Below are 144179 nucleotides of genomic sequence, written 5' to 3' on the forward strand. Positions count from 1 at the left end.
AACTACTACTTTCGATGAACTAACGATCCACGCGTCCTGGTCGCACTTCCTGTCCTTCACGTACGATACACTACCCTCCCTTAAGTGAACAACCACACATGCACCAAATTATCGTAAACGTGTGAGAGTGTGTACAAATAAAGAATTTTAATTTCAATTATCGGAAAGGTTTGAGAGTACGTACAGTTTTCCCTCTCTCAATAATTATGGTTTGTTGTGTTCGGCCTAAACTTGGTCAAACTTCACAAAGTTTGACTTTAGTCAAATTTGATATGCAGAGTAAATAAAAATGGAGGGCTACTACGTCCATCCGGGTTTTTAGTCCACAACATTTTTTAAATCAAAGTTAATAGCTGGACAAATATAGTTACAGGGGAGCTGAAGACAAAGTTGTGAGAAGGCTTAGAAATCAATACAAAACTTATGCTCGTAGTACCAACGTCGATCCTTCTTCGAGGAAACATTTCGTACATAGCCAATTGTGTGATAAAATTGCACCAACGTGAACTAATGAAGGATATCATCTTTGTGGGTAACAAGCAAAGAGCACTGATGGAAGATAGCTTGTTTTTCATGGAAAATCGATCAGCTTCACCAGCCGACGCAACCATAAGGCGTAACCATGAGCATCGATAGGTCATCGTGGTGATGCATCATCCATTTGGCATCAAGTTTGGGTGAGGAACGTATGAAGTTTGAAAAATCCTCACTGTGGTCTATTTCTTCTCATTAATCAAGCTAGAGGAAGGAACAAACCACGTGGCAGAGGACAGTGAGGCAGAACAATAATGGCCATCCAATTTTGTGCAGTTCCACTAAAATTGAGGAAGACATGCCCGGGTATGGAGATACGCATCGCTGTTTGCAAAAATATAAAAAAGGGATATAGTGTTCTTACTTTGTTTTGGCAGTGGTACAAGATTAACAACGACATCTCAATTGTCAATAAGAATTAATGAAAAGTACACCAACAAACAGAAGCATCATGATTATCTTGATGGACCAGGATACCTGAGAAAAAAAAGCATTTCTTCATTTAACCAGTGATAGTATTAGATTAGCAGCAGCAATAGGAGCATATGGACAATGACCGCACAACCACCATGTACTTTTTGTTGAAACAACATGTATACCTCCACCGAGGCATAAATCAGGACAACTTTTCGAGTGGCATTTCCTCTATAATAGTAGGTGATGTTGGACCAGCCGAAGAACGCTAGCTACTATACATGGGGAGCTGGGGAGTAGTCGCATAGAACAAAACCCGCATGCAGCGACCTGGGGAGCTGGACCAGTACAAGAAGTTATACCTAAGGTGGGCGAGATGTCGCTTAGGCGGGCGGGCGGGATCTGCCCACACGACGGCAGCGAACAAGGGCGCGGAGGACCTTCGTCCGCGCTGGCTCCGAGAGGACGGTGCGCATCGGCTTCCTCCACCGCCGATGGCGACAACGTCAACGCTGCACCTCCTCACCTCCCACAGCGGACGGGATTCGGCCGGATCTGTGACCACCAGTGAGGAGAGAGATAGAGTGGACACTGTCATCTTGTTTTGATATGGAGAGGGTGAGAGAGCGAGACGCAAGAAACCCTATCAAACAAGAGGCTATATATACAATGGAGTAAAAAAATCTCTGCATAGCAGTGGTTTTAAATAGAATACGCGCGTTCTCGGAAAAAAGAGACGAAAACTAGCGGACAATTTTTTAACGTACCAAGAAAGATAAACTCGATCAAAAACACGCCCCCGCTTCTAGGTCGCGAGAGTTGTCGCGCACACACACATAGACATAGACATGCATTTGAGGATGGCTGGGTAAAATAGAATACGGATGGTTCCTTCTTGCCAGAGAACGGAACTGCTAGTACAGGCATGATACTAAGGGATCATGGGGGAGCTATAATTTTTTCTTCATGTAGAAGCTTATGTTATTGCGCGAACACACTGGAAGCAGAATTGTTGGCCATCAAAGAGGGTTTGTCGCTCGCATTGCAGTGGAGTAATATTTTTTTGACCCACACACCGTATTTCGATGGTAAATTATATTAATAATATAAAGTACATGGGGAGCCTAAGCTCCAAATATCAATATCGAGACCGACTGCCTTGAAGCTACAAATATGGTGAGGATTAGGAATGAAGATCTTGATAGATCTCGGTTTGGTTTTTCGTTCCTTGAGATTAGATCGCTCATGGCACTCCGAAATACTTGTATTGCTCATGTTCGACGAAACAACAACATTCTCAGTCATACTTTAGCTCATTATGGTAGGACTAGTGGCTGTATCGCTGTTTGGCTAGGTTCAGGCCGTGATGGCATTGTCGAACTTTGTAACTCCGAGTGTAGCCTGGCTATGTGAGTAATACAAGTTTGTTCCCGCAAAAAAAAAGACATAGACATGCATATCCGTGTTTACGTAAAATTCCATCTCCATCTCCAATCATATTTGTCCAACTGGCACATTATTTATGTTGTTAATTATATACGCAACAATATTAGCGTACATCATCTCTTGTTTGCGGGCGTCCGGACCGCTGCCACGCCCGCTCCTGACCAACCCGAACCCTCTTCATCACCCGCGCGTGCTTCCCTCCCGAAACGGTCAGTGCCGCATTCATGCCCGGCCAGAGCGGACGTGACCTCTCACTGGCGTCGGCATTGAAGCGGCACGCCGGCCGAGAGAGTGTCGCTCGCGCCGCTTCCCGGTGCACGCGACTGCTCCGCATTCAAAATTCGCAATAGCCGGCCACAACATGCATGTAAAAAGTTCTTGGGAGTCTGTGCTACAGCTAGCTGTCCTCCCCCAACTCGTCAATCTCTTCCAGTAGTGCTAGTACTCCATGGCGCGATCCATTGACAAGCAGGCAGGAAAGTTATCGTATACTCAGTTTGCGGTGAGTGGCATGCCGAGCGACAATGTGGGGTGGAGCCATGGAGGAGGGTGAGACACGAACGCGACAGACGTGATTTAAACGTTGGTTTTGCTCGATGGCACGATCCAATGAAACAAAACTTTGGTTTCTCTCCGTTTCCATTTTTTCTCCGGAAAAAATGGAAACTTTCCACTCCATTTTCATTCCTACTCCAAGGTTGCCCCGTTACAACATTCCATCAAATACAAAGGAAAACTAACACGCATGCTGATGCATCTCAATGATTCACAGATCATAACCAATTTTTACTTCACAACTGAAGACAAAAGTTGTGAGAGCGTGTACAAAAGAAAAACTACTGATGGGGTCACTACGACTTAAACCCTAAACCCTAAATAGGATTTAATTTCCTGGCTCGGTAGAACCTGTCGAAGGAAAGACGGCTGGCACCCTCGGGTCATACGATGTATTTATGCAGTTCCACTAAAATCGAGCTGAGCATCCCTGATGGCAAAGACATTGAAGAAGTGTGATTAGAATAATAGTACTGACACTAGTTCATGAGCCATAAACTCATCACAAATAGAAGCCGGTAGAAGTAGAGAAAGATCGGCATGGAGATGGAGCTATGTGGGGAGCAGCGGCAGTGGAGCAAGCCGGCTCCAAAAGGAAGATGTACTACTACCTGGGACGTCGGGCTGTAGCTAGAAGGGCGGTTGGGACGCACCGACTGTGGGTTTTCTCCCTTGCCGATGTCGACCGCGTCTATGCAGAACATTGTTCCCTTCCCCCAGCGGCGGGATCAGGCCGGATATGTGACCAGCGGTGTGGCCACCGTCGTTCTATGCTTGTGAAGAGAGCAACCCAAGCAAGCAGGCTTGTAGCTTAGGCTCCTGCTAGTGTATTGATAGTGGTTTTCTTTTTCTCTCCATATCAACCATTTTATATTGCATACGTGTCATTGAAGAGTGAAATGATGGTTGCTTCTTCTGACTAACTTACTATGTGATTTGACTGCTCCTTAGTGGCCCCTACACGTACTCCCCCTACGTGTATGACCGTCCTGAGTCTGACTTGTACTTATCTCTATTTTCTTGCATGACACGTGAGTAGACAGGATGCGCATAGAGGAATTTTGTTACTGCACGTTGTTACGTAGTACTGTACTAGTACCTACTCCCTCCTTCCGGTTCACTACTGGTACTCCCTCCGTCCTGGCTTATTGGTCCCCTTTGTACTCAACTCATGGGCTCATTTTCCTCAAGAAATTGTCTTTACCAACGTATTAATATCGGGAATGCGTGCGTGAACAACGAATGATTAAACCTTGCATGCAACGTTTTCACAAAGCATTGACTTATGAACATGTAAGGGACTACAACCTCGTGCATGCATGCAATAGTCACACATACACATGGACGCAAAAACGCGCGCGACGCCCTAATGCATGCATGTCCGAGCACACGACGAAACAGACACAGTCACGCTCAAGTGCTCAACCTACGCGTGCATGCACACAAATACTCAGCCAGTGTGAGCTAGTGACCATATAAACACCGAAAAATGTATATATTGAGCGCAATGAGCGTATTTTGAAGTCCACTGACCGTAATACAAATATACAGTGACAGACAGTGTATTTATCTCGTTTGAAATTAAGCCATATTAACCGGAAAGGAGGCAGTATGGACTAGCATTACTTTGATGTGTCCCATCAACTTGTCGAACGAGGAGAAGCTTGCAGGACGGGAGAAGCTTGCGCGCGGTGGCTCGCATGACATGGAGAAACTTTTGACTAATGCAAGCTCTCCCTCGCTCAGGCGGTGGACGTGCAACAGTTAATTCAGTGTCAGATTGCCAGAAGCATACACTATACTAGTACTAGTATTATTCTTCGACTCCCCGAAGAGGCGAACAGCCAAGCGCAAAGTTTACTAGTACTAGTACTACTACTATAGATGTATGTACTATACTATACTAGGAACCGGATGGAGGAGTGTCTGCACTCTTATTATATTTAAAAAATGTGATAAAGCAATCTTCAACACATTTGGTTCTCTTCGAGGGTTCTCGCATCTGATAATGGGAGTTGATTGCATGGAACAATTGCCACAATTCTCGCTTAATTTTGGCTCAGATCCTTTTACAAATAGGAGCGCTTGGTAATATTTCCTCTTTTTTTGTTATTCAGCATGTAAACAGGTCAGCAAACCTTGCGGCGCATCTTTGTGCGAACCGTGCTTGCTGCACTTTGAATGTGGCCGAGAGGTGGCTTGATGAAACTCCTCGCTTCCTTCTTCTTTTTTTTGCGGGGTACCTCGCTTCCTAGTGACCAGTCTCTTGGCTGATCATCCTAAGAATGCTTATATATGAATAAAGCTCTCTCATTTACCCGCAAAAAATATTAAGCCATATTAACCGGAAAGGAGGGAGTATGGACTAGCACTACTTTTTGGTGTGTCCCGTCAACTCGCAAAACGAGGAGAAGCTTGCAGGACAAGGTGAAGCTCGCTTACGCCTTTAGACTAATGCAACCTACCCTCGCCCAGGTGGTGGACATGCAGCAGTTCATTCGATGTCAGATTGCCACAGGCATACACTGTAGTACCCAACATGCGGAGTACCATCATTGTTCGACTTCACGAAGAGGCGAAGAGCCAAGCGCAAGGTTTATAGTTGTACGAGTAGTACTACTACTAGAACCGCATGGTGGAGCGTCTGTACTCTTATTTTATTTTAATCTCTGATAAAGTTGTCGGATCACGAGTTCCGACAAAACCCTCAAGGTTCGAACACCGGGGTGCGCGCGGAGATTTCCTCCCTACCGATCTACACCCTAGCTCGCTAAGATCTCGCGGACGAACTCGACGAACTCACAATACAAAGAAACAAGATTTATACTGGTTCGGGCCACCATTGCGGTGTAATACCCTACTCCAGTGTGGTGGTGGTGGATTGCCTCTTGGGCTGATGATGAACAGTACAAGGGGAAGAACAGCCTCCTGAGGCTGAGGTGTTCTTGTGCTCTGCGAGCTTGTGGATGTGAGGATGGGAGGTGGAATCGATCCCCCCTACTGTGGTGGCTAGTTCTACTTATATAGGCCATGGTCCTCTCCCCAAATATTGAGCGGGAAGGGAGCCAACAACGGCCAATTTTAAAGGGGACAACTAGTACAGCTTATCCTAAGAAAAGCGGTCTTCGCCTGCAAAAGGCTCTGGTGGTGACGCCGTCTTGGGCTCCATGGTGACCCCCGTCTTGCCGTCCCGCTGGTCTTGGTCTCGTTGCACCGATATGGAAACCTTTGCCTGATGCCTCGGTACTCTGCTCCTGCGCTTGCCTCCTTAGCACCGAAGGGGAAACAAGGACGCTGCGCGCGCTGGCGCCCGCTTGACCTTGATCGTCGGGGCTCACGTCACGAGGACCTCGCGAGGTTTGCCCCGCCTCGATCTCTCTGCCCCTCGTGAGCCTGCCTGGCGAGGCCGCTCCTGAGGAGGTCTTGTGTTGTCCGCCTCGCGAGGCTTGGCCCCTCGCGAGGGTCTTGGATGCCTTGTTGACGAAGATGGGTCGTACAGGCCCGCTAGCTCAGCCACGCCGTGGGCCGCAGGTAGGCAAGTCTGGGGACCCCCGTTCCCAGAACGCCGAGAAAAGTAAACATTTATTCGGGAGAAGGGCAGAAAACGGCAGCCCAATGATAGTGTTAAAAAACATTGAACATGTAATGATGATATCAATCAACCATGCTCGAATATATCTTGGCCTCCGTGCGAGCCCGTCTGTGTGTTCTCGCTCATCGTCTCTCTCAAGGAACGACGGGTTGGCAATTTTGCCATCAATTGAGATCGGTTTGCTCACACTCCGGTCCCACATGTCAGTGATATGCTAAGAGGAAGTGCATTGACCGACTGGCCATACGTGTACTTGGTTTTGCACCTTCAGGCCATGCTTGGATGGTTGTATTCCAATACGGAGGCGTATAACTTACACTTGTAAGTTACTGGCCGCTGTGCAAATTCCAACCGGAACTGAAACGATGGGCGCAGGTGTTTATTTTTTACAAGTGTATTCAATGGAGAAACGGTGATCCAAACAGGGCCTCATACTACTCCTCCCTCTGTCACAGTTTACAGGGCGCGCTTCATTCTGATGCATTTCTCTCCATGCATTTCCACCAGTAGAGAGACTTTAGAGCGTATTGATGGTTGCTTCTTCCGAGCAACTTACAGTGGGAAAGGTGGGGCTTATGATTTGACTGCTCATTACTACTCACTATTAGTGCGGCGCAACAACCGAGCTGAGTCTCCCATGCGGTTGTGCACTACTCCCTCCATTCTTAAATATACTATGGAGTATTTGTCTTTCTTGAGATTTCAACGAGTGACTACATACGAAGCAAACTGAGTGAGTCTACACTCTAAAATATGTCCATTTGAAATTTGTAAAAAGATAAATATTTAGGAACGGAGGAAGTATAATTTTGTGCATGGCACATGGACCCGGATGCTGAAGAGGCTTCTGGCAATGCTATCAAGATTCGAGCATTTGTTTACATAATTGACGTACTATACAAATAATTTTCCAGCGACACGAAATTGTACAATGCTCTGACCTTTCAGCTTTTGTTTCGTGTGTCTTGCCATCGATGCTCTTTCGGAAACAAAAAAAACTAACTTCCTTGCTAATGCATCTCAATGATTAGCAGATCAGAGCTAATATTTACATCACAACTGAAGACAAAGTTGTGAGAAGGTGTTAAATTAAAATTGATCCATGCTTTCATTGGCAGGAACGTCCCCCCAGCTCTGTCTAAGTCAACAAGGCATGTTGGGAAAAAAGTAGCTGTCTGGAGCATGCAACATTCCGATCATTTTGTGCAGTTCCACTAAAATAGAGTTGAGCGCCCCTGTTCCAAAGATATTAAGTGTGATTACGATAATAGAGGACTGCTGATGAAACAATAAACACACAAATAGAAGCCGGTCACCTTTGTAGTCTCTCTTAAGACTAACTAGTTGAAGAAGATTAAGCAAATAGTTCGAGAAGATTAGGCTCGGAGTTGGATGAGGAGGATAGAGCAAAACCAATCTCCCTTTGTGCAGTCGCACTGAAATGTAGATGTTGCCCGTGTGACGTTTTAGTACAACTGCACAAAACACTCTTAAGAAAAAAGTGATTTGTGCAGTTCACCAAAAGGTCGCAATAGCAATGAGGTGAAATGGATAGCCCTATTTGCACAAAAGAGGTAGAAAGGAAACAATTACTGGCCAATAACAGTTGATGACACATGCGACGACAAAAAAGAAGCATATTCCATGTCCTAAGGGAAGATAACAACCTGGTTGTGTTTGTCTAAAACGGTGTGAGGACGAGATTGCAATATGGAAAGTACGCCGGACGAGCTATGTTTTGGGCAAAGAACTATGTTAGATCCACATGCAGTGACGTGGGAAGACGGGCAGTGGAGCAAGGCCGGAGGGGATACCTGGGGGTCGTCGGGATGTAACTAGGTGAGCGGCGGGGGGCGGGATCTGCCCATACCGCGGCAGCGAGCAGGTGGCGTAGGCCCTACCGCGCCGGATCTTGGTCAGAGAGAACGGCAGGATCGGGACGTGCTGCCTCGGCACCGTCGAACGGAGAAACGATGCACATCCTCCCTTTCCGCCGGCGGGCGGGATGCGGCCGAATCAGTGACCAACGGTGAGAGGGAGAGAGGCCACCGCCGCCTTGTGTGACATACTCTGAAGAGAGACAAACCCAGGCAGGCAGGCTCCATTGTATATAGTGGAGCGGACTACCTTTTTCTCCTTAAAAATCGTTTTATATTCTGTGTACGTGCCATTGAGTGATATAACTTTATTTAAAAATAATGCGCCAACGCATCAAATCGAACTTTGTTTCGTGCACGCGTGGTACACGACCTCCGTAGGTAAACAACCGCTACACGCTTTCAAATTAGCACGTGGGCTACCATTTCATACAGAAATGAGCTCCACCGTGTACCCGCGCGGGTGTGGCTAGGCACGAAGCGTGAGTACGGGCACCTATTCTCTTCGTGTACGTACACCACCTACGTGGGGTTTTGTGAGAGAGATACAACCGTAGAGAGAGACATAGTGTGTGGGTTCGTGAGTGTTTTTTGGGGGGGTGTCAATCAAAAAATGTAACATATGCAATGTGTGTGAAAATAGAGACATGGATATATCATATATATAGGGGGGCGATCACGAGAAGAGAGTGGAGGTATCATTGGCTTGAGGTATCCATAGAATCGAAGAGAGGGATGATGTGTGTGTGTGTGCGCGCGTGATCGATAAAGAGTGCCGTTGAATTTGTGTGTGCCCACGTCAAAGATATAGGGTGGCTGGCCTACTGGAACGTGAGAGGGGACAGGTGCAGTTTGTCTCTGTGGCATGGATACCTACCTACAACGCTCGACTATCGTTGTGTGGTGGGGGAGGCCTTATTAACTATGGAGGAACAATGGCTGGTATATGTGTGGAGAAGGATAGAGGCCTACCTTATGTATTAAGGGAGATCAATCGGCATGCATGCATATGTGTGGGAGAGGAATAAGGTCGGGAGAGAGACAGAGCTAGAGTGTTAGAGGGGGTGGTAGTGGAGTTGCTTCTAACAAATGGTGGGAGAGGCTTGCTAGACAAATGGAGGGCACGCCTGCAATATCAATAAGAGAGGGGATGACTGCCTGTCTGTGCACGTGCGTGCGAGAGACGGGTCAGGGGGCATGCACGAATGATGAGGGGGGACAATATGGCTGTGGTAAGCAGACATAACTACATAGGAAGATCAATCGTCCTCTGTCAAAGAAAGTAGAGACATAACTTGTGAGGTACGTCGATCGATGGGTGGGGGTAAAATAGTTAAAGTCGACCTAGGTATATGTAGGGAGATCGATCAGTATACATGCATGTATGTGTTAGAAGAAAATAAGGCGAGGGGAGAAGGATAGAGAGAGAGAGGGATGCATCTAAGAGGTGGTGCGAGAGGCATACTATATCGAGGGGGAAGGAGTATGCGAGTACGAGATCGATGAAAAGAGTGGTGGGAGTGAGGCATGGACGGTGAGAAGAGAGGAGGGGAAGCTTGTGTTTGTGGTAGGCACACCTGGCTAGAGAGGCATATCGATCGATGTGTGCCGTAAAGAAGGTGCTGGGGCCTACACACACCGTGGGTGAACGACCTAAAGTGAAAAGACGAATTTGCACGATGAAGCTAGAGAATGCTGAGGGAGGGTGAGAGGGATGCGGGTGTGTGCATGCACGAAAGAAAGTTAGCGCTAGCTACAAAGATAAGAGGATTGTGTGGGTGTAAAAGACGAATAGAGATCATAATTCATTATAAAAAGCGAATTCGGATATTTGAAGAATTTATCATAGTGTTTTAAACCGACGCATGCGTGAATATATATAACGGTGATACACATGGTGTGGTTATGAACATGTTGTACTACATATAATATATTTTATCTCTACTCTTATAAGAAAGCAGAGTTGTTGATGATGGTGTGCCTTCCATCCTGCAATATAGGCCGTCCGATTTATATCTGACGGATAGGAAGGAAACTATGGCAATTTTGAAAAAATATACCCACACCCCTCTCCATATTTGCAAATAAGGCCTCCCCTTGATCATGTTGATGTTCCATGGAACGCATGGGCATCTTGCTAGTACTACATATAATATATAGAGCATTGATTATAATGTGGGCTAATGTGTGGCTTTTGCAGCTCAGGGCTAAATACTTGTCATAATGTAGGGGGCGGGGCACTATACTTTTCGTGATAAACACGGTGTACGTATGGAACATGGTTTAGATTATGAATATATAGTTAGTACATCAAATTTACTATTATTTGGAATCAACATCAAGTGTATTCAAAAGATTGAATTCGAGTTCATATAGTACACATAGTTCATATCTATCTCTATAGTAATCATGTGGTGTGTTGTTAAGGCAATACACGAATGATGGTTGAAGTTGGCAACAATCATGATTGTAGATTCTTATTGAAATAGAGAAACGAATTCAAATTCAGTTTGAATTGCAGCGGTAGTATAAACATTTGGAATGCACTAAAATGTTGGTATGAGTAGGTTACATGCATTATACAGCTAGCAAAAAAATTTAATTGGAAATAACATGGATTCATACTCTCTCTTTGTGTAGCTTTGAATAGCATTTGTATAGTAAAACGGGACAAGACTCTCTCTTTGTGTGGTGTGAATAGTTTTTTTTTGTTTTTTGTTGAGGGAAGTGCGAATTGATTTGGTACATACAAGTACAATAATACATGTTAGGCTTGTCCCTAAAATTCAACCAGCGCCTTGTTATATCCCGAAAATTTTGACATCATGCTCCCAAAACTAGCGCCTTCGCAACCCGCACTTTGCTATCCCAAAATTACAACGCGCGCGAAAACTCCCTCCAGCTGCCAAATCCCGACACGCGAAATCCCCCTTCTAACCCTGAGCCGAAAGGGCCGCTAGTTCAAATCGGTGGGGGTACTTTTGTAACACACCCTACATTTTGGACAAGCGCGTCCCTAAGTCATGGTTCCCCCCTCCCATCGCCTCCTTTTCGCCATTCGAAATCTGGCCGCCATAACCTCTCCGCTCCTGAGGGAGTCCTGGACTAAGGGGTCCTCGGGCATCCGGCCTATTATCAGTGAGCCGGACTGATGGGTTGTGAAGATATGAAGGCCGAAGACTGTACCCGTGGCCGTGTTGGACTCTACTTGGCGTGGAAGGCAAGCTTGGCGACCAATTATGAAGATTCGTTTCTATGTAACCGACTCCATGTAACCCTAGATCTCTCCGGTGTCTATATAAACCGGAGAGTGTAGTCCAGATAGGCGGATACTCATTACCATAGTCATACAGGCTAGACTTCTAGGGTTTAGCCATTACGATCTCGTGGTAGATCAACTCTTGTAACACTCATATTCATCAAGATCAATCAAGCAGGAAGTACGGTATTACCTCCATAGAGAGGGCCCGAACCTGGGTAAACATCGTGTCCCCCGTCTCCTGTTACCATCGATCCTAGACGCACAGTTCGGGACCCCCTACCCGAGATCCGCCGGTTTTGACACCGACATTGGTGCTTTTATTGAGAATTCCACTGTGTCGTCGACGAAAGGTTCGATGGCTCGCCTCGTCCTTAAAGACGACATCACCTCTGGGGGAGTCCTGGCCCCAGGCCTGATCCTCCGGCTGGGCGGCTTCACCATGATCGCCCGTTCGGCCGTCGAGCCAACGATGACCTCTCGGGCCATCGAAAACCCCCTTCGCATCAACCCTGAACACTCCAAGCAGATGGATACGGCAGAGTTTTCGTCCTTAAACGAGCTCCTGGATCGCATCGCCGCTTCGGGAATCGCCACAGAATATGATCGGATCGGGCCTAAAACCGATCAAGGAGAAATCAAAACTCCACCGGTCACCCATCAGATAGCGGTAGTCGAGGAGCGGGACGGCGAGTCTTGTTCCATGTTGAAGACAGACTATATCCGGATCGCTGATCAGGAGGAACCGGATACCCACCAGCGAAAGGATGCGGCCAACATTCCGAACATAGAATCGGACGGTAGTCCTAAACAATCAGAAGATACTCCAGGGCCCGAACTGTCGAGTCTGGAGGCTCTCCAGACTCCGGATAATCGGTCAGGTCAGGGTTCAGATTTAATTCCACCCACCCACCCGGACATAGACGCTCTCATGAGCATAAAGCAGCAGTCTCACGAAACGGTCCACCACTTCTGGGCCAGATTCCTCCTTGTCAAGGACAAGGTAAAAGATTGTCGTGACGAGGATGCAATATCAGCGTTCTGCAAAAATTCCGCGGATGAAGGAATCCTTAACGCCACCAATCGCCACCGCATACTGAAATTTGCTGACTTAGCAACCATCGTACAAAAGTACTGTGCAATGGAAAGTGCCTGGAAAACTCAGGCAGCTCGTTGGGAACCACCGACAGCTACCCGGCCCCTCGTCCGAACAAAAAGGACGCACCCCCTCGGGACGTCTGACCCAATAGCAAAGAAATCAAAACCCATTATGGAGCACGGAACCGTTCTGGAAGGATGGCTCGATGGGCCATGCAAAATACACACAACACCGGACAACGCTCCAACCCACAGCCTTAGAGCATGTTGGATACTCCGGCAAGTGGCCAAGAGCGGCGAGGATATCCTCACCAAGAATACACCAGAACAACAACCCCGAAGTACTGACGGTCTTCGAGACATTCGCCTCAAACAATAGGCGCAAAAGGGCACTCCGTGAGCTCGTCGAAGTCTGCCAAATCGCAGCAATAAACCCTTGGAACGACACGGCTATAACTTTCAACGTCGGTGACGAAGCAAAATACAGGACAGTCCGAGCACCAGCCGCCTTGGTCCTCAACCTAATCGTGGACGGCTTTCGGCTCACCAAGGTCCTCATGGACGGCGGCAGCGGACTAAACCTCATCTATGAAGATACTCTCCACAAAATGGAAATGGATAGGAGCCGCATCGAGAAAAGCAGTATGACATTCCGAGGAATCATTCCCAGTCGGGAGGCGCAGTGTGCGAGCAAAATCACACTTGACGTAGTATTCGGCACGCCGGAGAATTATCGGTCCGAAGAGATAACCTTCCAAGTGGCCCCTTTCAACAGCGGATATCACGCCCTGTTAGGGCGAGACGCATTTACACGCTTCCAAGCTATACCTCATTACGGGTACATGAAACTCAAGATGCCCGGGCCCAATGGCATAACCACTCTCGCCAGTGATCCGGACGTAGCACTCTATGCCGAAAACAAAACCGCATCCCTAGCCCTCGAGGCATTATCTGAGGCCCTCGTGGCCGAAGAATTAACTGCACGGCACTCCACGGTGGACAGGGACGACGTGATCCTAGACAAACGACCCAAATCCACCTCCTTCAAACCGGCAGATGAAATAGTCAGATTCCAAGTCCACCCAACGGACCCCAAGAAGACAGCATCCATTGGAGCACAACTAGACTCAACGGTCGATGCCGTGCTACGAGAGTTCCTGCGCAAGAACTGGGATATATTCTCCTGGCACCCTTCTGATATGCCAGGAATCCCACGCGAATTGGCGGAAGACAGCCTCAATATATTGAAGGGATATAAACCGGTCAATCAAACACTGCAGCGTTTTTCCGAACCTAAACGTCAAGCTATGGGGGAGGAGCAAGCCAAGCTAATCGAAGCCGGATTCATTAGAGAAATAAAACACCCGGACTGGCTAGCAAACCTGGTGATGGTGCCAAAGAAGGATAAATCCTGGCGCCTGTGCGTCGATTTTAAAGACCTCAACAAGGATTGCCCTAAGGATTCCTTCCCCCTCCCCCACATCAATCAGATCATCGACGCCACCGCGGGACACGATTCACTGTGTTTCCTCGATGCATATTCCAGATACCATCAAATCAAAATGAAGGAGTCTGGTCAAGCTACAACAGCATTTATTACCCCATACGGGCCATTCTGCTTCAACATCATGCCCTTCGGGCTCAAGAACGCCGGCGCCACGTACCAACGCATGATTCAAACATGCCTCGAGAAGCAAATCAGCAGGACAGTTGAAGCTTATGTGGATGACGTTGTCATCAAAACTAAACACGTCGAAACCCTAATAGACGATTTACGTCTCACATTCGACAACCTCCGTGCGTACGACATTAAGCTCAATCCGGAAAAGTGCGTGTTCGGCGTCCCCGCCGGAAAACTGCTGGGCATCATCGTTTCCAATAGAGGAATTGAAGCAAATCCAGCCAAAATCCGAGCTCTGTCGCAATTGGCTACGCCAACCGAACTTAAACAGGTCCAAAAACTCGCCCGTGCGTGGCAGCCTTAAGCCGTTTTATCTCCAGGTTGGGGGAAAAGGCGCTGCCACTTTATCGCCTTTTACGGCGCACCGATAACTTCGAATGGACAGACGCGGTGACGACCGGACTGGAAGAAATCAAAGCCCTTCTGGCAAGCAACCCAATCCTGGCCGCGCCAAACGTCGGCGAACCAATGCTCCTATATATATCGGCAACACACCAGGTGGTGAGCGCCGTACTCGTCGTCGAGCGAGAGCAGGACGGACACAAATTCCCGCTCCAGAAGCCGGTATACTACATATCCACCGTCCTCACACCATGCAAATCCCGGTACCCTCACTATCAAAAGATAGCATATGCAGTCTTCATGGCATCTCGAAAGTTACGACACTACTTTCAGGAGTGTTCAAGCACGGTGGCTTCTGAAGTCCCCCTCAATGATATAATAAACAACCGAGACAGGCCATTGAGCTCCTTCCATTTGACATCACGTACAAACCGCGTCGAGCTATTAAATCCCAAGTACTGGTTGACTTCGTCGCCGAATGGACAGAGGCCGAACTCCCTAAAGAGTACGGTGCATATTCCAACTGGGTTATGCATTTTGATGGCTCCAAAATGTTGGCAGGGCTAGGAGCGGGCGTCGTATTAACGTCCCCCACGGGAGATATCGTCCAAAATGTACTCCAAATATTATACACGGTCTCCAACCACGCAGCCGAATACGAGGCCCTATTGCATGGCCTTCGGATGGCCGTATCAATGGGCATACAACGCATGGAGGTGAGCGGGGACTCAAACCTTGCAATATCACAAATTAATGGAGACTTTGATGCCAAAGATCCAAAGATGGCAGCTTATCGCAACGCCGTCTTAAAGATGTCGGCTCGGTTCGAGGGGCTCAAATTTCGTCACGTCGCCCGCGAAAGTAATCAGGCGGTAGACGTCCTTGCTCGCATCGGCGCTAAGCGCGACCCTGTCCCACCTAACATCTTCCTGGAAAGGCTCTTTAAGCCATCCGTGGTGTGGCAAGGGGGAGACAGAAACGACAGTCCTGCTCCAAACACAAACATAGATGCCGAACACACTGACATCATCGAACGCTCAGCCACCGAAATAACACCATCGGCCCACCTCATCATGGCGGTCATCGCCCCGTGGACCGAACCATTCCTGGCCTACCTTAATAGGAAGGAGCTCCCAGAAGATCAGAATGAGGCTCGCTGCATACGTTCGAAGGCCTATAAAGTTCATGAAGGAGAGCTCTACAAGAAAAGTACCACCGGAGTCCTCCAAAGGTGTATCTCCGAGGAGGAGGGGCGGCAACTTTTGGCAGAAATTCACGCCGGTCTCGGTGGGCACCATGCCGCGGCCCGGGCACTTGTCAGCAAGGCCTTCCGTACAGGATTTTATTGGCCTACGGCCCGAGCAGACGCACAGGACCTCGTCCAGCGTTGCGTTGGATGCCAACTCTTCGCCAACCAAAGCCATATGCCCCCAACCACCCTACAAACAATCCCCATTACATGGCCCTTTGCGGTCTGGGGCTTGGACATGGTTGGACCCCTTAAAGGGGGAAGCCATAAGAAAAAATATCTGCTGGTCATGGTGGACAAATTCACCAAATGGATAGAAGCCAAACCCGTTAAAACGGCCGAAGTCGGACCAGTGATAGACTTTATATCCGGCGTTGTACACCGTTATGGTGTTCCACATAGCATCATCACCGATAACGGCTCCAACTTTACAGCCGACGAGGTAAAAAATTGGTGCGCCAATCTGGGCATCAAGCTCGATTACGCCTCTGTCTATCTCCCGCAAACAAACGGTCAAGTAGAATGGGCTAATGGTCTTATTATGAGCGGCATCAAACCCAGGCTAGTGCGGTCTTTGAAAGAATCGGACAAGCACTGGGTTGAGGAGCTCAACTCCGTACTTTGGGGGCTGCGGACCACGCCCAACCGTACTACCGGATACACACCATTTTTCATGGTGTATGGTGCAGAGGCTGTGTTGCCCTGCGATATTATACATAAATCACCTCGAGTGCGTATGTACGAACAGAAAGAGGCCGAGTTGGATTAGCAGGACAACCTAGATGCCCTGGAGGAGGAGCGCGACGTCGCCAAAGCCCGTTCAGCATTTTATCAATAGCAGGCTCGAAGATATCAAAGCAGAGAAGTACGGGCCAAGACTTACAACGTTGGCGAACTCGTTCTACGCTTGTAGGAGAATAAAAAGGACAAACTCAAGCCCAAATGGGAGGGTCCCTTCATAATCGACGAAGTTCTTACCGGCGGAGCGTACCGTCTTCGTAATGCATTAGACAATCGCCTAGAGCCGAACCCCTGGAACGCGGCCAGACTTCGAAGGTTTTATGCCTAGCGCCAAATTCTTTGTTCGTCCCCTTCTCCCCTGTAGTTTCCATTACTTTTTCTCTCTTTTCCACCTTTATGTTTTCTCTTTAAAGCTCTTGTACGGCTCGACCGAACACCGCTGACGTACACATCTTTACATATGTACGTCCATTATACCTGGGGGCTTCTTTAACAGAAGCTTGTTAATATTATTTTCCGAGCGTCAAGCTCATCACACATACGCGTTTTTCCTGTATGTCTTTCCTTCACCATTATATGCATCGATATGACTTAAGTTTTGGCCAAGCTGGGTTGCCTGGCTCCTGTGCTTACCCCTACGTTCCCGATTGTTCGGCTAGGTGGTAAAGGGAGCACCTCTGTGATTGTTACTGCCGGGTCACCCGGATGTGTACCTCAGACTGGGTGAAGCTGAAAGCTAGCATTCTTAAGGGAATATTCGGTCGGTGGATGAAAAATGGTTTTTGCGCTCACTCTATTGTGAACCCCCAGAAGCTATACACACTGTGATTTTCACATCACAATTCGGACATGTCTAGTTATGCATGCACACCCAGGGAAAGGAACCCTTAACGGAACTATTCTCCCTGGAAGATGTTTCTTACAATGTCAATGTAATATAACATAACTAGCCAGATACAACTTGTCTGTTCAAGCAACTATGACCCCTACGCTTAGTTTTCAATGCATACCCCGGCCTATTCGGCCGTGACGGTATTCGGAAACACTCCGCGCCTTCGGGTCCGGAGGTTGAAGCGAAAAGGTCCGCCATGAAAAATGATATACAATTCAGCTAGAATTCCACATGGTGAGGAAAGTACATAGTCACTTGGACTCAAACACTTCCTCCTCTATACCATCTAACAGGTAGTCTAACTTACAATCCTGTTGGGAATATTTGGCGGCCACCTCTACTTGGTCATATACTAAACTAACGGGAATTTCTTCCCCATTTGGCCCTAGCGGTCCAACCCAGGCCATGTGATTAGGATTCAGCTTGGTATATCGTGTTTTCACCATGGCCAAGGCCTCTCGCGCACCCTCTCGGTAGGCCGATATCTTCCATAAACGGATACGCCGCCGCGCTCCCTTGAACAGCTCCACAAGCTCCTCCATACTTCCTGGAGGGGAGGCGGATGGCCATAAGGCCTTGGCAACACTCCGCATGGCCAGCCGAGCATGCTCGTGCACTTGCGACAGTCCTTGCAGCAGATCACTGTTGGGGAACGTAGCGGAAATTCAAAATTTTCTACGCATCACCAAGATCAATCTATGGAGTAATCTAGCAAGGAGGGGAAGGGGAGTGCATCTACATACCCTTGTAGATCGCTAAGCGAAACGTTGCAAGAACGCGGATGAAGGAGTCGTACTCGTAGCGATTCAGATCGCGGTTGATTCCGATCTAAGCGCTGAACCACGACGCCTCCGCGTTCAACACACGTGCAGGCCAGTGACGTCTCCCACGCCTTGATCCAGAAAGGAGAGAGGGAGAGGTTGGGGAAGACTCTGTCCAGCAGCAGCACGACGGCGTGGTGGTGGTGGAGGAGCGTGGCAATCCTGCAGGGCTTCGCCAAGCACCGCGGGAGAGGAGGAGGACATGGAAGAGGGGAAGGGCTGCGCCAAGACTTGGGTTGCTGCTGCCCTCCCACCCCCACATATATATAGGGGGAAGGGAGAGGGGGGCCGGCCCCCTCAGATCCAATCTGAGGAGGGGCGGCAGCCAGGGGGGTTGCCTTGCCCCCAAAGGCATGGGGGGCGCCTCCCCTTAGGGTTCCCCCAAACCCTTAGGCGCATGGGCCTTGGGGGCGAAGGCGCCCAGCCCACTAAGGGGCTGGTCCCTCTCCACATACAGCCCATAGGGCCCTTCGGGGCTGGTGGCCCCTCCCGGTGGACCCCCGGAACCCTCCGGTGGTCCCGGTACATTACCGGTGACGCCCGAAACTCTTCCGGTGGCCAAAACGGGACTTCCCATATATAAATCTTTACCTCCGGACCATTCCGGAACTCCTCGTGACGTCCGGGATCTCATCCGGGACTCCGAACAACATTCGGAAACCACTTATATCTATTCCCTATAACCCTAGCGTCATCGAACCTTAAGTGTGTAGACCCTACGGGTTCGGGAACCATGCAGACATGACCGAGACGTTCTCCGGTCAATAACCAACAGCGGGATCTGGATACCCATGTTGGCTCCCACATGTTCCACGATGATCTCATCGGATGAACCACGAGTTCGGGGATTTAATCAATCCCGTATACAATTCCCTTTGTCTATCGGTATGTTACTTGCCCGAGATTCGATCGTCGGTATCCCGATACCTTGTTCAATCTCGTTACCGGCAAGTCTCTTTACTCGTTCCGTAACACATCATCCCGTGATCAACTCCTTGGTCACATTGTGCACATTATGATGATGTCCTACCGAGTGGGCCCAGAGATACCTCTCCGTTTACACGGAATGACAAATCCCAGTCTCGATTCGTGCCAACCCAACACACACTTTCGGAGATACCTGTAGTGCACCTTTATAGCCACCCAGTTACGTTGCGACGTTTGGTACACCCAAAGCATTCCTACGGTATCCGGGAGTTGCACAATCTCATGGTCTAAGGAAATGATACTTGACATTAGAAAAGCTCTTAGCAAACGAACTACACGATCTTGTGCTAGGCTTAGGATTGGGTCTTGTCCATCACATCATTCTCCTAATGATGTGATCCCGTTATCAACGACGTCCAATGTCCATGGTCAGGAAACCGTAACCATCTATTGATCAACGAGCTAGTCAACTAGAGGCTTACTAGGGACATGGTGTTGTCTATGTATCCACACATGTATCTGAGTTTCCTATCAATACAATTTTAGCATGGATAATAAACGATTATCATGAACAAGGAAATATAATAATAACCAATTTATTATTGCCTCTAGGGCATATTTCCAACAGTCTCCCACTTGCACTAGAGTCAATAATCTAGTTCACATCACCATGTGATTAACACTCATAGTCCACATCGCCATGTGACTACACCCAAAGAGTTTACTAGAGTCAATAATCTAGTTCACATCACTATGTGATTAACACTCAATGAGTTCTAGTTTGATCATGTTATGCTTGTGAGAGAGGTTATTAGTCAACGGGTCTAAACCTTTCAGATCCGTGTGTGCTTTAAGAATATCTATGTCATCTTGTGGATGCTACCACGCGCTACTTGGAGCCATTTCAAATAACTGCTCTACTATACGAATCCGGTTTACTACTCAGAGTCATCCCGATTAGTGTCAAAGTTCGCATCGACGTAACCCTTTACGACGAACTCCTTTTCACCTCCATAATCGAGAAAATTCCTTAGTCCACTAGATACTAAGGATAAGTTCGACCGCTGTCATGTGATCCATTCCCGGATCACTATTGTACCCCTTGACCAACTCATGGTAAGGCACACTTCATGTGCGGTATACAGCATAGCATACTGTAGAGCCTACGTCTAAAGCACAGGGGACGACCTTCGTCCTTTCCCTCTCTTCTGCTGTGGTCGGGTCTTGAGTCTTACTCCATACTCACACCTTGTAACACAGCCAAGAACTCCTTCTTTGCTGATCTATTTTGAACTCTTTCAAAATCATGTCAAGGTGTGCGTTCTTTGAAAGTATCATCGGGCGTCTTGATCTATCTCTATAGATCTTGATGCCCAATATGTAAGCAGCTTTATCCAGGTCTTCCTTTGAAAAACTTCTTTCAAACAACCCTTTATGCTTTCCAGAAATTTACATCATTTCGGATCAACAATATGTCATTCACATATACTTATCAGAAATGTTGTAGCGCTCCCACTCACTTTATTGTAAATACAAGTTTCTAACAAACTTTGTATAAACCCAAAATCTTTGATCATCTCATCAAAGCATATATTCTGACTCCGAGATGCTTACTCCAGTCCTTAGAAGGATTGTTGGAGCTTTGCACACTTGTTAGCATCTTTCAGGATTGACAAAAAAACCTTCTGGTTGTATCACATACAACCTTTCCTCAAGAAAATCTTCGAGGAAACAATGTTTTGACATCCTATCTGCAAGACTGCTAATACAATTCCAACAGACTCTTAGCATCACTACGAGTGAGAAAGTCTCATCGTAGTCAACTCTTTGAACTTGTCGGAAAACATCTTAACGACAAGCCGAGCTTTCTTAATGGTGACACTTACCATTATTACCTGTCTTCCTTTTAAAATCCATCTGCACCCAACAGCCTTACGACCATCAAGTACATGGATCCTCTCTCGGATTTTATAGCCTCAAGCCATTCGTCGGAATCCGGACCCACCATCGCTTCTCCATAGCTCGTAGGTTCATTGTTGTCTAGCAACATGACTACCAAGACAGGATTACGCATTACTCTGAAGTAGTACGCATCCTCGTCGTCCTACGAGGTTTGGTAGTGACTTGATCTGAAGTTTCATGATCACTATCATAAGCTTCCACTTCAATTGGTGTAGGTGCCACAGGAACAACTTCCTGTGCCCTGCTACACACTAGTTGAAGTGACGGTTCAATCACCTTATCAAGTCTCCACCATCCTCCCACTCAATTCTTTCGAGAGAAACTTTTCCTCGAGAAAGGACCCGTTTCTAGAAGCAATTACTTTTGCTTCCAGATATGAAATAGGAGGTATAGCCAACTGTTTTGGGTATTCTATGAAGATGCATTTATCCACTTTGGGTTCGAGCTTATCATCCTGAAACTTTTTTCACATAAGCATCGCAGCCCCAAACTTTTAAGAAACGACAACTTAGGTTTCTCTAATCGGTGTCGTCTCAACGGAATTGCGTGGTGCCCTATTTAAAGTGAATGCGGTTGTCTCTAATGCCTAACCCATAAACGATAGTGGTAATTTGATAAGAGACATCATGGTATGCACCATATCCAATAGGGTGCAGTTATGATGTTCGGACACACCATCACAATATGGTGTTCCAGGCGGTATTAGTCGTGAAACAATTTCCACAATTTCTTAATTGTGTGCCAAACTCGTAACTCAGATATTCATCTCTATGATCATATCACAGACATTTTATCCTCTTGTCACGACGATCTTCAACTTCACTCTGAAATTACTTCAACCTTTCAATAATTCAGACTTGTGTTTCATCAAGTAAATATTCTCAGCATCTACTCAAATCATCTGTGAAGTAAGAACAGATTTATATCCACTGCATGCCTCAGCACTCATTGGACTGCACACATCAAAATGTATTACTTCCAACAAGTTGCTTTCTTGTTCCATCTTACTGAAAACGAGGCCTTTCAGTCATCTTGCCCATGTGGTATGATTTGCATGTCTCAAGTGATTCAAAATCAAGTGAGTCCAAACGATCCATCTGCATGGAGTTTCTTCATGCATATACACCAATAGACATGGTTCGCATGTCTCAATCTTTTCAAAACGAGTGAGTCCAAAGATCCATCTACATGGAGCTTCTTCATGCGTTCTATACCAATATGACTCAAATGGCAGTGCCACAAGTATGTGGTACTATCATTACTATTTTATATCTTTTGGCACAAACATGTGTATCACGGCGATCGAGATTCATTTTAGGTGCAAGACCATTGAAGGTATTATTCAAATAAATAGAGTAACCATTATTCTCCTTAAATGAATAACCGTATTGTGATAAACATAATCCAATCATGTTTATGCTCAACGCAAACACCAAATAACAATTATTTAGGTTTAACACCAATCTCGATGGTAGTGGGAGCATGCGATGCTTGATCACATCAACCTTGGAAACACTTCCAACACATGTCGTCATCTCACCTTTAGCTAGTCTCCGTTTATTCCGCAGGTTTTATTTCGAGTTACTAACACTTAGCAACCGAACCGGTATCTAATACCCTGGTGCTGCTAGGAGTACTAGTAAAGTACACATTCATATAATGTATATCCAATATACTTCTGTCGACCTTGCCTGCCTTCTCATCTACCAAGTATCTAGGGTAGTTCTGCTTCAGTGACCGTTCCCCTCATTACAGAAGCACTTAGTCTCGGGTTTGGGTTCAACCTTGGGATTCTTCACTAGAGCAGCAAATGACTTGTTGTTTCATGAAGTATCCCTTTTGCCCTTGCCCTTCTTGAAACTAGTGGTTTTACCAACCATCAACAATTGATGCTCCTATTTGATTTCTACTTTCGCGGTGTCAAACATCGCGAATAGCTCAAGGATCATCATATATATCCCTGATATGTTATAGTTCATCACGAAGCTCCAATAGCTTGGTGGCAGTGACTATGGAGAACCATCACTATCTCATCTGGAAGATTAACTCCCACTCGATTCAAGCGATTGTGGTACTCAGACAATCTGAGCACATGCTCAACGATTGAGCTTTTCTCCCTTAGTTTGCAGGCTTAAGAAACTCGTCAGAGTTCTCATACCTCTTGACGTGGGCACTAGTCTGAAATCCCAATTTCAGTCTTCGGAACATCTCATATGTTCTGCGATGTTTCAAAAACATTTTTGGTGCCACAATTCTAAACCGTTAGCATTACGCACTGAACTATCACATAGTCATCAAAACGTGTATGTCAGATGTTTCGCAACATCTACAGACGAAGCTGAGGTTCAGCACACCGAGCGGTGCATTAAGGACATAAGCCTTCTGTGCAGCAATGAGGACAATCCTCAGTTCACGGACCCAGTCCGCATAATTGCTACTATCAACTTTCAACTAAATTTTCTCTAGGAGCATATCTTAAACAGTAGAACTAAAGTGTAAGCTATGACATAATTTGCAAAGACCTTTTGACTATCTTCATGATAATGAAGTTCATCTGATTATTTAATGAACTCCCACTCAGATAGACATCCCTCTAGTCATCTAAGTGATACATGATCCGAGTCAAACTAGGCCGTGTCCGATCATCACGTGAGACGGACTAGTCATCATCGGTGAACATCTCCATGTTGATCGCATCTACTATACGACTCATGTTCGACCTTTCGATCTCTTGTGTTCCGAGGCCATGTCTGTACATGCTAGGCTCGTCAAGTCAACCTAAGTATTTCGCATGTGTTCCGAGGCCATGTCTGTACATGCTAGGCTCGTCAACACCCGTTGTATTCGAACGTTAGAATCTATCACACCCGATCATCACGTGGTGCTTTGAAACAACGAACCTTCGCAACGGTGCACAGTTAGGGGGAACACGTCTCTTGAAATTTTAGTGAGGGAACATCTTATTTATGCTACCGTCGTTCTAAGCAAATAAGATGTAAACATGACAAACATCACATGCAAATCATAAAGTGACGTGATATGGCCAATATCATCCTGCGCCTTTGATCTCCATCTTCGAGGCGCGGCATGATCACCTTCGTCACCGACATGACACCATGATCTCCATTATCATGATCTCCATCATTGTGTCTTCATGAAGTTGTCTCGCCAACTATTACTTCTGCTACTATGGCTAACGGTTAGCAATAAAGTAAAGTAATTACATGGCGTTTTCATTGACACGCAAGTCATACAATAAATTAAGACAACTCCTATGGCTCCTGCCGGTTGTCATACTCATCGACATGCAAGTCGTGATTCCTATTACAAGAACATGATCAATCTCATACATCACATATATCATTCATCACATCCTTTTGGCCATATCACATCACATAGCATACCCTGCAAAAACAAGTTAGACGTCCTCTAATTGTTGTTGCATGTTTTACGTGGCTGCTATGGGTTTCTAGCAAGAACGTTTCTTAACTACGCAAAAGCCACAGCGTGATATGCCAATTTCTATTTACCCTTCATAAGGACCCTTTTCATCGAATCCGATCCGACTAAAGTGGGAGAGACAGACACCCGCTAGCCACCTTATGCAACTAGTGCATGTCAGTCGGTGGAACCTGTCTCACGTAAGTGTACGTGTAAGGTCGGTCCGGGCCGCTTCATCCCACGATGCCGCCGAATCAAGATAAGACTAGTAACGGCAAGTAAATTGACAAAATCGACGCCCACAACTACTTTGTGTTCTACTCGTGCATAGAAACTACGCATAGACCTAGCTCATGATGCCACTGTTGGGGAACGTAGCGGAAATTCAAAATTTTCTACGCATCACCAAGATCAATCTATGGAGTAATCTAGCAAGGAGGGGAAGGGGAGTGCATCTACATACCCTTGTAGATCGCTAAGCGGAAGCGTTGCAAGAACGCGGATGAAGGAGTCGTACTCGTAGCGATTCAGATCGCGGTAGATTCCGATCTAAGTGCCGAACCACGGCGCCTCCGCGTTCAACACACGTGCAGCCCGGTGACGTCTCCCACACCTTGATCCAGCAAGGAGAGAGGGAGAGGTTGGGGAAGACTCCGTCCAGCAGCAGCACGACGGCGTGGTGGTGGTGGAGGAGCGTGGCAATCCTGCAGGGCTTTGCCAAGCACCGCGGGAGAGGAGGAGGACATGGAAGAGGGGAAGGGCTGCCCCAAGACATGGGTTGCTGCTGCCCTCCCACCCCCCACATATATATAGGGGCAAGGGAAAGGGGGGCCGGCCTCCTCAGATCCAATCTGAGGAGGGGCGGCGGCCAGGGGGTTGCCTTGCCCCCCAAGGCAAGGGGGCGCCTCCCCTTAGGGTTCCCCCAAACCCTTAGGCGCATGGGCCTTGGGGGGGAAGGAGCCCAGCCCACTAAGGGGCTGGTCCCTCTCCACATACAGCCCATAGGGCCCTTCGGGGCTGGTGGCCCCTCCCGGTGGACCACAGGAACCCTCCGGTGGTCCCGGTACATTACCGTTGACGCCCGAAACTCTTCCGGTGGCCAAAACGGGACTTCCCATATATAAATTTTTACCTCCGGACCATTCCGGAACTCCTCGTGACGTCCGGGATCTCATACGGGACTCCGAACAACATTCGGTAACCACGTATATCTATTCCCTATAACCCTAGCGTCATCGAACCTTAAGTGTGTAGACCCTACGGGTTCGGGAACCATGCAGACATGACCGAGACGTTCTCCGGTCAATAACCAACAGTGGGATCTGGATACCCATGTTGGCTCCCACATGTTCCACGATGTCGGGGATTTAATCAATCCCGTATACAATTCCCTTCGTCTATCGGTATGTTACTTGCCCGAGATTCGATCGTCGGTATCCCGATACCTTGTTCAATCTCGTTACCGGCAAGTCTCTTTACTCGTTCCGTAACACATCATCCCGTGATCAACTCCTTGGTCACATTGTGCACATTATGATGATGTCCTACCGAGTGGGCCCAGAGATACCTCTCCGTTTACACGGAATGACAAATCCCAGTCTCGATTCGTGCCAACCCAACACACACTTTCGGAGATACCTGTAGTGCACCTTTATAGCCACCCAGTTACGTTGCGACGTTTGGTACACCCAAAGCATTCCGACGGTATCCGGGAGTTGCACAATCTCATGGTCTAAGGAAATGATACTTGACATTAGAAAAGCTCTTAGCAAACGAACTACACGATCTTGTGCTAGGCTTAGGATTGGGTCTTGTCCATCACATCATTCTCCTAATGATGTGATCCTGTTATCAACGACATCCAATGTCCATGGTCAGGAAACCGTAACCATCTATTGATCAACGAGCTAGTCAACTAGAGGCTTACTAGGGACATGGTGTTGTCTATGTATCCACACATGTATCTGAGTTTCCTATCAATACAATTTTAGCATGGATAATAAACGATTATCATGAACAAGGAAATATAATAATAACCAATTTATTATTGCCTCTAGGGCATATTTCCAACAATCACTTGATGATACGGACACCTCCTCTTCAGGACGGCCCGTCAATACACCTGCAAACATAACTATATCAGTTCCATTTATCTCCGAACTACACAAAAAAAAGTTCGGATACATACTGAATATGTTGCCCCGCAGCTTCTTGTTCTCCTTCACGGAGTCTGCTAGCTGGGCCCGCACATCTTTCCACTCTTCACCCAACATAGTGTTGGAATCTTGTAGCTTGTTTTTCTCGTCCCTGACGCGGGTCAGCACACGCTCGCCTGCGGCGTGTTGCCTCTTTGCCTCTCTTTCTCCCTCTTGGGCGATCTTCAACTTCTTTTCAAGTTGATCAGGCGACCCTATTATGCGATCAGTGGAAGTGTTTGCGCAGTTGGTATAAAATTGTTGTTCCTCGATGGAGGGGAACGTTACCAGAGGATGGCTGTAACATCCCAAATTTTCAATTTGGTATGTTATACATAGATCATCATTGCATATCATGTTTTATTGCATTTTGACAAATCCTCGATAAATCCTACGCAACTCAAGGACCCTCGGAGAGAGTTGGGGATTTTCTCGAATTTTCAAATTTGATTTTCAAACTAGGATTGTGGTTTTAATTATTTTCTCTCTGGAAAAATATTTCAATTTATAAATAAACGAGAGGAGAAAATATGACTTCTCCAAAACATTTGAAATACTGGAGGAAAAATGTTAAAATCATTATTTGGAATTTATTGGATTTTATTTGCAATTTTTATTGCATTTAAAAATATGCATGTTTTCAAAATATTTATTTTTGATTTTAAAAATGTTTACCCTATTCTAGATTTTCTAACTAGACGGGAAAAATTTATTTCGTATTTTTCTGATTTTTATTTATTTTTCTACGCAATATTTTCCGCGGAACTTATTTAAAAAAAAACATGCGACGTCCGACTGGGCCGAAGCCCAGCCGAACGCCGGCCGGCCGGCCCGCGCTCTCCTTCCTCCCCACGACGCCGCCGGAGTCCGGGAGCGCCACGACGCCGCCGCCGCCTCGGTAGCCCCTTCCCCAAGCCGCCCGCACCCCCCCTCATAAATACCCCCCCTCCGTTTTCGTCATCACCGCCGCCGGAGGAGCACGCCGCCGCCGCCGCCGCCGCCTTTTGCCTCGCCGCCGTCGCCGGAGCCCGCCCCCTCGCCGCCGGAGCCGCCGCCCCGAGCCCCGCACCCCTCGCCGCCGAGCCCCGCCCGCTGGAGCGCTCGCCGGAGCCCCGCCACGAGGTACTGCCGCCGGCCATCTCGTGTTGACCGGTTTTCTGAAAAAAAAACCTTTTGTTAAAAAAAAACCCTAGATCGGTTTTTTTTCGGTTTTCTTATTTTACGAGCGTTCACCGAACCATTTGTTTTAACGAACGCGTTCATCTGTTTTTCTCTGTTAACGAACGTCCGTTATTTAACCGTTCGTCCGTTTTTCTTTTCGTCGGATTTTCTCGTTATTTTCTCAGATTCGATTTCTGATCGAATTTTCGAATCTGTTTAACTTCTCGCTCGTTTATCGGAATCAGGCGATTCAAGCGCCTAGAGTTTCGTCTCGAAATTCTCTTTCCGATTAATCTACTCAAACAAGTTTTTGCTACAGTAAAATTTGACCTAGATCCAGATTAGCAAACGAAGTTTCTTTCTTTCGCCGTTTGACTTTCGTTGCTTCTTTCGAGTTGATTCTTTTTGCAAACCGGAGTTCTTAAGTTGAACTTTCTGGTTGGATCTTTCATTCGAGTTTTACCTGTGCATTAGTTGAGTACTGATTGTATGCTTGTTTGTTTGTGATAGAGTACCCGGAGTGTGCCGCTTGTTACTTCGAATCGCTAGGTTTTGCGGATCATCAGCAAGGCAAGTAACACTTTGATCATACCCCGTTCATACCCAGTTTTTATTGCATTAGATCTATTCCTCAAACATTGCATGATTAGGATCTAATAAACTGTGGGTATTGGGAAGTAGTTGAGGTAGTACCTATTACCTGTTTTATTATCAAACCCTTGGGAGTTACTTCTACGTTGCTATTATTATTGCCATGCTATGCTCGTAGACGTGGATTGGGTTTGAGTGATATTCATGACAGATGTGAGATGTTTATTAATGGTTCAACTTAAGGTGGCAACTAAAACTCACATCTGGGTGGATTGTGGCACCTGGAGAACCCAGTGTTGTCTGTTTGTATAAGGTCCGCCACCCAGGCTCAAAGGGATCATAAGATTATTCATGTTAGAAACTTCCGTGTGCAGCCGCAAGCTATTATGGGCTCTAGCATAGCTGAGTAGGTTACAGGATCTCTTGAAGAGGTGGACTAGCAGATGTAGGGGAAAGTAGGTGTACCGGTCCATCCAGAGTAAAGAGTGATTGTTTCTGAAAGACTGTGTCTCGGTCATCCGTTTCTCAAACATCATGCAGTGCGAGAATCAAGCGGAGGCGATCGAGTCTTGTGGGGAAAAGTGCACAAACCTCTGCAGAGTGTACAAACTGATCATGATTAGCCGTGTCCCCGGTTATGGACAACTTGAGTATCTAGTACTTGGATTATCATTTGAATCTCATCACCGTGATACTTACAATTAATTTTGTTGGGTTAATGATGACACTTAATTGGGATTGAGTTGGAGGTACCTTCTCAATGTTTCAACCACCATGATAGTTAAATAAAAATTTATTCCTTTTGAAGTAGGACAAAATTGGCTTTTCGCAAAATTGTAACCATAGAGCTTTCCACCAGCCATATGTGCATATAGTATAGCATTTTCATTGTTCATTGCTCTCTATGTGTTACTTTGCCAGCATATTCTATGTGCTGACCCGTTTTCGGGCTGCAACGTTTCATGTTGCAGACTTTTCAGACGACGAGTAAGGTGCCTTAGGTCGTGGTCTTATACTCAGTGATGCCACTGGAGTTGATGGACTCACTTATCTTCCAAGTCTTCCGCTGTTATCGTTATTAGATGGCCTTAAGCCATGTTTATCATACTTAATCTCTTTGGAGATATTCGATGTAATAAGTGTGTGATTGCTACTCTGTTATAAATCCTCCATTTGTACTGTGCATGTCAGCATGACTGATCCAGGGATGACACTTGTGCACAGCAGCACAGGCTATTTGAGGTCTGGTCGCTACAAAGTTGGTATCAGAGCACACGCTGACTGTAGGACACGACCACTAAGCTTAAGCCCTAGAAAGCTTCTCTCTTCTCAATTCTGACTCCTCTCCACTTTCTACTCTTTTAGGAATGGCGAATGCAAGGAGCAAGTTCATGCAACCCGATGTAGACACGCCGTTTGGACGACATTTGAAGGAAGTCACCAAGTACTTGAACATAGGAATACCAAGCGTCACCGGAACCTACAACGCCACCTTACCTGAAGAGGAGAGCTGGAAGATTCAAGTTATCATTCCAGGAAGAACGTTTGCGCCAATTACGGAACCCATGAGATTGGTTTTCGAAGCACCAACTTGGAGTTTAGGGAAGAGCATGGCCGCACACATCGCCATGGGACGCATTGGAGAAGTCTACCACCAGGATCTTAAGGATACAATTTACCAAATTTGTGGACGTCGAGACGCGCAATGGGAGATGATCAAGACCAAGAAGGATGGATCAATTGCAGCTTTCATCCAGGAGCAGAACCAACATATTCGTCGCCAGGAGAACCAGATGTGCACGGACAAGGAAGAACTGAAGAAGGCATTAACGAAGATCAAGGAACTCCAAGACGAACTTAAGGTTACACGCGAAGATTATTTGGAGGAAATCAACGCACTAGTCGGGAAGATTGACGACCTGGAGAATAAGATTGGAGCATTCGTGGGAAATCCAGTGCCAAAAGCAGAAGATGACAAATGCACTTTTCCGGATAACTACATCATCATTGACGACACCGACTCGGAACCAAGTAAAGACGAATGGATTGATGAAGCTGGAGCAGACATCATGGAGTCTTCAACGGATCAGAATTTTTAGTAGACCACCATATCAGTAGTAGTTTTCCCCCATTTAATAGTTCAAGCACTTTGTAACGCTAGTTAGATCGATTGTTTTGCCTTGTTTGGATTGATTGAGTGATATTGATTGAATTTGTCTCATGAGCATATGGGTAGTGTTTTCTCTCTAGACCTCATTCTTTTCTCAACTCTCATCCTTTCTAAACCTATCAGATGCCTCCGAGACGCGACACCGGATTTGTTTTTCCGCCAGAGATCACCCAGTTGATTCAGCAGCAGAATGCCCTGATGCAAGTGTTAGTTCAGAACCAAGGCAACAACAACAACAACCCACCGCCACCACCACCTATTGACCACCTAGCCCGTTTCTTAAGGTTAAACCCGCCGGTGTTTTCCAGCAGCACCGAGCCGATTATTGCAGATGATTGGCTCCGCAAAGTTGGAAGGGAGTTGACCACTACAGGATGCACAGATGCGGAAAGAGTGCGTTTTGCCGCACATCAGCTTGATGGACCCGCAACATCATGGTGGGAGAATTACACAGCCACGCATCCTATTGACACTGTCACATGGGACCAGTTTCAGCAAGCTTTCCGTACAGCTCATGTTTCAGCAGGAGCTATGACTATGAAGAAGCGTGAGTTTCGCAACCTACGCCAAGGAGGACGCACCGTAGGCCAGTATGTGGAGGATTTCAGTAAGCTAGCACGTTATGCACCAGATGACGTTGCTACGGATGCTGCCAAGCAGGAGAAATTTCTGGAAGGATTGAATGATGAGCTGAGTATGCAGTTGATGGTAGCAACTTTCAACAACTACCAGGAGCTGGTAGATAGAGCTCTCATGATTGAAGGGAAGCAACAGCAGATTGAAAACCGCAAGAGGAAGTATGGACAAGGGAAGTACAATTCTGGAGCCCAGCAGAAGCCACGATTTACCCCGAAGCCGGGAGGAAAGTTTCAGCATACCCATGGAGGAGGTAGTTCGCACAACCATAATGGCTCCAAGAATGGTAATGGGAATGGAGGAGGAAACGGACAGAACCGCACCAACCCATCTACCCCAACCAAGAGAGATCTAAGTCACATCACTTGTTTCAAGTGCCAGAAGACGGCACATTACGCTACTGATTGTCCCGAAGCCCAAAATGGAAATGGCAATGGAAGCTGTGGGAAGAAGCCGAACCCGTTCAACAAAGGACATGTGAACCACGTGAGCGTGGAGGAGGTTGAAGCTCAGCCTGATGCAGTAATAGGTAAGTTTTTGGTTAAGTCATTTACTGCAACTGTTCTTTTCGATACTGGTGCATCGCATTCATACATATCAAGGGGATTCGTGAATAAGTTTAAGATGTCCACCCAAGTTCTCAAAACCCCTATGTTAGTAACCTCGCCAGAAGCAGAGTATATGGCCACTCAAGGATGTTTTCAGATACCATTGGCCATTGGTAGGCATGTTTTCCCCTCAGACCTCATTGTTTTGGAATCGCAAGGTTTGGATGTGATTCTGGGAATGGATTGGCTATCGTTGTATGGAGGAAACATCGATTGTGCCAGCAAGACGATTTTGCTTACCATCCCAGAAGGAAAAAGGATCAAGTATGTATACCGGCATATGCCGAAGAGGACTCAAGTGAATTCCTTATCAGGAGTTGTACAGGAGGAAGTACCAGTGGTGAAGGATTATCCGGATGTATTTCCAGAAGAGTTGCCAGGCATGCCACCAGATAGAGACATTGAGTTCTTGATTGAACTTTTGCCAGGCACAGGGCCAATATCTAAGAGACCGTACAGGATGCCCGCAAAGGATTTGGAGGAAATTAAGAAGCAGATCAAGGAGTTGCTGGATAAAGGCTATATTCGCCCAAGTTCGTCACCTTGGGGATCACCAGTACTTCTAGTGGAGAAGAAAGATGGATCGCTGAGGATGGTTGTTGATTACCGAGGATTGAATGAAGTGACCATCAAAAACAAGTACCCACTGCCGATGATCAATGATTTGTTTGACCGCCTGCAAGGAGCTAAAGTATTTTCCAAGATCGATCTACGATCAGGATACCATCAGTTAAAGATTCGAGAGCAGGATATACCCAAGACGGCATTTACCACCAGATATGGATTGTATGAGTATACCGTTATGTCATTTGGACTGACCAACGCACCGGCCTATTTCATGAACCTGATGAACAAAGTATTCATGGAGTTTTTGGATAAGTTCGTCGTGGTGTTCATTGATGATATTTTAATCTTTTCCAAGGATGAGGAAGAGCATAAGGAGCATTTACGATTGGTACTTGAGAAGCTCAGAGAACATCAGTTATATGCCAAGTTCAGCAAATGTGAGTTTTGGTTGAAGGAAGTTGGATTCCTTGGACATGTTATTTCTGGAGAAGGAATAGCAGTAGACCCTGCCAAGGTTGACACAGTGACAAGTTGGGAATCACCCACGACAGTTGGAGAAATCCGGAGTTTTCTTGGACTTGCAGGATACTACCGGAGATTCATCGAGAATTTCTCAAAGATTGCTAAGCCCATGACTGGGCTATTAAAGAAGGACACCAAATTCAATTGGACTGAGGAATGTGAAGCTAGTTTCCAAGAGTTGAAGAAACGATTGGTTACATCACCAGTGTTGATTCTGCTAGATCAACGCAAGGACTATGAAGTTTATTGCGACGCTTCTCGTCGAGGACTTGGAGCAGTGCTTATGCAGGAAGGAAGAGTTGTTTCGTATGCTTCACGACAACTTAAGCCCCATGAGAAGAATTATGCTACGCATGATTTGGAATTAGCAGCCGTGGTGCATGCATTGAAGACATGGAGACATTTTCTCATCGGAAACCATTGTGAGGTGTACACGGATCACAAGAGTTTGAAGTACATTTTCACGCAGAAGGAGTTAAACCTCAGACAGAGGAGATGGTTGGAGCTCATTAAAGACTATGATACGAGATTGCATTATCACCCTGGAAAGGCTAACGTAGTAGCAGACGCGTTGAGCCGCAAGAGTCATGTCAACACCCTCATGACAGGAGAGTTACCTCAGGAGTTAGCCGAGGACCTACGCGAGCTATGTTTGGAGATAGTCCCTAGAGGCTATTTAGCGACATTGTAGATTCAGTCTACCTTGATGGAAAGGATCAGAGAAGCTCAGAAGTCAGACAAGGAGATTGAAGAGATAAAGGAGAAGATGAGCAAAGGAAAAGCCAAGGGATTTCGTGAAGATGAGCACGATACCTTATGGTTTGAGGACCGTGTATATGTGCCAAATGATCCGGAAATCAGGAAGTTGATTTTGCAAGAAGCCCATGATTCACCATACTCGATTCACCCAGGGAATACCAAGATGTATTTGGATTTGAAGAATACTTTCTGGTGGACCGGAATGAAGAAGGATATTGCGGAGTATGTAGCAGTTTGTGATGTATGTCAGAGAGTGAAGGCAGAGCATCAGAAGCCAGCAGGATTGCTACAACCATTGCCGATACCCGAATGGAAGTGGGATAAAATAGGCATGGATTTATCACAGGATTACCCCGGACTCGTTCAGGCTATGACTCGATATGGGTTGTAGTCGACCGTTTGACGAAAGTGGCTCATTTCATTCCAGTAAAGACCACTTACACCAGTGCTAAGTTGGCCAAGATATACCTGACCAGGATAGTATGTTTGCATGGAGTTCCGAGGACCATTGTATCAGACAGAGGAACCCAATTTACCTCGAAGTTTTGGAAGCAGCTACATGAAACATTGGGAACCAGGCTGGAATTTAGTACAACATTTCACCCACAGACAGATGGACAGACCGAGAGAGTCAACCAGATTTTGGAGGACATGTTGAGAGCTTGCGCACTAGATTATGGATCTAGTTGGGACGACAATTTGCCATATGCGGAGTTTTCATATAACAACAGTTATCAAACCAGTTTGAAGATGGCCCCTTTCGAAGCTTTATACGGAAGGAGGTGTAGAACACCGTTGTTATGGGACGAAGTTGGAGACCGTCAGTTGTTTGGACCAGATTTGATTAAGGAGTCTGAACAGAAAGTAAGGTTGATTCGCGATAGACTCAAAGTAGCCCAGTCCAGGCAGAAGAGTTATGCGGATTCTAAACGAAAGGAGACAGTTCACGAAGTCGGAGACCGAGTATATCTTCGAGTATCACCACTTCGAGGAGTGAAGCGCTTTGGAGTTAAAGGAAAGTTAGCGCCTCATTTTATCGGACCATACAGAGTATTGGAACGTATGGGAGAAGTCGCCTACAAGCTGGAATTGCCCGAAGGATTGTCTGAAGTACATGATGTATTTCATGTTTCACAGTTGAAGAAGTGCCACGCAGAGATGGCTGAGATACCACTAAGAGATACTGTGCCACTAGAAGCGATTCAGTTGGAAAGTGATTTGACTTATGAGGAGAAACCAGTTAAGATTCTCGAGTATGCCAGCCGTGTTACCCGCAGCAAGGTTATCAAGTTTTGCAAAGTTCAGTGGAGTCACCACACAGAAGATGAGGCCACCTGGGAGCGAGAGGAAGATCTACGGAAAAACCACTCCCACCTGTTTTCTAGCCAACCTGAATCTCGAGGGCGAGATTCATCTTAAGGGGGGTAGGTTTGTAACATCCCAAATTTTCAATTTGGTATGTTATACATAGATCATCATTGCATATCATGTTTTATTGCATTTTGACAAATCCTCGATAAATCCTACGCAACTCAAGGACCCTCGGAGAGAGTTGGGGATTTTCTCGAATTTTCAAATTTGATTTTCAAACGAGGATTGTGGTTTTAATTATTTTCTCTCCGGAAAAATATTTCAATTTATAAATAAACGAGAGGAGAAAATATGACTTCTCCAAAACATTTGAAATACTGGAGGAAAAATGTTAAAATCATTATTTGGAATTTATTGGATTTTATTTGCAATTTTTATTGCATTTAAAAATATGCATGTTTTCAAAATATTTATTTTTGATTTTAAATTTTTTTATCCTATTCTAGATTTTCTAACTAGACGGGGAAAATTTATTTCGTATTTTTCTGATTTTTATTTATTTTTCTATGCAATATTTTCCGCGGAACTTATTTAAAAAAACGCGCGACGTCCGACTGGGCCGAAGCCCAGCCGAACGCCGGCCGGCCCGCCCGCGCTCTCCTTCCTCCGCACGACGCCGCCGGAGTCCGGGAGCGCCACGACGCCGCCGCCGCCTCGGTAGCCCCTTCCCCAAGCCGCCCGCACCCCCCCTCATAAATACCCCCCCTCCGTTTTCGTCATCACCGCCGCCGGAGGAGCACGCCGCCGCCGCCGCATCTAGCCCGCCGCCGCCGCCGCATCTAGCCCGCCGCCGCCGCCGCCTTTTGCCTCGCCGCCGTCGCCGGAGCCCGCCCCCTCGCCGCCGGAGCCGCCGCCCCGAGCCCCGCACCCCTCGCCGCCGAGCCCCGCCCGCCGGAGCCCCGCCCCGAGGTACTGCCGCCGGCCATCTCGTGTTGACCGGTTTTCTGAAGAAAAAAACCTCTTGTTTAAAAAAAACCCTAGATCGGTTTTTTTTCGGTTTTCTTATTTTACGAGCGTTCACCGAACCATTTGTTTTAACGAACGCGTTCATCTGTTTTTCTCTGTTAACGAACGTCCGTTATTTAACCGTTCGTCCGTTTTTCTTTTCGTCGGATTTTCTCGTTATTTTCTCAGATTCGATTTCTGATCGAATTTTCAAATCTGTTTAACTTCTCGCTCGTTTATCGGAATCAGGAGATTCAAGCGCCTAGAGTTTCGTCTCGAAATTCTCTTTCCGATTAATCTACTCAAACAAGTTTTTGCTACAGTAAAATTTGACCTAGATCCAGATTAGCAAACGAAGTTTCTTTCTTTCGCCGTTTGACTTTCGTTGCTTCTTTCGAGTTGATTCTTTTTGCAAACCGGAGTTCTTAAGTTGAACTTTCTGGTTGGATCTTTCATTCGAGTTTTACCTGTGCATTAGTTGAGTACTGATTGTATGCTTGTTTGTTTGCGATAGAGTACCCGGAGTGTGCCGCTTGTTACTTCGAATCGCTAGGTTTTGCGGATCATCAGCAAGGCAAGTAACACTTTGATCATACCCCGTTCATACCCAGTTTTTATTGCATTAGATCTATTACTCAAACATTGCATGATTAGGATCTAATAAACTGTGGGTATTGGAAAGTAGTTGAGGTAGTACCTATTACCTGTTTTATTATCAAACCCTTGGGAGTTACTTCTACGTTGCTATTATTATTGCCATGCTATGCTCGTAGACGTGGATTGGGTTTGAGTGATATTCATGACAGATGTGAGATGTTTATTAATGGTTCAACTTAAGGTGGCAACTAAAACTCACATCTGGGTGGATTGAGGCACCTGGAGAACCTAGTGTTGTCTGTTTGTATAAGGTCCGCCACCCAGGCTCAAAGGGATCATAAGATTATTCATGTTAGAAACTTCCGTGTGCAGCCGCAAGCTATTATGGGCTCTAGCATAGCTGAGTAGGTTACAGGATCTCTTGAAGAGGTGGACTAGCAGATGTAGGGGAAAGTAGGTGTACCGGTCCATCCAGAGTAAAGAGTGATTGTTTCTGAAAGACTGTGTCTCGGTCATCCGTTTCTCAAACATCATGCAGTGCGAGAATCAAGCGGAGGCGATCGAGTCTTGTGGGGAAAAGTGCACAAACCTCTGCAGAGTGTACAAACTGATCATGATTAGCCGTGTCCCCGGTTATGGACAACTTGAGTATCTAGTACTTGGATTATCATTTGAATCTCATCACCGTGATACTTATAATTAATTTTGTTGGGTTAATGATGACACTTAATTGGGATTGAGTTGGAGGTACCTTCTCAATGTTTCAACCACCATGATAGTTAAATAAAAATTTATTCCTTTTGAAGTAGGACAAAATTGGCTTTTCGCAAAATTGTAACCATAGAGCTTTCCACCAGCCATATGTGCATATAGTATAGCATTTTCATTGTTCATTGCTCTCTATGTGTTACTTTGCCAGCATATTCTATGTGCTGACCCGTTTTCGGGCTGCAACGTTTCATGTTGCAGACTTTTCAGACGACGAGTAAGGTGCCTTAGGTCGTGGTCTTATACTCAGTGATGCCGCTGGAGTTGATGGACTCACTTATCTTCCAAGTCTTCCGCTGTTATCGTTATTAGATGGCCTTAAGCCATGTTTATCATACTTAATCTCTTTGGAGATATTCGATGTAATAAGTGTGTGATTGCTACTCTGTTATAAATCCTCCATCTGTACTGTGCGTGTCAGCATTACTGATCCAGGGATGACACTGGTGCACAGCAGCACAGGCCATTTGAGGTCTGGTCGCTACAATGGCTTCTTGAAGTTTTCTAGTTCGGCGGTAGCAGCATTTAGCTGCGCCCGACACTGCTCCAGCGCTTGAGCTAGCAGGCCATTCTTCTCTGTAAGGACCTCGTCGTACAACGATCCTTAAATCAGTTGTGCCAACTGCTTTCAGTCTCGGGGGCTACGGGCGCATGGTCATCCTTTTCTGGACAAAGAAAACTTACCCGCACATCCGCCAAATATTGCTTCCTAGCTCTTCTAAGCCCATCTCGAGCAGCTCGGATGTATGTGTCGCCCGAGCTAGAGGCATCAAATGCCTCCTCCGAGAACTTGGGGTCCCGTAAGACCGCCCTACAGCGCCGATGATTCATGGCGCTCTCTACCTCCGAGTTGGTAACAGACATATTTTCCGAACCCTCGGCCGATGGACAGTCCGGCATTGTTCCCACACTGGCCCCCGTCTCCCCGACTGGATCTAAATCCTGGTTGTCGGGAGCACGACCGGCCGGGCCCCCGGACACAGTTCGGCGAACCTTTTTCCTGTAATCAAACAAACGCACAGGTCACAGTTGGATGCGGCCGCTGACAAAGCATATTTACGCATACCTCGTCGACGAAGGCCTGGTTGTGCCTTCACCGGCCTTCCTCTTTGAAGGCCTGCCCGGCATAGGAACTGATCTCTCCGGAATCGTCGAACGCCTCCCCTATGGAGCGCGAGACAGTGCGGTGGGTGAGGCAAAATAAAATCACTCTTTTAGAGAAAGTGTCTCTTCATTACTTACCTGTAAAGCAGGAAGAAGGCCAGGATAGTCGGCGATGATGGCCACTTCTGTGCCATCATAGCTCGTCTGGTAAAACACTCCCTCGGCTAGCACCACGAATATATCCGGATCCTCCTCAAACCCAGGATCAAGCTCCCGGTTGTGGTTTTCCGGTTGTGGGGCGGGACTATGAAGTCCTTCGGTGACAAACGGATTTGAAATTGGTCAAAAGGAATCCGGCAAGGGTAGGAATGAAATAGGGGGTGGAAGCTTACACAACTGGGAGGATTATACATAGAATACCCATCTCTGCGCTTAATGCGAAGAAATTCCTCTTTCTCCCCTTTAAATAGCTCGGCCAATATCTTGGCCAGAGCGGCGGGAGTGTCCAAACCTTTCCGGCCATAGTGGGAGGCGTCATCCTCCCCATCGTAGTGCCACATTAGCAGCCCTCTGTATTGTAGCGGTTGAACCCCTCACACTATGGAGGTCGCCATTACCTCGATTATTGTGAGTCTGGACTGAGTGAGCGTCTTTATCTTGCTCATGAGCTGACCAACTTCTGCACTTCCATCCTCTTCGTGACTCCGGGGACGCCAACTGTGGCGTTTCTTCAGCGGAACGCTCGCAAACTTGGGAAGACCCTTTCAAACTAGGTCAGGAAGTGCGACATCCTTAATATAGAACCATTCGGAAGGCCATTCGTCAGACGCCTTCCTTGGTGTGCCGGACAGATATCCGGTATCGGCAATACGCCACACTTCAGCTCCACCCACTTCAAATATTGACCCCTCGTGATTACGCGGGACAAGGCAGAACAACTTCCTCCACACCTCAAGATGGGCCTCGACGCCCAGAAATAATGTGCATAAAGCGACATAACCCGCAATGTGCATAATGGAGGCAGGGGTGAAGTTGTGCAGTTGGAGGCCATAATATTCCAGAAGCCCTCAGAGGAACGGATGGATTGGAAATCCGACGCCTCTTAGCAGGAAGGGGACGAAACACACTCGCTCTCCCCCAGATGGGTTGGGGAAATCCTCCGCCTGAGTCTCGCCGTTAAAAGAGGCCAGTCCTGCTCGAACAGGGACCAGATCCGCGGGAGGAAGAAATCCCTGCGTTTGCAACTTCGTCAGTTGGTTGTGGGACACAGAGCACTTCACCCACCTGCCTCTCTCTAGGCCGGAACGGGAGGAGGAGCTGGGAATGCTAGCCATGTTGGAATGGTCTCTCCTTGCAGTCTCCGGGGATTTTCTTGGCGTAGCGTCGAATGGATCTAAGATCCAGTCTCTTTAAATAGGCACCCGCCTTGCATGGATGGGGTGTTATTTGCAAAAACACCCTGACCTTCCGCATTCGCTCGACACGTGGAAGATGAAGTTATTAACGCACAGAAGCCGAGGGAAGCGACATTGAATCAACAGCCGAATATATTACTTGGAAGTCATCGGAGGAGGAACCCACCTTGCAATGCCGAAGACAATCTGTGTGCCAAACACTTCGTTATTGAAGACTGGTTCGAGGGCTACTGAGGGAGTCGTGGACTAAGGGGTCCTCGGGCATCCGGCCTATTATCAGTGGGCCGGACTGATGGGCTGTGAAGATATGAAGGCCGAAGACTGTACCCGTGGCCGGGTTGGACTCTACTTGGCGTGGAAGGCAAGCTTGGCGACCAATTATGAAGATTCCTTTCTATGTAAGCGACTCCATGTAACCCTAGATCTCTCCGGTGTCTACATAAATCGGAGAGTGTAGTCCGGATAGGCGGATACTCATTACCATAGTCATACAGGCTAGACTTCTAGGGTTTAGCCATTACGATCTCGTGGTAGATCAACTCTTGTAACACTCATATTCATCAACATCAATCAAGCAGGAAGTAGGGTATTACCTCCATAGAGAGGGCCCGAACCTGGGTAAACATCGTGTCCCCCGTCTCCTGTTACCATCAATCCTAGACGCACAGTTCGGGACCCCCTACCCGAGATCCGCCGGTTTTGACACCGACAGCTCCAGCCGCGAAACCCCACCCTCCTTTGTCCGCCACCTCACCGCTGCCCAGCCGGAGCCTCTTCCCCGACGACGTCGTCCACCGCAACAGCTCGACGTCCCTCATCCGTCTCACCGGATGAGGATCTGCCGTCCATCCCATCGTCCAGCCGGTTCATCCGCCCCGTCCTCCACCTCCAAGGAGCTGCTCCGACGATCGCCTCGTCTATCGCGGTTGCACCATCCCCACAGCGCCGCCTTAACCTGCTCCACCGGAACCGCAGCATCCTCACCGACTCCTCGGACGAAGCCGTGGCCTACTCGGCGCCACCAAAGAGGTTGTACACTCATCGCATCGCACCTTCTCCTTAACTCGATCTCCCGGCGCCGACAGTGCTCCATCCCGCACCCCCATGAAGCGGCTACCTCCAAGCCGGCGCCGCGGGCGACATCTCCATGGTGGCTCTGCCCAGTGCGAGGCCCCTTCGGTGGCGGCTTCCATACCAGCCGGATCTGCTGCTACTGCTCCGGCTGTCGCTCGCGCTGCTGCTGCTACTGGCCAGGTTCTTGCTCGCTCGCTCGCGCTGCTGCTACTGCTCTGGCTCTCGCTCGCTCGCGCTGCTACTCTCCCCCTCGCTCATGCGCTACTCTGCTCTGATTTAGCTACACTTCAGTCGACTGAATCGACTTTTGGGTCAGTCGATTTTCAGGGGTGGTGGGTCTCGCCGGAGTTAAGGAAGAACCACTCGCAGCGCAGTGGGGGGCTCGCCGGAGAGGTACCCCACTATCAATCTTAGGGTTCTGGGTGGGGTGCTACTCGCCGGTGGTGGGGGCGCGGTGGTGGGGTGGTGGCGTGGGGATCGCCGAAGAAGAAGCTTGGCGTGGGGGGGCTAGACGGTGGGGAGTTGTTTCGGGGCAGCTAGGCGGCGCGGGGTTTGGCCGGTGGTGGCTGGCGGCTCAGGGGGGTGCAGGTTGAAGATGAACTGCAGGCCCTCCCTAAACTATCCCATGTGAAGTACCTCTCTGCTACTATTGCATTCAGTTTCGATAGTAACATTCAGATTCCACAGTAAATTTCAGTTTCCACAATTAAGTTCAGAGTCAACAGTTTTTACCTCATCTGTTGTAGTTAGGTGGTTTTTGGTGATGTAAATTTTACATGTATCACTTTTTGGTAATGCATTTTACATCATCTATTGGAGATGCTATTAGAATCCCACTTGAGATTAACAATGTTTGTCTTGTGCTGCTTCAGCCTTGACGTCTTACGGCTCACCGGAGCTGCTCCAAGGACGGAACGATCCATCACAATAGAGCAGTGCCCTGGACGCCGTCTACAGATTCCTCAGATCTTCCTCCACACCTCCGACAGCCACCTCTATCTCAACTTCTTCAGCGACCAAGCCAATGATGCTGAGGTTGACACGGCTACGGCAAAGAGGTTGTACACTTGTTGCATCACTTATTAATCTACATTCATGTCGATCCATTAGGGCTATTGTGGTTCAACGGAAAAACATAGCAATAGGAAATTTTCCTATGGCACTCTACTATTTAATTATTCATGCATTTTGTTGAAAGGAATTGAGCAAAACTTCCACCTGGACCTACTTTTCAAAATCCTATGCATGAAAACAAGACCAAGTGCATTAGTGGCAGAATAACATTCTAACTGTACACGCTTTCCTATGGTTTCACTTTATTTTGGCCATGTTTCTTTGCATTCCTCTGCTCCTCCTTTTCCTGTGAACCAAACACCCAAGTTGACAGAAATCCTGTGTTCACAAATGCTCTGTTTCCCATGTGCATTGCTATCCTATTCCGGTGTTTTTCCTCCTATCCCTGCGTTTTTAGAATCATGCAAGCCAAATGAGCCCTTATAGAATTACGTCAGTTACAGGTAGGTGTCGAAGAAAACTTTGTGTGGTTTGTCCTGCTCCTGCCGCGACGTCGTTCACCTCACCTGAGCTGCTCCATCGACAGAAGCATCCACCAAACCAGACATCACGACACATGACCGTCTTTCGCCGCCTGAGATCTCCTTCCCTACCGCCGGCACCCACCGCAACGACATCACCATCATCGACTCAGCAGATGAACCTGCGGAGTACACGGGTCCACAAGAGAGGTCACACTCTTTTGTTTCTTCTTATGTTATGCATTGCTTAATATTACCTGCTACTTTATTGTCCTATTCACCTCTTAGACTCCAAGTCAGGTCCAAAATGATGTTCAAACTTGAGTTCTAAATTAGTTGTGGGGCACATATCGAGGCAGCAATGAGTAGTATCTCTGTCTAATATCTGGTTCACCTACGGTATGCCTATGTTGTTCATCTTGGGTGGCAAACAAATAGTAAAGCAATCATCATCCGTTTTTTATTAAATTAAAGCAATCATCATCCTGCTATCATTATTTTTGGATCCATGCACTGGTTGTTACCATTACTCTAGATTGTTACCATTACCCTAGATTTATGCATGCTTTCTTTACATAATCTCACTATATAATTTTTGTATGCATGTCAGATATTGTACACAGTCATGCTGAACATGTAGAGAAAAAGAGAAGAGTTTTGCGAAGCAATACAATTTCATGCAGACATCGCTCCATGGTAGGTTCAATGGCAAACCCTCCCCCCCTCTCCAGATTGTAATCCAGAGGAAGATATCTGTTCTGAGGCGGATTCAGACGCAGCTAACCACTCCTATTTACCCCCCAAGGTGTGTGCTCTAACTTGGCATGATGATGTTAGTCATATCATGCATATGTTGCCTTGCAGTGCCTACTTTCGACATCATATATGTCATCTGCTTAGTTTAGACATGTTCTGTAATGCCACCTGTTTAGTTTCAATATCATATATGGGAATTATGCAATGCCATCCTGTTTAACCGGGCATCATATATTTGAATGATATCTAGCCCATCCTTTTCTTCGTTAAATTTCCATTTGTCGACAATGTTTGTACATTAAACTACTCTTCCTGTGAATCAGCCATTTGAGTGGGTGATGGAAAAATCTGGAGTGAAAACAAGGCCTTTAGAGCAGACAGTGCTACTTGTCGAAGCAGATCTCTTGCTAGGTCCCGATAGCTCCTCAGAGATGGATTCAGAGACAGATGACCAGTCCTATTACCCCACCGAGGTGTATGCTCTAACTTGGCACGGTTCTACTGCTCATATCATGCATATGGTGTCTTGCATTGCATAGTTTAGACATCATATACACAATATTCAACACTATGTTCTTAGTTCAAACATCATATATGCGAATGCCCTCCGCATAGCATATAAATCACATATGTGAATTAAATCATGTGATCCTGGTTACTTAGATAACATGTATGTGAATTATATCATACGATCCTGTTTAGTTAGTGATCATATCTTTGAATTATGCTATGCTATCCAGTTTAGATAGACATCATATATGTGAAATTATGTCATGCTATCCGTTTTAGTTAAACAATATACATGTCAATGATTTAATGCCCTCTTTTTTCCACACTATCTATTGCATCTGTCTCTCATACAATGTATGTACATTCAACTATATTTCCTATTTATCAACCATTTGAATTGGAGCGGGTGATGGCAGTATCTAGCGGAGTAAAAACACGGTCTTCAAATAAAACAGTGCTACCTCTTGGTGGAGATAGCACCCCGGTTGTACATGCACGAGAACCAGCCCTACCACACATAACCCAGACTCTCACAGATTTTACCCCTACTGCGATGGACAGAGAACCAGCTTCACCCAATCTAACCCCAACCCCAGCAGATAGTAACCCAGTTCCTGTTGAGACAACACCATCTCCACCACAGAGCTCCCAAACAAGAGCAGTTAGTAAGGCAGCTCCAGTGCCCAAAGCGCTAGTACTACCACGACGAACCCCAACTCCACTAGTTAGTACACCTATTCCTGTGGAGGAAGCACAACCAGTCATTCATAGTTTAGCATATATCGCATTTGATGTTGTTAAATCCTATGTGCGTATCTTCCCATCATGGAAATATTATACTGAAGATGAAGGAAAATGCCAGTTGCAGGTGTTTGTCCAGGAGTTATGTGTAAGTAATGTTATTCATGGCAATTACTTTGCTTTGTCCCATACATTCTACCTCCATGATGGTTATAATACAGCAAATTTTCTCATTTTTCCCTATAGAGAAGGACCGATTTGGAAACTCAGGATGAGGTAACCTGTGCTAATACCTCTGCTATCTTTAAGAATGCTTGGTGGCAGTATCAGAATTACCTGAAGAAAACGTACTTCACTGGCAAAGAAACTCATCAAATTCCCTTACGTTCCCCTGAGACACATTTACTGGACGATGACTGGGAACGCCTTGTTCTTTACTGGTCCCGAACCAAGAATGTGGTAAGGTCTATGAGCTCATTTTATTTTAAGTATTATATGCTTGCGTCTTACTGTACTCTGTTCATGTAGAATAAGTGCTTAAACCTGAAGAACAACTGTTCTCATTTAAGATTCCATTGCTAACGTGCATACTGCTTTGCTCTTGTATCACTGTATTTACTCATACAAACTTATTTTTAAATTGAACTATCCAATGGAAACTCCAATGGCACAACAGGTATGTTTACGCATGTTTCTTTAACAGGTTTGCTCTTATAAATAGCTCTGCTGATTTCAATTTCAATTGTGTATACAGTTGACTACTCATATCATGCACATTACTAGCATCATAACAGGGCCAATAGTGTTGTTGTACATGTAGACCTGTGGTACCCATCTGAAATCTTGTTGTGCCATTTTAGTTTCCCATGCTTTGTATTCTTTCAGTGCTGCTTTCTCTTGAACTGATATGATTTGAACCGTGTCTCTATTTTGATTTGGTAAGACAATGCAGTGACCATAGGACATAGATATATGTTTGTTTGATGCTTTTATAATGTACTACTTGGCAATAGAAGACTTGGTAGTTTAATCTTGTCCACCTTACTAATGAACTGGTTCACCGAAATGAGTTTCATATACTAGTACATGCTAAACCTGTTATGTGTCTGCTTGTTTCTTCTTTTAGAATGCTGACAGAATATTGGGGAAGAGTGCCTTATTAAGCAATGATAAAGGAAGTAATGCAGATAAGGTTCAGGATCGTGAGACATCCTTGTTGGTCTCCAACAAAGCTGATAAAACAGCTAAGGAAAACTATCTTGAAGAGAGTGAGGCAACCCCAAAGTCCTGTCTTGGTTTACTGTTCGAGTTACTGGCCACTACCGCTTGCACAAGCTATTCAAACTCACTGTCTCAATCAGTTTGGTTTCTTGAGTCTCAACTACAAGCTGAAAGACATCGATCAGCTGTGCTGCGACAAGAAGCGGAAGGACTCCGGAAGTCCCTGGAGCATTCAGATGCATACTTTCTGGTGCAACAGCAAGTGTTGGAGGATTTTAGCGCCAAACAGGACAAAGCTAATAAGCTTGCTAAGCTTATTGCCAGCATGGTGGATACCCAGGATAACGTTTCTTGAGCTCTTCTTAAGTTGTTTCAGTTATGGACTTGTTTTGTTGCTGCGTTTATTTGCACTGGTGGGCAATTTTGACGGCCAGTGTATGTAATATGCTGCTTTGTTCCCTATATTTGCACTGGTGGCGAACTTTGATGCCCAGTGGATGTAATATGTGCAATAGCTGTAATAGGCTAGCGTTAGTTGCTTGCTTATTTATTTCCTTATTGTCTTGTTTAGTTGTTTGCTTGTAGTCACTGCAGTTCCTTTTCCGCGTTTTTTTAGTGGCCGCAATAACCTAGTTTTGGTAACTAGGCCACAATAATCATGGCAACACACGGACTGTTGTAACCATGGGCCTCCTGTGGGCCGTAGGATCCATGGGCCTTCTACGGGCCGTAGGATCCATGGACTTTCTACGGGCCGTATGATCCATGGGCCTTCTATGAGCCGTATGATCCATGGGCCTTCTACGGGCCGTATGATCCATGGGCCTTCTACGGGCCGTAGGATCCATTGGCCTTCTACGGGCCGAATAATCATTTCGCCAAACATGGACCGTACTATTCATGGACCGTAACGGGCCGTTAAAAGGCAGTATTTGATAACGCTATGAAAACAGCCCAACGGGTTAATGGGCCACAAACAGGTTGAATGTAACCATGGGTTGTATTTGGCCCACAAACGGAATAGGCCAGTAACAGACCGTATCTAACCGAATTCTAGAAATAAGCTCAAGAATAAATGGGCCCTTAGAAGGCCGAAAGTAAACAACGGCCGACGGAATAATGGGCCGTTAATGGGTATAAAGCTATACACTGTTCATTATGGGCCAGTTTCATCCCTGGCCTGTAATGGGCCGAGAGTTACAAAGGGCCTCATATGGGCCGAAAGACATCATGGGCCATACATGTGCCGGAAGTTACAACGGGCTGGAATCATATTGGACGGCCCAGATGAAGCTACTGGGCTTAATTCCGATAGGCCGTAACGGGCCGGTAGTAAGCGGGCCGTAAATGGGCTATATACGAACAGGCCGTTAACAGGCTTTCCGTGGGCCGGCCCGTTACCTTTTGACCAAGTCAAACGGGCCATCCTTTTCACCGGAATGGGCCTCTATTGGGCCGTGCCATGTGTCGACATATCATAGGCGCCTCCTATCCAATGAGTGGATGACATATGTCCGAACGTTGAGCCAACACGTGTTTCCTCCGGCCAATGAGAATTTTACACGTGGAAAATTCCCATTAGTACGGGCTGTTAACGGGTTATCGGATCCAAAACCGGACCCGATAGCTTAAAGGCATCCCATTACGATGGATGCCACGTGTCGGTCACCCTTGACGAAAGCACTTCTATGACGTGTGATTTATCGTCACGGAAGTGGACACTTCCGTGAAGATAATTTTGGTAATGTCATGGAACACTTCTACGACAGCACAGGTATGACTATCTTGATTCTGTCATAAATTTGTCATGGATGTACATGCATGACAGAAAACGTGACCTACTGTGACAAATACGTATCATCACGAAAGTGTATTTTTTTGTAGTGGCTATCCCCAAGGGTTTCAGGGTATAACAGTATATATAGTCGAAAGAAGTAAGTCGGTGGAGCTACGAGGGGTCCACAAGGGTGGGGGCGCGCCTACCCCCTGGGAGCGCCTCCCTACCTCGTGGCCGCCTCATTGCTTCCTCGACGTCCACTCCAAGTCTCCTGGATTGCGTTTGTTCCAAAAACGATCCTCGCGAAGGTTTCATTCCGTTTGATATTCCTTTTCTGCGAAACACCGAAATAGGCAAAAAAAAAACAATTATCACTGGGCCTTCGGTTAATAGGTTAGTCCCAAAAATAATATAAAAAGTGCATAATAAAGCCCATTAAACATCCAAAACAGATAATATAATAGCGTGGAACAATAAAAAATTATAGATACGTTGGAGACGTATCAATCATCCGCAAGCTTAATTCTTGCTCGTCCTCGATTAGGTAAATGATAAAAACAGAATTTTTGATGTGGAATTCTACCTAACATAAATTTCAATGTAATTTTCTTTATTGTGGCATGAGGTTCAAATCCGAAAGATTCAACACAAAAGTTTAATATTGACAAAAAATAATAATACTTCAAGCATACTAACTAATTATGTCTTCTCAAAATAACATGGCCAAAGAAAGCTCATCCCTACAAAATCATATAGTTTGGCTATGCTTCATTTTCATCACACAAAAATGCTCTCATCATGCACAACCCCGATGACAAGCCAAGCAATTGTTTCATACTTTAGTAATCTCAAACATTTTTCAACTTTCACGCAATACATGAGCGTGAGCCATGGACATATCACTTTGGGTGGAATAGAATATAATGATGGGGGTTGTGTGGAGAAAACAAAAAAAGAGAAACCCTCACATTGACGCGGCTAATCAACGAGCTATGGAGATGCCCATCAACTGATGTCAATGCAAGGAGTAGGGATTGCCATGCAACGGATGCACTAGAGCAATAAATGTATGAAAGCTCAACAAAAGAAACTAAGTGGGTGTGCATCCAACTTGCTTGCTCACGAAGACCTAGGGAATTTGAGGAAGCCCATTGTTGGAATATACAAGCCAAGTTCTATAATGAAAAATTCCCACTAGTATATGAAAGTGAAAATATAAGAGACTCTCTATCATAAAGATCATGGTGCTACTTTGAAGCACAAGTGAGGAAAAAAGGATAGTAGCATTGTCCCTTCTTTTTTTGGCCTTTCTTTTATTTGGCCTTTCTTTTTTTATTTGGCCTTCCCCCTTTTTTTGGGACAATGCTCTATTAATGATGATCATCACACTTCTATTTATTTACAACTCAAAGATTACAACTCGATACTAGAACAAAATATGACTATATGAATGCCTCCGACGGTGTACCAGGATGGGCAATGAATCAAGAGTGACATGTATGAAATTATGCATGGTGGCTTTGCCACAAATACGATGTCAACTACATGATCATGCAAGGCAATATGACAATGATGAAGCGTGTCATAATAAACGGAATGGTGGAAATTTGCATGGCAATATATCTCGGAATGGCTATGGAAATGCCATAATAGGTAGGTCCGATGGCTGTTTTGAGGAAGATATAAGGAGGTTTATGTGTAATAGAGCGTATCATTTCACGGGTTTTGGATGCACTGACGAAGTTTGGACCAACTCTCGAGGTGAGGTGAGAAAGGGCAATGCACGGTACCGAAGAGGCTAGCAATGATGGAAAAGTGAGAGTTCGTATAATCCATGGACTCAACATTAGTCATAAAGAACTCACATACTTATTGCCAAAGTCTACAAGGAATCAAAAACCAAGCACTACGCGCATGCTCCTAGGGGGTTAGATTGGTAGGAAAAGACCATCGCTCGTCCCTAACCGCCACTCATAAGGATGACAATCAAAGAACACCTCATGTTTCAAATTTGTCACACAACGTTTACCATACGTGCATGCTACGGGACTTGCAAACTTCAACACAAGTATTTCTCAAATTCACATTTACTCAACTAGCACGACTCTAATATTACCATCTTCATATCTCAAAACAATCATCAAGTATCAAACTTCTCATAGTATTCAATGCACTCTATATGAAAGTTTTTATTATACCCATCTTGGATGTCTATCATCTTAGGACTAATTTTATAGCCAAAGCAAATTACCATGCTGTTCTAAAGGACTCTCAAAATAATATAAGTGAAGCATGAGAGATCAATAATTTCTTATAAAATAAAACCACCACCGTGCTCTAAAAGATATAAGTGAAGCACTAGAGCAAAATTATCTAGCTCAAAAGATATAAGTGAAGCACATAGAGTATTCTAATAAATTCCGATTCATGTGTGTCTCTCCAAAAGGTGTGTACAGGAAGGATGATTGAGGTAAACTAACAAGCAAATACTCAAATCATACAAGACGCTCCAAGCAAAACACATATCATGTGGTGAATAAAAATATAGCCTCAAGTAAAGCTACCGATGGACGAAGACGAAAGAGGGGATGCCTTCTGGGGCATCCCCAAGGTTAGGTTTTTGGTTGCCCTTGAATTTTACCTTGGGGTGACTTGGGCATCCCCAAGATTAGGCTCTTGCCACTCCTTATTCCAAAATCTATCAAATCTTTACCCAAAAACTTGAAAACTTCACAACACAAAACTCAACAGAAAATCTCATGAGCTCCTTTAGTATAAGAAAACAAACCACACCCTTAAGGTACTGTAATGAACTCATTATTTATTTATATTGGTGTTAAACCTACTGCATTCCAACTTCTCTATGGTTCATACCCCCCGATACTAGCAATAGATTCATTAAAATAAGCAAACAACACACGAAAAACAGAATCTGTCAAAAACAGAACAGTCTGTAGCAATCTGATTTGTTCGAATACTTCTGGAACTCCAACAATTCTGAAAAACTTGTACAGCCTGGATAATTTGTATATTGATCTAGTGAAAAAAGAATTAGCAATTTATCATGTTCTGGTGAATTTTAACAATTATTTTCGTGAGCGCAAAGTTTCTATCTTTTTCAGCAAGATCAAACAACTATCACCCCAGAAGATCCTATTGGTTCTACTTGGCACAAACCCTAATTAAAACATAAAAAAACATCCAAACAGAAGCTAGATGAATTATTTATTACTAAACAGGAACAAAAATAAAATTGGGTTGCGTCCCAACAAGCGCTATCGTTTAACGCCCCTAGCTAGGCATACAAGCAAGAATAGATCTTGGTATTGTCATCTTTGGTTTTTAATTTTTTTAGCGGAGTCATGCTCGAATCCTGGAGGTTCTTTGCGTTTCCCTTCATATTCGGAAATTTTTAGATCTAAAGAATCCAACCGCTTATTGCAAATGGTAATCAACATATTCATGCGGTGAAGATTTCCGCTAATACTCTTAAGAGATTCAAGAGACTTTTGTAAAATTTTCGTTACTTCACAAATTTTCTCAAAAACTTGTGTCTCTTCCTGGGTATGATGAAGGCCCTTTTGTTGAGGTAGATTCCTACTATTCCCTTTATAATTTCATGCGCAATACTGGAATCAATTTCGATAAAATTTCCTTTGGCAGCGCAATCCAGGAGTTGCCTATGGGACATACTAAGTCCAACATAAACATTGCGAAGTAAAATTTTAAAATTTACCTCTAGGGTGCAATTACGATAATATTCCATCATCCTATACCAAGCATCTTTTAAGTTTTCTCCTTGTCTTTGTTTGAAGTGAAGAACTTCAAACTCGGGGGACAAAGGAAGAGATAACGGATTCGCCATGAGAGCGAAACAAACGATCTAACGCACGGGCACAAAAAAACAGGAAAAAAGAGTGGACGAAAAAGAGGGCGAATAAAATGGCAAAGGTGAAGTGGGGGAGATGAAAACAAGAGGCAAATGGCAAATAATGTAATGCGAGGGAGAAGAGTTTGTGATGGGTACTTGGTATGTCTTGACATGTGCGTAGATCTCCCTGGCAACGGCGCCAGAAATGGCTAGTTGATGGGAGATCAAATCTTGACTTGACTTGGCGTAAGCCTCCCCGGCAACGGCGCCAGAAATCCTTCTTGCTACCTCTTGAGCATGCGTTGGTTTTCCCTTGAAGAGAGAAGGGTGATGCAGCAAAGTAGCGTAAGTATTTTCGTCAGTTTTTGAGAACCAAGGTATCAATCCAGTAGGAGACTAGACGCAAGTCCCTAGTACCTGCACAAACAATCAAGAACCTTGCAACCAACATGATAAAGGGGTTGTCAATCCCTTCACGGCCACTTGCAAAAGTGAGATCTGATAAAGATAATAAGATAAATATTTTTGGTATTTTTGTTGTATAGATTGGAAAGTAAAGATTGCAAAATAAACGGCGGCAGAAATAGCAAATTGATAGGAAAATAATATGATGTAAAATAGACCCGGGGGCCATAGGTTTCACTAGTGGCTTCTCTCAAGATAGCATGTATTACGGTGGGTGAACAAATTACTGTTGAGCAATTGACAAAATTGAGCATAGTTATGAGAATATCTAGGTATGATCATGTATATAGGCATCACGTCCGAGACAAGTAGACCGACTCCTGCCTGCATCTACTACTATTACTCCACACATCGATCGCTATCCAGCATGCATCTAGAGTATTAAGTTCATAAGAACAAAGTAACGCTTTAAGCAAGATGACATGATGTAGAGGGATAAACTCATGCAATATGATATAAAACCCATCTTGTTATCCTCGATGGCAACAATACAATACGTGCCTTGCTGCCCCTACTGTCACTGGGAAAGGACACCGCAAGGTTGAACCCAAAGCTAAGCACTTCTCCCATTGCAAGAAAGATCAATCAAGTAGGCCAAACCAAACTGATAATTCGAAGAGACTTGCAAAGATATTTAAATCACGCATATAAGAATTCAGAGAAGAATCAAATATTGTTCATACATAATCTGGATCATAAACCCACAATTCATCGGATCTCGACAAACACACCGCAAAAACAATTACATCGAATAGATCTCCAAGAAGACCGAGGAGAACTTTGTATTGAGATCCAAAGAGAGAGAAGAAGCCATCTAGCTAATAACTATGGACCCGAAGGTCTGTGGTAAACTACTCACACATCATCGGAGAGGCTATGGTGTTATGTAGAAGCCCTCCGTGATCGAATCCCCCTCCGGCGGAGCGCCGGAAAAGGCCCCAAGATGGGATCTCACGGGTACAGGAGGTTGCGGCAGTGGAAAAGGTGTTTCGTTGCTCTCCCCGAGGGTTTCAGGGTATAAGAGTATATATAGGCGAAAGAAGTAAGTCGGTGGAGCTACGAGGGGCCCACGAGGGTGGGGGCACGCCTCCCTGCCTCGTGGCCGCCTTGTTGCTTCCTTGACGTCCACTCGAAGTCTCCTGGATTGCGTTTGTTCCAAAAATGATCCTCGCGAAGGTTCCATTCCGTTTGGATTCCGTTTGATATTCCTTTTCTGCGAAACACTGAAATAGGCAAAAAAATAGCAATTTGCACAGGCCTTCGGTTAATAGGTTAGTCCCAAAAATAATATACATAATAAAGCCCATTAAACATCCAAAACAGATAATATAATAGCATGGAACAATCAAAATTTATAGATACGTTGTGGACGTATCATGAAGTCATTACTCTCCACAAGATCAATATGATCTCTTTAATTCTTTTTTACTCTTTCTCTTCTCTTTTATTTTTATTCCCTCAAGATCATAGCAAGATAATAAAGCCCTTGACTCAAAACTAATCTTTATTATATATAGCTCACGGACTCGATTACATAGATAAGGACCAACACAAAACTCAAAGCTAGAACATACTAAAACTTTATTCTACAAAATTAAGATATTACCAAAAGGATCGAACTAAGAAAAAAAGGTAAAGATAGGAGTGTGATGGTGATACAATACCGGGGAAACTCCCCCAAGCTTGGCAGTTGCCAAGGGGAGTGCCCATACCCATGTGATTATGTCTGTTTCTTCAGAGGTGGTGATGTGATATTCTTGGCGATGATGCCCCTAAGGATACGATTCTCTTCCTCGAGCTTATTGACTTGCTGCTTGAGGTCCATTATTTCCTTACAGAGCTCGCCCGTGACGGCTAAAGCTCCTTTCACCCATGGGAGTTGCATAGCTGCGGGAGAACAAGTAACACTCTTTTTCATATTTTCATAAGAAAGGAATCTAACATTGGAAGGGATGACCGAGTTTGGAATAGCTGAGCTCTGTAGTTCCCACATCGTGAATCCGGCTCGGAAATGAGAAGTAACTTCTTGATCCTCTTCCATGGAATCTATCCTTTTCAAGTCAGCCTCCATCTCTTCCTCCGTTGATGGCCCAAAGTGGTCAGCATCGCTGTTTGCTCCTGGTCCAGGTGTCGGATGAGACACCCGACTCTCCCTGACTGACTCTTGAGAAGACATCTTGCTCTAAATCTATTGCAGAAACAACTTGAAACAAAAACAAAGGATATTTGTGTGGTACGGTGGTCAAAACCTTTGGGAGATTATATAATGAATTTTTACCGACCAAAAGAAGTATCGTGCAAGAAAACGGAGTCAGGAGAGCACACGAGGTGCCCACGAGGTAGGGGGGCGCGCCCAGGGGGTAGGGCGCGCCCTCCACCCTCGTGGATGCCTCGTGCCCTTCCCGGACTACTTCTTATTTTCCTATTTTCTTAAATATTCCAAAACGGAGAAAAATTGCTATTAGAACTGTTTTGGAGTCGGTTTGCATACCGTACCACATACCTATTCCTTTTTGGAGTCTGAAACATTCTGGAAAGTGTCCCTTATGTATTCCTCCGGGGTTATGGTCTCAATAACATTAGTTTTAACATTTATGGGATTACCTGAGATATATTGTTTGATTCTTTGACCGTTCACCACCTTTGGAATTGTGCCTTCGAAGTTGTGGATTTTTATGGCACCGGAACGATAGACCTCCTCGATAACGTAAGGACCTTCCCATTTAGAGAGAAGTTTTCCTGCAAAATATCTTAAACAAGGGTTGTATATCAAAACACAATCACCTACATTAAACTCACGCTTTTGTATCCTTTTGTCATGCCATCTTTTAACTTTTTCTTTAAACAGTTGGGCATTCTCATAGGCCTGGGTTCTCCACTCATCAAGTGAGCTAATGTAAAATAGTCTGTTCTCACCGGCAAGTTTGAAATCATAATTGAGCTCTTTAATGGCCCAATATGCCTTATGTTCTAGCTCGAGAGGTAAGTGACATGCTTTTCCATAAACCATTTTATATGGAGACATACCCATAGGATTTTTATATGCAGTTCTATAGGCCCATAATGCATCATCAAGTTTTTTGGACCAATTCTTTCTAGATCTATTAACAGTCTTTTGCAAAATTAATCTGATCTCTCTATTACTCAATTCTACTTGACCACTAGATTGTGGGTGGTATGGAGATGCAATTCGATGATTAACATCATACTTAGCAAGCATTTTACGAAAGGCACTATGAATAAATGTGAACCACCGTTAGTCATTAAATATCTAGGGACTCCAAACCTCGGAAAAATAACTTCTTTAAGATCCTAATAGAGGTGTTATGATCAGCACTACTAGTTGGAGTAGCTTCTACCCACTTAGTAACATAATCAACAGCAACTAAAATATGTGTATACCCATTAGAGGAAGGAAACGGTCCCGTATAATCAAAGCCCCAAACATCAAATGGTTCAATAACAAGTGAATAGTTCATAGGCATTTCTTGACGTCTACTAATATTACCAATTCTTTGACATTCATCACAAGACAAGACAACTTTACGGGCATCTTTGAAGAGAGTATGCCAATAAAAATCAGATTGCAATACCTTATGTGCAGTTCTATCTCCAGCGTGGTGTCCTCCATAAGCCTTAGAGTGACACTTGCGTAGGATCTATTCCTGTTCATGCTCAGGTACACAACGTCTAATAACACCATCTACTCCTTCTTTATAAAGGTGTAGGTCATCCCAAAGTAATGTATTAAATCATAGAAAAACTTTTTCTTTTGCTGGTATGTGAAACTAGGTGGTATAAATTTAGCAACAATGTAATTAGCATAATTAGCATACCATGGAGCAGTACGAGAAGCATTTATTACAGCTAATTGTTCATCGGGAAAGCTATCATCAATAGGTAGTGGGTCATCAAGAACATTCTCTAACCTAGATAAGTTGTCTGCAACGGGGTTCTCAGCTCCCTTTCTATCAATAATATGTAAATCAAATTCTTGTAGCAAGAGAACCCATCTAATAAGTCTAGGTTTAGCATCTTTCTTTTCCATAAGATATTTAATAGCAGCATGATCGATGTGGAAAGTTACTTTAGAATCAACAATATAAGGTCTGAACTTATCACAAGCAAATACAACTGCTAAAAATTCTTTTTCAGTAGTAGCATAATTCCTCTGGGCACTATCTAGAGTTTTACTAGCATATTGGATAACGTTTAATTTCTTATCAACTCTTTGTCCTAGAACAGCACCTAAAGCATAATCACTAGCATCACACATAATTTCTAAGGGTAGTTTCCTATCAGGTGGCTGAAAAAATAGGTGCAGAAATTAAAGCTTTCGTAAGTATTTCAAATGCTTCTACACAATCATCATCAAAGACAAATGGAACATCTTTTTGTAAGAGATTAGTCACAGGCCTAGAAATTTTTGAGAAGTCTTTAATGAACCTCTTATAAAAACCGGCATGACCAAGGAAACTTCTTATACCTTTAATGTCCTTAGGACACGGCATCTTTTCAATAGCATCAACTTTAGCTTTATCAACTTCAATACCTCTTTCAGAAATTTTATGTCCCAAGACAATACCTTCATTAACCATAAAGTTGCACTTCTCCCAATTCAAGACAAGATTAGTTTCTTCACATCTCTGCAAAACTCGATCAAGGTTGCTTAAGCAGTCATCAAAAGAAGTTCCATAAACGGAGAAATCATCCATGAAAACCTCAACAATCTTTTCACAAAAGTCAGAGAATATAGCAGTCATACATCTTTGAAAGGTAGCAGGTGCATTACATAAACCAAAAGGCATACGTCTATAAGCAAAGGTGCCAAAAGGGCAAGTAAAAGTGGTATTTTCTTGATCCTCTTTTGACACGGGTATTTGAGAGAAACCAGAATAACCATCAATAAAGCAAAAATGTGTATGTTTGGATAATATTTCTAGCATTTGATCAATAAAAGGTAAAGGGTAATGATCCTTTTAGTAGCTTTATTTAGTTTGCGGAAATCAATTACCATTCTATAACCTGTAACAATTCTTTGTGGGATCAATTCATCTTTATTATTAGGGACTACAGCAATACCTCCTTTCTTAGGAACACAATGGACAGGGCTTATCCACTGACTATCAGCAACAGGATAAATTATACCTGCCTCCAGAAGCTTTAGTATTTCTTTTCTTACCACTTCTTTCATCTTAGGATTTAACCGTCGTTGGTGATCAACAACCGGTTTAGCGTCTTTCTCCAATTTTATTTTGTGCTGGCATAGAGTGGGACTAATTCCCTTAAGATCATCAAGAGTATATCCAATAGCGGCACGGTGCTTCTTCACAGTTTTCAATAATTTTTCTTCTTCCTGCTCTGAAAGGTTAGCATTGATAATAACAGGATATATCTTCTTTTCATCAAGATAAGCATATTTAAGAGTATCAGGTAATGGTTTAAGCTCAAACACGGGATCACCCTTGGGTGGAGGAGGATCCCCTAAAATTTCAACAGGCAAGTTGTGTTTCAAAATAGGTCAATATTTAAAGAATACTTCATCTATTTCCCTTCTTTCATTCATAAACATATCATTCTCATGGTCTAGCAAATATTGTTCTAAAGGATCATTAGGAGGCACGACAATAGAAGCAAGACCAATAATTTCATCTTTACTAGGAACTTCTTTATCATGGGGTTGTCTATGGAATTTAGCAAAATTAAAGTCATGAGACATATCCCCTATTCCAATAGTAACAACATCCTTTTTGCAATCTATCTTAGCATTAACAGTATTCAAGAAGGGTCTACCAAATATAATGGGACAAAAGTCATCTTGTGGGGAACCAAGGACAAGAAAATTAGTAGGATATTTAACTTTCCCACACAAGACTTCAACATCTCTAACAATCCCAACTGGTGAAATAGTATCTCTATTGGCAAGCTTAATTGTAACATCAATACCTTCTAACTCAGCAGGTGCAATATCATGCATAATTTCTTTGTACAAAGAATGAGGTATTGCACTCGCACTAGCACCCATATCACATAAGCCATGATAGAAATGATCTCCTATTTTAACAGAAATAACAGGCATGCCTACAACAGGTCTATGTTTATTTTTAGTATCGGGTCTAGCAATTCTAGCAGCTTCATCACAGAAGTAAATAACATGCCCATCAATATTATCGACCAAGAGATCTTTAACCATAGCAATAGTAGGTTCAACTTTAATTTGCTCAGAGGGTGTAGGTGTTCTAGCATTACTCTTACGAACCACAGTTGAAGCTTTAGCGTGATCCTTTATTCTAGCAGGGAAAGGTGGTTTGTCAATATAAGCGGTAGGAATAATAGGATCAACATTATAAGTGATAGTCTTTTCTTCAACTTTAATAGGTTCAACTACTTTTACTTCAATGGGAGGATGATATTTAAACCACTTCTCCTTAGGGAGATCAACATGAGTAGCAAAGGATTCATAGAAAGAAGCTACTATCTCAGAGTCAAGTCCATATTTAGTGCTAAATTCACGAAAAACATCGGTATCCATAAAAGATTTAACACAATCAAACTTAGGTGTTATACCTGACTCCTTACCTTCGTCGAGTTCCCAATCTTCAGAGTTGCGTTTACTTCTTTCCAATAAGTCCCATTTGAATTCAATAGTCTTCATCATAAAAGAACCAGTACAAGTGGTATCGAGCATGGAGAGATTATTGAGAGAAAGCCGAGCATAAAAATTTTGAATAATAATTTCTCTTGAGAGCTCATGATTGGGGCATGAATATAACATTGACTTAAGCCTCCCCCTAGCTTGAGTGATGCTTTCTCCTTCGCGAGGCCAAAAATTATATATATATAATTACGATCACGATGAACCAGATGCATAGGATAAAACTTCTGACGAAATTCCAATTTCAATCTGTTGTAGTTCCATGATCCAATATCATCGCATAGCCTAAACCATGTCAATGCCTTTACCTTCAAAGATAGAGGGAAGACCTTCTTCTTGATAACATCCTCGGGCATACCTGCAAGCTTAAATAATCCACAAACTTCATCCACATAGATTAGGTGCAAATCGGGATGCAATGTTCCATCTCCTGTAAAAGGATTAGCTAGCAGTTTCTCTATCATACCCGAAGGAATTTCAAAGTAAACATTTTCAGTAGGTTCAGTAGGTTGAGGAGAAACTCTTTGCTCTACTGGTCAGGGTGAAGATACCCTGAACAAGCCCCTCAAAGGATTATGTTCCATAGTAACAAGTGACAGTAAATTTCAGCACACTATATAAATTTTTCCTTACCAAATTCCACTTACCAAAGGCGCTTCACTCCCCGGCAACGGCGCCAGAAAAGAGTCTTGATGACCCACAAGTATAAGGGATCTATCGTAGTCCTTTCGATAAGTAAGAGTGTCGAACCCAACGAGGAGCAGAAGGAAATGACAGGCGGTTTTCAGTAAGGTGTTCTCTGCAAGCACTGAAATTATCAGTAACAGATAGTTTTGTGATAAGGTACTTTGTAATGGGTAACAAGTAATAAAAGTAAATAAGGTGCAGAAAGATGGCCCAATCCTTTTTGTAGCAAAGGACAAGCCTGGACAAACTCTTATATAAAGGAAAACGCTCCCGAGGACACATGGGAATTGTCGTCAAGCTAGTTTTCATCACGCTCATATGATTCACGTTCGTTACTTTGATAATTTGATATGTGGGTGGACCGGTGCTTGGGTACTGCCCTTCCTTGGACAAGCATCCCACTTATGATTAACCCCTATTGCAAGCATCCGCAACTACAAAAGAAGTATTAAGGTAAACCTAACCATAGCATGAAACATGTGGATCCAAATCAGCCCCTTACGAAGCAACGCATAAACTAGGGTTTAAGCTTCTGTCACTCTAGCAACCCATCATCTACTTATTACTTCCCAATGCCTTCCTCTAGGCCCAAACAATGGTGAACTGTCATGTAGTCGACGTTCACATAACACCACTAGAGGAAAGACAACATACATTTTCATCAAAATATCGAACGAATACCAAATTCACATGACTACTTATAGCAAGACTTCTCCCATGTCCTCAGGAACAAACGTAACTACTCACAAATCATATTCATGTTCATAATCAGAGGAGTATTAATATGCATAAAGGATCTGAACATATGATCTTCCACCAAATAAACCAACTAGCATCAACTACAAGGAGTAATCAACACTACTAGCAACCCACAATCTGAGGTTTTGGGACAAAGATTGGATACAAGAGATGAACTAGGGTTTGAGAGGAGATGGTGCTCGTGGAGATGTTGATGGAGATTGACCCCCTCCCGATGAGAGGATCGATGGTGATGATTTCCCCCTCCCGGAGGGATGTTTCCCCGGCAGAACAGCTCCGCCAGAGCCCTAGATTGGTTTCGCCAGGTTCCACCTCGTGGCGGCGGTGATTCATCCCGAAAGCTTCCTTCTGATTTTTTCCAGGGCGAAAGACTTCATACAGCCAAAGATGGGCACCGGAGGCCTGCCAGGGGGCCCACGAGATAGGGGGCGCGCCCAGGGGGTAGGGCGCGCCCCCACCCTCGTGGATGGTGGGTGGCCCCCCTCTGGTGCTTTCTTCGCCCAATATTTTTTATATATTCCAAAACTGACTTTCTTGGTGTTTCAGGACTTTTGGAGTTGTGCATAATAGGTCTCTAATATTTGCTCCTTTTCCAGCCCAGAATTCCAGCTGCCGGCATTCTCCCTCTTCATGTAAACCTTGTAAAATAAGAGAGAATAGGCATAAATATTGCGACATAATGTGTAATAACAGCCAATAATGCAATAAATATCGATATAAAAGCATGATGCAAAATGGACGTATGAATGGTAGATATAGGTTTTTGTAATCTGAAAATATAAAAACAGCAAGGTAGCAAGTGGTAAAAGTGAGCGAAAACGGTATTGCAATGCTTCGAAACAAGGCCTAGGGCTCATACTTTCACTAGTGCAAGTTCTCTCAACAAGGATAACATAATTAGATCATATAACAATCCCTCAACATGCAACAAAGAGTCACTCCAAAGTCACTAATAGCACAAACGAAAAGATTATTGTAGGGTACGAAACCACCTCAAAGTTATTCTTTCTGATCAATCCATTGGGCTATTCCTATAAGTGTCACAAACAGCCCTAGAGTTCGTAGTAAAATCACACCTTAAGACACAAATCAACCAAAACCCTAATGTCACCTAGATACTCCAATGTCACCTCAAGTATCCGTGGGTATGATTATACGATATGCATCACACAATCTCAGATTCATCTATTCAACCAACACAAAGAACTTCAAAGAGTGCCCCAAAGTTTCTACCGGAGAGTCAAGACGAAAACGTGTGCCAACCCCTATGCATAGATTCCTAAGGTCACAGAACCCGCAAATTGATCACCAAAACATACATCAAGTGAATCAATAGAATACCCCATTGTCACCACGGGTATTCCATGCAAGACATACATCAAGTGTTCTCAAATCCTTAAAGACTCAATCCGATAAGATAACTTCAAAGGGAAAACTCAATCCATTACAAGAGATAGAGGGGGAGAAACATCATAAGATCCAACTATAATAGGAAAGCTCGCGATACATCAAGATCGTGCTGAATCAAGAACACGAGAGAGAGAGAGAGAGAGAGAGAGAGAGATCAAACACATAGCTACTGGTACATACCCTCAGCCCTGAGGGTGCACTACTCCCTCCTCGTCATGGAGAGCACCGGGATGATGAAGATGGCCACTGGTGATGGATCCCTCCTCCGGCAGGGTGCCAGAACAGGGTCCCGATTGGTTTTTGGTGGCTACAGAGGCTTGCGGCGGCGGAACTCCCGATCTAGGTAATTTCCTAGAGGTTTGGGGATTTATAGGAGAGGTTGGCGTCGAGACCAAGTCAGGGGGCCCCACGGGAAGTCCACGAGGCACAGGGGTGCGCCCTAGGGGGGTGGGCGCGCCCTCCACCCTCATGGGGCCCATGGGCCTCCCCTCCGGTAACTCTTCGTTCCAATATTTTATATTTTTCCAGAAAAAATCTCCATTGGTTTTGAGCGCATTCCGACAACTTTTATTTCTGCACAAAAAACAACACCACGGTAGTTCTGCTGAAAACAGCGTTAGTCCGGGTTAGTTCTAACCAAATCATACCAAAATCATGTGAAAATATTATAAACATGGCATGAATACATCAAAAGTTATAGATATGTTGGAGACGTATCAAGCATCCCCAAGCTTAATTCCTGCTCGTCCTCGAGTAGGTAAATGATAAAAATAGAATTTTTGATGTGGAATGCTACCTAACATATTTACCAATGTAATCTTCTTTATTGTGGCAAGAATATTCAGATCCATAAGATTCAAAACAAAAGTTTAATATTGACATAAAAACAGTAATACTTCAAGCATACGAACAAAGCAATCATGTCTTCTCAAAATAACATGGCCAAAGAAAGCTATGCCTACAAAATCATATAGTCTGGCTATGCTCTATCTTCATCACACAAAATATTTAAATCATGCACAACCCCGATTTCAGCCAAGCAATTGTTTCATACTTTAGTATTCTCAAACTTTTTCAACTTTCACGCAATACATGAGCGTGAGCCATGGACATAGCACTATAGGTGGAATAGAATGGTGGTAGTGAAGAATACAAAAGGAGAAGATAGTCTCACATCAACTAGGCGTATCAACGGGCTATGGAGATGCCCATCAGTAGATATCAATGTGAGTGAGTAGGGATTGCCATGCAACGGATGCACAAGAGCTATAAGTGTATGAAAGCTCAAAAAGAAACTAAGTGGGTGTGCATCCAACTTGCTTGCTCATGAAGACCTAGGCATTTGAGGAAGCCCGTCGTTGGAATATACAAACCAAGTTCTATGATGGAAAATTCCCACTAGTATATGAAAGTGACAACACAGGAGACTCTCTATTATGAAGATCATGGTGCTACTTTGAAGCACAAGTGTGGTAAAATGATAGTAGCATTGCCCCTTGTCTCTTTTTCTCTCATTTTTTTTCTCTTTATTTTATTTTATTTTTATTTTTCGTCCGGAGTCTCAACCCGACTTGTGGGGGAATCATAGTCTCCATCATCCTTTCCTCACTGGGACAATGCTCTAATAATGATGATCATCACACTTTTATTTACTTACAACTCAAGAATTACAACTCAATATTTAGAACAAAATATGACTCTATATGAATGCCTCCGGCGGTGTACCGGGATGTGCAATGACTCAAGAGTGACATGTATGAAAGAATTATGAAAGCTGGCTTTGCCACAAATACGATGTCAACTACATGATCATGCAAAGCAATATGACAATGATGAAGCGTGTCATAATAAACGGAACGGTGGAAAGTTGCATGGCAATATATCTCGGAATGGCTATGGAAATGCCATAATAGGTAGGTATGGTGGCTGTCTTGAGGAATGTATTTGGTGGGTGTATGGTACAAGGGAAAGTTGCGCAACACAAGAGAGTCTAGCAATGGTGGAAGGGTGAGAGTGCATATAATCCATGGACTCAACATTAGTCATAAAGAACTCATATACTTATTGCAAAAATCTACAAGTCATCAAAACAAAGTACTACACACATGCTCCTAGGGGAAGGGTTGGTAGGAGTTAACCATCGCGCGATCCTGACCTCCACTCATAAGGAAGACAATCAATAAATACCTCATGCTCCAACTTGGTCATATAACGGTTCACCATACGTGCATGCTACGGGAATCACAAACTTTAACACAAGTATCTCTCAAATTCACAACTACTCCACTAGCATGACTCTAATATCACCATTTTCATATCTCAAAACAACCATAAATAAAAAACTTCTCATAGTATTCAATGCACTTTATATGAAAGTTTTATTATATCCCTCTTGGATGCCTATCATATTAGGACTAAATTCATAACCTAAGCAAATTACCATGCTGTTTAAGACTCTCAAAATAATATAAGTGAAGCATGAGAGTTCATCAATTTCTTCAAAATACAACCACCGTCGTGCTCTAAAAATATATAAGTGAAGCACTAGAGCAAATGACAAACTACTCCGAAAGATATAAGTCAAGATCAATGAGTAGTCGAATAATTATGCAACTATGTGAAGACTCTCTAACATTTAAGAATTTTAGATCTTGGTATTTTATTCAAACATCAAGCAAAACAAAAGAAAAGAAAATGACGCTCCAAGCAAAACACATATCATGTGGTGAATAAAAATATAGCTCCAAGTAAGGTTACCGATGAACGAAGACGAAAGAGGGGATGCCTTCCGGGGCATCCCCAAGCTTAGGCTCTTGGTTGTCCTTGCATATTACCTTGGGGTGCCCTGGGCATCCCCAAGCTTAGGCTCTTGCCAATCCTTGTTCCATAGTCCATTGAATCTTTACCCAAAACTTGAAAACTTCACAACACAAAACTCAACAGAAAACTCGTAAGCTCCGTTAGTATAAGGAAATAAAATCACCACTTTTGGCACTGTTGTGAACTCATTCTTTATTTATATTGGTGTAATATCTACTGTATTCCAACTTCTCTATGGTTCATACCCTACGATACTACTCATAGATTCATCAAAATAAGCAAACAACACAAAGAAAATAGAATCTGTCAAAAATAGAACAGACTGTAGTAATCTGTAACTCTCAAATACTTGTGTAACTCCAAAAATTCTTAAAGGCTCAATCTGATAAGATAACTTCAAAGGGAAAACTCAATCCATTACAAGAGATAGAGGGGGAGAAACATCATAAGATCCAACTATAATAACAAAGCTCGCGATACATCAAGATCATGCCAAATCAAGAACACGAGAGAGAGAGATGAAACAGATAGTTACTGGTACATACCCTCAGCCCAGAGGGTGAACTACTCCCTCCTCGTCATGGAGAGCGCCGGGATGATGAAGATGGCCACCGGTGATGGACCCCCATCCGGCAAGGTGCCGGAACAGGGTCACGATTGGTTTTTGGCGGCTACAGAGGCTTGCGGCGGTGGAACTTCCGATCTAGGTTATTTTCTGGAGGTTTGGGGATTTATAGGAGAGGTTGGCGTCAAGAACAAGTCAGGGGGCGCACGGGAAGTCCATGAGGCACAGGGGCGCGCCCTCCACCCTCATGGGGCCCACGGGCCTCCCCTCCGGTAACTCTTTGTTCTAGTATTTTTTATATTTTCCGGAAAAAATCTCCATTTATTTTGAGCGCATTCTGAGAACTTTTATTTCTGCACAAAAAACAACACCACGGTAGTTCCGCTGAAAACAGCGTCAGTTCAGGTTAGTTATAACCAAATCATACCAAAATCATGTAAAAAATATTATAAACATGGCATGAATACATCAAAAATTATAGATACGTCGGAGACGTATCACTCCCCTAGGGTTTCTGGAATATTTGGGTATTTATAGAGCAAAGAGGCGGTCCGGGGGGCACCCGAGGTGGGCACAACCCGCCAGGGCGTGCCTGGGCCTCCTGGCGCCCCCTGGTGGGTTGTGCCTCCCTCGGGGCACCCCCAGGTGCAACCAGGGCCCATTGCCTTTCTTATGGCCCATAAAAAATCATCGTGGAGTTTCGTGGCATTTGGACTCCGTTTGATATTGATTTCCTGCGATGTAAAAAAAATGGAAAAAACAGCAACTGGCACTTGGCACCATGTCAATAGGTTAGTACCAAAAAATGATATAAAATGACTATAAAATGATTATAAAACATCTAAGATTGATAATAAAACAGCATGGAACAATCAAAAGCTATAGATACATTGGAGATGTATCATTGCGGTAGATCCACTTAGTACCTATGTTATTATGCTTGCAAGGATCTGGTCGCTTGACAAGATCCCACACATTGTTGAGCTCGAATTGATACAATTCCTCTTGCATAGCTTGAATCCACTCAGGCTCCAGAAATGCCTCATCAACTTTGGTGGGCTCCGTGATAGAGACGAAAACAAAGTGCCCACAAAAGTTAGACAAATGTGAAGCTTTTGAGCGTGTGAGAGGACCTGGTGCATTGATGTCATTGAGAAATTTGTCAATCTGCACTTCATTTACCACGTGAGGATGAGCAGGTTGACGACTTTGATTGGGCTCAGCATTTTCTTCAGAGCCATTTTCCTCAGATGCACCAGTATGATTGTCCTCACAGTCTGGAATAACTTCTTCAGCAGGTTCTTCAGTGGGTATGACATCCTCAATGGCCTTGAGCTTAATGGATTCTTCAGGAGGTACCTTCATCTAGCACAGGAGGTAGGTGCTCTCTTTGCGAGCCGTTTCAACAACCTTGTGGTGATAGGTGTTGAAGACTGTAGGTGTGCGAATCCTTTCTGTAACCAAGCATAAAACCCTCATGTGCTTTCAGTGCAAATTGTAGCGATCCGACCTCAGATGGTCAAATCTCTGTGTATAAGTGTCATCCCTCGATCGGTATTGGTGACACACACAATACTTGAAGGATTTATAACATAGTGCAATCGCACACTTATTACATCGAATGTCTCAAAAGAGAACTTATTACAATAATATGGCTTAAGGCCATCTATGTAAGATAATTGCGGAAGCATCGAAGGTAAAATGAGTCCATCAACTCCAACGGCATAGCTGAGTGCACGACAACGACCTAGCGCACCTTACTCTTCGTCTGAAAAGTCTGCAATATAATACGTTGCAGCCCGAAACGGGTCAGCACATGGAATATGCTGGCAAAATAACACTGTAGAGCAACAAACAGGATAACAGCTATATCTACATGCATATATGGCTGGTGGAGGCTCTATGGTTAACATTTTTGCGTAAAGCCAATTTTTCCCTACTACAAAGGAATATATTTTAATTAACTATCAAGTTGGTTGATAAATATTGAGAAGGTTCCTCCAACTCAATCCTCATTAAACAGTCATTAACAGCCCAACAAAATTAATTAAGAGTGATGAGATCAAACCAATAATTCAAGAACTAGATACTCAAGATGTCCATAACCGGGGACACGGCTAACCATGATTAGTTTGTACACTCTGCAGAGGTTTGCGCACTTTTCCCCACAAGACTCGATCTCCTCCGTTGAATTTCTCACACTGCATGGTGTTTGAGAAATGGATGACCGAGACACAGTCTTTCCGAAGAGGTCCCCTTAACCGATAGATAGGCCGGTAGACCTACAATCCCCTACATCTGCTAGCCCATCATGGAAAGGTTTCCCACAACTTACTCAACTATGCCAGAGCCCATAATGGCTTATTGTCGGCGTTCTGGGAACGGGGGTCCCCAAACTTGCCTGCGTGCGGCCCACGGCGTGGCTGAGCTAGCACGCCTGTACGGCCCATCTTCATCAACAAGGCATTCAAGACCCTCGCGAGGGGCCAAGCCTCGCGAGGCGGACAACACAAGACCTCCTCAGGAGCGGCCTCGCCAGGCAGACTCGCGAGGGGCGGAGAGATCAAGGTAGGGCAAACCTCGCGAGGTCCTCGTGACGTGAGCCATGCTGATCGAGACCTGGCGGGCGCCAGGCAGGCGCCAGCGCGCGCAGCGTCCTCGTTTCCTCTTTGGTGCTAAAGGGGCATGCGCAGGCGCAGAGTACCGAGGCATCAAGCAAAGGTTTCCATATCGGTGCAACGAGACCAAGACCAGCAGGACGGCAAGATGGAGGTCACCATGGAGCCCAAGATGGCGTGACCACCAGAGCCTTTTGCAGGCGAAGACTACTTTTGTCAGGATAAGCTGTACTAGCTGTCCCCTTTCAAATTGGCCGTTGTTGGCTCCCTTCCCGCTCAATATTTGGGAAGAGGACCAGGGCCTCTATAAATAGGACTAGCCACCACCGTAGGAGAAGGTCGTATGGAGGCAAGCCTTAGCTGACCGAACACACACACACAAGTTCGCCAAGCACAAGAACACCTCAACCTCAGGAGGTTGTTCTTCCCCCTGTATTGTTCATCATTAGCCCAAGAGGCAATCCACCACCACACACTGGAGTAGGGTATTACACCACAACGGTGGCCCGAACCAGTATAAATCTTGTGTCCCTTGTGTTGTGAGTTCGTCTAGTTCATTCTTATGATCTTGGCTAGTTAGGACGCGGATCAGTAGGGAGGAAATCTTCGCGCACACACCAGTGTTCGAACCTTGAGGGTTTTGCGGAACCCGTGATCCGTCATTTGGCGCACCAGGTAGGGGTGCGCTGAAGCTTCCTTTCCGTCGCACCGCATCCAGTTGCTCCGTCGTCTCCATGGCGGACGCTCGCCGCGCTCGTGCTGAGCGTCGGATTGCCCTCGCCGCCCGTGTCGCTCATACGGCTCCCGTCGGCGGGCCACCTCGTCGTACCCTGTCGCCTGCCGCCAACGCCGCCATCAGCCCGGCGGGGAACGAGCAGCAAGCATCCTCGTTGCACCCCTCGGTGCGGTGGGACGGCCCCACCGCCACTTAATCGCTGCCCGGCCGGTTCTTCGTCCTATGCACGTCGTGCTCCCATGGACGCGCGGGCCGTGCTCCTCATGGCGCACGAGCTCCTGCGCTACCGCCCAGTCCATGACCTCTACGAGGACTGGCTTGACCGCATCGCCGAGCTCGTCTGCGCCGCAGGGGGCTCCCCTGTGCCGTCCCTCTCTCTGCCTCGCCCTCCACCAGCCACGGGCGACGTGGCTCACAGAGCACCTCCACCACCTCTGGCCCAAGACGGCGCCCTGGCGCCACGACGCGCGGCTCCACGACGCTACCCACCGCGTCCGGCGCCCGCGCGTGAAGAGAGAAGCTGTCAAGAAGTCCCTCCGCCGCAAGAAAACGCTCCGCCACTCCTCGCACTGCCGCGCCAGGACTGTCTGCTGCGGCAAGACCGCGCGCCACCTGCAGCCCCAGTGCATGGACCCCATCAAGACCAAGCTCCACCTCCAAGGCGGGCCCGGCGACCACGGCCGGCTGCCGTGCCTTCACTCCCGAGCTGCGTAGCGTCACCTGGCCGGGCAAGTTCAAGCCAGATCTGCCTCCTCGCTACGACGGCACCCCCGAACCCGCGGAGTTCTTGCAGCTCTACGAGCTGAGCATCGAAGCGGCCAACGGCGACGAGAAAGTCATGGCGAACTGGTTTCCCATGGCTCTCAAGGATGGCGCCCGCTCCTGGCTCCTGAATCTGCCCCCAGGCTCGATCTCCTCCTGGGATGAGATGCGCAACCGTTTCGTTGCCAACTTCCAGGGCACTCGCGACCGCCCGCCGGCCGCGGGTGACTTGCGCCGTGTCAAGCAACAACTAGGAGAGACCCTCCAGAAGTACATCCAGCGCTTCAACAACGTCCGCCTCAAGATCCCCAAGGTGACGGACGAGGCCGTCATCTCCGCGTTCTCTGATGGCGTCCGCGATGTTAAGATGAAGGAAGAGCTTGCTATCCACGAGGAGCTGTGCACGTCTCTGGAGTTGTTCAACCTGGCGACCAAGTGCGCAAGAGCTGGGGAGGGGCGCCTCTCCCTCCTCGAGCTCCCGGCTGCAGACCCGGAGGAGAAGAAAGTCAAGGCCAAGGATGTGAAGTGCAAGGGAGCAGTCGTGCTCGCGGCAGAACCGGACACCAAGCGCGACAGAGACCAGCCTGAGTCATCCAAGAGCAGCCAACCGTTCTGCGCCTTCCACAACCTGAATACCCACAACACCAGCGACTGCCAAGAGCTCAGAGCCATTCGCTAAGGACGCTTCGGTCGACGCCCCGAGCGCGGCGACCGGAGCTACGGCCGAGGAGGAGGACGTGGTGGCGGACGCTGGGACGACCGTGGCCCGCGCCAGGAGTGGCGCGACCGGCCTCGTGAGGACCGCTGGCAGGATCAGCCTCGCGAGGGCGCCTGGAGGGATCTGCCTCGTGAGGATCGTCCTCAGGGCAACGCCGGTCTCCCTCCACTGCCGCCACCGCCAAGAAGGAATGACGACCACCACCAAGACGAGGGGGCTGGGGGCTTCCAGGAGCCGCGTGCTATCGCTTGCATCTTGGGCGGAGCCCAGGCCCCATGCTCGCAGCGTATCTTCAAACAATTTGCTCGTGAAGTGAATGCAGTCCTCCCCAAGCTCGAGGCCACACGCCCGCTCAGATGGTCCCAGTGCCCCATCACGTTCAATTCGGCAGATCAGCTCAAGTGCGCAGCTACCGCCGGCGCCCTCCCGATGCTTTGTTCACCAGTCATCAGCAACGTGCAAGTTACCAAGACCCTCATCGACGGCGGCCTAGGGCTCAACGTCCTGTCTGTCGACACATTCGACAACCTCCAAGTGCCATATGACCAGCTTCAGCCTACCAAGCCTTTCTCAGGAGTAATCGATGGTTCTACCACACCGATAGGGCAGGTCCGCCTCCCTGTCACCTTCGGAGAATGCAAAAACTACCGCACCAAGCTCATCGACTTCAACGTCGCGCACATCCGTCTGCCGTACAATGCCATCCTCGGGTATCCAGCCCTGGCCAAGTTCATGGCGGTGACTCATCACGGCTACAATGTCCTCAAGATGCCGGCAAGCGGCGGAATCATCACAGTCACGTGTGAAGAAAGAGACGTTGTGTGCTCCCTCGAGCGTGCCTTTCAAGCTGCAGCAATCGACGACCCCGACAGCAAGGGCGAGCGCCCTCCTGAGGCCAACTCCAAGAAGAAGAAGTAGCTGCACCACGCAAGGTCTCAGGCGAGCGGTGCCTTGTCAGGATCGGCGCCCTCACATGGGGCGCCTCCCTTCATCGCATAGGAAAGCGCGCCTAGTGCCCCTCTTGGGCAGGGCTCGGGCTCTCTCTTCTGGAGGGCCTCAAACTTTGCCAACATCACGAGGGAGGCGCTTGGGCATCACTTGGAGGCGTGCTTCACGACACGTTTCCCTCAGGAGGACACAGGGCAAGGAGCGCCCACCGCTCAGGAGTTCATCACCAAGACCACTCAGGAATTGCAAGACGCAAGGGCCATGCGCGGCGGCCGCCGCTCACGGGGTGCAGCTCTCCATCCAGCCGAGGATGCCGGGCTGCGCGTCTGCATCGACGTCCCAGGGCTCAACAGGGCCGCATCTCAGGAGCTTTTCAGGCCTTCGCGCGTGGGCCGCTGCGAGGGTCCACCCCACAGCTACGTTCGCATGCCTTTTGGCCTACCGAGCATGGCGACCGCCTATCAGCGCAACCTGAGGAGCATCCTGGCGGATCAGGAAGCTAGGCACCACGCCGTGCTGATGGAGATGGAGACAGTCCTCAAGGAACCACCTGAGCCCCCAGGGCCTCCCGAGGCTCAGGGCCCCGGTGGCTCAGGGCCCCGGTGGCTCATGAGGAGCAATCCCTTCGCCGCGTACCTTCAGCTGCCCCAACTCTCCTTCATCAACAGAACCAGGTGACATTTTCCAAGTTTATTTAGCTGGGAGCGCCCCCAGGGCCGCATCATTCCCAGGCCGTGTGGGTCCGTCCCTGTGGCATGTACCCCTTTTATGTCTTTAGCTTACCTTGTTGGGGGCGCCCCTCGGGCTGCATCATCCCCGAGCCGCTCGGGCCTGACCCAGTGGCGTGTATCTCCCTTGCATTTACTTAAGCCTGTGCTTTCATGCTTAATCTACCCATGACTATTACCTGCTCGATCCCCACCCACCACGGGGGCTACGCACGACGGCACGGCGCTGGTGCACGGGTCCGTCCCTGCCACGTCGACAAACCTGAGCGGTCGAGCTCTGGCTCGCAGCACGCCCCGCGCACGTCACCTCACCAGGCCCCTAGTGCCCTCACTTCCTCACGGAGCAACCAGTGGCAGGCTGGCAACCATAACGGCAGACCGTGTTCTTCCTTGTGCTGGCTTGCAGGAATCTCAGGAGGATAACATCAAACGGCACCGCGAGCCCCCACTTCTTCCATGTAATCCACTTGTGCGTTAAAAGGGGGGCTCCTGAGCATCGCGACTCAGGAGCTCTTACTGGCTCTCCAGCCCTCACCCCCTAGCCTTGACTACGGCACGCGACCTGGCATACCAGCGGCGGCTGAGCTCGCTCGAGGGCCGGGACCTGAGGACGTAGAGCACCAAGGAGAGCATGGGAGAGGGGGAGACTCGAATGGGCCCGACCTAGCTACACTACGAACGCCAGCGCACACACCTGGCGCATCACGAGGAATCGACCCCAGACCGCCAAGATAAGTCTCGAGCTCAGATCGACCAATCGTTGGAACTTAGGGATCGCGCTTGCCACAGCCCTGTTGCGGCAACGTCGCCTCCCTTTCTTACCTTACCACGGCTGCTTGAGCGCTAAACGGGACCCCCTGAGCATCACGCCTTAGGAGCTCTTACTGGACCTCGGGCCGCTGGCCTTGACCACGGCACGCGACCTGGCATACCAGCGATGGCTGCAGCTTCCCTGGGGACCGGGACCTGTTAGCGTAGAGCAACAAGCTGTCGCGAGGTTGGAAAGGAGAGACCGAGCCTAAATAGGACTTGCGTTCACAGGTCTTCATGAGCAGGATGATATCAACCAAAGACATTACAGACCCTTTACACGCCCCCACGGGGTACTTCTTGATTCCTCACAGGGAACAAAAGACGAGAACTTAGGAGAACCCTATCTACACACCCCTGCGGATGACGCCATCATCAACAGTGGGCCACGGGAGGCCGGCGCCAACCCCATCCAGATCAGTGACGGCGGCGGCCGGGCGTTGCGGCCCTGCTCCGGGCGTGGCGAGAGCTTGGGGGCACGTAGCTGTCGTCGCTCGTCTCCGGAGTCTCGTAGAGCTCGGGAGAACCGCTGGACTCCCAAGAGTCGCTGCTGCTGGAGTAGCTGCGAGCGGGCGCGCCTCATCCTGGCGCTCCCCTTCAGGGCAACACTCCAAGCGACGTCCCTCCGTGTCAAAGACCTTGAAGAACAGTGTGGAGGCACTGTCGTACTCGAAGTGGATCGTGAGGGCGCCCTCCGCATGACAAACCCGCGCGACCTCGCCCCAGCCGCGGGTCATGAAGATCTTGCCGGTGGAGACCGCTTCGACCTCTGCTCCGGTCACCGGAGCGTCGCAGTCAGCATGCTGCAACCAGAGCTCGAGGGGCCCCCTCGGCGGCATCACGTCGGAGAAGAAGCGCGGGAAGTGGATCCAGGAGCTTGGGGGCATCGCCGCCCACAGCACAAGCTCGCGTGAGGAGTCCGCGGTGTGGACTCCAGGAGCGACGACGCTCATCGCCGCGGCACGCTGACCTTGACCGCAGCGCGCGCGCCGGCGCTCGCCTCTCCTTCCTCCTGAGCCCCCGGCTTGGGCGTACAAGGGCAGCCGATACCCAGGAGGAGGCCGTCGCACCAAGGCCTCGTCACCACCTGCATCACCGCTGCGTCGCGGCGGTGAACCGATCTCTTCTTCGGCGGGAGCAGTGCCGGCGCGTCGAGGGGAGTCTTTCCCTTCTCCTCAGCTGAGAATCTTCGGATCGGCGCCATTGAAGTTGCTACTAGCAGTGGAGCGGAGGAAGAAGAAGCAAGCGGAATGGGAAGGAATGGGCGATGGGGGCTCCACCCCCTCCCTCATTTATAACAGGAGAAGACCAACCAGCGCCTCCCACGATCACAGGTAATGATTATTTTCCTTGCATGTCGCAGGGACTTGTCAAGTCGGGCAGTTGCGGAGGCAGCGTGGGGAAGCGGAGACGCCCATGTCCAATCAACCGCCACGCGTCGACCGAGGCCACAGGCTTTTGGGGCCCGCGGCGCTCCGCACTTGACCTTTGGCTTCGCCTCGAAGCCAAGCCCGAGCGCACCTTGGGCCCGGGGGCTACTATCGGCGTTCTGAGAATGGGGGTCCCCAGACTTGCCTGCCTGTGGCCCACGGCATGGCTGAGCTAGCAGGCCTGTACGGCCCATCTTCATCAACAAGGCATTCAAGACACTCGCGAGGGGCCAAGCCTCGCGAGGCGGACGACACAAGACCTCCTCAGGAGCGGCCTCGCCAGGCAGGCTCGCGAGGGGCGGAGAGATCAAGGTAGGGCAAACCTCGCGAGGTCCTTGATTTCTACTACGCAACCTTCTTCTTGTAGACTTTGTTGGGCCTCCAAGTGCAGAGGTTTGTAGGACAGTAGCAAACTTCCCTCAAGTGGATGACCTAAGGTTTATCAATCCGTGGGAGGCGTAGGATGAAGATGTTCTCTCTCAAGCAACCCTGCAACCAAATAACAAAGAGTCTCTTGTGTCCCCAACACACCCAATACAATGGTAAATTGTATAGGTGCACTAGTTCGGCGAAGAGATGGTGATACAAGTGCAATATGGATGGTAGATATAGGTTTTTGTAATCTGAAAATATAAAAACAGCAAGGTAGCAAGTGATAAAAGTGAGCGTAAACGGTATTGCAATGCTAGGAAACAAGGCCTAGGGTTCATACTTTCACTAGTGTAAGTTCTCTCAATAATAATAACATAATTGGATCATATAACTATCCCTCAACATGCAACAAAGAGTCACTCCAAAGTTAGTAATAGCGGAGAACAAACGAAGAGATTATGGTATGGTACGAAACCACCTCAAAGTTATTCTTTCCGATCAATCCATTGGGCTATTCCTATAAGTGTCACAAACAGCCCTGGAGTTCGTAGTAAAATAACACCTTAAGACACACATCAACCAAAACCCTAATGTCACCTAGATACTCCAATGTCACCTCAAGTATCCGTGGGTATGATTATACGATATGCATCACACAATCTCAGATTCATCTATTCAACCAACACATAGAACCTCAAAGAGTGCCCCAAAGTTTCTACCGGGAGAGTCAAGACGAAAACATGTGCCAACCCATATGCATAGGTTCATGGGCGGAACCCGCAAGTTGATCACCAAAACAGACATCAAGTGGATCAATAGAATATCCCATTGTCACCACGGGTATCCCACGCAAGACATACATCAAGTGTTCTCAAATCCTTAAAGACTCAATCCGATAAGATAACTTCAAAGGGAAAACTCAATCCATTACAAGAGAGTAGAGGGGGAGAAACATCATAAGATCCAACTATAATAGCAAAGCTCGCGATACATCAAGATCGTGTCAAATCAAGAACACGAGAGAGAGATCAAACACATAGCTACTGGTACATACCCTCAACCCCGAGGGTGAACTACTCCCTTCTCGTCATGGAGAGCGCCGGGATGATGAAGATGGCCACCGGTGAGGGATCCCCCCTCCGGTAGGGTGCCGGAACAGGGTCCCGATTGGTTTTTGGTGGCTACAGAGGCTTGCGGCGGCGGAACTCCCGATCTATTCTGTTCCCCGATTGTTTTAGGGTATATGGATATATATAGGCGGAAGAAATACATCAGGGGAGCCACGAGGGGCCCACGAGGGTGGAGGGCGCGTCCAGGGGGGTGGGCGCGCCCCCTGCCTCGTGCCTCCCTCATTGCTTTCCTGACGTGCACTCCAAGTCTCCCGGGTTGCTTTCCTTCCAAAAATAACTTCTCTAGAAGGTTTCATTCCGTTTTGACTCCGTTTGATATTCCTTTTCTTCAAAACACTAAAACAAGGGAAAAAACAGGAACTGGCACTGGGCTCTGGGTCAATAGGTTAGTCCCAAAAGTAATATAAAAGTGTTTAATAAATCCCATAAACATCCAAAACAGATAATATAATAGCATGGAACAATCAAAAATTATAGATACGTTGGAGACGTATCAGCATCCCCAAGATTAATTCCTGCTCGTCCTCGAGTAGGTAAATGATAAAAACAGAATTTTTGATGTGGAATGCTACTTGGCATAACTTCAATGTAATTCTTCTTTATTGTGGTATGAATATTCAGATCCGAAAGATTCAAGATAAAAGTTCATATTGACATAAAAGTAATAATACTTCAAGCATACTAACTAAGCAATTATGTCCTCTCAAAATAACATGGCCAAAGAAAGTTCATCCCTACAAAATCATATAGTTTAGTCATGCTCCATTTTCGTCACACAAGAATGCTCTCATCATGCACAGCCCCGATGACAAGCCAAGCAATTGTTTCATACTTCAGTAATCTCAAACTTTTTCAACCTTCACGCAATACATGAGCGTGAGCCATGGATATAGTACTATGGGTGGAATAGAATATGATGATGGGGGTTATGTGGAGAAGACAAAAAAAGGAGAAAGTCTCACATCAAGGAGGCTAATCAATGAGCTATGGAGATGCCCATCGATTGATGTTAATGCAAGGAGTAGGGATTGCCATGCAACGGATGCACTAGAGCTAATAAATATATGAAAGCTCAACAAAAGAAACTAAGTGGGTGTGCATCCAACTTGCTTGCTCACGAAGACCTAGGGCACTTGAGGAGGCCCATTGTTGGAATATACAAGCCAAGTTCTATAATGAAAAATTCCCACTAGTATATGAAAGTGACAAAACAAGAGACTCTTTATCATGAAGATTATGGTGCTACTTTGAAGCACAAGTGTGGTAAAAGGATAGTAACATTGTCCCTTCTCTCTTTTTCTCTCATTTTTTTAGGCCTTCTCTTTTTTATGGCCTTTCTCTCTCTTTTTTTTATTCCTCAATCGGGACAATGCTCTAGAAAATGATGATCATCACACTTCTATTTATTTACAACTCAATGAGTACAACTTGATACTAGAACAAAGTATGACTCTATATGAATGCCTCCGGCGGTGTACCGGGATATGCAATGAACCAAGAGTGACATGTATGAAAGAATTATGAATGGTGGCTTTGCCACAAATACTATGTAAACTACATGATCATGCAAAGCAATATGACAATGATGAACGTGTCATGATAAACGGAATGGTGGAAAGTTGCATGGAAATATATCTCGGAATGGCTATGGAAATGCCATAATAGGTAGGTATGGTGGCTGTTTTGAGGTAGATATAAGGAGGTTTATGTGTGAAAGAGCGTATCATATCACGGGGTTTGGATGCACCGGCGAAGTTTGCACCAACTCTCAATGTGAGAAAGGGCAATGCACGGTACCGAAGAGGCTAGCAATGATGGAAAGGTGAGGGTGCGTATAATCCATGGACTCAACATTAGTCATAAAGAACTCACATACTTATTGCAAAAATCTACAAGTCATCAAAAACCAAGCACTACGCGCATGCTCCTAGGGGGATAGATTGGTAGGAAAAGACCATCGCTCGTCCCCGACCGCCACTCATAAGGAGGACAATCAAAGAACACCTCATGTTTCAAATTTGTTACATAACATTTACCATACGTGCATGCTACGGGACTTGCAAACTTCAACACAAGTATTTCTCAAATTCACAACTACTCAACTAGCACAACTTTAATATCACTACCTCCATGTCTCAAAACAATCATCAAGCATCAAACTTCTCTTAGTATTCAACACACTCATAAGAAAGTTTTTACTAGTCTTGAATACCTAGCATATTAGGATTAAGCACATTACCATGCTGTTTAAGACTCTCAAAATAATGCAAGTGAAGCATGAGAGAATAATAGTTTCTATAAAACAAAACCACCACCGTGCTCTAAAAGATATAAGTGAAGCACTAGAGCAAACGACAAACTACTCCGAAAGATATAAGTGAAGATCAATGAGTAGTCGGATAATTATGCAACTATGTGAAGACTCTCCCATTTAATAATTTCAGATCTTGGTATTTTATTCAAACAGCAGGCAAAACAAAAGAAAATAAAATGATGCTCCAAGAAAAACACATATCATGTGGTGAATAAAAATATAGCCCCAAGTAAAGTTACCGATGAACGAAGACGAAAGAGGGGATGCCTTCCGAAGCATCCCCAAGCTTAGGCTCTTGGTTATCCTTGAATATTACCTTGGGGTGCCTTGGGCATCCCCAAGCTTAGTCTCTTGCCACTCCTTATTCCGTAGTCCATCGAATCTTTACCCAAAACTTGAAAACTTCACAACACAAAACTTAACAGAAAACTCGTAAGCTCCGTTAGCGAAAGAAAACAAAAAACCACTTCAAGGGACTGTAATGAACTCATTATTTATTTATATTGGTGTTAAACCTACTTTATTCCAACTTCTCTATGGTTTGTAAACTATTTTACTAGCCATAGATTCATCAAAATAAGCAAACAACACACGAAAAACAGAATCTGTCAAAAACAGAACAGTCTGTAGTAATCTGTAACTAACGCAAACTTCTGGAACTCGCAAAAATCTACCAAAATAGGAAGACCTAGATAATTTTATTATTGATCTGCTGCAATTGGAATTAGTATTTTATCACGTTCTGGTGATTTTAAACAATTGTTTTCGTGAACAGAAAGTTTCTGGAATTTTCAGCAAGATCAAATAACTATCATCCAAGAAGATCCTATAGGTCTTACTTGGAACAAACACTAATTAAAACATAAAACCACATCTAAAAAGCAGCTTGATGGATTATTTATTCCTAAAAATAACCAAAAATCAAGAAACTAAAATAAAATTGGGTTGCCTCCCAACAAGCGCTAACGTTTAACGCCCCTAGCTAGGCATGACGATTTCAATGATGCTCACATAAAAGATAAGAGTTGAAACATAAAGAGAGCATCATGAAGAATATGACTAGCACATTTAAGTCTAACCCACTTACTATGCATAGGGATTTTGTGAGCAAACAACTTATGGGAACAAGAATCAACTTGCATAGGAAGGCAAGACAAGCATAACTTCAAAACTTTAAGCACATAGAGAGGAAACTTGATATTATTGCAACTCCTACAAGCATATATTCCTCCCTCATAATAATTTTCAGTAGCATCATGAATGAATTCAACAATATAACCAGCACCTAAAGCATTCTTTTTATGATCTACAAGCATAGAAATTTTATTACTCTCCACATAAGCAAAACTCTTCTCATTCGAAATAGTGGGAGTATCAGAAGAGACTTGAATACTATAAATAGTTTCCGCATTAAAAGAGTAATGTTCAGAAAAAGGGTAATCATAATCATGACAAGTTTTATAAATATAATCATCACTACTTCTTATAGAAGAAGTTTCATCACAATAATCATCATAAGTAGCAACTTTGTTCTCATCATAATCAATTGAAACCTCTTCCGAAATAGTGGATACATCACTAAATAAAGTCATGACCTCTCCAAATCCACTTTCATAAATATTATAAGATTCAACATCCTCCAAAATAGTGGGATCATTACTTCCTAAAGTTGACACTCTTCCAAACCCACTTTCATCAATATAATCATCATAAGTAGGAGGCATGCTATCATCATTATAAATTTGCATATCAAAACTTGGGAGACTAAAAATATCATCTTCATTAAACGTAGCCTCCCCAAGCTTGGGACAAACATTAATTGCAGCAAATATATTCTCAAAAACATCATCTTCATCAAACATGGCATCTCCAAGCTTGGGCCTTTTCATATCATAAGCACAATCACTCTCATCATTAATAGTATGGATAGCACCAATAGTATAGCAAATATCATATTCTTCCAAGCAAGTGCCAAAAAGATTTTCAAGATCGTAATAAGTATCATTATCTTCCCAATCATAATCATCACAACAAGCAATAGGCATAACAAGATCATCATCAAGTGCATCATCTTCCACAATTATTTTTGATTCATTTTCATGAGGCACAACAATAATAGGAGCAACATTATTTGGGAGAGATATCTTTTCTCTCTTCCTTTTTCTTTTCTTCTTCTTCACCACATCATGTGTGGGTTCAATCCTCCTTTTGGAGCTCCTTATTAATGAGATTGGTTGAATAGAAGGCTCCTCTCGTTACCTGATTCATCATAAGAAACAATAGGAGAATATTGGGAAGTCTCTTCCCTTTCGTTAGTATTCTCTTCATCTTCTATTTGTTTTCTTTTCTTTATGTAATTGGCAATATAAGGATTTTCAATGGAATTCACCGCACAATACATATAAATTTCTTCTAGATCAAAACCAAGAAGTTTATAACGGGCAAATTCTGGAAGATGCCTAGTTATATGTTTCATTTCTTCACAACCCATAAGCAAGCTAAGTTCATTATAATGTGCAAGGGAAATCAACTCATCACAATTTTTGGACACGATTAGATCATGAAACAATTTGCATCGGATAGCTAAATGACCACTTTCATTGCAAAGTTCACAAGTACGGCCAAGAAAATTTAAATTTTCAGCACAAACATCTAGTCTTTCTTGCAACAATTTAGTTTCTAAATGCTTATGCCTCTTGCAATATCTATCTTCCCTATTTGGTGTGTACTTGCAAACCCAATGCACTCCACAAAAATTGACATGTTTATAGGAGGCGTTTTCATCATAACTAGTGCAATCATCATTAGTACTATGGATATTCAAGGAGTTCATACTAACAACATTGCAACCATGCTCATCAGTCAAAGATTTAGTGCCAAACATTTTAATGCATTCTTCTTCTAACACTTTGGCACAATTTTCCTTTCCATCATACTCACGAAAGATATTAAAAGGGTGAAGCGTATGTGGCAAACTTAATTCCATTTTTTCGGTAGTTTTCTTTTATAGACTAGACTAGTGATAAAACAAGAAACAAAAAGATTCGATTGCAAGATCTAAAGATATACCTTCAAGCACTCACCTCCCCGGCAACGGCGCCAGAAAAGAGCTTGATGTCTACTACGCAACCTTCTTGTAGACGTTGTTGGGCCTCCAAGTGCAGAGGTTTGTAGGACAGTAGCAAATTTCCCTCAAGTGGATGACCTAAGGTTTATCAATCCGTGGGAGGCGTAGGATGAAGATGGTCTCTCTCAAGCAACCCCGCAACCAAATAACAAAGAGTCTCTTGTGTCCCCAACACACCCAATACAATGGTAAATTGTACAGGTGCACTAGTTCGGCGAAGAGATGGTGATACAAGTGCAATATGGATGGTAGATATAGGTTTTTGTAATCTGAAAATATAAAAACAGCAAGGTAGCAAGTGATAAAAGTGAGCGTAAACGGTATTGCAATGCTAGGAAACAAGGCCTAGGGTTCATACTTTCACTAGTGCAAGTTCTCTCAACAATAATTACATAATTGGATTATATAACTATCCCTCAACATGCAACAAAGAGTCACTTCAAAGTTACTAATAGCGGAAAACAAATGAAGAGATTATGGTAGGGTACGAAACCACCTCAAAGTTATTCTTTCCGATCAATCCATTGGCTATTCCTATAAGTGTCACAAACAACCCTAGAGTTCGTAGTAAAATAACACCTTAAGACACACATCAACCAAAACCCTAATGTCACCTAGATACTCCAATGTCACCTCAAGTATCCGTGGGTATGATATACGATATGCATCACACAATCTCAGATTCATCTATTCAACCAACACATAGAACCTCAAAGAGTGCCCCAAAGTCAAGACAAAAACGTGTGCCAACCCCTATGCATAGGTTCATGGGCGGAACCCGCAAGTTGATCACCAAAACATACATCAAGTGGATCAATATAATATCCCATTGTCACCACAGGTATGCCACGCAAGACATACATCAAGTTTTCTCAAATCCATAAAGACTCAATCCGATAAGATAACTTCAAAGGCAAAACTCAATCCATTACAACAGAGTAGAGGGGGAGAAACATCATAAGATCCAACTATAATAGCAAAGCTCGTGATACATCAAGATCGTGCCAAATCAAACATGAGAGAGAGATCAAACACATAGCTACTGGTACATACCCTCAGCCCCGAGGGTGAACTACTCCCTTCTCGTCATGGAGAGCGCCGGGATGATGAAGATGGCCACCGGTGAGGGATCCCCCCTCCGGTAGGGTGCCGGAACAGGGTCCCGATTGATTTTTGGTGGCTACAGAGGTTTGCGGCGGTGGAACTCCCGATCTATTCTGTTCCCCGATCGTTTTAGGGTACATGGATATATATAGGCGGAAGAAATGCGTCAGGGGAGCCACGAGGGCCCACGAGGGTGGAGGGCGCGCCCAGGGGGGTAGGCGCGCCCCCCTGCCTCGTGCCTCCCTCGTTGCTTTCCTGACGTGCACTCCAAGTCTCCCGGGTTGCTTATCTTCCAAAAATAACTTCTCCAGAAGGTTTCATTCCGTTTTGACTCCGTTTGATATTCCTTTTCTTCGAAACACTGAAACAATGGGAAAAAACAGGAACTGACACTGGGCTCTGGGTCAATAGGTTAGTCCCAAAAGTAATATTGAAGTGTTTAATAAAGCCCATAAACATCCAAAACAGATAACATAATAGCATGGAACAATCAAAAATTGTAGATACATTGGAGACGTATCAGTCCTCGTGACGTGAGCCATGACGATCGAGACCAGGCGGGCGCCAGTGCGCGCAGCGTCCTCGTTTCCTCTTTGGTGCTAAAGGGGCATGCGCAGGCGCAGAGTACCGAGGCATCAAGCAAAGGTTTCCATATTGGTGCAACGAGACCGAGACCAGCAGGACGGCAATACGGAGGTCACCATGGAGCCCAAGACGGCGTCACCACCAGAGCCTTTTGCATATGAAGACTACTTTTGTCAGGATAAGCTGTACTAGCTGTCCCCTTTCAAATTGGTCGTGGTTGGCTCCCTTCCCGCTCAATATTTGGGAAGAGGACCAGGGCCTCTATAAATAGGACTAGCCACCACCGTAGGAGAAGGTCGTATGGAGGCAAGCCTTAGCATGCTTCGCACTCCGGAAATTCTATCGCAAACAAACAATAGCATACATAAGCAATCAGGCATGGATGCAAGGGTAAAACTCAAATAAAAATATCCAAACTGAAAGTTCAACTGAAGTGCTTCGATTTGCAAAAAGAATCAATCAAATCGGAGCTACGAAACTCAAACTATGATCAAAAGAAGTTCGAATTCAACTCTACTTGAAACCAAATTTTAATTTGTCAAAACCATGTTCAAGTTGATTAACTGGAAAGAGGGGTTCGAGACGAAGATTTTGGCTTTAGTTTCACTGGATTTGGACAAACCGTTAAAAAGTTGCGGATAGGTCCCTGGCCGAAAATAAATTAAAAAGAAAAGACTAACAAATGAACGTTCGCTATCAGGGATGAACGGACGAACGCGTTCGCTAACGAAGACGTTCGAGTGAACATTCATTAACTAGATCCGATCGGGAAAAACCGAGGAAACCGAGAAAACCCTAACCCTAAAATAAAAACCGACCTAGATCGAAAACCGAAAAAAAAACAAAACGAACCGGCGAACCGGGGCGGTTTTCTACCGGTTCTCGACGATGATGAGGTCATGCGGCGAGGCGGGATTCCGGCTAAGGCGGGCGGCTCCGGCGGCGGCGCGGTGGCGTCGGCGGCAAGTGGCGGCGCGTGGCAGCAGCAGGAGGCGGCGGCGGCGCGCGGCTTGCGGCGGCGGCGGTGGCTGAGGGCGGCGGGGTGGAGGTGAGGCACGGGGTGGCGGCTATTTAAAGAGGAGGCGGGCTCGACCGACTTGGGGAAGGGGGTGGCGCGAGGGGAAGGGGGCGCCGGGTCGGACTGGGAGTCGTGCCCCGGCCGGACTCGGGCGGCAGCGGTGGCTCGGTCTCTCCACGCCGGAGGAAGGCGGCGCGGGAGTGGGCCGGCCTGCTCGGCTGGGCTTCGGCCCAGTCGGGCGTAAAGTTTTTTTAATAAATTCCACCGAAAAAATCCTAATAAAATATAAAAAATTTGTAAAAATGCCAAAAACAATTTTCACCGTCTAAATAAAATACTTAGAACAAAGTGAACATTTTCTGGCCTAATAATGCAATTTTCAAAAATGCATATTTTTCTAATTCAAATAAAATAGCAAATAAAATCCAAATAAATTTTATATTTGATTTTAAAAAAATTCCTCCAGTATTCCTCTCTTTTTGAAGAAGTCATATTATCTTCTCTCTTTTATTTTTAATATTAAAAATATTTGGAGAGAAAAATATTAAAACCAAATTGATCCTCTTTTCAAATTTGAGAAAAATTCAAATATGAAAATAAATGAAAATCCCCAACTCTCTCCTTGGGCCCTTGAGTTGCATAGGATTTCTAGGATCACAACCAAAATGCAGATAAAATATGATATGCATATGATGACCTATGTATAACATCCAAATTGAAAAATTGGGATGTTACAAACCTACCCCCTTAAGATGAATCTCGCCCTCGAGATTCGGGTTGGCTAGAATATAGGTGTGGGTGGTCTTTCCGTAGGTCTTCTTCTCGTTCCCAGGTGGCTTCATCCTCGGTATGGTGGCTCCATTGAACTTTGCAAAACTTGATAACCTTGTTGCACGTAACTCGACTGGCAAACTCAAGAATCTTGATGGGTTTCTCCTTGTAGGTTAGGTCATTGTCCAACTGTATTGCTTCCGGTGGCACTGTATCCCTCAGAGGAATATCGGCCATCTCTGCATGGCACTTCTTCAACTGGGAAACGTGAAACACATCATGAACTCCTGACAATCCTTCGGGTAACTCCAACTTGTAGGCCACTTCTCCCATACACTCCAAAATTCGGTATGGTCCTACAAATCTCGGGGCTAACTTTCCTTTAACTCCAAATCGTTTAACCCCTCGGAGTGGTGACACACGAAGATATGCTCTATCTCTGATTTCGTAGACTACCTCCTTGCGTTTGGTGTCTGCATAACTCTTCTGCCTGGACTGAGCTACTATTAGTCTGTCGCGAATCAACTTAACCTTCTCTTCAGACTCCTTAATTAGATCCGGTCCAAACAGTTGACGGTCTCCAACTTCATCCCACATCAACGTTGTCCTACACCTTCTCCCATACAAAGCTTCGAAAGGCGCCATCTTCAAACTAGCTTGATAACTGTTGTTGTATGAGAATTCCGCGTAAGGCAAATTATCATCCCAACTGGATCCATAATCTAATGCACAAGCTCTCAACATGTCCTCCAGAATCTGATTGTCTCTCTCGGTCTGTCCATCTGTCTGCGGATGAAAGGCTGTACTAAACTCTAGCCTGGTACCCAAAGTCTGGTGCAACTGATTCCAAAACTTCGAAGTAATTAAATTGTGTTCCTCTATCTGATACGATGGTCCTCGTAACTCCATGCAGACATACGATCCTGGTCATATATATATTGGCCAACTTCGCACTCGTATAAGTGGTTTTCATGGGGATAAAGCGAGCCACTTTGGTCAAGCGATCAACTACTACCTAGATGGAATCATATCCCGACCGTGTCCTGGGTAATCCGGTGATGAAATCCATGCCAAGCTTATCCCACTTCCATTCGGGTAACGGCATAGGCTGCAGTAATCCTCCTGGCTTCTGATGTTCGGCCTTCACTCTCTAACATACATCACATATGGCTACATACTCGGCAATATCCTTCTTCATACCTGTCCACCAGAAATGCTCCTTCAAATCCAAGTACATCTTGGTGTTTCCGGGGTGAATCGAGTATGGCGAGTCATGAGCTTCCTGAAGTATTAACTTCCTGATCTCTGCATTATTGGGTACATATACACGGTCCTCAAACCATAAAGTTTCGTGTTCATCCTCACGAAAACCCCTGGCTTTTCCTTGGCTCATCTTCTCCTTTATCTCAGCAATCTCCTTATCATCCTTTTGAGCTTCTCGAATCTTTCCCAATAATGTAGACTAGACCTCCTTTGCTGCAACAAAACCTCTTGGAACTATCTCCAAACGAAGTTCCTTGAGATCGTCAACTAACTCCTGTGGTAAACCTCCTTTTATGAGGGTATTAACATAACTCTTCTGGCTCAAAGCGTCTGCTACAACGTTGGCCTTTCCTGGATGATAATGCAACTTCATATTATAATCCTTTATAAGCTCCAACCATCTCCTTTGCCTGAGATTCAGCTCCTTCTGAGTGAAAATGTACTTCAAACTCTTGTGATCCGTGTACACATCACAACGGTTTCCAATAAGAAAATGTCTCCAGGTCTTGAGCGCATGCACTACGGCTGCTAACTCCAAATCATGCGTGGCATAATTCAACTCATGCAGTTGAAGCTGACGTGAGGCATATGAAACAACTCTTCCGTCCTGCATAAGTACACCTCCAAGTCCTTGGCGAGAAGCATCGCAATACACTTGGAAATCCTTGCGTATATCCGGAAGAATTAGCACCGGGGCTGTAACCAACCGTTTCTTCAACTCCTGAAAACTAGCCTCACATTCATCCATCCATTTAAAGTTAGTGTCCTTCAGCAACTCCGTCATGGGCTTCGCAATCTTGGAAAAAAATTCAATGAATCTCCGGTAATATCCCGCGAGTCCAAGAAAACTGCGGATTTCTCCAACTGAGGTGGGTGCCAACCACTCAGTAACAGATTTAACCTTGGTAGGGTCTACTACTATACCTTCTCCTGATATAACATGTCCAAGGAGTCCAACTTCCTTCAACCAAAACTCACATTTGCTGAACTTGGCGTATAGCCGATGTTCCCTGTGTTTCTCGAGATTTAAACGCAAATGCTCTTTGTGTTCCTCTTCGTTCTTCGAGTATACCAAAATATCATCAATGAACACCACAACAAACTTATCTAAGAACTCCATGAACACCCTATTTATCATACTCATGAAATAGGCAGGGGCATAAGTCAATCGAAATGACAAAACCATGTACTCTTATAGCCCATACCTTGTGGTGAAAGCTGTTTTAGGTATATCCTGTTCTCGGATCTTCAGCTGGTGGTATCCTGATCGCAGATCAATCTTGGAGAATACTTTAGCTCCTTGCAGTTGGTCAAACAAATCATTGATCATCGGTAGTGGGTACTTGTTCTTGATCGTCACTTTGTTCAATGCATGATAATCAACAACCATTCTCAAAGATCCATCCTTCTTCTCAACCAAGAGCACTCGGGCTCCCCACGGTGATGAACTTGGTCGAATGTAACCTTTCTCCAATAACTCCTTAATCTGCTTCTTAATTTCCTCCAGATGATTTGCAGGCATCCGGTATGGCCTCTTTGATATTGGTGCGGTGCCTGGCAACAGTTCTATCAAAAACTCTATATCTCGATCGGGCGGCATGCCTCGTAATTCCTCTGGAAATACATCTGGGTAATCCTTCACAACAGGCACTTCCTCATGAACAACTCCTGAAAGCGAGTTTACTTGGGACCTTCTCGGCGCATGCCGAGACACATACTTAATCTGTTTACCCTCTGGGGTGGTGAGCAGAATTGACTTACTGGCGCAGTCGATGTTTCCTCCGTACATCGACAGCCAATCCATGCCCACTATCACATCCAATCCTTGTGACTCCAAAATTATTAGGTCTGAGGGGAAAACATGTCTACCTATGGTCATTGGCATCTGAAAACATCCTCTGCTTGCCATATACTCAGCTCCTGGCGAGCTTACTAACATAGGTGTCTTAAGAACTTTGGTGGGCAACTTATACTTATCCACAAACCCCCTCGAAATGTATGAATGCGATGCGCCAGTATCAAAAAGAATGATTGCAGTAAATGACTCAATCAAAAACTTACCTATAACTGCATCTGGCTGCTCTTCAACCTCCTCCACGTTAACGTGGTTCACCTGTCCCCTTTTGAAAGGGTTGGGCTTCTTCCCAGAGCTTCCATTGCCGTTTCCATTCTTTGCTTCGGGGCATTCAGTTGCGTAGTGTCCAGTCTTCCCGCACTTGAAACAAGTAATGTGACTTAGATCCTTCTTGGCCGATGTAGAGGGGTTGGAATGGTTCTAGCTGCAGCTTCCTCCATTCCCATTCCCATTTTTAGGGCCTCTATGGTTATGCGAACTTCCTCCATTGTGAGTGTGGCATCCATGGTTATGGGTATATCCTCCCGGGTTCAGGGTAAAACGAGGCTTCTGCTGAGCTCCAGAATTATACTTCCCTTGTCCATACTTCCTTTTCGGCTCTCTATCTGCTGCTGCTTCCCTTCAATCATAAGAGCCCTGTCTACCAACTCCTGGTAGTTGGCAAATGTTGCTACCATCAACTGCATGCTCAGCTCATCATTCAGCCCTTCCATAAACTTCTCCTTCTTCGCGGCATCTGTGGCCACACCGACTGGGGCATAGCGAGCTAACTTGCTGAACTCATCCACGTACTGCCCCACAGTACGATTTCCATGGCGTAAGTTGCGAAAATCACGCTTCTTCATGCTCATTGCTCCAGTTGAGACATGTGCAGTGCGGAATGCTTGCTGAAACTGATCCCAAGTGACATTGGCTATAGGGAAAGTGGCTATGTAATTCTCCCACCATGAGGCTGCGGGTCCATCCAGTTGGTGTGCGGCAAAGCGCACCTTCTCAGCATCTGTGCAACCTGCGGTGGTCAACTCCCTTCCAATCCTGTGTAGCCAGTCATCAGCAACAATCGGCTCGGTGCTACTGGAAAACACCGGCGGATTCAACCTCAAAAAACGGGCTAAGTTGTCAACTGGAGGTGGTGGCGGTGGGTTGTTGTTGTTGTTGCCTTGGTTCTGGACTAGCAACTGCATCAAGGCATTCTGCTGCTGGATCAACTGAGTGAGCTCCGGTGAGAAGAAAAATCCGGGGTCACGTCTTGGAGGCATCTGATGGGTTTAGAGGGAAGAGATTTATAATAGAGTGAGGTCTAAAGGGAAATCACTACCCATATGCACATGAGACAAACACATTCATATCACACCACTCAATTCAAACAAGGGCATACAATCGATCTAAACTACCATTACAAAATACTCGGACTACTACTATATACATGGGGGAAAACTACTGATTATATGGTGGTCGACTAAAAATTTTGATCGATGGAAGACTCCATGATATCCGCTCCAGCTTTGTCCTCGTAATCATCATCACTACTGTCGGGGTCGGAGTCGGTGTCGCCGATGATGATGTAGTCCTCGGGATGGTCGTCATCTCCTGGCGCGGGGTCTCCCATGAATACTGCTAGCTTCTTCTTCAGGTCTTCATTCTTCTCCAATAACACTACAATTTCCTCCTCATATCCACCGCGTGTAGACTTGAGTTCCTCTTCAAGCTCCATGTTCCTCGTCATCACCTTCTTCAGATCTATCATGCTGGCGCACATTTGGTTCTCCTGTCGGCGTATGTGCTGGTTTAACTCCTGGATGAATGCTGCAATGGACTTGTCCCTCCTGGTGCTGATCATCTCCCACTGCTCATCTCGGCGCCCACATATCTGGTAGATGGTGTCCTTCAGATCCTTATTGTAGACTTCGCCGATGCGTCCCATGGCGATGTGGGCTGCCATGCTCTTTCCTAGACTCCAGGTTGGTGCATCAAAGGAAAACTCTATGGGCTCTGTAACTGGCGTGAATGTCCTTCCTGGAACATGAACTCGAATCATACAACGCTCCTCTTCTGGTAAAGTGGCGGTGTAGGTCCCGGTGAAGCTTGGTATTCCGATGTTCAGGTACCTAGTGACTTCCTTCAAGTGTCGTCCAAATGGTGTGTCTTCATCCGGTTGAGCAAACTTGTTCCTTGGGTCCACCGTCTATAGAGTGGAAAATGGAGGAGAGTCAGAAATGAGTAGAGAAGAGTGACATATGGCTTATCTTAGTGGTCGCGTCCTACAGTCAGCGTGTGCTCTGATACCATCTTGTAGCAATCCGACCTCAGATGGTCAAATCTCTGTGTATAAGTGTCATCCCTGGATCGGTAATGCTGACACACACAGTACTTGAAGGATTTATAACAGAGTGCAATCACACACTTATTACATCTAATGTCTCAAAAGAGAACTTATTACAATAATATGGCTTAAGGCCATCTGAGTAAGATAACTGCAGAAGCATCGAAGGTAAATGAGTCCATCAACTCCAACGGCATAGCTGAGTGCACGACAACGACCTAGCGCACCTTACTCTTCGTCTGAAAAGTCTACAACATAATACGTTGCAGCCCGAAACGGGTCAGCACATGGAATATGCTGGCAAAATAACACTGTAGAGTAATGAACAGGATAACATCTATATCTACATGCATATTTGGCTGGTGGAGGCTCTATGGTTAACATTTTTGCGTAAAGCCAATTTTTCCCTACTGCAAAGGAATATATTTTAATTAACTATCAAGTTGGTTGATAAATATTGAGAAGGTTCCTCCAACTCAATCCCGATTAAATAGTCATTAACAACCCAACAAAATTAATTAAGAGTGATGAGATCAAACCAATAATTCAACAACCAGATACTCAAGATGTCCATAACCGGGGACACGGCTAACCATGACTAGTTATTACACTCTGCAGAGGTTTGCGCACTTTTCCCCACAAGACTCGATCTCCTCCATTGAATTTCTCGCACTGCATGGTGTTTGAGAAACGGATGACCGAGACACAGTCTTTCCGAAGAGGTCCCCTTAACCGATAGATAGGCTGGTACACCTACAATCCCCTACATCTACTAGCCCATCATGGAAAGGTTTCCCACAACTTACTAAACTATGCTAGAGCCCATAATGGCTTTTGGCTGCACACGGAAGTTTCTAGCATGAATAATCTTATGATCCCTTTGAGCCTGGGTGGCGAACCATAGGATGATCACATAGGTACTCCGGGATATCCTAGGACAGCGTTGGATTGCTCCAGGTGCCCAGACAACCACTGGGTGCTCCAGGGTGCCTCAACCAATCCACCCAGATGTGTATTAAAGTAGCCACCTTAAGTTAACCATTATTTAACAACTCTCACATCTGTCATGGATACACTGAACCAAACCACGTCTACGAGCATAGCATAGCAGTATAAGCATAATGTAGAAGTAACTCCCATGGTTTGCTTAAAGGAAAAATAGGTTCTACCTCATCAACTACTTCCCAATACCCACATGTTAATTAGATCCTACTCATGCAATGTTTGAGGGTTGAAACTAATGCATAAAAACTGGGTAATAAAGGGGTATGATCAAAGTGTTACTTGCCTTGCTGACGATCTGCAAACCCTAGAGACTCGTAGTAGCATGCTTCGCACTCCGGAAATTCTATCGCAAACAAACCATATCATACATAAGCAATCAGGCATAGATGCAAGGGTAAAACTCAAATAAAAAGATCCAAACTGAAAGTTCAACTGAAGTGCTTTGATTTGCAAAAAGAATCAATCAAATCGGAGCTACGAAACTCAAACTACGATCAAAAGAAGTTCGAATTCAAATCTGCTTGAAACCAAATTTTAATTTGTCAAAACCATGTTCAAGTTGATTAACTGGAAAGAGGGCTTTGAGACGAAGATTTTGGCGCTGGTTTCACTGGATTTGGACGAACGGTTAAAACGTTGCGGATAGGTCCCTGGCCGAAAATAAATTAAAAAGAAAAGACTAACGAACGAACGTTCGCTATCAGGGACGAACGGACGAACGCGTTCGCTAATGAAGACGTTCGAGTGAACTTTCGTTAACTAGATCCGATCAGGAAAAACGAGAAAACCCTAACCCTAAAATAAAAACCGACCTAGATCGAAAACCGAAAAAACCAAAACGAACCGGCGAACCGGGGCGGTTTTCTACCGGTTCTCGACGGCGGCGAGGTCCGGCCGCGAGGAGGGATTCCGGCGAGGCAGGCGGCTCCGGCGGCGGCGCGGTGGGGCGGTGGCATCGGCGACGCGCGGCAGCAGTAGCAGGCGGCGGCGCGCGGCTTGCAGCGGCGGCGGTGGCTGAGGCCGGCGGGGTGGAGGAGAGGCGGCGGGGCGGCGGCTATTTAAAGAGGAGGGGGCTCGACCGACTTGGGGGAGGGGGCGGCGCGAGGGGAAGGGGGCGCCGGGTCGGACCGGGAGTCGTGCCCCGGCCGGACTCAGGCGGCGGCGGCAACTCGGTCTCTCCGCGCGGGAGGAAGGTGGCACGGGGAGTGGGCCGGCCTGCTCGGCTGGGCTTCGACCCAGTCATGCGGGAAGTTTTTTTTAATAAATTCCGCCGAAGAAAAAATTCTAAAATAAAAAAATTCTAAAAATGCCAAAAACAATTTTCACTGTCTAAATAAAATATTTAGAACAAAGTGAACATTTTTCTGGTCTAATAATGCATATTTTTCTAATTCAAATAAAATAGCAAATAAAATCCAAATAAATTTTATATTTGTTTTTTAAAAAATTCCTCCAAAATTCCTCTCTTTTTGAAGAAGTCATATTATCTTCTCTGTTTTATTATTAATATTAAAAATATTTGGAGAGAAAAATATTAAAACCAAATTGATCCTCTTTTCAAATTTGAGAAAAATTCAAATATGAAAATAGATGAAATATCCCCAACTATCTCCTTGGGTCCTTGAGTTGCTTAGGATTTCTAGGATCACAACCAAAATGTAGATAAAATATGATATGCATATGATGACCTATGTATAACATCCAAATTAAAAAATTGGGATGTTACACAAATTTAGAATTGTGATGAGTTTCTCTAATCCAACATTTAGCACCGAAGACTCACATTGGATTTCTTGAGGAGTTCATATGAGGTCTTCTTGAAGAATTTGTGAAGATATACCCTGTTGATGATGTGGCATGCAGTATCAATAACCTCAGGCCTGAAGCGAAGAGGCATCTTGTATTCATCAAGCATAGTGCGAGCCATCTCAACAAGAGTCATGTTCTTACGCCCGATGACGCCATTTTGCTGAGGAGTGTATAGGGCAGATAATTCATGAGTTATACCAAGTTCATCAAGATAACCATCAAGGCCAGTGTTCTTGAACTCAGTCCCATTGTCGCTCCGAATATGCTTGATCTTCACACCGAAGTTCTTCGAGGCCCTTGAGGAAAATTGTTTGAAGACATCCTGCACTTCAGTTTTGTAAGTGATGATATGCACCCAGGTGTAACGAGAATAATGATCAACAATAACAAAGCCATATAGAGATGTTGCATTTGTTAGTGTGGCATAATGAGTAGGGCCAAACAGGTCCATGTGACGCAATTCAAGCGGACGAGAGGTAGTCACGATAGTCTTCGAGGGATGCTTGGATTTGGTCATCTTTCCAGCCTCACAAGCCCCGCAAAGATGGTCTTTGAGGAATTTGACACCCTCGATGCCAATGACGTGCTTCTTCTTCGCCAATGTGTGCAAGTTCCTCACCCCAACATGACCTAGTCGTCGATGCCATAGCGAGCCTTCTGAAGCTTTTGCAAGTAGACATGTGGCAGGTTGTGGTCCTGCAGAGAAATCAATAATATACAAGTCTCCTCTCCTAAAGGCTTCGAAGACTTTGTAATTGTCAGATTCCATGAGCACTATGCAGCGATATTTGCCAAAGACGACAACCATATCAAGATCACAAAGCATTGAGATAGACATGAGGTTGAATCTGAGAGACTCGACAAGCAAGACTTTGTCCATGTGTTGATCCATCGAGATTGCAACCCTACCTAGACCCAATACCTTGATTTTTTTTCCTTTGTCGGCATAGGTAATATCCTTCAGATGTGATGGAGATAGAGCTGAGTCCATCAGTAAGTTCTTGTCACCAGTCATTAGTAACCCACAAGTATAGGGGATCGCAATGGTTTTCGAGGGTAGAGTATTCAACCCAAATTTATAGATTCGACACAAGGGGAGCCAAAGAATATTTGCAAGTATTAGCAGCTGAGTTGTCAATTCAACCACACCTGGAGATTAATTATCTGCAGCAGGGTGATCAGTAGCAAGTTGTATGATAGTTTTGATAGTAGTATCAGCAGCAATAGTAACGGTAACAGTGGTAGCAGTAGTTTTATAGCAAGTGCAACAGTAACAATAGCAGTAGTAACTTATCAAGATCAATATATAGGAAAATCGTAGGCATTGGATCGGTGACATGCTGGATGATATTCATCATGAGACAGTTATAACCTAGGGTGATACGTCACTAGCTCCAGTTCATAAATATAATGTAGGCATGTATTCCGTAAATAGTCATACGTGCTTATGGAAAGAACTTGCATGACATCGTTTGTCCTACCCTCCCGTGGCAGCGGGGTCCATAAGGAAACTAAGGGATATTAAGGACTCCTTTTAATAGAGAATCAGAATAAAGCATTAACACACGGTGAATACATGAACTCCTCAAACTACGGTCATCACCGGGAGTGGTCCCGACTATTGTCACTCCAGGGTTGCCGGATCATAACACGTAGTAGGTGACTATAACTTGCAAGATCGGATCTAGAACATGGATATAATGGTGATAACATAAACGGTTCAGATCAGAAATGATGGCACCCGAGCCCAATGTGACAAGCATTAAGCATGGCAAAGTCATAGCAACATCAATCTCAGAACATAATGGATACTAGGGATCAGGCCCTAACAAAACTAACTCAATTACATGATGAATCTCATCCAACTCCTCACCGACCAGCGAGCCTACGAAGGAATTACTCACTCCCGGTGGGGAGCATCATGGAATTGGTGATGGAGAAGGATTGGTGATGACGAAGATCGAAGATACCCCTCTCCGGAGCCCCAAACGGACTCCAGATCTGGCCTCCCGATGAAGAACAGGAGGTGATGGTAGCTCCGTCTCGTGGAACAAGATAATTCTTTCTCCCTTATTTTTTCTGGAAATATGTGATTTTATAGCATTGGTTTTAGGGTCTGCGGGCCCACCAGGTGGGGACAACCCACTTAGGCGCGCTTGGAGGGGGGGCGCCCTGGTGGGTTGTGCCCACCCAGGTGCCCCCCCCTTCGGTGGTTCTTGGCTCCAGAAATTCTCTTTTATTGTATAAAAAATCCTCGCAAAGTTTCATTCCATTCCGAGAACTTTTATTTCTGCACAAAAACCACACCATGGTAGTTCTGCTAAAAACAGCGTCAGTCCGGGGTTAGTTTCATTCAAATCATGCAAATTAGAGTCCAAAACAAGAGGAAAAGCTTTAGGAAAAGTAGATACGACGGAGACGTATCAGTCATGTGATTTGTACATCCACTCTCAAGGACCCACTCAGTAGCTTTGAGAGATTCATCCTACAGATGAATTAGTGCATATTACGAACTCATATACTTCATTAGTGAAGAATATGACATCAAATTCATCAGATAGAATTTCATCAAGTAGTGCATTAGATGTAGCAGTATAAGGATGTGAGAAATGAGTAATTCATTTCTTCATGATTAGCTTGCGTCCTTTCAAGCGCATTCAGGTCTCCAGCAAACGCTTTAGACGTTTAAGTTCGTTTGGAGACCTGGCCCTGCATAAGAGATTAGTTCTTTTTCTTCACCGCCCACATCTAGTGGGGTGGCAAAGAGTTCATCATTCTGCAAGCTCCATAAGAGAAAGGTGGCATTGAAGCCAGTGCACTTCATTTCATAGAGGAGGGGTTAGCGTATGCATATGAATAAGCAGAGAAATTTTTCGAGGACTTATGAACATAATGATTTGAAGAATAATGCACATATTCATAACTCTTAGATTTTCCCTACGAAATAGAAGCATTAGCACGATGATGTTCATATGAGGATTTGGATCCATATGAGGAATTTGATCCATATGAGGACTTGGATCCATGTGAAGACTTTGGTCCATATGAAGAATTTCATCTCGGATTCCCATTCTTCACAGATGGTGTCATGTAGCGACCAGACCTCAACTAGTCTGTGCTGCTGTGCACCAGTGTCATCCCTGGATCAGTAATGCTGACACGCACAGTACAAATGGAGGATTTATAACAGAGTAGCAATCACACACTTATTACATCGAATATCTCCAAAGAGATTAAGTATAATAAATATGGCTTAAGGCCATCTGAAAACGATAACAGCGGAAGACTTGGAAGATAAGTGAGTCCATCAACTCCAGCGGCATCACTGAGTATAAGACCACGACCTAAGGCACCTTACTCGTTGTCTGAAAAGTCTGCAACATGAAACGTTGCAGCCCGAAAATGGGTCAGCACATAGAATATGCTGGCAAAGTAGCACATAGAGAATAATAATCAATGATAAGGCTATACTACATGCATATATGGCTGGTGGAAAGCTCTATGGTTACAGTTTTTGCGAAAAGCTAATTTTTCCCTACTTCAAAGGAATAAATTTTATTTAACTATCATGGTGGTTGTTAAACATTGAGAAGGTACCTCCAACTCAATCCCAATTAAGAGTCATCATTAACCCAACAAAATTAATTAAAAGTAACATGGTGATGAGATTCAAATGATAATCCAGGTACTAGATACTCAAGTTGTCCATAACCGGGGACACGGCTAATCATGATTAGTTTGTACACTCTGCAGAGGTTTGCGCACTTTTCCCCACAAGACTCGATCGCCTCCGCTTGATTCTCGCACTACATGATGTTTGAGAAACGGATGACCGAGACACAGTCTTTCAGGAACAATCACTCTTTACTCTGGGTGGACCGGTACACCTACTTTCCCCTACATCTGCTAGCCCACCTCTTCAAGAGATCATGTAACCTACTCAACTATGCTAGAGCCCATAATAGCTTGTGGCTGCACACGGAAGTTTCCAGCATGAATAATCTTATGATCCCTTTGAGCCTGGGTGGCGGTCCTTATACATACAGACAACACTGGATTCTCCAGGTGCCTCAATCCACCCAGATGTGAGTTTTAGTTGCCACCTTAGGTAAACCATTATTAAAATCTCACATCTGTCATGAATATCACTCAAACCCAATCCACGTCTACGAGCATAGCATGGCAATAATAATAGCAACGTAGAAGTAACTCCCAAGGGTTTGATAAAAGAATAGGTAATAGGTACTACCTCAACTACTTCCCAATACCCACAATTTAATTAGATCCTAATCATGCAATGTTTGAGGAATAGATCTAATGCAATAAAAACTGGGTATGGAAGATATGATCAAAGTGTTACTTGCCTTGCTGATGATCCGCAAAACCTAGCGATTCGAAGTAACAAGCGGCACACTCCGGGTACTCTATCGCAAACAAAAAAGCAAACAATAAGTACTCATCTAATGCACAGGTAAAACTCGAATGAAAGATCCAACCAGAAAGTTCAACTTAAGAACTCCGGTTTGCAAAAAGAATCAACTCGAACGAAGCAACGAAAGTCAAACTGCGAAAGAAACAAGCTTCGTTTACTAATCTGGATCTAGATCAAATTTTACAGTAGCAAAAACTTGTTTGAGTAGGTTAAACGAAAAGAGAATTTCGAGACAAAACTCTAGGCGCTTGAATCGCCTGATTCCGATAAACGAGCGAAAAGTTAAACAGAAACGAAGATTCGGTCAGAAATCGAATCTGAGAAAATCGCGGAAAAATCCGACGAAAAAGAAAAACAGACGAACGGTTAACAGAGAAAAACCGATGAACGCGTTCGTTAAAACGAACGGTTCGGTGAACGCTCACAAAATAACAAAACCGAAAAAAAAACCGATCTAGGGTTTTTTTTAAAACGAACGGTTTTTTTTTTAACCGGCAAAACGAGGCGAGGTCTACCTCGTCGGGACAGAGCTCCGGCGGGGCTCCCGTGCTCCGGCGAGGGGCGGCGAGGGCGGCGGGGCTTGGGGGCTCGGGGGGTGCGAGGGGCGGCGAGGCGGCGGGGTTCGGCGAGCGGCGGCGCAGGCTCGAGCTCCGGCTCCGGCGGCGGCGAGTGCGGGTGCGGGCGGCGGCGGGATGAGAGGAGGAGGCGAGGGGGGGTTATATATATATATAGGAAGGGGGGGCTTCGGCGACTTGGGGGAGGGGCAAGCCGAGCGGGGGCGGCTCCCGTGTCCGCCATGGACACGGCGCGGCGGCGCGCGTACGCGGGGAGGAGAAGGCGCGAGCGGGCCGGCGGCCTGGCTCGGCTGGGCTCAGCCCAGTCGTGCGCTGCGCTGTTTTTTTTTAAAATACGATCCGCGGAAAAGAATTCGTAGAAAAATAAATAAAAGTCCAAAAGATAAAATAAATTTTCCCCGTCTAGTTAGAAAATCGAGAATAGGGTGAATATTTTTTTAACACAAAATAAATTTTTAAAAACATGCAATATTTTTAATGCAATTAAAATTGCAAATAAAATCCAAATAAATTCCAATAAATGATTTTTAACACTTTTCCTCCAGTATTTCAATTGTTTTGGAGAAGTCATATTTTCTCCTCTCATTTATTTTGTTTAATGAAATATTTTTCCGGAGAGAAAAATAATTAAAACCAAAATCCTCGTTTTATTATTTGATCAAATATGAAAATTCGAGAAAATCCCCAACTCTCTCCGAGGGTCCTTGAGTTGCTTAGGATTTATCGAGGATTTGTCAAAATGCAATAAAATATGATATGCGATGATGATCTATGTATAACATACCAAATTAAAAATTTGGGATGTTACATGTCATGAGGACATTCACCTGAAGACTTTCAAGGCACCTTTTGGGAACCCAGATTTTCTTCATAGGAGGACCGTTCCTGCAGTTAGTTCCAACATATCTAGCAAATACTTCATCATTCTGATTTTCGAACAGCTTATAATTGGAGTCAATTGACTCATCAGATGAATATGAAGATTCACATGTAAAGCCAGATAAAGTGGATGGGTCTACGGGAGGTCCTTTTGTAGCAACCCATGAGGTTTTGGGATACTGCTCAGGTTTCCAGTAGGTCCCATCAGCATTGAGTTTCCTCACAAAGGCAATACCCTCTTTCCTAGGGTTCATGTTCAAGATCTGCTTTTTGAGCACATCACAAAGAGCCTGATGCCCTTTAAGGCTTTTGTACATGCCTGTCACATACAATTCCTTCAACCCTGCATTATCGTCAGTGATACTAGTGGTATCCTCAGATGAGGAATTTGTGACCACAGAAACAGTTGAAGAATTTGCAGCAGTAGAAGCATTTGAACTTTCAGGTGAAGAATTAGCAGATTCATGTTCAATACATTTCAGACATGGTGGAATGAATTCTTCGTGAGAGGAACTGATCTATTGAGCAAGCAAAGAATCATTTTCCTTCTGAAGATCTTCATGACTCACCCTTAGTTTCTCAATATCTTGCTTTCTTTGAAGAAATTCATAAGAAACCTTGTCATGGTCCACTAAGAGTGTTTCATGACGACCTTGAAGGTTATCAAACTTAGACTATAGTCGTTGAAGATTATCACTCAGAGTTTGAGTTTGATCCATTTTCTCACCCAACAGGTCATCGCTTTTGTCTAGCAAGTTTTGAACCCTTTCCAAAGCTTTTTGTTGTTTAATGTCAATATTAGCAAGCTTGGAATAGCTGGGTCCGAGCTCATCATCAGATTCATCTTCACTAGATTCAGATGAGGGATATACGAGTACCTTGGAACCTTTTGCCATAAGGCATGCTGCTGAAGAAGAGGATGGTTCAGGTTCAAAAGTCGTTATTTTGAGTGATTCCTTAAACTCGAGGAACCAGGGATCCTCACATGTTCCATGACCTTCATAGACGTCAGAGATTCGATCCCAGATAAGCTTCGCATTGCAAAGATGCATAATGCACCTGAACTCATCTCTGGATAGGCAGGAGCAGATGATATCCCTCGTCATAGTGTCCATACGAGTGTACTTGTGAATGTCATCAGCATGCGCCATCTTGCATAGATCGGTAAGACCAATCTCAGTGACAGTCCACAGCTCACTGTTCATCGCCATGAGGCGCTTCCTCATCATGGCCTTCCACTTGGGATAATCATGACGATCAAAGATGGGGCATGACACTTTATTCATACCTGCGGTCGACATAACTAAAATTCCAGGTGGTTAAACCAAAATCACACAGAACAAGGGGGTACCTTGCGTTATACCAATTGAATAGGCGATTTTTACAAATTCTTCACTGAGGAAATTCAACTTGAGGAATTTGCTAAGCGACGAAATACAAGCAGCGAAATAAGTACTCAGGTGTATGCATAACAAGATAGTAGCATGGTCATCATGATGAAATGAAACATACACAGAGCACAGGTAGCGTGTAAACAGGATAAGCAGGCAGAAGACAAGATGACTGAAGAAATAGTATTGAGGAAATTGAGAAAGTCTTCAGTCAAAGTCTTCAAATAGTAACGATCAATTTCATCAACACATGAGCGAGGAAATGAAAGGGTTGAGGAAATAGAACCAGTAGCTCAGTGAAGACAGTGATTTGGTAGACCAGTTACAACTGCTGTGACAGTTGTATGTCTGGTTGGAGCAGCTTGGTATTTAAACCAAAGGACACACAGTCCTTACTGTATTCTCCTTGAGCTAAGGTCACCAAGACCTCGCCCAATCACTCGTGGTAAGTCTTCAAGGTGACTTCCAAACCTTCACAGACTTGGTCACTCGGCGATCCACAATTCCTCTTGGATGCTCTAGACCATGACGCCTAATCGTCTAGAAGATGCATAGTCTTCAAAGGTAACAAGCGTCGGTTCCACACAGGAACAATCTCTTCAGTGATGCTCAATCACTTTGGGTTTTAGGTGTTGGGTTTTGGGTCTTTCCTCACTGATGATTTTCTCTCAATGTCCTCTGAGGATGGGATGCTCTAAATGACAGGTGTCAATCTATCTCTCGGATCAGCCAACCAGCTAGTGGTTGAAGGGGGCGGCTATTTATAGCCGGGGAGCAGCCCGACATGACAAGAAATAAATTCCCTTCAATGACATGACCATTAGGTGGATAGGATATTTGGGACAGCTGGCACATAGCACAGCAACGGTCAAAAATTTGAGCTCTCAAATTCCTCAGGGCTATCATGTTCCTCACTTGTAGGCAATTCGCACTGGTGAATTCCTAACTCCCCAGTCAGAACAAATTCCTCAGAGACCAGAAAATCTTCGTCCCTGTCACTAAAGAAACTGACTAAACTGTATGAGATTTCCAAAGGCTTCACTCGAAGGATTGGGTAGGTGTAGGCTTTGAGATGAGCATCACTTGGAATTTTTTTCCTTAGTTTTACCTCAACCCCCTTTAACAGTATGGTGTTTCCTCTGACTCAAGAAAGAGAAAATGAAACTATGAAAACAAAAGTCTTCACGCTTCATAATCCTCGCATCAATATCAATGTCTTCAAGGTCACACCAGTTTCCTCATTTTCAAAATCTTCAAGAAAACCAAAGTCTTCAAATGAAGACATTCATTTTTAGGGGTCGACTTTCTCCGGAAATATCAAACTCCTCATAGACTTATAGAACCTATGTATGCTCAAAAACACATTAGTCCCTACAACCTGTAAGTCTTGAATACACCAAAATCACTAAGGGGCACTAGATGCACTTACATAGAATGTAGTAGGTATTATGAAAGAATAATTATGAATAATTTTATAGCAGTACCTAAAGTTTATGATTTGATGATTATACTAACGGATCTCACAAAGTTCTGTTGAGTTTTGTTTGCTAAATTTTTCAAGTTTTGGGTTAGATCACGATGGATGAAGCAATAAGTAGCGGCAAGACCCTAAGCTTAGGGATGCCCAGGGCACCCCAAGGTAATATTCAAGGAAGACCCAAGCATCTAAGCTTGGGGTTGCCCCGGATGTCATCCCCTCTTTCATCCACAATTCATCGGTATGTTACTCGAAGCTATATTTTTATTCATCACATGATATGAGTTTTACTTGGAGCGTCTTGTGCCATACTTTTATCTTTTTGGTTGGTATTTTCCACAATCATGGTTCTCTGGACACACCTTTTGAGAGACACATATTCATCATGATTTGTTAGAATACTCTATGTGCTTCACTTATATCTTTTGAGCTATGCATCTGCTCTTGTGCTTCACTTATATTCTTAGAGCACGATGATGACCCACAAGAATAGGGGATCAACCGTAGTCCTTTCGATAAGTAAAAGTGTTAAACCCAACGAGGAGCAGAAGGAAATGACAAGCGGTTTTCAGCAAGGTATTTTCTACAAGCACTGGAATTGTCGGTAACAGATAGTTTGATAGCAATATATTTTGTAACAAGTGACAAGTAGCTAGAGTAACAATAAGTGCAGCAAGGTAGCCCAATCCTTTTTGTTGCAAAGGACAGGCCGGAACAATCTCTTATAATAAGTAAAACCTTCTCGAGGACACACGGGAATTTCATCTAGTCACTTTCATCATGTTTGTTTGATTCGCGTTCGCTACTTTTATAATTTGATATGTGGGTGGACCGGTGCTTGGCTGCTATTCTTACTTGAACAAGCCTCCCACTTATGATTAACCCCTCTTGCATGCATCTGCAACTACAAAAGAAGAATTAAGACAAAATATAACCATAGCATTAAACATATGGATCCAAATCAGCCCCTTATGGAATAGCGCATAAACTAGGGTTTAAGCTTCGATCACTCTAGCAACCCATCATCTAATAACTACCCCATAGTGCATTCCCTTAGGCACAAAGATGGTGAAGTGTCATGTATTCGACGTTCACATAACACCACTAAGGGAATCACAACATTCATATCATCAAAAAATCGAACGAATACAAAATTCACATGATTCCTTATGATAAGACTTCTCCATGTCCTCAAGAACAAAGGCAACTACTCACAAATCATATTCATGCTCAAGATCAGAGGGATATTAAATAGCATAATGGATCTAAACATATAATCTTCTACCAAATAAACCAACTAGCATCAACTACAAGATGTAGTCAACACTACTGGTCACCCATAGGTATCAATCTAAGGATTTGATACAAAGATTGAACATAAGAGATGAACTAGGGTTTGAGATGAGATGGTGTTGGTGAAGATGTGGATGAATATTGATGAGAGGGTTGTTGGTGATGACGATGGCTTTGATTTCCCCCTCTCGGAGGGAGGTGTCCCCGGCGGAATCGCTCCACCGGAGAGCAAAAGTGTGGGTCGTCCCAAAAGTAATGTCTTAAATCAAAGAAAATCTTTTTCTTTTGTTGATATGTGAAACTAGGTGGTATAAATTTAGCAACAATGTAATTAGCATAGTGTACATACCAAGGAGTATTGCGAGAAGCATTTATGACAGCTAGTTGTTCATTAGGAAAACTATCATCAATAGGTAATGGGTCATCAAGGATATTTTCTAACCTAGACAAGTTATCAGTTACGGGATTCTCAGCTCCTTTTCTGTCAGTAATATGCAAGTCAAACTCTTGTAGCAAAAGAACCCACCTAATGAGTCTAGGTTTAGCGTCTTTCTTTTCCATAAGATATTTAATAGCATCATGATCGGTGTGAACAATTACTTTAGAATCAACTATGTAAGATCTGAATTTATCACAAGCAAACACAACTTCTGGAAATCCTTTCTCAGTAGTAGCATAATTCCTTTTAGCATTGTCTAGAGTTTTACTAGCATAAAGGATAACATTTAATTTCTTATCAACTCTTTGTCCTAAAATAGCACCAACATCATAATCACTAGGATCACACATAATTTGAAAAGGTAAGCTCCAATCAGGTGGTTGAACAATGGGTGAAGAGGTGAAAGCTTTCTTAAGTGTTTCAAAGGCTTCTACACAATCATCATCAAAAACAAATGGAACATATTTTTGCAATATATTAGTAAGAGGCCTATAAATTTTAGAGAAGTCTTTAATGAACCTCCTATAGAAACCAGCATGACCAAGGAAACTTCTCATTTCTTGAATATCTTTAGGACATGGCATTTTCTCAATTGCATCAACTCTAGCTTTGTCTACTTCAATACCTCGTTCAGAAATTTTATGCCCCAAGACAATGTCTTCATTTACCATAAAGTGACACTTCTCCCAATTCAAGACAAGATTAGTTTGTTCACATCTCTGCGAAACTCGATCAAGGTTGCTTAAGCAATCATCAAAAGAAGTTCCATTAACGGAAAAATCATGCATGAAAACCTCAACAATCTATTCTCAAGAGTCAAGTAATATAGAAGTCATGCATCTTTGAAATGTAGCAGCTGCATTGCATAGACCAAAAGGCATACGTCTGTAAGCATAAGTTCCAAAAGGACAAGTAAAGGTGGTTTTCTCTTGATTGGATTGTGATGCAGGTATTTCTAAAATTTGATCAATAAAAGGCAAGGGGTAATGATCTTTTCTAGTAGCTTTGTTCAATTTTATAAAATCAATTGCCATCCTATAACCAGTTACAATTCTTTGTGGAATAAGCTAATTTTTATCATTAGGAACAACAATAATCCCTCCTTTCTTAGGAACACAATGAATGAGACTTACCCATCTACTATCATCTATAGGATAAATTATACCTGCTTCCACAAGCTTTAATATTTTAGTTCTTACCACTTCCTTCATCTTAAGATTTAATCATCGTTGATGATCAACAACTGGTTTGGCATAAAGTTCCATATTAATCTTGTGCAGACATAGAGTGGGACTAATGCCCTTAAGATCATCAAGAGTATATCCAATAGCAGCACGGTGTTTCTTCGGAGTTTCAAGTAATCTCTTTTCTTCATGCTCTGAAAGGTTAGCACTAATAATAACGGGATATATCTTCTTTTCATCAATATAAGCATGTTTTAGTGCATCAGGCAATTATTTTATTTCAAACACTGGATCACCTTTATGTGGAGGAGGACCTCCTAGAGTTTCAACACGCAAATTGTGTTTAAGAATAGGTGCTTGATCAAAGAACGTATTATCTATTTCATTTCTTTCATGCAAGTGCATATCATTTTCATGATCCAGCAAATATTGTTCTAAAAGATCAGTTGGATGTACGACAATAGAAGCAAGACCAACTTTTTCATCTTTACTAGGCAATTCTTTATCATGAGGTTGTCTACAAAACTTAGAGAAATTAAACTCATGAGATACATCACCAAAGATAACACTGACAGTCTCTTTAGCGCAATAAATCTTAGCATTAACAGTGTTCAAGAAAGCTCTACCAAAAATTATGGGACAAAAATCATCTTGTGGAGAACCAAGGACTAGAAAATCAGTGGGGTATTCTATCTTTCCACACAAGACTTCAACATCTCTAACAATCCCAAGCGGTGAAATAGTATCTCTATTAGCAAGCTTAATAGTAACATCAATATCTTCTATTTCAGCAGGTGCAATATCATTCATAATTTCTGATATAAGGTAAACGGGGTAGCACTAACACTAGCACCCAAATCCCATAAGCAATGATAACAATGATCTCCTATTTTAACAGAGACAACAGGCTTATTTTTATCTTTATCTTTGGGTTTAGCAATTCTAGTGGCTTCATCACAGAAATAAATAACTTGTCAATCAATATTATCGACCAAGAGATCTTTAACCATAGCAACATTAGGTTCAACTTTAATTTGTTCAGAGGGTCTAGGTACTCTAATATTACTTTTGTTAACCATGGTTGAAACCTTAGCATGTTCCTTTATCCTAACAGGGTAAGGTGGTTTTTCAATGTAAGCGGTAGGCACAGCTGGGTTAACATTATAAATGGTAGTTTCATCTTTAACTATAAATTAGCTCCTCAATCTTTTCTTTAACAGGGGGTGATATTTAAACCATTTATCCTTAGGGAGATCAACATGAGTAATAAATGATTCACAAAAGAGGCTACTATCTCAGAGTCAAGTCCATATTTAGTGTTAAACTTGTGAAAAGCATCGGTATCCATAAAAGATTTAACACAATTGAACTTAAGTGTTATACCTTACTCATTACCTTTGTAGATTTACCAATCTTCAGAGTTGTGTTTAATTATTTCCAGAAGATTCCATCCGAATTCAATAGCTTTCTTCATAAAAGAGCCAGTCAAAGAAGAATTGAGCATGTTTTGATTATCATGAGAAAGCCGAGCATAAAAATTATGAGATAATTTCTTTTGCGAGCTCATGATTGGGGCATTGTATACATCATATACTTAAGCCTCCCCTAAGCTTGAGCGATACTTTCTCCTTCACGAGGCCAAAATTATATATATATATATATATATATATATATATATATATATATATATATAATACTGATCACGATGAACTAGATGCATAGGATAAAACTTTTGATGAAATTCCAATTTCAATCGATTCCAATCCCAAGCTCCAATATCATCACATAGCCTACAACATGTCAATTCCTTTCCCTTCAAAGATAAAGGGATGACCTTCTTCTTAACGTCATCTCCGGGTAAACCTGAAAGCTTAAATAATCCACAAACTTCATCCACATAGATTAGGTGCATACCGGGATGTAATGTTCCATCTCCTGGATAAGGATTAGCTAGAAGTTTCTCTATTATACTCGAAGGAATCTCATAATAAATATCTTTAGTGGGTGCAGTAGGTTGAGGAGTAACTCTTTGTGCTTCCGGTCGACGTGAAGATACCCCGAACAAACCCCTAAAAGGATGGTTTTCCATAGTAACAAGTAACAATAAATTTCAACACGGAATATAAAATTTTTCCTTACCAAATTCCACTCGAAGCTCTTCACTCCCCGGCAATGGCGCCAGAAAAGAGCCTTGATGACCCACAAGTATAGGAGATCAATTGTAGTCCTTTTGATAAGTAAGAGCGTTGAACCCAACGAGAAGCAGAAGGAAATAACAAGCGGTTTTCAGCAAGGTATTTTCTTCAAGCACTGAAATTGTCGGTAACAGATAGTTTGGTAGCAAGATAGTTTGTAACAAGTGACAATTAGCTAGAGTAACAACAAGTGCTGCAAGGTAGCCCAATCCTTTTTGTTGCAAAGGACTAGCCAGAACAATCTCTTATAATAAGTAAAACATTCTCGAGGACACACGGGAATTTCATCTAGTCACTTTCATCATGTTTGTTTGATTCACGTTCGCTACTTTGATAACTTGATATGTAGGTGGACCAGTGCTTGGGTGCTGTTCTTACTTGAACAAGCCTCCCACTTATGATTAACCCCTCTCACAAATATCCGCAACTAAAGAAGAATTAAGACGAAATCTAACCATAGCATTAAACATATGGATCCAAATCAGCCCCTTACGGAATAGCGCATAAACTAGGGTTTAAGCTTCTCACACTCTAGCAACCCATCATCTAATAGCTACTCCAAAATGCATTCCCTTAGCCCAAATATGGTGAAGTATCATGTAGTCGACGTTCACATAACACCACTAAGGGAATCACAACATTCATATCATCATAATATCGAACAAATACCAAATTCACATGATTACTTATGACAAGACTTCTCCCATGTCCTCAAGAACAAAAGCAACTACTCAGAAATCATATTCATGCTCAAGATCAGGGATATTAAATAGCATAATGGATCTGAACATATAATCTTCGACCAAATAAACCAACTAGCATCAACTACAAGATGTAATCAACACTACTAGTCACCCATAGGTACCAATCTGAGGAATTCATACAAAGATTGAACACAAGAGATGAACTAGGGTTTGAGATGAGATGTTGTTGGTGAGGATGTTGATGAAGATTGATCCTGCCACGATGAGAGGGTTGTTGGTGATGATGATGGCTTCGATTTACCCCTCTCAAAGAGAGGTGTCCCCGGCGGAATCGCTCCACCGGAGAGCAAAAGTGCTCTTGCCCAAGTTCTGCCTTGAGACGGTGGCACTCCGCCCCGAAAGTCCTCTCCTCGTCTTTTCTAGGGAAAATGGTCTTATATACCAGAAGATGGGCACCGAAGGCTTGGCAGGGGCCCAACTACCCACCAGGGCGCGCCAGGGGGTAGGCGCGCCCTCGTGCCTAGTGGGCACCTGGGTGGCCCCCTCTGGTACTTATTTTCTCCAATAATTTTTTTATTACAAAATAAATATGTAACATCCCAAAATTCTAAATTTTGGAATGTTATAATAAATAGATAGATTTGATTGATTGTTTGATTGATTGACTGAAAGTGAGTGAAATTCGAAACTTTTTGAAAGTTAAATGAGAGGGAATAAAAGGACTTTCCCAAACTTTCATTTTTGTTTTTATGATCTCCGTGAATTCAAATTCTTTTCAAATACAAAACCCTAAAGAGAAGATGACATGACTTCTTCCATTTAAACAAATGAAAAGGGTATTTGAAAATATTTGAATTTCATTTGTAACTATTTTCAAATTCAGAAACTTTAAGCAACTCAATGATTTTCATGAGAGAAGATAAAATAACTTCTTCAAATCATATGAAATATGAGTTGGGAGTTTCAAAAATCAAAATTTAAAGCCCTTTTGGAAATTATTTCCAAATTGGAGTTATTTGGATTTTATTCAAATTATTTTTCTCCAAAAAATAAAATATATGGAAATTAGGGTAAAATGATTCCCTACAATAGAAAATTGGAGAGAAATAAATTTGAAATTATTTTGGTATTTTAAAAATGATTTTTATGAGGTTTTATTGCATTAGTAGCACTCTTCGCTTTATTTGAATTTTTGTGGATTTTATTTGATGCTAGAAAAATGTTCAACTTGTAGAAAATCTGCTTCTGATAATTTTGGTATATTATATGCCTATATAATATATTTTTTGTTTTTATTATTTCTGTTTGTCTGAAATTGATTAAAAAAACTCTCCTCGCCGACTGGGCCGGCCCCGCTCCAGCCAGGCCACGGCCCAGCCAGCGCGCCGCCGCCACCGACATCGTCGGGGAGACCGAGTCCCCAACGACGCCGCGCCGCCGCCCGAGTCCGGTCGGGACTCCTCCCGAGGCCATCGCCCCCCCTTTATAAGCGGGCCCCGGACCCCTCTTCTCCGCCGAAGCCGCGCCGCCGCCGCTGCACCTCGCCGCCGTCGCCGCACTCGGCCAGCGCCACCGCCTCGCGCAGCCGCCGCTCGCCGCTCCTCCTCCTAAGCCGCGCCGCCGCTCGCCTTGCCCGCGCGCCGCTGTCGCCGCCATCGCCGGAGCATGCCACTGCCCCGATCTCGCCGGACCCTAACCGCCGCCGAAAACCGCCGGTTTTCGACGAAAACCCAACCGGTATAAACCGCGAACCGCCCCGGTTTATTTTTATTCGTTTTTATCGTTAGATCGGTTTTTTTAGTTAGATCTAAATAGCAAACATTCACTGGATAGGCCTCTGTAGTGGACGAATTCATCGCATATGCCTCTGTAGCGAACGTTCGTTCGATAGGATTTTTCTTTTTATTTTTCTGCCAGGGACCTATTCATGAATATTTTATTTACAAATTAGTGCCTAATTTTCAAATGGCTACAACTTTTTACTCGTTTGTCCAAATCCAACGAAACCAACGCCTACTTCTTTGTCTTGACCCCCTCTATCCAGATAATCAACTTAAACATGTTTTTGAAAATTTAAAATTTGATATTCAAACAGATTTGTATTTGAACTTCGTTTGATCGTAACTCGAGTTTTATAACTCCGATTTAGTTGATTCTTTTTGCAAATCGAAGCTCTTGACCTAAACTTTCTGATAAGGCCAAATTCACCCAATTTTGGTACTGTTAGAAATTGTTTTATGTTGCAAGAATTATTTGCTTGGTTTTGATGTTTCCGAATTGTTTTCTTCGTTCTTTCTGATCTTCTGAGTGATTGCTTATGTGTGGTTACTATTGATTGTTTACGATAGATTGACCGGAGTGTGACGAGCAGAACTATCAAGAGTTTTGAGTGTGAATCATCTTCATCAACAGTACAGGCAAGTTCACACTTTGATCATATCCCTTTCATACCCAGTATTTATGCATTAGTTTCACGCTCAAACATTGCATGAGTAGGATTGATAACATGTGGGTATTGGGAAGTAGTTGATGAGGTAGGAACCTATTGCCCTGCATTCAAACCATGGGAGTTACTTTTACATTGCTTACATTGCTATGCTATGCTCGTAGACGTGGTTTGGGTTTGAGTGTATTCATGACAGATGTGAGTATTCTTAATTAATGGTTAACTTAAGGTGGTAACTTACACATCTGGGTGGATTGAGGCACCTGGGGTATCCAGTGATTGCCTGTATTTTTTTGGAAATCCCGGGGTACCGTGTGATTCTCCTATGGACTGCCACCCAGGCTCAAAGGGATCATAAGATTGTTCATGCTAGAAACTTCCGTGTGCAGCCACATGCCATTATGGGCTCTGGCATAGTTGAGTAAGTTGTGGGAAACCTTTCCATGATGGGCTAGCAGATGTAGGGGATTGTAGGTGTACAGGCCTATCTAGCGGTTAAGGGGACCTCTTCGGAAAGACTGTGTCTCGGTCATCCGTTTCTCAAACATTATGTAGTGCGAGAAATCCAAGGGAGGAGATCAAGTCTTGTGGGGAAAAGTGCACAAACCTCTGCAGAGTGTACAAACTAATCATGGTTAGCCGTGTCCCCGGTTATGGACATCTTGAGCATCTAGTTCTTGGTTTATCCTGTTGATCTCCTCACTCTAAATTAATTTTGTTGGGTTATTAATTACCTTTTAATTGGGATTGAGATGGGGTTTACCATTCTCAATGTTTTTTAACAAACTTCGTAGTTAAATAAAATATATTCCTTTGCAGTAGGGAAAAATTGGCTTTTCGCAAAAACCTTATAACCATAGAGCTTTTCCACCAGCCATATATGCATGTAGTGATAGTTATTACTCATATTTCTCCTATGGTGTGAATTTGCCAGTACAGTCAATGTACTGACCCTTTGTGGCTGCAACGTCTCATGTTGTAGGATTTCTTACGACGAGTAAGTGATACGTTAGGGTTACGATTTCTACACTCAACTTTGCCGTTGGTGTTGATGGGAATCCACAACCTTGTTGTTACTTCCTCTATTTGGATTGAGGTAATAGTATTTACATTACTTTATACATGTGATTTACCTCTGTTATAAATCCTCGAGTACTGTGTGTGTCAGCATACCGATCCAGGGATGACAATTAAGCACGGAGACTTGACCGTCTGAGGTCGGGTCGCTACAAAATCTCCGTGAAATTTCCGCTCATTTGGAGATGTGCATAATAGGTATCTTTGACGTAGCTTTTTTAGGTCCAGAATTCCAGCTGCCGGCAATCTCCCTCTTCATGTAAACCTTGCATATATATTAAGAGAGAAAAGGCATTAGAATTGCTCCACAAAGTGTTATAATGATTAAAAACACTCTAAATAATAGTAGGAAAACATGATGCAAAATGGACGTATCACACGACTGTTGTTATATTTTATATAAATGATTGCACTGTCATGCTTCACTTAAATATTTTTGAAAGTCTCTTAAATAGGAAGTGGTAATGTGCACGGGTTATAAGACTAGTCTGGAAATGATTGGTATATAAGAGTGATATAATAAAAACTTTCACGTAGATCACTAAATATGAAATGTATGATTTAATTATATTGATGTAGTAATATGAAAGGGTATTAGTTCATGATAGTAGGTTATTAAATACTCATTTAATTGTCTGTCATGGCATGGTTGGGAGGTTTGAGCATTTTTACGTCCAATTGAAATCCTTGTGTGCTATTTCAATTGGGGGCGCATAATGGTTAACTCCTACCAACCTCCTCCCTAGGGGTATGCGAGTAGTAGTTTGCTTCGAGGGCTAATAAAAAATTCACAATAAGTATATGAGTTCTTTATGACTATGTGAGTTCATGGACTAATACGACACTCCCACCTATGACCTATCCACATATTGCTAGCCTCTTCGCTACCGTGCATTGCCGTTTCTCACCTTGAGAGTCGATGCAAACTTCGTCGTGGCGTCCAAACCCTGTGATATGACACGCTCTATCACACATAAGCCTCCTAATATTTTTCTCAAAACAACTACCATACCTACCTATTATGTCATTTCCATAGCCATTCCAAGATATATTGCCATGCAACTTCCACCGTTTCGTCTCATGACATGTGTGTTCGTCATCATATTGCTTTGTATGATCATATAGAGCTGAAATGATATTTTTGTCAAAGCCATGGTTCATCATAGTAATACATCTTACGCTAGATCATTGCACATCCTGGTACACTGCCAGAGGCATTCATATGGAGTCATCTTGCTTCAGTTTACCCAGTTGTAAGTAAATAAAAGTGTGATGATCATCATTATTTGAGAATTCTCCCAGTGATGTAAAGGATGATGGAGACTAATGAGTCCTCCAGAGAATGACGATGAGGTTCCGGACTTAATAAAAAATGAGGCAAAAAAGAGCCCAACAAAAACTGTGAGAAGAAAAGATCTACGGGTATGTAGTGATTAGCTAGATGGCTCTCTCTCTCATCTTCAACACAATGTTCTCTTCGGATATTGATTCGATTTAATATTGTTTTGCGATGTCTTTGTTGGGATTCGGTGAATTGTGGGTTTATGATCAGATTATTCATTGAAAGTAAATCAGTCTTTTATGAACTTTATTATGCATGATTATTACAGCTTTTTATTTCTCTCTGATATATCTGTTTGGTTTGGCCAACTAGATTGATTTATCTTCAGCCAGACAGGTGCTTTGTAGTAGGTTCAATCTTGCGGTGTCTTCACCCAGTGACAGCAGGGGTAGCGAGGCACATATTGTATTGTTGCCACTAAGGGTAAAACGACGGGGTTTAATCATATTTCTTGGTTTACTTCTGTCTACATTATGTCATCTTACTTAAAGCGTTACTCTGTTTGTCATAAATTTAATACCATAGGTGCAGGCAGGAGTCGGTCAATTGGTGGAGTAATAGTAGTAGATGCAGGCAGGAGTTGGTGCACTTGTCACGGACGTAATGCCTATATTCATGATCATTGCCATGAATAACGTCAAAACTATGCACTTTTCTATCAATTGCCCAACAGTAATTTGTCTACCCACCGTATGTTATTATTATGAGAGAGATGCCTCTAGTGAAAACTATGGCTCCTGGGTCTATTTCAATCATATTACAAAAACCAAAAATGCCTTGATGCAATTTTCTTTCTTTTATTTTACTTTGCAATTTATCTATCTACCTATACCAAATTTAATCCTTGCAATTAATGAGTACAAGGGGATTGGCGACCCTCTTGCCCGTGTTGGGTGCAAGTATTTGCTCTTGTGTGCGGCTACTGTTGACGGGTGTTTGCGCGGTTCTCCTATTGGTTCGATAACCTTGGTTCTCTATTGAGGGAAATGCTATCTGCTACTATATTGGTTCACAAGTAGCAATCATCCACATTTGCAATGGACAAGATGAATTATTTTTGCGAGTCTTTTCGTGCACTAATTCGCTTACATGTAGTTCATTTTCTAATTACTGTTAATAAATGGAATACAAAATGCACTAAATTGCTTAAATATAGCAAACGAGGCCCGTAAAAGGCCAAATTTGAACATGAATATCACCATGGTGTAAGAACGGTATGCAAAAAAAATCAAACCGATTTGACGACATAAATTTCTTCGAAAATTGACGCACTCCCCCTCTCAAACCACGATCCTTCACCAGAAATGGGTCCATTTTTAAAGAGTGTTCATCACAACTTTCTCCAAACCATGTGAAACTTTTAACACAGCACTCCAAGGCCATATCATGACACCATGCCAAGATTAAACCTTTTTGGAGCTCCTATGCATATTCAAAGTTTTTGAAAACTAGGAAGAGGCTATTCACTTGTGCAATACAATTATGTGTAGTTCTGGAAGGGAAGCTACGTGTAATTTCTGCACACATGTCATCCACATTTGCAATGGACATCATGTGTGGTTTTTTGGATTTTTCTGCGTCCTAATTCGCTTACCCATAGTTCATTGTTGAATTACTTTCAATAAATGGGATAGAAAATCCACTAAATGGTTTAAATATAGCAATGAGACTCAGAAAAGGCCAAATTTAAACATGAATGTCTCCATTGTGTAAGAATAGAGCGCAAAAAAATCAACGCGATCCGAGATGACGGAAATTTCTTCCAAAATTGTCGCACTTCCCCTCTCAAACCACGATCCTTCACCAGAGATGTGATCATTACTACAGTGTGTTCATCACAACTTTCTCCAAACCATGTCAAACTTTTACCATGGCACTTTCAAGACATATCATGACACCATGCAACATTCGACCTTTTTGGAGCTCGTTTGCATTTTCGAAGTGTTTGCAAACCGGGAAGGGACCATTCACGCACGTGATATCAATTGTGTGTGGTTCCTGCGGGAAAGCTATGTGTAATTTCTGTCCACGTGTCATCCACATTTGCAATGAACATCATGTGTGATTTTTCGGAGTTTTTTTGCGCACTAATTCACGTACTCGTAGTTCATTCTTTAATTACTTTCAATAAGTGGGATATTAAATGCACTATATGGCTTAAATATAGCAAATGAGGCCCGTAATGGGACATATTCGAACATGAATGTCTCCATTGTGTAAGAATAGCATGCAAAAAATCAAGTCAGTCCGACGAAGGATGACAGCTTTTTTTTTCCAAATTGACGCACTCTACCTTTCAAACCACGATCCTTCGCCGGAGATGGGTTCATTTCTAAAGAGTGTTCGTCACAAATTTCTCCAAACCATGGCACTTCGAGGCCATATAGTGACAACATGCCAAGATTTGACATTTTTGGAGATCATTTGCATTTTCAAAGTCTTTGAAAACCAGGAAGGGGCTATTTACGTGCGTGATATGGATTGTGTGGTTCCCGCGGGAAAGCTATGAGCAATTTGTGCCCACGTGCAATCCACATTTGCAATGGACATCATGTGTGATTTTTTGGTGTTTTCTGCGCACTAATTCGCTTAATCGTAGTTCATTTTGAATTAGTTCCAATAAATGGGATAGAAAATGCACTAATTCTTATTTGGTGCCTACGTTGAGCATGAGCATTATATCTAGATCTTGTTTATTGCGAGGCGGTTATTCATCTAAGTCAGAGAATAATGGTTGTCCTATTTATATGAGTAATATCTTTTATGGTCATGCACCCCTTGTGAATGGTTTATTCTTGTTGAATCTCGACCATAGTGACACAAATATTCATAATATTGATACGAAAAGATGCGAAGTTAATAATGATGGTACCACATATTTGTGGCCCTGTTGCTTAGGTTATATTGGTGTAAAGCTCCTTCGAGATTAGTTTTAAGCCGAAATAATTGTTATTTGGTGCCTGCGTTGAGCATGAACATTATATCTGGATCTTGTTTATTGCGAGAAGGTTATTCATTTAAGTTAGAGAATAATGGTTGTTCTATTTATCTGAGTAATATCTTTTATGGTCATGCACCCCTTGTGAATGGTTTATTCTTGTTGAATCTCGATCATAGTGATACACATATTCATAATATTGATGCCAAAAAATGCAAAGTTAATAATGATGGTACCACATATTTGTGGCACTGCTGCTTAAGTCATATTGGAAATAATACATACTGATGTATGCGGTCCGATGAGTGTTGAAGCATGCGGTGGATATCATCATTTTCTTACTTTCACAGATGATTTGAGTAGATATGGGTATATTTACTTAATGAAACACAAGTCTGAAACATTTGAAAAGTTCAAGGAATTTCAGAGTGAAGTCGAAAATCATCACAACAAGAAAATAAAGTTTCTACGATCTGATCGCAGAGGTGAATATTTGAGTTACGAGTTTGGTATGCATTTAAGACGGTGTGAAATTGGTTCACAACTCACGCCACCTGGAACATCATAGCGTAATGGTGTGTCCAAACATCGTAATCGTACTCTATTGGATATCGTGCATTCTATGATGTCTCTTACCGATTTGCCACTTTCATTTTGGGGTTATGCATTAGAGACAGCAGCATTCACTCTAAATAGGGCACCGTCAAAATCCATTGAGACGACCCCGTATGAGTTGTGGTTTGGCAAGAAACCTAAGCTGTCGTTTCTTAAAGTTTAGAGATGCGACACTTATGTCAAGAGGCTTCAGCCTGATAAGCTCGAATCCAAAGCGGAGAAGTGCGTCTTCATAGGATACCCGGAAGAGACCATTGGGTATACCTTCTACCACAGATCTGAGGGCAAGATCTTTGTTGCCAAGGACGGGTCCTTTCTAGAGGAGTTTCTCTCGACAGAAGTGAGTGGGAGGAAAGTAGAACTTGATGAGGTAATCATACCTTCTCTCGAATTGGAAAGTAGCACATCATAGAAAGCAGTTCCTGTGATGCCTACACCAACTGAAGAGGAAGCTAATGATGATGATCATGAAACTTCGGATCAAGTTACTATTGAACTTCGTAGGTTGATCAGGGTACGTCCCGCACCAGAGTGGTACGGTAATCCTATCCTGGAAGTCATGTTGTTAGACAACGGCGAACCTACGAAATATGAAGAAGCAATGATGAGCCCAGATTCCAACAAATGGCTTGAGGCCATGAAATTCGAGATAGGATCCATGTATAATAACCAAGTATGGACTTTGGTAGACTTACCAGATGACCGTAAGGACATTGAGAACAAATGGATCTTTAAGAAGAATATAGACATTGATGGTAATGTCACCATCTATAAAAGCTCGACTTGTCGCAAAGGGTTTTCGACAAAGTTCAAGGAGTTGACTACGATGAGACTTTCTCACCCGTAGCGATGCTGAAGTCCATTAAAATTATGTTAGCAATTGCTGCATTTTTTATTATGAAATATGGCAGATGGATATGGAAACCGCTTTCCTTAAGGAAGGGTTGTATATGATGCAACCTAAAGGTATTGTGGATCCTAAGGATGCTAAAAAGGTATGCAAGCTCCAGTGATCCATCTATGGACGGGTGCAAGCATCTCGAAGATGGAATATACGCTTTGATGTGGCGACCAAAGCTTTTGAATTTATACAAAGTTTATGAAGAAACTTGTATTTACAAGAAAGTGAGTGGGAGCTCTATAGCATTTCTGATAGTATATGTGGATGACATATTGTTGATTGGAAATGATGTAGAATTTCTGGAAAGCTTAAAGGGTTGTTTGAAAGGAGGTTTTCAAAGGAAGACCTGGGTAAAGCTGCTTACATATTGGGCATCAAGATCTATAGAGATAGATCAAGACGCCCGATAAGACTTTCATAAAGCACATACCTTGACAAGATTTTGAAGGAGTTCAAAATAGATCAGTCAAAGAAAGAGTTCTTTCCTGTATTGTAAGGTGTGAAGTTGAGTAAGACTCAAAGCTCGACCCCGACAAAAGAAAGAGAAAGGATGAAGGCCGTCCCTTATGCCTTAGCCATAGGCTCTATAATGTATGCCATGTTGTGTACCATACCTGATGCATGCTTGGCCATGAATCTTGCAAGGGGGTACAAGAGTGATCCAGGAGTGGATCACTGGACAACGGTCAGGATTATCCTTGGGTACCTAAAGAGGACTAAGGAAATGTTTATCGGTTATGGAGGTCATAAAGAGTTCGTCGTAAAGGGTTACGTCGATGCAAGCTTTGACACTTACCCGGATGACTCTGAGTCGCGAACCGGACACGTATAGTGGAGCAGTCATTTGGAATAGCTCCAAATGGAGCGTGGTAGCAGCATCTATAGTATGACATAGAGATTTGCAAAGTACACATGAATATGAATGTTGCAGACCCGTTGACTAAACCCTCTCTCACAAGCAAAACATGATCAAACCCCAGAACTGATTGGTTGTTAATAACATGGAGATGTGAACTAGATTATTGACTCTAGTGCAAGTGGGAGACTGTTGGAAATATGCCCTAGAGGAAATAATAAAATAGTTATCATCATATTTCCCGTTCATGATAAATGTTTATTGTTCATGCTAGAATTGTATTGACCGTAAACTTAAATACATGTGTGAATACATACACTACACTGTGTCCCTAGTATGCCTCTACTGGACTAGCTCGTTGATCAAAGATGGTTAGGCTTTCCTGACCATAGACATGAGTTGTCATTTGATAAGGGATCACATCATTAGGAGAATGATGTGATGGACAAGACCCAACCGTAAGCTTAGCATCAGATCATTTAGTTATTTGCTACAACTTTCTTCATGTCAAGTATCTATTCCCTAGACCACGAGATCGTGTAACTCTCTGACACCGGAGGAATACTTAGTGTCTATCCAAACGTCACTTCGTAACTAGGTGATAATAAAGGTGATCTACATGTATCTCCAAAGGTGTCTGTTGGGTTGGCATGGATCAAGACTGGGATTTGTCACTCTGTATGACGGAAAGATATCTCTGGGCCCTCTCGCTAATACAACATCTTAAAGAGCTTGCAAGCAATGTGACTAATGAGTTAGTCACGGGATCTTGTATTATGGAACAAGAGATTTGCCGGTAACGAGATTGAACTAGGTATGGAGATACCGATGATCGAATCTCGGGCAAGTAACATATCGCCGGACAAAGGGAATTGCATACGGGATTAACCGAATCCTTGACATCGTGGTTCAACCAATAAAAAGATCTTCATGGAATATGTAGGAATCAATATGGGCATCCAGGTCCTACTATAGGTTATTGATCGGAGAGGTGTCTCGGTCATGACTACATGATTCCCGAACCCGCAGGGTCACACGCTTAACGTTCATTGACACTAGAGTAGTATTGGGATATTTGATGATTGGTAACTGAATGTTGTTCGGAGTCCCGGATGAGACCCCAGACGTCACGAGGAGTCTCGGAATGGTCAAGAGGTAAAGATTTATATATGGGAAGTCATATTTTGGGTTCCGAAGAAAAGCGCAGTTTTTTCGGTATTGTAGAATGAAGCTTCTAGAAGGTTCCAAAGGATTCCAGAGGGGTCCGGAAGTCCCCAAGTGGGTCTACCATGACCCAAGGGCTAGCATAGTTTAAGGGGAAGCACCCTGGCCTTATTGGGCTAGGCGCACCAAGTCCTCAAAAGCCCATGTGGCCAGGGAAGGAAAAAAAAAAGGAGGAGCCCTAGTAGGAATAGGATTGGACTTGGAGTCCGAGTCCTCTCCCCCTTAGCTACGCCCTAGGGCTTGGAGGGGTTGTTCCCCACGCCCCTCCACCTATATATAGAGGAGAGGGGCGCCCCAAGAGGACACACCAAACCCTTGGCGCCCCTCTCTCTCTCCCGTTACTCTGTAGTTCCTCCATCATCGTTCTAGTAGCGCTTGGTGAAGCCCTGCTGAACAAGCTCCGCCACCACCATCACCACCACGCCGTCGTGCCGGTTGTGATCCCATCTACTTCTCCACCTTCTCTTGCTGGATCAAGGAGGAGGAGACTTCATCGAGCCGCACGTGTGCTAAACTCGGAGGTGTCGTCCGTTCGGCACTAGATCGGTTGGATCATTATCGGATCGCAAAGAGTACAACTACATCAACCGCTTTATATACACTTCCACTTTCGGTCTATGAGGGTACATAGACACACTCTCCTCTCCCGTTGCTATGCTTCTCCTAGATAGATCTTAGGTTTTTCGTAGGAAAATTTTCGGTTTTCATGCTTCGTTCCCCATTTGGAGGGGAGGGGTGGGGCAGCCGCTGCTCCTCGTGGTCCACATCCTCTCCGTGCAATGCTGCTTCCCTTTCCCACTGCCTCATTTGCCGGTCCCTCGAGGCGACGTTCTTCGGCTTGCACGCCGGAGCCAAGGACGGGAGACCCACGGACGACGCCAGAGCAGCCTCCGTGGCGGCGGTGTGGGATGGGCTGGTCGGCATCTAGGGCGACGGATGGGGGTTGGAGGCAAGGATGGGGGAGCAAGGGTGGACGGTGGTGGCGGCTTGGATGTGGGAAATGGTGGAGAGACACGGGAGAGCGGCAGTTGGTTTGGTGGACTTGGGGAATTTAGTGTAACTAGCAAAAGAACTCGTGCGTTGCAACGGGAGGAAAAAATAACAGATGCCCCTAGCCAATAACCGTGACTCAAGACCCCAATAGGTTTGTGTTATTTATTCGAACACGACATCCCATCTGTGTTGCCGCTTATCGTCCTCCCACCCCCGCCCACAGTGGCCTCAGTGCTCACACAATCACAACGCGTTTGAATGTGGTCAATCCTAAGACGTCTCTCTCCGCATAAGATGAGACATCTGCTTTCCTTTTGCCCTCTCGAGGTTTTACCGACACATCCATGTGTTGTTACAGATGATTTCATCGTATCCAATCTAATTTTACTAAGGTGTTCATTTTTAATCCGGATCTACACCGATACAAAGGAGAGGCGGATCATGCATTATTGATTAAGACATCACCCTAAATAATATATATTTTAATGGTTAACAAGTAAAATAACATCATATTCAGATTCTACAAAAAAAAAATCAAATTTCATATATAATATGTTAAATCGGAGTTATGGTTTAAAAGATATGACTATTTTAAAAAAACGTATGATATGTACTACGGGTTAATTAAACCAAATGTCAGGGTGCTTTCCGCAAACACCGAACAATTTTTCTGGAGTCACTTAAACCCGAACTGTGGGTTGATTTGTAGAAACTGCAGTGGGTTTTCCGCAAACAGTGAAACATTATATCTAGAATTACTTAAGTTGGAATTGCAGGTTGATTTTAAGAAAGAATAGGGGTGTTCTGTAAAAAGATGCGACAGTGGATAGGCAAAAGCGTTATGTACTTGATTAGTAGGTATAGATTTGTGATGGGTCGGGTTGTTTGGTCCGAAGTGGCGGACGCTCCCGGGCGCGCCTGGGCCTCCTCATACCAGCTCTAAATTTGAGTTGGATATAAGAAATGTCGGTCAGTTCGAGCATTTAGGACCGGTACAAAGAGCCCGTCGGGGTTGTATTTTCTTTTTAAGGTCGCTGACGAAGCCGTCTGCCCAGTTAGTTGAAGACGGTTTGAGGCGTCCGGGCATACATTACTCTTACCAATAGCTATTAGTGGCCATACCGTGTATGTTTACAAGGGATCCGATCACATATCCAGTCGCAACAAAGATTGATGTTAAGGTACGGGATGGTCCTCTGACCTCCTCTTACTTGCCCAAATCAGGCACGTGGGCGACAGAGACGTTTGAGTGTTCGTCTGCTCCTATCAATTCCAGCTTTCATTTCCCTTTCCCATATAATAATTGTTTTCTTTGTCGTTTCCATTCTCTCGTCGCCATCAGACCCCCAAAAAAGTTTTCCCCTCCATATATTCGAAATAATCGTTGCAATTTGAGTGGTGAGAAATCGCTTTGACAGCACTAACATCGATCCAATTGGACGTGTAAATCACAGCTGGCCCATGCTTTGGCTAGCACCACCGTCTGATTTCGATCAAATTGATCGCGCTGGCGCAAGTTGTTCGCATGGTGACGTGATCTCTACCTTTTATTTGGTTCTGCAACGTGTTGGGCATATAGTGCACTGGAGTGCTCGATCGATCACTTGGATTGTGCCGCAGCTTTCACCGCCACTGCGATCTCGTCTATTTGTATGAGTTCCGGTGCGTGCCGATAAACTCTGTCTTTTTTTTTCTCAAATACGCACGAATGTGCGTATCATTTATTAAAGGAAAAAAGGATAGAAACCCTCCACATTTGATGTTACATAGTTGTGTATAGATGGCTCGACGGCCACCCCACCTCTCTATCTCGCTATGTTTGACTACTCGCTATTCTCCCACAGTGCAAGGCCAACGAAGAACGCCTCGACTTTCCCTCGCAGTAGTCCTGCCTGCTTTCAAGCCCTGGCCTCGCTTCCTATGCTCTTGAGTACCATCAGTGTTGATGGCGCCGCTCCGTCAAAGACCACTGCGTTGCGGTGTGTCCACAACTCCCATGGGACCATGATGCAAATTGTCCTAGCCAGCTTCCAGTGTTGCCCAACTTCCTCTTGCCTGATGCACTACTCTGGTAGTGACTACGTGGCCATTGGAGCACGCCCTGGTTGTCCCAAGGCCAGGCATACCTTTTCCCAGACCTCTCTCACAAAGACACATCTGATCATGATGTGGGTGATGGTTTCCTCATGTTGGCCACATAGTGGACACGAGCTTTGGTGGGGGAGTCCCCGTCGAGCAAGACGGTCAGAGGTCCAACACCTGTTTTTCATGGCAAGCCAAATGAAGAAGCGACGATGTAGGGGCGCCTGTGACTTCCATGTGAATTCCGTCGTGGGCGCAACCTCAAGTCCAGAAAACTTGGCCGCGTATGCCGAGCGCGCCAAAAACATGCCATCCTTCTCCACGCCCACTGTATCTTGTCTTGCGTATCCTCTTGCAGGGTAACTCCATCCACTCGCTGCCATATTTCCAGGAACTGGTGGAGCATGTCGGTCGTAAGCTCAGGCCCAATGTCAGATGCCCACTGTCGGCGTCCTGGGAACGGGGGTACCCAGACTTGCCTGCCTGCGGCCCAGGGCGCGGCTCCACCAACGGCCTGGTACGGCCCATCTTCAGCAGCAACCACTCAAGACCCTCGCGAGGGGCCAAGCCTCGCGAGGCGGACGACTCAAGTCCTCCTCAGGGGCAGCCTCACTAGGCTGGCTCCCGGGGAGCGGAGATATCTATGTAAGGGGCACCTCGCGAGGTGCGCATGACGTGAGCCGTGATGATCAAGGCCAGGCGGGCGCCAGCGGTCGCAGAGTGCCAGTTGCCTCTTTGGTGCTAAAGGGGCAAGCGCAGGCGAGGAGTCCCGAGGCATCAGGCAAATGTTTCCATATCGATGCAACGAGACCAAGACCGACAGGACGGCAGGACGGAGGTCACCGCGGAGCCCACGGCGGCGTCACCACCATAGCCTTTGGCAGGCGAAGACCATCTTTTGTTAGGATAGCTTGTACTAGTTGTCTCCCTTCAAAATTGGCCGTTGTGTGATCCCTTCTTACCTAACATTTCGGAAGAGGACCAGGGCCTCTATAAATAGGACTAGCCACCACCATAGGGGGCAACTGATCTGGGACGGATCGTTCAGACCATCCTCGCACACACAAGCTCACCGAGCTCTAGAACACCTCTCATCAGGAGTTTGTTCTTACCTTGTACTGTTTATCCTCAGCCCACAAGCCAATCCACCACACCATACTGGAGTAGGGTATTACACCACAACGGTGGCCCGAACCAGTATAAACCCTCGTGTCTCTTGTTCTTTGGGTTCGTCGAGCTAGGCCTTGAGATCGTTGCGAGAGCAAGATAGAGAGAGAGAGAGAGATCTTCGGGCGCACCCTAGTGTTCGAACCTCAAGGGTTTGCCGAAACCCATAATCCGACACCCACGAATGGTTTGCAAGTGCCTCTGCGACCGTGCGGGTAGATCTAGTTCGTCTTGATACCTTCATGTAGAGCATGGGTGCCAAGTCCTGGATTCGGTAGCCGTTGATCCACTTGTCCTCCCAAAAGAGTGCCCCGTCTCCATTGCCCAACGTAACTGTAGTCGCAGCCTGGAAAAGTGCCCTCGAATCCGCTGGAATTGCGATCTGGAATTCAGCCCAGGTTCTTGAATGATCAGTACGTTGTAACCACGGCCATCTGGCCAGCATCGCGGTGTTCAACCACCGCAAGTTTGGTATTCCGAGTCCTCCAGCCCACCTAGGGCGGCACACCGAGTCCCATGCCACTGCGCAGTTGCCTCCCCTCACTTCCATCTTTCCACACCATAGAAAACCTCTACAAATCTTTGTCAGGGCGGTGAGGGTTCTCGGAGGTATATTCAACGCAAGCACGGCATGTACAGGGATTGCGCGTAGCACGGAGAGTATGAGGATGGGCCGGCCACTTTTGGGTAAGGTAGCGGCCTTCCAGTTGGGCAGGCGACTAGCAAACTGCTCCACCATGTATTGGAACTGTGCGGAGGTGGCCTTTCTGATCGAGAGCGGGAGGCCAAGGTACTTTCACGGAAATGATGCACTCGTGCAGGCCAGGGAGGTGCAAACTGCCTCCAACTCCTCCGTTGAGCAGCGGACGGGTAGTGTCGCGCTCTTAGATAGATTCACCACAAGGCCCGAGGCAGCCCCAAACAATGCCAGGATCTCTCTGCAAGCCCGTATCTCCTGATCAGTGGGCTTGAAAAATACCATCACGTCGTCGGCAAACATAGACAGCCGCTGGTGCACTCCAGTTCTAGCCAGAGGGGCGGAAATTCCTTGATTTGTGGCCTTCTTGAATAGGGCTTGCAATGGTTCCATGCACAGGATAAAGAGCATGGGGGAGATCGGGTCCCCTTGCCTTAGTCTACACGCATTGTATATCGTCTCTCCTGGCACGTCATTAACAGCAATTTTTGTCGTCGAGGTGGCAAGCAATCCACACACCCACCCAATCCATCTTCTCCCAAAGCCCACCACGTCATTACCTCCAAGAGGAAGGGCCACTTCACCGTATCAAAGGCCTTCGATATATCAATTTGAGTAGCACCGTGGGGTTCTTGAGCGCATATAGTCTCCTTGTTGTGCACTGAACGAGCATGAAATTGCCATGCAAGGCGCGGCCCTTCACGAAGGCACTTTGATGGTTGCCCACCAGGAGCGGCAGCTCGTCCGCCAACCTTGTTGCGAGTACCTTGTCAAAAATCTTGATGGCACCATGGACTAGACTGACTGGTCTGTAATCTTTGAGGTCGACAGCACCATCTTCTTTGGTAGTAGGGTTACCACTGCCCGGTTAATGGCCTCCAAGCCTCGCATATCTCCATGGGAAAATTGGTCCATGGCCCGCATGAAATCCTCTTTGATGATCGGCCAACAAGTGGCGTAGAACCTACCCGTAAAACCATCGGGGCCCGGTGCTTTGTCTAACGGCATGGACTTGATGATCTTCTCCACTTCTTCCGGCAAGAAAGGCGTCTCCAGGTTTGACATGTCCCTGGCTGGGAGTTCCAACTGATCCAAGTCCAGTGCATGAGTCCGCGGTTGGGGCGAGCCAAAGGTGCGTGAGTAATGGGCGTCAACCACTCTAGCAATGTTGTCTTGGCCTGTGACAATCTCCTCATTATGCCACAAGGTGAGTATGGCGTTCTTACGTTGCCTATGACATGCATGCCGATGGAAGAAGCCAGTGTTGGCGTCCCCTTGTTTGAGTTTGAGCATGCGAGATCTTTGTCGGGCGTCTCTCTAGAGAGCTTAAGCCTCGTAGTTTCTTCTTTAGTACTTTCCGTAACCCATGCTCGTGGTCCGTAAGAATGCGACTGTCCGCTGCCCCATCAAGCCTAAAGATGGTCTCATGCATGATTAGGATTTGCATCTTGATGTTCCCAATCCATCGCTCGCTCCACCGTTGCAATTTCTTGGCAGTGGCCCGTAGCTTGCAATCCAAAACTTTGAACGGATTTCCTGAAGATGGAACCGAGTGCCATGCCTCTGCCACAATATCCATAAACCCCTCCGCTTTTGGCTAGAATGCCTCAAAGCGGAAGCGCCGACCCATGTGGAACGCTGCGTCCAAGTCAAGTAGGAGCGGGCAGTGGTCGGAGACCGCGGATCCAAGCGTCGTAAGCAGGCAGGACGGGTGCAAGTCCTCCCAAGAGTTTGTAGTGAACACATGATCAATTTTCTCCATGGTTGGTAGCCTTCTTTAATTGCTCCATGTGTATTGTCATCCAAGTAAGTACAGCTCCTTGAGCTCTAACCTATTCAGTCTTGCTCTGAAACATGCGATCATCTGACGGTTTACTGCCTCATTTCTCTTGTCTTCTGGGTTCGCGAGTAAGTTGAAGTCTCCCACTATCATCCACGGCCCAGCGTGCAAATCTCTAATCTCTTCGAGCTCGGCCATGAATTCCACTTTGGCGGCATCGCTTTGGGGCCCATACACACCTGTGAGCCACCATACCGGGGCCCCATGTGGCTGCACTAAGGCCGTCAGAGCTAATCAGCAAATGGCTCTTGTTTAATTTGGGCAAACAAAAATAGCATTCATAGCATCCATGCGATGAAAACCCAAGATAGCTCATCCGTTGGCACGGTCATTGTTGCCAAATTGCATCCTACTTGTCCACATTTGGTTTTTCAAAAAATAAACGGCTAAATTCAACACTAGATAAGATTGGTTGTGGACGTTGATGTCTACTACACAACCTTCTTATTGTAGACGTTGTTGGGCCTCCAAGTGTAGAGGTTTGTAGGACAGTAGGAAATTTCCCTCAAGTGGATGACCTAAGGTTTATCAATCCATGGGAGGTGTAGGATGAAGATGGTCTCTCTCAAACAACCCTGCAACCAAATAACAAAGAGTCTCTTGTGTCCCCAACACACCCAATACAATGGTAAATTGTATAGGTGCACTAGTCCGGCGAAGAGATGGTGATACAAGTGCAATATAGATGATAGATATAGGTATTTGTAATCTAAAAATATAAAAACAGCCAGGTAACTAATGATAAAAGTGAGCACAAACGGTATTGCAATGCTAGGACACAAGGCCTAGGGTTCATACTTTCACTAGTGCAAGTTCTCTCAACAATAATAACATAATTGGATCATATAACTATCCCTCAACATGCAACAAAGAGTCACTCTAAAGTCACTAATAGCGGAGAACAAACGAAGAGATTATTGTAGGGTACAAAACCACCTCAAAGTTATCTTTTCTGATCGATCTATTCAAGAGTCCGTAGTAAAATAACACGAAGCTATTCTTTCCGTTCGATCTATCATAGAGTTCGTACTAGAATAACACCTTAAGACACAAATCAACCAAAACCCTAATGTCACCTAGATACTCCAATGTCACCTCAAGTATCCGTGGGTATGATTATACGATATGCATCACACAATCTCAGATTCATCTATTCAACCAACACAAAGTACTTCAAAGAGTGCCCCAAAGTTTCTACCGGAGAGTCAAGACGAAAACGTGTGCCAACCCCTATGCATAGGTTCATGGGCGGAACCCGCAAGTTCATCACCAAAACATACATCAAGTGGATCACGAGATATCCCATTGTCACCATAGATAAGCACGGCAAGACATACATCAAGTGTTCTCAAATCCTTAAATACTCAATCCGATAAGATAACTTCAAAGGGAAAACTCAATCCATTACAAGAGAGCAGGGGGGAGAAACATCATAAGATCCAACTATAATAGCAAAGCTCGCGATACATCAAGATCGTGCCAAATCAAGAACACGAGAGAGAGAGAGAGAGATCAAACACATAGCTACTGGTACATACCCTCAGCCCCGAGGGTGAACTACTCCCTCCTCGTCATGGAGAGCGCCGGGATGATGAAGATGGCCACCGGTGAGGGATCCCCCTTCGACAAGGTGCCGGAACAGGGTCCCGATTGGTTTTTGGTGACTACAGAGGCTTGCGGCGGTGGAACTCCCGATCTATTCTGTTCCCGAAGTTTTTAGGGTATACGGATATATATATAGGCGAAAGAAGTCGGTCAGGGGAGCCACGAGGGGCCCACGAGGGTGGAGGGCGCGCCCAGGGGGGTAGGCGCGCCCCCCTGCCTCGTGCTCTCCTTGTTGATTCCCTGACGTGCACTCCAAGTCTCCTGGATTGCTTCCGTTCCAAAAATAACTCTCCCAAAGGTTTCATTCCGTTTGGACTCTGTTTGATATTCCTTTTCTTCGAAACACTGAAACAAGGGAAAAACAGGAACTGGCACTGGGCTCTGGGTTAATAGGTTAGTCCCAAAAATAATATAAAAATGTTTAATAAAGCGCATAAACATCCAAAACAGATAATATAATAGCAAGGAACAATCAAAAATTATAGATACGTTGGAGACGTATCAGCATCCCCAAGCTTAATTCCTGCTCCTCCTCGAGTAGGTAAATGATAAAAACAGAATTTTTGATGTGGAATGCTACCTAGCATATTAATCAATGTAATCTTCTTTATTGTGGCAAGAATATTCAGATCCATAAGATTCAAAACAAAAGTTTAATATTGATATAAAAATAATAATACTTCAAGCATACTAACCAAGCAATTATGTCTTCTCAAAGTAACATGGCCAAAGAAAGTTATCCCTACAAAATCATATAGTCTGGCTATGCTCTATCTTAAGAATTTAAATCATGCACAACCCCGATAACAAGCCAAGCAATTGTTTCATACTTTTGATGTTATTAAACTTTTTCAATTTTCACGCAATACATGAGCGTGAGCCATGGACATAGCACTATAGGTGGAATAGAATGGTGGTTGTGGAGAAGACAAAAAGGAGAAGATAGTCTCACATCAACTAGGCATATCAACGGGCTATGGAGATGCCCACCAATAGATATCAATGTGAGTGAGTAGGGATTGCCATGCAACGGATGCACTAGAGCTATAAGTGTATGAAAGCTCAACAAAAGAAACTAAGTGGGTGTGCATCCAACTCGCTTGCTCACGAAGACCTAGGGCATTTTGAGGAAGCCCGTCATTGGAATATACAAGCCAAGTTCTATAATGAAAATTCCCACTAGTATATGAAAGTGACAACATAGGAGACCCTCTATCATGAAGATTATGGTGCTACTTTGAAGCACAAGTGTGGTAAAAGGATAGTAGCATTGTCCCTTCTCTCTTTTTCTCTCATTTTTTTTTTCTTTTTTTAGGCCTTCTCTTTTTTTTGGCCTCTCTCCTTTCTTTTTAGTCTAGAGCCTCATCCCGACTTATGGGGGAATCATAGTCTCCATCATCCTTTCCTCACTTGGGACAATGCTCTAATAATGATGATCATCACACTTTTATTTACTCACAACTCAAGAATTACAACTCGATACTTAGAACAAAAAATGACTCTATATGAATGCCTCCGGCGGTGTACCGGGATGTGCAATGACTCATGAGTGACATGTATGAAAGAATTATGAACGGTGGCTTTGCCACAAATACAATGTCAACTACATGATCATGCAAAGCAATATGACAATGATGGAGTGTGTCATAATAAACGGAACGGTGGAAAGTTGCATGGCAATATATCTCAGAATGGCTATGGAAATGCCATAATAGGTAGGTATGGTGGCTGTTTTGAGGAAGGTATATGGTGGCTGTATGATACCGGCGAAAGGTGCGCGGTATTAGAGAGACTAGCAATGGTGGAAGGGTGAGAGTGCGTATAATCCATGGACTCAACATTAGTCATAAAGAACTCATATACTTATTGAAAAAATCTATTAGTTATAGAAACAAAGTACTACGCGCATGCTCCTAGGTGGATAGATTGGTAGGAAAAGACCATCGCTCATCCCCGACCGCCACTCATAAGGAAGACAATCAATAAATAAATCATGCTCCGACTTCATCACATAACGGTTCACCATACGTGCATGCTACGGGAATCACAAACTTTAACACAAGTATTTCTCAAATTCACAACTACTCCACTAGCATGACTCTAATATCACCATCTTCATATCTCAAAACAATCATCAAGTATCAAACTTCTCATAGTATTCAATGCACTTTATATAAAAGTTTTTATTATACCCATCTTGGATGCCCATCATATTAGGACTAATTTCATAACCAAAGAAAATTACCATGCTGTTTTAAAGACTCTCAAAATAATATAAGTGAAGCATGAGAGTTCATATATTTCTTCAAAATAAATCCACCGCCGTGCTCTAAAAGATATAAGTGAAGCACTAGAGCAAACAACAAACTACTCCGAAAGATATAAGTGAAGATCAATGAGTAGTCGAATAATTATGCAACTATGTGAAGACTTTCTAACATTTAAGAATTTCAGATCTTGGTATTTTATTCAAACAGCAAGCAAAGCTAAAGAAAATAAAATGACGCTCCAAGCAAAACACATATCATGTGGTGAATAAAAATATAGCTCCAAGTGAAGTTACCGATGAACGAAGACGAAAGAGGGGATGCCATCCGGGGCATCCCCAAGCTTAGGCTTTTGGTTGTCCTTGAATTATCTTGGGGTGCCATGGGCATCCCCAAGCTTATGCTCTTGCCACTCCTTATTCCATAGTCCATCGAATCTTTACCCAAAACTTGAAAACTTCACAACACAAAACTTAACGGAAAACTCGTAAGCTCCGTTAGCGAAAGAAAACAAAACACCACTTCAAGGTACTGTAATGAACTCATTCTTTATTTCTATTGGTGTTGAATCTACTGTATTCCAACTTCTCTATGGTTTATAAACTATTTTACTAGCCATAGATTCATCAAAATAAGCAAACAGCACACGAAAAAACAGAATCTGTCAAAAACAGAACAGTCTGTAGTAATCTGTAACTAACGCAAACTTATGGAACTCAAAAAATTCTACCAAAATAAGAAGACCTATATAATTTGATTATTGATCTTCTGCAATTGGAATCAGTATTTTATCACGTTCTGGTAATTTTAAACAATTGTTTTCGTGAACAGAAAGTTTCTGGAATTTTCAGCAAGATCAAATAACTATCATCCAAGAAAATCCTATAGGTTTAACTTGGCACAAACACTAATTAAAACATAAAACCACATCTAACTAGAGGCTAGATGGATTATTTATTACTAAACAGAACCAAAAAGCAAGAACAAAAAATAAAAAATTGGGTTGCCTCCCAACAAGCGCTAATGTTTAACGCCCCTAGCTAGGAATGATGATTTCAATGATGCTCACATAAAAGATAAGAATTGAAACGCAAAGAGAGCATCATGAAGAATATGACTAGCACATTTAAGTATAACCCACTTCCTATGCATAGGGATTTTGTGAGCAAACAACTTATGGGAACAATAATCAACTAGCATAGGAAGGCAAAACAAGCATAGCTTCAAGATTTTCAACGCATAAAGAGGAAACTTGATATTATTGCAATTACTACAACCATATGTTCCTCCCTCATAATAATTTTCAGTAACATCATGAATGAATTCAACCATATAACCAGCACATAAAGCATTATTTTCATGATCTACTTGCATAGAAATTTTACTACTCTCCACATAAGCAAATTTATTGTCATCAATAGTAGTAGGAGGAAACTCAACAAAATAACTATCATGTGATTGAAAATTAAGATCAAGATGACAAGTTTCACGGTTATAATTATTCTTTATAGCATACGTGTCATCACAATAATCATCATAGATAGGACGCATGCTTTCATCATAATAAATTTGCTCATCAAAACTTGGGGGACAAAAAATATCATCTTCATCAAACATAGCTTCCCCAAGCTTGTGGCTTTGCATATCATTAGCATCATGGATATTCATAGAATTCATACTAACAACATTGCAATCTTGCTCATCATACAAAGATTTAGTGCCAAACATTCTATAGATTTCTTCTTCTAGCACTTGAGCACAATTTTCCTTTCCATCATACTCACGAAAGATATTAAAAAGATGAAGCGTATGAGGCAAACTCAATTCCCTTTTTTTGTAGTTTTCTTTTATAAACTAAACTAGTGATAAAACACGAAACAAAAAGATTCAATTGCAAGATCTAAAGATATACCTTCAAGCACTCACCTCCCTGGCAACGGCGCCAGAAAAGAGCTTAGTTGACGGGGTGTGAGTGCTGCTTACCTAGCCTCCCCGGCAACGGCGCCAGAAAAGAGCTTGATGTCTACTACACAACCTTCTTCTTGTAGACGTTGTTGGGCCTCCAAGTGCAGAGGTTTGTAGGACAGTAGAAAATTTCCCTCAAGTGGATGACCTAAGGTTTATCAATCTGTGGGAGGTGTAGGATGAAGATGGTCTCTCTCAAACAACCCTGCAACCAAATAACAAAGAGTCTCTTGTGTCCCCAACACACCCAATACAATGGTACATTGTATAGGTGCACTAGTTCGGCGAAGAGATGGTGATACAAGTGCAATATAGATGATAGATATATGTATTTGTAATCTGAAAATATAAAAACAGCAAGGTAAGTAATGATAAAAGTGAGCACAAACGGTATTGCAATGCTAGGAAACAAGGCCTAGGGTTCATACTTTCACTAGTGCAAGTTCTCTCAACAATAATAACATAATTGGATCATATAACTATCCCTCAACATGCAACAAAGAGTCACTCCAAAGTCACTAATAGCAGAGAACAAACGAAGAGATTATTGTAGGGTACAAAACCACCTCAAAGTTATCCTTTCTGATCGATCTATTCAAGAGTCCATAGTAAAATAACACGAAGCTATTCTTTCTGTTCGTACTAGAATAACACCTTAAGACACAAATCAACCAAAACCCTAATGTCACCTAGGTACTCCAATGTCACCTCAAGTATCCTGGGTATGATTATACGATATGCATCACACAATCTCAGATTCATCTATTCAACCAACACAAAGTACTTCAAAGAGTACCCCAAAGTTTCTAGCGGAGAGTCAAGACGAAAATGTGTGCCAACCCCTATGCATAGGTTCATGGGCGGAACCCTCAAGTTGATCACCAAAACATACATCAAGTGGATCACGTGATATCCCATTGTCACCATAGATAAGCACGGCAAGACATACATCAAGTGTTCTCAAATCCTTAAAGACTCAATCCCATAAGATAACTTCAAAGGGAAAACTCAATCCATTACAAGAGAGTAGAGGGGGAGAAACATCATAAGATCCAACTATAATAGCAAAGCTTGTGATACATCAAGATCGTGCCAAATCAAGAACACGAGAGAGAGAGAGAGAGAGAGAGATCAAACACATAGCTACTAGTACATACCCTCAGCCCCGAGGGTGAACTACTCCCTCCTCGTCATGGAGAGCTCCGAGATGATGAAGATGGCCACCGGTGAGGGATCCCCCTTCCGGCAGGGTGCCGGAACAGGGTCCCGATTGGTTTTTGGTGACTACAAAGGCTTGCGGCGGCGGAACTCCCGATCTATTCAGTTCCCGAAGTTTTTAGGGTATATGGATATATAGAGGCGAAAGAAGTCGGTTAGGGGAGCCACGAGGGGCCCACGAGGGTGGAGGACGCGCCCAGGGGGTAGGCGCGCCCCCCTGCCTCATGCTCTCCTTGTTGATTCCTTGACGTGCACTCCAAGTCTCCTGGATTGCTTCCGTTCCAAAAATAACTCTCCCGAAGGTTTCATTCCGTTTGGACTCCATTTGATATTCCTTTTCTTCGAAACACTGAAACAAGGGGAAAAATAGGAACTGACACTGGGCTCTGGGTTAATAGGTTAGTCCCAAAAATAATATAAAAGTGTTTAATAAAGCCCATAAACATCCAAAACAGATAATATAATAGCATGGAACAATCAAAAATTATAGATACGTTGGAGACGTATCAGACGTGTATACAAGTTCCTTTTACCTCCTCCCAGATTGCATCTGAGCCCCCGCGGCATCCCTCCCGCAGCCGACTCGGGCGGCGGCACACACCTCCCTCCCCTCGCCTCCTCCCCGCCCGCCCTCACCCTCACCGTCGGCTGGAGCCGCCGGGGCAAAGCCCCTCATGGTGGCTGGCGGTGGGGCCCCTTTTCTCTGCTGCCCGGGAATGGCTGATGCGGGGCGGCATGTCCAGGCAGCGGCGTCGCACAGGCATGGGGCTCGGCGGCACGACGGCGGAGGCTTATGGTAGTTGCGTCCTCGCGACGTCGCGCACGCACAGTTCGGCGGCGACGACGTCCGGCCTGGATCCTGGGGCTGCCGCACTGGAAGGTGGCGGTAGGTGAAGCTCGGGCTTCCCGCGGCGGTATGGCGTGGTGTTGTCCTTGTCCAAGGCAGATCTGTGCCGGCCATCTGGTGGCTTTTGCTCCGGATTGGTTCGGGTCAGAGACGGTGACAAGCGTGCGGAGTTCCTCTCGACGGCTGTCATGGTTTGGCTAGGTGGGGTGGCGGCTCTCCTCCCATGCTCCAGTGGTGGCACACACATAGGAAGTGGTCGATGTGCCAGGGCTCCCATGGTGGCAGTGCTGCTGTGGATGATCACCGGATCTGGCGGCAAATCTGAGGCTTTGAAGGCGGTCTGCACGGTGCACAGGTTGTTGGTGGATGTTGTTGGGATAGATCCGGGTGAAAACCTGGTCTTTGGCCGGTGTCCGGAGCCGGTGATGGTGACGCCCTTGGCATCATTTCCTTCAAGAAGGCATCATCGAGGTGAAGCTCCCAACTTCTCCTGCTACCTCCGGGGGAAACCCTTGATCAGTTGATCGAATGATGGCGACACTCTTGTGTCGTTCCCTCCTTGGGGGCGTCATTCTTGAAGGTGTGCATTGACTAGAGGGACCAGTGGACGTTTTTGCGATGGAGTGGTGTTTCATGTCACGCATCGATGATGTGGAGTCTTGGTGGCGTGGCACGGCAGGGTCTCGATGACGGATGTATGATGCTGGACGTGCGTAGGGAGGTGGCGTTGTGGTGGCGTCAATGGCAGGCCTGGCAAGGTCAATACGTCAGTATCTGCTCCAAAGATGGATCGGTGGAAGATGACGGCGGTGGCCTAGAGTGCGCCAAACTGGTGTGTGCCCCAGACCCGGCAATGCGGCTTGATTGGGGCCTCCGGCTTTAGATGTTAGGCTTTGGTCTAAGGTCCGTTTGGTATTCGGCTCAGACAATCGCCACCCCTTCTTCAAGTGGATAGGAGTAGCGACAGATGGTGGCTTCACAATTACTGATATATTACTTTGTAAGGTCTTTGTGAATAATTAATAAAATGGTTGAATGGATCACCCAGATGCAGAGGCCGGTGGTCATCCTCATTTTCAAGAAAAGTTCCTTTTACCTTTTATTCATGCGGAGGCCCCATGTGACCCCCTTGCGATGCCTCCCCAGGGTGCCGCTAGGGGGAAAACCCTAGCGCCACGAGCAACTGATCCTCACGGCGGCCCTCCCTTCCGCCGCTACCACTGGCGGCAGGCCCGGCACTGAAATTAATTCATGGCGGGCATAAGCTTTGCCCGCCAGTGTTGCATGATAATCCAGTGGCGGGCAGACCTTATGTGCCCGCCATTGGTAGTTTTCATCACGCGGGCATTTGGAATACCTTATGTATGGCGGGTAAGTATATCTGTCCGCCACTGCTCTATTGATTTCAGTGGCGGGTTCCTGGCCTTTACCTGCCACTATTTTGAGGCCATCTATAAGCATTTTCCCAGTAGTGAGTGCTAATCCTCTACAAAGCTTGACATGCATGCCTTCATCGTTCATGCTCCACTCCACGGAGATGGCGCTGCTCGACTAACATGTGCATGTCTCTTAGTAGTCCCACACTTAATTAACCAACCATAAATATCCCATCATAATTATATGCACCATGCATGTTTCTGAGAATTCCATTTAATTAGCCCATCGTTAATAATTAGCACCATTAATTTATCTCGTTATCCTTCTTCCTTATCTCTTTTGTCACGCTTTCCTTCCTTATCTCTTTGTCATGTTGTCTGAAATCCTCAATCCTCAACCTCTCCTTATGATATCCTCGGAAACTCAAAGACATTCATAAATTAGGGTGCTTGGATATAAAGGAGCGATGTGAGACTATTAAATATGTGAATCAGCCCTCAATTATAAACGTGAGAGGAGCTAACTCAGTTGGTGGCGTCATCACGTACTAGACCAGAGGTCGCCAGTCGAATTCCTCCCACTCGGCTGGACGGGCTAAAGCGTCATCCTTTATTAGTATATTTGTTATTAAAAATTTGGTACCCCTAAAAAAATTAGGTATATAAGAAAAAATCGAAGTGTTTTTCCACTTATGAGTGGCAGAGTGGGCAATTTACTTCAACACTAGGGGCAGTTTAGAATACTAGTTAGGAAGTGCGGCTTGCCGCACCCGACAGCAACCGGTAATACAATCGTGGAAGCATTGCAAATACAAAGAATAGCATAATATAATTATGTTTATCAATCTAAATATATTAAGTTTATATCAGAAGCATTGAATCGATACATACACATTCAATACATAGCAATTGATCGAGGAAACAACCAAGGGCTTCAGTCCGAAAGCAAGCTATACATATTTAATACACATTCAATATATAACAATTGGTCAAGGAAACAACAAAAGGCTTCACTCCAAAAGCAAGCTATATATATTTAGTACATAACAGTTGGTTCAGGCAACTACAAAAGACTTTAGTCCAAAAGCAAGATATACATATTTAGTACATAGCAGCTCATGCAGTCAAATACAAAAAGGCTTTAGTACAAAAGCAAGAAGACAATCCATCATAACATAACAAATACAATAACCAGGTCGTGGCAAGTCTTCATCAAGAGAGATGCAACGCAAGATAATAAATCTACTTACCGGGTTGTCTCCTTGATTAAATCCTTACACGTCACAATGCTCAGGTAGGAAGTGCGGCCTGCCGCACCCCACCTAGTCTCGTCTTAGCTAACCCGGCAATGAACAATCTATGGCTTTTAGAATGAAAATTTAAAGCTGACAGAAAGATAAAAGAATGTTCCAGCATCTTCTATTACTCAATGGTAAAGGGTAGTAGATAATTAATGGTCCAGTACATAAAATGAGGTTTCATTACATGACTTCGGTGTATATTAGGAAACGCAACAGGAAATACCAAAAGCATCATTACAACATTACAAAATCAGGCCATAGCGGCACTACCACATATGATTTGCGGACCCAGTCCAATCCTAACTATCCAATACACAATATATATTTCACAGCTCCACAGGATGATAAGGTCCAAATAATGATTGTTAGTTATCATCTGAAAAAAAGCACAAAACAGAAAAGCTTAATCCAGAAAACCAAAGTATAATCATATATATGAGAAGGGACCTATGTTAATATAGCTCATCACAGAGAAATGCCAACAAAGTCAAAAAGAAAAGTTTAACTGGAAAATTATTCAATCCGCGTTTAACATTATGGCATAGAAGAAACCATTATGCAAAGTTTTAGTATCCTGGTTGGTTTAATTAGTGAGCCAATAATTAATTACACATGCAAGATGTGACGCCCTCGATTCAATCGTACACTAATCATACACGCAAATGTGTACGATCAAGATCAAGGACTCACGAGAAGATATCACAACACAACTCTAGACACAAAATAAAATAATACAAGCATTATATTACAAGCCAGGGGCCTCGAGGGGTTGGATACATAAGCTCGAAAACACAAGAGTCAGCGGAAGCAACAATATATGAGTACAGACATGAGTTAGACAAGATTGCCTTAAGAAGGCTTGCACAAAAGCAACAACGATCGAAAAGGCAAGGCCTCCTGCCTGGGAGCCTCCTAACTACTCCTGGTCGTCGGCGGCCTCCACGTAGTAGTAGGCACCCTCAGTGTAGTAGCAGTCGTCGTCGAAGGTGGCGTCTGAATCCTGGGCTCGACCATCTGGTTGCGACATCCGAGCAGAATGGAGAAGGGGAAAAGGGGAAGCAAAGCAACTGTGAGTACTCATCCAAAGCACTCACAAGCAAGGAACTACACTACATTTGCATCGGTATCAATGAAATGGGTTGTATATGTGGACTGAATTGCAGAAATGCCAGAATAGAGGGGAGAACCTAGTCCTATCAAAGACTAGCATCTTCTGGAAACCACCATCTTGCAGCAACAGGAGGGAGTAGAGTAGCATAAAGTAAAGTAGTAGTAGTGTTATCAACCTCGGCCAGAGATCCTTTCTCGACTCCCTGCGAGAAAGCAATCCCAGAGCCATACTATCCATTTCTCATATCCATGTCTCATCTCAAGTATCCAGTTCTAGTTGTATCGATCGGGATACAACTCCGAGTGTCCGTTACCGTAGGACGGGCTATCGATAGATGTTTTCTTCCCTGCAGGGGTGCACCAACTTACCCACCACACTCGATTAACTCCGGCCGGACACACTTTCCTGGGTCATGCCCGGCCTCGGCCAAACAATACGCCGCAACCTGACCTAGGCTTAATAGAGAGGTCAAGCACGCCGGACTAAACCTATGCCCCCAGGGGTCATGGGCCATCGCCCCGGGAACTCCTGCACGTTGCGTGGGCGGGCGGTGAGCAGACCTAGCTACCTCCTTAAAAAGGCAGGAGCTTACCAGTCCAACCCGGCGCGCGCTGCTCAGTCGCTGACGTCTAATAAGCTTCGGCTGATGCATATGACGCAGAACGCCCATACTATGCCCACGTGATGGTTAGTGCTATCAGGCCAGAGGCCCCTCGGATCAAGTATCCAAATCGTAGTGGATTAGGAGCACGCGGTAACAAGCAGAGACTCACGAAAGATGTGACCCCGTTGCCCCGTCTCGAGGACTTGCAGCAAGGGCTAAGAATGCCCGGCCACGCCTCGTAAGTATCTCGCAGGCACCTTCCAGGTCGACCCAACTCCACATCACTCGCGGGTACCCCTCAGGGTCGACCAGCCTTTCCAAGAAACAGTTGTAAAGTCCAAGTATCCATGTGTCCAAACATCAAGGGGAAAACCCGAGGAATCACCCCCAGTGAATTCCACTCGATGTAATCATCAAGGTGAACGTAAGAGGAACCACCCCCGAGGTTCACACTTGAGGGGTTGCACGACAGAGTCGTATCGGAAGTGGTTAATGTGGAATCAACCCCGATGACCACGACCGATGCTACACTACAGGGTTAGCATCAGAAGTGTTGTAGAGGTCTCACCCTCGGCACTCGATAGTAACCCAGTAGTGTCGAGTAACTAAGGGGAAAGTGATGTGCGGTGCCGGGGCCTGGTCTTCGATCCCATTGATCGGGTCTTCAATGATGAAGCAGGGGCAACAAGGACAAGGTGGGGGTCAGTGATGGATCACTAACCAACCTATACTAAGCAGTTTAGGATAAGCAGGTAAGGTACAACAGCAGATACAAAAGCAGGCTATGCATCAGAATAGGAGCAAACAATTACAGTAGCAAAATCTAATGCAAGCATGAGAGAATGGAATGGGGATATTGGGATGATCAAAGGGGGGGCTTGCCTAGAAGCTCTGCTGAAAAGGAAGAAGTGTCATCGGTGACGTAGTCATACTCAATCGCATCAACGCCGGTCTCGGGGTCTACCAGAGAAGAAGAGGGGGAAGAAACAGTAAATACAGAGCAAACAAAGCATCACAAAAATATAACAAGGCAATACGCAGTGCTAGGGGTGTTCTAACGCGACACTACACGCTACCGGCAAAGGGGAACAACATCCGAGAATGCTTTCCCGAAGTTTGGCATTTTCGGACAAACGAACCGGAGGGGGAAGGTTACATGTTCGCTATGCTAGGGATGTGTGGCAGATGAGCGGGTTGCATATTTGGATTCATCACGTCGTTTTGAGCAACTTTCATGTACAAAACATTTTCATCCGAGTTACGGGTTATTTTAAATGAATTATCAAAGTTTTAATGATTTTCTAGAATTTCTAAAATTGTTTAATTCGAAAATAAAGGTGAAATTGCTATGTGCACCCAGTAGAGTGCACACAGCAGGGCCACCAGAGGCTGACAGTGGGCCCCTGATGAGTTGACCCAGTCAATGTTGGACTGGTCAAAGGTGGAACAGTGCAAGGTAGGACCTAGCTGTCATCGTCCAAATTTTAGCTAGATAAATTTAACCATTTTAATTAGACCGTGAAGCCCGGTGGTCATTGACAGAGGGTTAAATAAAAGGGGCCCTTTTTATTTAACTAATTATTTTAATTAGTGGGGGGGTTAGCGCTAATCTTAGCAGGGGGAGGCCTACTGGACAGGGGCGTTGGCCGCATTGGCCAGCGCAGGGGCCATGCAGGCGCACTTTCAGCAGGTGGCGGCGAGGCCATGGTCGAGCGACAGACGAGGGTGGGCGAAGCCGACGCGGGGCAGGGGGCGGCCGTCGGTGAGCATGGCAGCGACAGCTGCGGCTGGAGACGGCCTCTACCAACGGAGCAGTAGCGGAAGAAAGCAGCAGAGCAGCGGTGGTGATAAAGCAGCAGCGAGCAGAGCAAAACAGCGGCAACGGTAGCAAACACAGGGGCAGAAGGCCCTGCCAGGGGACGGTCGGCGCGGTCGGGTGCGGCACGGCACACACAGGGGGACGGCGCGCACACGGGGGAGGCCAGGGCGCTGCGCCCGGACATGGTCACGCGAACACGGCGGCAGGCATAGGAGGGTTCGAGGGGAAACGGACGGGAGGGGCTCACAGGCCCTGTAGATTTGCAAAGGTATGCTCGGGGAGGGGCCGAAGATGCGTTTCCGGCGCCGTGGCGGCGGTTGACGGCGTCGCCAGGTCAGGGCAGCGCCGGCGACGGGTGGTGTTGGGGCGCCGGCGGCGGTGGAGCCACTCCCCTCCCGATCCACACAGGATCGAGCAGACGAGAGGCGAGGGAGAGGGGGTCGGCGATGAGGGGTCCGGCGACGGGCAGCGTCGTCGCAACGTCAGGGAGGCAGGGTCCCGATCCAGATCGGGATCGTGGGAGGAGTGGAGCGAGGGGATCGGGAGGAGTGGGGGTAGGTGCGGTTGGGCCCTGGGGTTCCACGGGGGGGGAGGTTATGCAAGCGCGGCTGGGCCAGTCGGGGTGGGTTGGCCGGCCGAGGTGGGATGGGCCGAGGCCCATGGGGAGCTGGGGTCTTCTTTTCTCTCCTCGCCTTTTCTTTTCTTTTAGTTTTTCTTTTGAAAACTTTTCTGTTTTCATTTAACAATAGCCTTTTACATTTTCTTTTGCAATAATTACTTTTTGCAAAAATGTGCCATTGGTGAAAACAAATACTAGGGGAAGTGGTGCACTGCCACCATAAGCTTGGGATTTATTTGAATCCATTCGGAATTTTCCTAATTGGAAAGGCATTTTAAAATGTTGTTTGCACTGTAATAGTTGCTTCTGTCCATCTTAGCATTATGGTGAAGTTGTTTTCCCTTAACAATAAATTGTTTTGGAATATTTGCTAAATGATGAACATTTTTCCAGCAACTTTGTGCAACTTGAAAATTTTCACTTTGAATTTGAATTGGATTAAGAGAAGGGATTTGAAATGAGATACTAATCCAATATGATTAAGCTTTGTGAATCAAGATGACTTGATCATAAGGGATTACTGTAGTGTGATGCTGGGGATGTTACAAAACTCCTCCACTACAAGAAATCTCGTCCCGAGATTTTAGCGGTGGAGTAAGGGTAACTTCGGGAGAACGGACCCTTATAGGGTTAATTATCTGGTGAACAATTCAGGGAATGAGGCAGAAGTATCTCTCGAGTTGAAACTTAATAAAACATCGAGAGCAAAGTATGAAGGTACCATGAGAAGTTTTAACGGGTAGGCAATCATTCGATGCCTAATCAAAAGGTGAAAGGGGTTCAGAGCAACAACAACAAAAATTATTGTGTCTGATACTAGAATAGATCACTAGGAAGGTGGCTCATGAATTACATACGAAGGCAAGTGAAAAAGGATACTTTGGAATCAAGGATGTATAGGAGTCAGGTTTCGATCCTGTGGAACTGTGGGTTATGGGCCCACCATGTGGTTCAAAAGTAGGAAGGGGGCCATAGCAAGTCATGTCAGATGATAGACTGTTAGTTATGTTGTCAACAACGTTGGTACCAGGGCGAGTGACGAAGAGAACCATTTTCCTGCTCGTTGAACGAGGCGGACCAATAGGCAAAGTTCTCGTCCATCGGTGGCTACCGGAATGTCATCAACAATAGTAACAAGGTCTTACTGATAGAGTTTGTACATCGAGGTGTTTACATAAGCAGGGAATTATCATTGCTCAGATATGTTAGGTTACAAGAAAGGTTAAACAAACCAATGGGAAGGAAAAAATATGATTATCGAATCAAACAACCCAAAGGAAAGGAAGATGTGTTCACACATAAGAGTTGGGAGTATAACCTTCCCAAGGAAAAGCGGAGCAGGTTATATATGATAGGACAGCAAGTTCAAAAGCATTTAGATAATGGGGAGAGGGAAGAATCATGATATTACCCATACAACGGTGTTTGGATAATAGATCAAGAAACATTCAACAATGTGCTTCCAATGTTCTTGTTGATATCCGGAATACCTCAATCATGCTTCGAGGTAGCATTAACATGGTGTTCCAAGTAGGGGGTTGGAGTTGAAGATCACAAGAAATACTTAAGGAACAATTGCAGGAATAGCAAGGAGTGCAAGGTATAACCAAGACATGATCAAACATGTGTTGGAAAGAAGACAAGGGGGTTGTCAATGATAATTCAAATCATTGAAGTTCAAGGATGGTATTTCTCACCATGAATTCAATTGTCATCTCAACGGAAGTCAAAATGTTGATGCTGATCACGATGCATTTGTCGAGAGGCTCTATGAAGATGCCATCGAGGAGCGACGACATCAAGCAACAGGAAGGATGAAGCGAAAGGCTATTGGAACCACGGATACGACACAAGTTCAAAATCAAGCTTGTTCTTCAAGGTGAAATGATAAGATGAAGAAGATCAACGTAAGCTTCGCTCGTCGTCGGAAGGTGCTCCGGGCATAAGGACCAGGTAGCACAGTTAAAAGTTGTCACGATAAAAATATAGCCGATCAGGCTAGCAATGACTTGAAGGATTATTAAACTCGTAAGCAACAAAAATTACTTAGAGTTATTGAATCGGAGTGCGGAATCGATTCACTTATCGGTGTTCTCGGTTGACAAACAACCCAGAACCCATGAAGTGACAAAGACAGGGGTAAGGTAGTACTCCATCAAAAGTTCATAAGATGTAGTGCAATGGCATGATATCCTCGAAATACCAGGGGTAATACTCGAAGGTAGATCATAATAGAGGTTGGGCAGGCGTATTGACCTGCAGAAGACAAGTGATTTAACTTGTCCAAGAAATGGGACCAAAGGAGAACAATCATGGTCGGAACCACAGTTGCGAAGGATCAATTCACCGATACCAGATGATATTATATCAAGGAAATAGTTATTATTACAAGAAGCTTACATGATAAGTTCCACATCGGGTCCATGGGCATGAACACAAAGTTCAAGGTCGACTCCCACTTCTTCAATGCATAACCTTTCATTCACTTCTTGTTTTCGATGAAGTTGTAGTGTTGAAATTATATCTGGCAAAACGCCAGAAGAGTATGACTCCTGAAAACTCTCGGGTTCACACGGATTAGGGATGGCATAGGTTCAACCCATAGGGGCATCTTAGGAACATATACCACAAACTCCAAGAGTAAACAACACAAGCTCGGAAGGTAGAGCATGGTTGACAAAAGCAGAGGATACAAATTGTCAAAGACATTATGTATCATGGGAATAACTCACTAGAATTTTGAATGTTAAGGATACTATCGGATAATAACCCAGCAATGGGCCTGCCGGTCCAAAATGGAGCTGATGTGAGTATCGGTACTCAATCAGAGGAAGAAAGAATGCAAAGGCATCGGATTGTAGAACATCTGAATAATTCGATGCTTAGATAAGAAAGGAATTATGATTTCCAAAACGAAGGATCAGAAGAAGACGCTCTGATCTAGGATGGATAAGTAGAATAGACCTAGGGGCACAATCGATGACAAATAGATTGGTCGAGAACCAGCTCATGTTCAAAATGACGTCTGAGCCGGAAAGATAATTTAGAAGGATCAACTGATGATTGCGTGCTTTCACACACATGTTGAATCGATAAGATCAAAATGATGCTGTCAAAGGATACTAATTAATATTGCTACACATATGGAAAGCATCCATAATGCAAGCAGACAAGTATTTGCAGAGCAATAGTTACTAAGGATTTTCAGAAGATCGAATAGTATTTCGAAGAATTTTGTGAAACACAAGAACAACTAGGGATGAGCGAATACTCGATAAGTGCGAGGAATTATCCGTAGGGGTATTCATGTGGTGAAGAACTGCAAGGCAGTAAGCTCAAAGGATTCTCGGGGCAACGGAGAGTATTTCGGGGCATCTTGTAATAACAAGAGCAACATGGAATGAATGTATGAATGGCAAGTGTACGTAGTTATCCATAAGGATATATCGGTGCTAGGGAATTGCAAAAGCGACGGGCACAAAGTCTCAAGAGAACATCGTAGAGTATCTTCAGAATCTTCTGGTGCAGCAGGCGATCATCTGTAATAAGGGGCTCTCCGGGAGGAAGTAGTTACGAGATCCTAATGTTAGAGTTAGCAAAATAGTTTAACCCGAAAGGAAGAGAGATCAGAGTCCCAGAGTATAGACGAGGAATAAAAGATCCTAATATCACCCAATTGGCGACGTGGGCCCGTAAGCCACACAACCATGTTAGTAAAACAGTTTTCGGTTTCTAGACTCAACTTCGGCCAAGAAGTTGGAAAGGGGGCTACCTACAGGCAGTCGGCTCTGATACCAACTTGAGACGCCCTCGATTCAATCGTACACTAATCATACACACAAATATGTACGATCAAGATCAAGGACTCACGGGAAGATATCACAACACAACTCTAGACACAAAATAAAATAATACAAGCTTTATATTACAAGCTAGGGGCCTCGAGGGCTCGAATACATAAGCTCGAAAACACAAGAGTCAACGGCAGCAACAATATCTGAGTACAGACATGAGTTAGACAAGATTGCCTTAAGAAGGCTAGCACAAAATCAACAACGATCGAAAAGGCAAGGCCTCCTGCCTGGGAGCCTCCTAACTACTCCTGGTCGTCGGCGGCCTCCACATAGTAGTAGGCACCCTCAGTGTAGTAGCAGTCGTCGTCGAAGGTGGCGTCTGAATCCGGGGCTC

Source organism: Aegilops tauschii, chromosome 4 (genome assembly GCF_002575655.3).
Source record: "Aegilops tauschii subsp. strangulata cultivar AL8/78 chromosome 4, Aet v6.0, whole genome shotgun sequence".
NCBI lineage: Eukaryota > Viridiplantae > Streptophyta > Magnoliopsida > Poales > Poaceae > Aegilops > Aegilops tauschii.